Source organism: Urocitellus parryii, chromosome 3 (assembly GCF_045843805.1).
Source record: "Urocitellus parryii isolate mUroPar1 chromosome 3, mUroPar1.hap1, whole genome shotgun sequence".
NCBI lineage: Eukaryota > Metazoa > Chordata > Mammalia > Rodentia > Sciuridae > Urocitellus > Urocitellus parryii.
In genome coordinates, this window is record NC_135533.1 from 208,126,014 (window position 1) to 208,270,192 (window position 144,179).

The following is a 144,179-nucleotide window of genomic DNA, read 5'->3' on the forward strand; positions in this document are numbered from 1 at the left end:
TTTTAGCATTTAATGTCTGCTTTGTTTCCCTTCAGTTTAGCCTTAGTTACAAAGAACAACAATCACATTTACAAAAGAGCTAAATTGTAGTACCATAAATCTTTGCTTGTGAAAGCTGTGATATTGTTATGTGGATTTCTGGCAATGTGTAAAATGTCATTAATGCCTAGGGAGCATCTGTCTGACTATAATGGGAAATTGATGAATGGGAGGAATTGGAGTTAGGATCACATAGTTAAACTGAGACACATGAATGACATCTAAGAGTTTGAGATTCATTTTATGGGCAGTAGGACTCAATGGGAGAATTTAGTGAAATTTGTGTTTTAGGAAGCTAATCTGATAGAGTTATGAGGACTGGAATGTAATGGGGAAGAATGAAGCAGATGTCCTAGCCTGAATTCTTGTGATTTTCAAAATATGAGATAATAAGGGTCTGGTTTATTATGGTTGCAATGAAAAAGGACAATATGGGAAAGAGTCAAGAGACACTGGGAAAGAAAGCCAATGGGGACATAGTTCCTGATAAGCTATGATGGATGAGGAAGAGAGAAACAAAACATGAAAAGTTGAGGAGACTAGAAGAAGGTCATTGACTGAAATAGAGAAGGTTGGACGTGTTGTCACTGCAGAAAAGATGTTGGGCATAGTTTAAGGGAAGATGCTTCACCACAGGGGCATGGAAGGTCTTCAAGACCCTCCTGCTACCACATCACTACTTCCAAGACACCCAAGGCTTGATCTTGTGGTAGACAGCAGTAACAGCTTGTGAACGAGGCCCCTAGGAGCTTATTGCATTGCAGGTGATGATTAGAAATGTTCAGAGGAAATGGTACTGGCAAAGTCTTCTAAGGGGAAACAAAACCATGAAGGTGGACAAAATGGTTAAGCAACTGAGTAGATAATTACTCTGATCTACAAACCAAAGAGACAGATAGAAGTTTTCTCTAAATAATTTTGGTTTAGGTTATAGTCATATAGCAGTTTCATTACCATAGGATCTTTTATATGGATCATCTACATATTAATTTAGATTTGGAAAATTGAAGAAAGTAATCAGCAAAACTTGGCTATTTCAATTTCACAACAGATACTTTAGAAAAAGCAGGAAAAATGAGTATATGTTTGTAAAGAGATCAGTATCAGGGATTGAACTCAGGGGCACTCAACCACTGAGCCACATCCCCAGTTGTATTTTGTATTTTATTTAGAAACAGGGTCTCACTGAATTGCTTATTGCCTCACTTTTGCTGAGGCTGCCTTTTAACTCACAATCTTCCAGCTTCACCCTCCTGAGCTACTGGGATTACAGGCGTGTGCCACTATGCCTGGCTGCAATAAATTATTGATGAGATATTTGAAGGAATAAGACTCAGTACAAGGTAACATTTTAAACATGGTTTAGGAGTACTGCCATCTTATGGGAAAAAACTGACACCTGGCCCAGAGCAGTTGCTGCTGGTCACCAGCCACTGTAGCTTCCATCAGCCTGTGAGCATGGGGACTACCTTTGCAAATCTCTTCAAGGGCCTTTTGGTAAAAAAGAAATGTGCATCCTCATGGTGGGTCTGGATGCTGGAGGGAAGATGACAATTATGTACCAACTGAAGCTTGGTGAAATCGTGACCACCATTCTCACCTAGTTTTTCATGTGAAGACCAATAAGTACTAGAACACCAGCTTCACCACGGGGGCATGTGAGGCCTGCAAGACCCTCCTGCTACCACATTACTACTTCCAGGATACCCAAGGCTTGATCTTGTGGTAGACAGCAATGACAACTTGTGAATGAGGCCCACAGGAGCTCCTGAGAGTGCGCCAAAAATAAGCTAGGCTACTAGTGTTTGCCAACATTGTCATGGATGCAGCTTTAGCTACAGGTTTTAAATGTAATTAGTGGGTTTCCACTCAGGCTGTTTCTGATACTCTTATGCGATATTACTCAATTTTGTGCTTTTTTTAATTATAAAAAGATAATTGACTCACTGTCAGTGCTGAGAAGGGATTTAGACATGTGAACACCTGGCATCCTGGAGCTCCTGGGCTACAGATTGGTGTTGGGATCCATTTGGTGGTTGATTTTTAACCCCAACCCAGTGCATTTTTAAAAAGTTAAAAGTACAAGATAAGGAGAACACTTGAACACACAGAAGAGAGACTACACCTTCTGTGTACATCCTGAATTTCAAACTCAGATTTCTAAGGGTAACATTACTTCTTGGATGTCTAATTTTTATGTCTAAGCTGTATCAAAACTGAATTCTTGATCTTCAAATTTGCCCTCCTCCAAGTTACTGGCAATTACATCACTTTAGTAGCTCAGACCACAAAACACCAGAGTCATCCTTGACTCTTCTTTTCTCAAACCTCACATTCAATCTACAACTTCTATGGCACTGTTAGTTCTACATTCAGAATCTGATCCTATATCATTTCTTCTACTACTACTACTACACTATGGTTCAAATTTCCATTATCTCTTGTTTGAATTATTGCAATAAGAACAAAACATATCCCTCAGAGTCCTTTTTCCTAATAGTTGCCAGATGTCCTTTAATAACATAAGTCAGGTCAGGTCACTTATCTGCTAAGAATTTTTCAATGGCTCCTGATCTCACTCAGTAAAAGCCAAAGTTCTTACAATAACCTCCAGAATTATACAGGATCTGGCCCTGTTTCTTCTCTGTTCTACTATTTTCCTCCTTGCTTACTCCACTATACCCACCCTTGCCTCCTGCTTTTCCTTTAATATATCAGTCATACTCTAGCTTAGGGCCTTTGGATTTGCTCTTCCCTCACTTATCTTTCATCTTTTCCAAGTTCTTTATGAAATATCATCTTTTTAGGGAATGACTTGAGAGAATGAATGATGTGTCATGACACAAATGTATGAATGGTATAACATGGTATGAATGAACAGATGCTATAATTAAGACTTAGAGCACCAATTTTACATGCTTCCTCTTTTAATGGAAGTCAACACACAACTTTCAATATTCATTGAGCACCCATTACATGTAAAACAATGTATTTGGTTGATTGCCATTAGTGAAGGGAAATATTGAATTAAACTTGTTGCTTTAGCAGATGTTCTTGAATATTTTCAAGACACACCAGAACAAATAGTTGACTTCCTCAGCTACTGAGAAAGCAGTATTCATTAACAAAAAGGAATGTCTATCAAATATCCTGGGGCTTCCTCCGTCTAGGCAATCAGAATCTACAAACACAATCTTTTAGTCCAGGCAGTATTTAAATCTCTGCACTGTTTGAAATATGATCGAGTAAATAACTTTTTTTTTTATCAATTCTTTGTTCCCTATGGTAAATTGTCTAACCTCATCCAATTCTCAATTCAGGTTGAGATAACAGGGCAATCAATATACCCTTTGGTGTTACAAGTTGGCAATGGGGGAACTTGAGAAAACAAAATCTTAAAATTTATAAATTTTAAAAATTAGGACTATTGCAGACTAGCTCTGTTTATGTACATTTAAGTTCTTTAAATTCTCCTTTTTTCTTTTTTAAATCCAACTTTCACTTCACACTACTTCTATGATTGAACTCATGATTCAAAAAAGGAGAAACTATCAACCTGAGACAATGCAATATGTAGTTCACCCTAGGAATGGATTTGAGGATTGGAGAGTACAGAGAAAAACAGAAGGATTAAGGGATCAGGTGAAGAGTAATGCTCAATTTATAAACACGTTTCATTTCAAGCCAACAAGTGTCACTTGCATGCAAAGCAGTAGGCTCATCATTTCAGTAATAATGTCAAGACTCAGGATAAGTCTCTGTTATCAAGAAACTGGGAGTCCTGGAGTATTATTTAAAACATGCAGAGTAAGTGAAGAAACTACAAGGAAAGAGAGAGAGAGAAAAAAAAACTGACTTTAAGTCAGATGTTTTAGTATACCAGGGGCAGTCAAGTACACCAACAACCCTTCCAAAAATTTCAGGTAAGGTCAGACATGATAGGTAACTTGTTTTAAGTCATTAAAGCTAGAAAGTTAACATAGATCGGCTTTGTTTCCTGCCTATTTTTCCAAGTTCAGGCTTCTTTCAGAACACTGTTGATGAACGGACGCCCCTAAGAGGTGTGCGAGGGGAGTAAATTTTGACTGGAAGTCCCAGTCACCCTGCAAAGAACAAAGAAATCAGAGCTATCTGGGGGCGGCGCTTGGGGTGGGCCTTGAAGGATGAACCCGAAATTGGGCGGGAACCAGTGTTGGGGAAAAGGGCGGGGCTCTCAGGCTACCAAAGTAACGGAGCTGTTTCCCCCGAATCCTTTGAGTCCTGGGGGAGTTAGTCTAGGTTGAAGGCTAGCATCCCGCCGCTTCCTCCCTCCCATCTTTCCCCTGGGGTTTTTCAGGAGCGTTCGCCAATTGCCCCAAGAAGCATCTGTTATTTGTGTAATTTGGAAAACCCCGGTGTTCTGGAAGCACTGAATCCCCTGCACGGTGGGGGTCGTCCGGCAGGCTGGAGCCCCCCCCCCCCCACGCGCGCTGAGGACTGGGTTAGAACCTTCGGCCCCGCGAGGCCGGCGGGGCGGGGCGGGGCGCACCTGCCAGGCAACGCGGCGTTCGAGGCGCCTGCGCGCTGTGACGTGTCTGGACTCCCGCCTCACTCTGTGTTTACGTGGAGACGCAGGTGGCGGTGGCGACCGCTGTACTCGTGTGGACGAGGACGATTCGCCAGTGATTGCAGCGACTGACTGGTTTTGTTCCGGGGGGAGGCAGCTCCCGGCCGGGCCCTGCGGCCTGGGTCGCGGAGCTAGCCGTCCCACCTCTGTCTGAACCGATTTTTCCTTTCTACCCCCCACCCCCTCCCTGTTCTTTCCCTTCCTACCCCGCAGAAGCCATGGAGGACGAAGAAAGAAGGAGAAAGATAGAAGCTGGCAGAGCGAAGGTAGGAGAGCCGGGGACCGCCGGGCCAGAGGTGGGAGGAGGCCTGGGGAACGAGTTTGCGGCAGCCGGGTGCCCTGCGCTCGGAGGGAGGTTGCTGCAGGGTCTGGGTTTCCTCCCCTCCCTCCTGTCCCTTTTCCTAGGACGTGTAAAAGCCCGGTGCTGCTACCTAGCTGAGGAGACGTCGGTGGTGATTGAATGGTGTGGCTCTTTTCTCACGACTGCCCCAATAAAACACCTCTCTCTCTCTTTTCTTTAAACCGTATTGATCATTAGGTGGTAATTAATAGCCTTTAAACCTCCAGCCCTTCACTTTTAAAGGGACTTTTATGGGTGGTGCAGGCATTGTGTTTTCCAGGGCGGGGATTTAAAGCTTTCCTTTTATTCAGTGGGGAATTTGTGCGCTGATCATCAGCTTGTCTTCCTTAGGTGGCACGCTGGCACTGGAGGACGTGTGTGAGATTGGCCTGTGACAGCTGCCTCAGCAGTGGCCTGAGTGTGCCACAAGTGCCAGCTGTGAACTTGGCTTTAGGGGCGTTTTTAAAAGCGTGTCTTTGTACGTTCCTGTTTGGAGGTCTTTGTCATGGCAGTTGGTTTTGTATCCTGTGGATTGGAAGTTCTGAAGACGGAAAGATTCCACAGAACAAAGCTTTAGAATTCCTGCTTTAAATAATTTGTTTTACGTGTGTGTGTGTGTGTGTGTGTGTGTGTAGGTGTAGTGAGTTCCGATTTTATGTGTGTGTGCGTGTGTATATGTATGGAAATTGTAACGCAAACATTACAAAACTGTATTATGCATAGATATCCTTGGGGCATCATGAAAAATTTATCGTAGACAAAATATAAATTGAATAGCATTTTTTTTAAAAAAATTACATATTTGAGCAGCTCTTTAGGCTTGCCTGAAAGGCCCCCTTCCTCCCTACTTTTTATAGGTGATATTCTTTTTAGAGCTAATGGATAACAATCATACTTGAAACACAATTAACTATTTTTTCCTCTCTTCCTTTCTTTCTTCATTCTTCTACATAAACAAAGGAAACCAGGTCAATGATTTCAGTAATCAATGAAAGAAAGGCCTTACTGCAGAGATGCAGTAGTAGATGTTCATCAGAAGTGTGTTAAAGGAATGTGTATGTTAACCAGCTTCATATTTCTAAAATATAATTGACTTTTTTATAATCTCCCCCTTTTAATGTTAAGACTTAAATGCTTGTATGTAAACAGGTAGATTTTGTTTTTTACTCTAGAATATATAAATGAAGGAACATTGGCATTTTCAGAAGCCCAAAATTGCTTACAGTTGTGCAACCCAAGGGACTAAGCAAACACTCTACATCTAAGGAATTGAAAGTAATTTTGTGTACCTTTTCAAAAGCATGGAAGTTCTGGTTAGATGTCTTATTTGTTACCTAAGAATGTTTACTGCCTTCTACCAAATGTATCTTTCTTAAATGTATGTAAAGCAGTTCTAGTAAACGTAGTTAACTTTGAACAGTCACATTTCATAATAATTAAATTGCTTGCTGTAAGTAGATTTGGCAAAGTAGAATTTTGATTTCTTTATGTATATATTTGTCTTTCAAAAGTCTACCTATGGGGTAAAAATCTTTTTAAGTTAATTTTTATTGTAGTTTATTTTCCTCTAGAAATGAGCCCAGTTTCCAGTAAGAGATCCTTGAGGCTTTTAAGGCAACATATGTTTGCTGCAACATTAGCTATCTGGTATAAAATACTTTACTGAGGTCATGATTCCTCAGCCATGTAAGTGCAATGGAATATTATACAATCATTAAAAGGATTAAGTCTGAGAGGGACATGGTAAATAGAGTGAAAACAACATTATTAGAAATAGTTTAGATGTTGCAGTGGTATACACCTGTAATCCCAGCTACTCAGGAGGCTGAGGCAAGATCCTGTCTGAGGGGGGAAAAAAAGGAGGGGGAGCTTAGATTATAGCTCAAAGGTAGAGCACTACTGCCCTTTATCTCCACTACTGTGCAAACAAAACTAAACAAAATATGTACATTATTTAATTTGTATAAACATATGTGCTTTTAGAATGGGATTGAAAAACTATTATAAATATAGTTATTCATGGGCTAGGGGTATAGCTCAATGGTAGAGCACAAGTTCCTAGGTTTAGTCCTCAACACCAAACAAAATTTATAAAGCAGTTCTACTAAACATAGTTAACTTTGAACAGACACATAATCAGCAAACTTAGATCAAGAGGTAGAAATAGAGAAATGGCAACAGTCTCTGCTTTCCAAAGTAGGAGAGACAGATGCTCCTGGGTAATAAGTACAGTGAGAGGTTAGATACAGTAGGATTTTGGATGTTACCCCCCCCCAACATTTTGTTAAAATATTTAAAATGCTACTGACTCATTTTCTAGAATATTTTATAAGGAAAACTCTCAATATCAATTAAATGCAACCTAGCATAGTGCTTTTCAAATAGCAGGTATTCAGTGTTTGGTTCTCTCCAGCTGTGCATGCTGGCAAGATGAGCTGGTCAAAAGAGCTGGCTGCAACATTAAAGTAAGGAAACAGTGAAGAAGAATCATGCAACACGTGGACATGAGTTTCTCAGGTGGAGGGTGGGCCTGCTCTGCCACCTCAAGGGTCTTCTTCCACGCTGGAAGGCAAGAGAGCGAGTGCACTTGGAACCCCTCTGTTTATTAGGGAAAAGACATTTGATAGAATGTTCCACCCAATAAGGCAGGGGATAGTGTTTCAGCAGGGGTTGCCCAATCCTGTTGGGTACCGCTCAAGCCCAGAGCTGAGGCTCTTCCTTGATGAGTGGGGGTAAAGGCCACTTGCTTGGTATAACACATGATGTGGCGTATGTTGCCAGTCCAATATCCCCTTTACTTAAGGCTTTTGGAGGGTCTTAGCTCATGCACAGGGCGGTCCCTGACATTTGCTTCTTGAATGAATGAGCAGAATGACTGAGTAAGTTCTTAATGTGCAGTGTTACTAGCTAGGTTGGAATTTAATAAGAGTAATCCAGAATTTTCCTAATCAGAAGTCTCTTATTGCTGGTATCAGAAACCACCTAAAATGATCATTTCCCAAAATTTATTCAGAGACTTGGTTCTCCAAGTATCTCATTTGTTCATAAGACTTAAGTGTTAACATTTGATAACAGTTTTACAACGTACAACTTCTTAATCTTTTCTTGGTAATTGGTCTTCTATTCCTTTCTCTCTAGATTTCTCTAAATTTCCTTTCTCAAGACCTTATAATAAATGATCATTTTAAAAATAGCTTCTCATGTATACAGTATAGTATCTAAATTTAAAAAAAGAATTTTTAGTTGTAAATGGACACAGTACCTTTATTTTATTTATTTATTTTTATGTGGTGCTGAGGATTGAAACCAGGGCTGCACATGTTGCTAGACAAGTGCTCCACCATTGAGCCACAACCCCAACCCCTACAGTATAGAAGTGTACTTTGTAAAGTATTTTATATTAACCAAAATCTGCAGTAATAGGAGAATGAATTATTTTATGTAGCCATTAAAATAATTCTACAAACACTTTTCAAGTTGGGAAAATGTCCACAGATAATGTCAGGTAAAAAAAAAAAAAAGAAAGGTACGTTTAAGTATTTATATATGAAGACATCTGAAAAAACATGCACCAAGATGTCAGTTGTGGTTATCTCTGGGTAGTGGGTTATAGGCTATTTTAATTTTTTTATACTTTATTTTACAAATTCTCTACAACATTATTCTTTTATGATCAGGCACAATGTTCAGGTATCATTTAAAAAACAAAGACATTACATGCAGTATGATAAACAGGTTAATGTTGTATGACTCTCATACAGAACAAGAACATGAAATGCAAAATAACTAGGTCTCCTACATTAGTGTAGTCCTGGAACTCTAATTCTTACTCCAGTACCGCTTGTATTATGTAGTCAGAATTCTATATTATTGGACATTTATGGATTGCTTTTTTTGTTTTTGTCATAAAAATCCATTTTCCTTGCTGTCAGTTTTTTGGTTTTTCCTATGAACTTGCTTGTCCAGCTTTGTATTTTCTCATTTGCCTCTTCCCCTAACTTGCTGCTTTAGATTTGTTGTAACAAAAGAACCCAGAAACTGAGGTTAATGGAATGATTTATAAGAATCAAGGGCTAATGGAACCTAGTAGAAAGGACTTCGAGGCAATTCAGTGTTTCTGATGCTTGGTAGTTCTTTGGTTTGCTGTTGGGTCCTCAGCTATCTCCTCAGTATTGATGTTGCAAGAAGCCCAATACTTGGAGATGTTAACTACATTATTAAATATTTTCAGAGCTGGGCTTGACCTCATTTACAAGTTACTGACAGAGATGGCACCACATAGGCTATCCTTGTAGTGAATCAACCAAACTATTTCAACTCCATTTTAAATGACTTCATTTTTTCCAAGTAAAATTATTTATGATTATATAAACAAAGTAATCAATTATTAGTGAACAAAATTAAATAAAGGACAGTTGTGTAGTTAGAATGAAATTAGTCTATAAATCACTTTTTGCTATATTTTTAAAAAGTTCTTCAAATGTACTAGAATTCAGCAAAACCAAAGTATTATACCTCTATAGCGTTTTATATAATTGTCATTATTTATTGAATAATTAAAATTCTTACTACATTCAGTAACTTGGAATTATATGAATTTTTTTGTTTGTTTAACAAGCATTTTTAGTTTGTAGAGTAATGCCAGTGTTGTGTACAATGTTCTGTGTAAGCTCTCTTATTGGGTTATTGATAGGATTTTTCAATTACTGTGCTGCTGTGATAGGCAAGCTAGTTATAGTATAAAATTGTTCTTTGCATTTTCAGATATTCTGATCCACAGTGAAGAAAGCTATTCTCCCTCTCTGATTTCTTTTAAACTTTATAGTTTTTTATACTTGTGACAGGTCTTACTTAATTTTCAAAGTTACATTTGATAACAGTTTTACAACGACAATTTTTAAATCTTTTTCTGGATATAGCAATTTGATGCCTCCATCAGAGACTGGTGCATTCCTGTGATTTAAAACTAATTCATGACTTTTGGGCTTTGCTGAAATAAAAGAAAACATGGTGTTGAGGGGAAAGAATAGACATGACAGGCTTCTTGAAATGTATGTTAAATTTCTCTAAGGCAGGAAAACAGAGCATCAGTAAAATCCAGTGAAGTGATAATTTTGTTTGAGAACAATTTTTATCCCACTCCTGTTCTCATCTAGTCCCTTGGATGTGTCTTTTATTTTACTTCCTCTTTTCACTTTTCAGTTTTATTGACAGAACACCACAGACATCCTTACTGAATGATAACACACAGCAACGAGGAAACAAAAAAGATAGGATTCATCCAAAGGATGACAAGAGTGGGACAAAATTTTTTTCAAACAAAAACATTTCTTATTTTTGTTACATAAAAAGGTTTGTAGAAAGAGCTAAACTATGACTATTAAACATTTAATTTAGGCTGCTGATGATTGAAATGTGAATTAATTTCTTCTAATATGACAAATAGAAAAAAGTTCTGGTAAATTGTGAAACATTAGTGATAAGGGACATTATTTTTATTTCTTAGTAAGATTTTTCTAAAATTAAAATTAGGCATTCTATTTAATTGGTTAGCATTCTTTTAATTGGGAGCCAGGCCTGGTGATGCATGCCTTTAATCCAGTGATTCAGGAGACTGAGGAAGGAAGATCACAAGTTCTAGGCCAGTCTAGGCGATTTAGTGAGACCCTTGGCCATGTAGTGAGACCCTGTCTCAAAATAATAAATAAAAAGGGCCAGGTGTAATGGTGTTTACATGTTTGGCTGTTTTCACTTAGTGTAATGTTTTGAGGTTCAGCCATTGTGTAGCATGTGTCCATGCCTCATTCCCTTTTATGACTGAATAATATTCCAGTGTGTGTATATACAGCAATGTGTTCACACTTTAATCCATTGATAGGTATTTAGATTGTTTCTATGCATCGTCTATTGTGAATAGTGCTGCTGTGAACATTTGTATACAAGCATTTGAATACCTGTTTTCATTTCTCTTGGGCGTATATTTAGAATTAAGAATTTTTCGTCTTATAGTAATTCTGTTTAACATTTTGAAGAATCTCCAAATTGCTTACCATAGTGGCTTTACCATTTTACTGTACCATTTCATTTTACATACCTACTGACAATGCATGATGATTCTAGCTTCTCTGTATCTCAACAAATTTGTTTTCTATTTTTTAAATCATAGCCATTCTAGTGAGCATAAAGGGATATCTCACTGTGGTTTTAATTCTTGTTTTCTTGATGACTAATGACACTGAGTATCTTTTTTGTGTGCTTTTTGGCCATTTGTAGATCTTCAGACTATTCAAGTCCTTTACCCATCTTGTAATTTGGTTGTTATGAACTTGTTTTACATATTATTATTAATGTGTATATATAATATATATATATAATATAATATATATATATATATATATATATGCATCGAGGGAGAGAGCATGTATGATCATGTACGAGAGGAGCAGATGATTCCAGTGGGATTATCTTCCATCTTTTTTTTTTTTTTTAAAGCTTGTTTGGCTCACCAAAATTTAAACTGGTGCTTCCTTTGAATAAGTTGTTGGTGAGTTGATTACAGTGTGATGGTGAAGTTTGAGTTTTTTTTGTGGTGCAGTGAGTCATTCCATTCCTTGACCAGCTGTTCGATAAGTACAAACAGCTGGTCAAATGGGCACCTGTTGGCCTTTTGGTCAAATGGGCACCTGTTGGCCTTTTGGCTTGATCATTACCAATACATATCAGTTATGGGGGGAAAATGACTTAGTCTTCCATAACAAAAAACCCTGTCATTTTTCTGTGTGAACACGATAGACCTGTGTATGTATTCTACTAGTACAAAGGATTTTTATTGTCATATGGACTCCCCTTTTACTTTTTGTGGTAGTTTTCACCAAAATAGAACTTAGGATATTTAATGCCCATTTAGGTACACCTCCTAAAGCTTGGTTAATTTGCTCATGGGTTTTACACTGTTCAAAAGTGTTAAACGTTAAGACTGTTCAAAAATTTAGCATTGTTCCAGGAGTAGTTTTGCCTAGGTTATTTATTTAAATCTATATTCTTTTGTTCTATGTAAAATTCCTTTATCTTACACGAACAATGTAATGCTTGTTTGCAGTTGCTGTCCTTTTTTGGGTTACTGTTTGCTCTGATTTTTATGTAATCTAAATTTTTTGTGTAATTCTAAGATTTTTTTTGTGTGTTGGTATGTTTCCCCCTTTAGAGATCATTTTTTAGAGCCTCAAGTTATTTTGATGATTCAGAACTACTCTATATATTATACAAAGTCCTATTTAAAAATTTGACTTTATAAATTGTATTGATTGATTAGATTTTCTGACTTAACAGATTTCTGAAAAACTAACAAGATCTACGGTTTCTTTCTCTAGCCACTCCCTAGCCCCTCAGCAACCCTGGGATTGAGCCCAGGGGCTCATGCATGCTAGGCCTTCTATTTCTTGATATTGCATATACTATAAAATTCCTTGTTGTTTACTAAGGATTGTTCATTGTGGGGGCTCAGTGATTAGGTTATATTTATTTCTCAGAGGTCTCAGTTTTATTCAAGTTGGTGTTTCTTTACTAGTTGTTTTCCTCAGGGAAGATAGAAAAAGGAACCAATTATAAATAAAATACTAGTTCAAGAATCAAATTTAATGTGTGAAAAGTGTGTGAGGGAGATGTGGGGGGTTGTTGCCGTAGGTGTGGTCAGTGATCTCAGTTAACTTCCTGCATCATTGATATTTTATTGAGTGCATGTGTATATGTTGATTCCTTGAAAGTTGAATAAATTAGTAGATGCTCTAAAGATTAAGGTATTAGAAAAGGTGTAAAAACTGTGTTAACAAATGTGCACTAGGAGGACATTTTTTTAAATGAAATAATGGGTTTTAGCTAAAAGTTACAGAAATTCTATTTTCTACTAATAGATAAATATTTTTGGTGTGAAATCTTTTATATTTGTCAAACTAATGTTTACTTTTGACTTGCATAAATTCCTTTTATAGTGAACTACATGTCTGAGCATTTCTAATGACTTTCATTTTTCTGCTTCAAACAACCAATACCAATTTTTAAAATAAAGTTTGATAGAAAAAGTATAATTTGAGATTTATTTTTATATATGATATTTATTTTTTGTAAATTAAAAGGATAAAATAATATTTTAAATAGGTCTCAAGATTTTAATTTTATGAAAGAAGAGTCTATACTTATTTTTTTTCCTAGGATATGAACTTAAATTGTTTTAATGTTGTAAGTTTTCTCTATCTCATGCACCATCATATTTTCTATGCATAGTAGTATCTATTTCTGGACGCATCTTGGTTGAAAAATCCTTTGAACATTATGGGATTATTTTTTTATACTCATAGCCAAATCCCAAACCTAATTTTTTTTTTAATTCAAAATCTGCCTCATTCTATTCCTATCTCACACCCTAAGAAAATCAGGCCTAACTCACCTTTTATGTGCTTTTTTTTTTGACTGTTAATTTTCTCAAGTTGATTCTGTACATTGTCACTGTCTTGATCTTAAAATGTTCCTTTCATTTTGTTACTCAGGTATTTTCAGTCTTATTAATCTGTTTAATATTTTTTTAACCTCCATGCAAGTTGGTGTAGATTCAGAGATAAAAACCCCACAGGCCTGCCCCTAATGTTTTCACATTCTAATAGAGTAGAAAGTCAACCACAATACAGTAAGTGAAGTGCAGAGAATCATTTATTTACTCATTTGATAAATACATTTGTGCACTTATTGCTTGTTATATCTTGTGCTAGACTATAGAATGTGAAAGACATGGAATCTGCTAAATGCAAGCTTCATTTAGTTAGCAGGCAGAAATATAAACAGATATTTATAAATTTAGGAGTGTAATATAATTCTGGCTCTATGAAAAACACAAGGGAAGAATATCTGATTCCATTTGGCAGTTAGAGAAGGCTTCTTACATGGATAAACTCTGAATGAAGCCTTGAAGTTTCGAGAAAAACTAGGTGAAAAAGGAGAGAGGTGTGGGTAGAAACATCAGGAAAATGAGACAGGAAGAGTAAAGCACCGAGGTGTGGAACAGTTTGACTTCCTTGGGGGAAGGTATACAAGGGCTTGGTATTATTGGAGTATAAAGGTATAAGCAAGATATGGCAAGAGATGAAGCTAAAGAAGGTAGGTCTGAGCTCTATCCTGAGGGTCTTGAATTTCATGTTAAGGACATTTTTATCCTGAAGGTTGTGGGATATGTTGATGGGTTTTAAGACAAGGAGTAATATGGTTACATATACATTCATTCATTTAAATTCTTACATTTAAAAAATTATTTTTAACTGATACTTAAGAAGATTGAGTTTCAGATTGATCCATTTTGCAGCTGTATGGAGGATAGACTTGAGGGTAAAATTATTTAGAGGCTGTTGAACTACAAATGAGAGAGAGTGAAATAGGAGTGAAAGTGTAGGGATAATTAAGAAATATAGAGAGGATAAAATCAGAATGTGATTGGTTGGTAAAGGAGAGAACATGGATAGAAGGTTGGTGTTATCACTAAGAGAAAAAGAAGGAACAGTTTCAGTTGTTGACTTCAGGCAAGATTGGGAAATCAGTTTTGGATATTTTGTATTAGAAGTTCCTTATGAGACATCTGAGTGGAATTTTTCAAAAATTTGGTTGAGAAAAGTATAACCTATAGTGGCTAACCCAGATTGTCTGGGATCAAGTGTGACTTTGTCATTTAGTGGCTATATGTCTTTATGAAGTTATACTTAACCTCTCTGTAACTCAGTAACTCATCTGTAAATGTTGGTACTGGGGTTGATGTGAAGATTTAACCTTTTAGTATAAAATACTTTAGAATATTGTCAGGCTGTAATAAAAAGTCTTAAAGAATTATTAGCCATTCTTAAAATCATTGTCATGTTGGAATTTAGAAGATTAAAGCTATATAGCAGAAAACTAGAGTAGAGAAATATACTGGGATCAGATAATGAGGAGCTGTATGTATCACTTAAAAGTAGTATGAATTTTAGCCTAAATATAGCAGAAAACTTTTTTTAAGTGTGTGATATCTTAACCTCTGAAAGGGTTCTTTCCAAATAATTTATTATTTTTAGGTAGGTATGCTGCCACCAGGTGGTAAGTATGTGTTACTGTTGTACAAATGAAGCAATAAAACTATAATTTTTTTAAATGAACTATTGATTTGATTAAGATCGCTGAATATAAACAGTCTAATTCTGGTAGGACTTCTTTGTTTCAAAACAAAAACTAAGATTAGTTAAGATGAGGTAAGAGAGGGTTGTTGTAAAAATGCAGAGATTTCAGAGGAAGGACGGAGAAGTGTAGTAGGGCCTCAGAGAATCTGAAAAGCCATGGGAAATTGATGCCATTCTTGCCACCATTTCTTATCTTATTTCCATATTTTTGTATATTAACTTCCTTTATTTACATATCAGTTTGTGTATGAACAAAAATTATAGGATGAATTTCCCAACCTATGCTATATAGTGGAGTGGTTTCCCATTAAATACATTTTTAAAAATTTTTTTAAAAGGCAAAAAAATATATATAAACAGTGGAAGCAAATCTCATAAAATAAACCACTATCCAGTGGTTCCCAAATTTTGCTGTACACTCGAAGCTCCTGGTAAGCTTTTTAAAAATTCTTTTTACTGTTTAGAACACGCCCCATGCCAAAATCAGAAATATGATGGAAACCAAGTCTCACTATTTTAAAAAGATTTTCAAAGAGCAGAAAAGTTTAAAACCCATTGATAGAGCCACTTTGCATGATTTTGCAATACTTGAGTGATTATATATTATGACTTCTTATAAGCCAGGTACTTTACTTGGTGTGCTTCTGTAAGGATTATTTAATGCCAGAAGGAAAACTGGCTGTATTGGATATAGAGAAAAGTGTCTTGGGCTGCAATTTATCTTGTAGGATGATCATGTGTACTGTAATTTAGAGATCATTTTAGTGGCGTGGCTGTAATTACATGAGGATCAAGTTATGCACTAATTTTAGAATCCTTCATATAAGATATCTCTTCTCTATAACCTTTCTGGACAGCTCTGCTACTTCCTTGTTCTCTACTTTCAAGAGAAGAATCTGATTCACTTCTCTTATCAAAAGAGGGTGAAAACAGATGTTATGGATGGTAGGAGTTGTAAGTACTGGCCAGTTCCCTCAGAAGGAAGTTCTACATACTTTAAAAGTACTTCAGTGTTTCACCTACAGAAGAATGCATGGTAATATATATATATATATATATATGATTAAAACAAGTGAAAAAAAAGACCTCTACACCTATCACTTAGATTAAAAACATTCATGTACCAATGCATTAAAATCTTTATCTAATTCCACCCTTAGCACCTGAGCTAACTATAGTTCTGAATTTATCATCACCTTGCTTTTTATACCACATATGTGTACATAAACTATACTTAGTTTTCTGTTTTTGAACTTAATGGTTTCATTATGTGAAGTCTTCAGTGATTTTCCTTTTGTTCAATATCATTAGAGCATTTTCACTTCTGCAATAGTATTCCATTATAGAAATTTATCTCAATGTCCATTCTTATCAGTGAGCATTTAGGTCATGTCCAGTTTTGTTACTGTTACAAATACTACTACTGTGTTAGGTTTTGTCTGCAAGTGCCAAGGGTTTAGAGTCATATAGAAATCATGAGTCCTGTGAACACAGGACTTAGTCCTTGAGTACTAGAGAGTGTCTTTGAAAATGAGGTAGAAAGAGGGAGTGAAATCAAAAGCAACCTGGTGAGGCTGGGGTTGTAGCTCAGTAGTACAGCACCTGGCTAGCAGGTATGAGGCACTGGGTTTAGTCCTCAGCACCATATAAAAATAACTTAATAAAATGGGAATTGTGTTTATCTACAACTAAAAAATAAAAAATGAAAAAAGCAAAACTTGTATTTGTTAATATTATCTACATGGTTTCATTATATAAATCATCAAACAGACATCCCTGGGAACTATTGATGAACACTGGATACCCACTGACCATTAACATGGATCACTGAACTGAACAGATGTAGCAGTTCTTTTATTTTATTATTTTATTTTTTTTTAGTTGTAGATGAACACAATATCTTTATTTCCTGTGGTGGTGAGGATTAAACCCAGTGCCTCACACGTGCAAGGCAAGTGCTCTACCACTGAGCCAACCCCAGCCCAGTTCTTGTATTTTTGAGTTGATATTTCCTGCCAAAACTATATGCTTATCAGAAGGAATCATTTAAAACCTAGACTTAAAAATTAATAAATAATAAAATAGCCTGCATGACAATGAAATGAAGCAGAGGTAGGTGGTATCTGAATAACACTCTATTGGATGTGATTTCTAGTAGGTATATAGTTTTATTATTCTTTAAAATAATAGTTATTATTGAAGGTGGAATGGCAGTAGTGGGAGAAAACAGCCTGAGACATAAGCATACAAAGACTGAGTACACTATCCCAAGCAGCAATTGTAAATGATATTCTTGCTAGACATTTTCTATCAAGCATCTGAAATGAAACTCTCATATTGATTTGGATTGCCCTAGAGCCAGGAGTACTGGATTCAGTTGACTTCAGGCTAAAAAGAAAACACTCTTGTTTTCATCATAAACATAGGAACCGATGTGATAGTAAAATGAAATGAGACTCCAATATGAAACTGTAGCCACTGCTTTAGCATTTATCACTTTGTTCCTCACTTTGTCTTGGTATTCTAGTACTAATATCATTGTATTGATTCATGGAAGAAACTGAAAAGATTGTTTCATGACCTAAATTTTTTGTTGTGTATGTTTATATGTGCATATTAGATAGAGATCTCTCTGTGTGTGCATATATACTTACATGCATCTATATGTATAAAATAAGCAGATGTAAATGGAAAACATAGGCACCATAAAAAATAGTCATAGTAACACATGGAGCCATGATAATATTATCAGTGAATATTCCTTAAAGATATGTAGGGGTAGAAGGCAGTAAAGATCTTTCAAAGAAGAAAAAAATTACCTGTAGTCTCATAATCTACAAGTAAGTATTTTTAATAATTTGTTTTAATTTTTAATAGTTTGTTTCTATGCACAAATATATTTTAAAACTGCACTTGATTCATTCTATGCAGTTTTGTGCTCTTATTTTACCCAGCTTTATACTGAGAACATTTTCCCACATTAGAATTTTTTGAAAATATTTTTTGACAGCTGCATAACATTACATTGCATTAAGTAATATAGCCATGTGTAGCCCTGTACCTGAATGTATCGTCTTAGGGTTTTTTGTTTTTGTTTTTGGTTAAAGAAGCTATGTAGGAGTTCTGAAGTTCTGAGAAATAATGCCTATAATTAATGCCTAGATGTGCCTCTTCCACAAAAATCAGTTTTTAAAAATTCAGCAGTTATTCAGAGCTTATATGTAGTCACTGTTCTAGACTTGGAGTGTATAATGATTGAATTTATTAAAAATCCCACCTTTCTGGAACTTTCTAGTAATTTGTTCTGAATGATACTTAATAACATGAGAACAAAATAATGTTTTGGAAATTTTATGTACTTAGATGTGATTCGTTCTGAACACTGAATCATTCCACTTTTTCTGTATCCTATACCATTTTTTAGTTGGGATTGTTTAGTAATAGCTATATATTGTTTGTTGACTTGTATTTTCAAGCAACAGTTTACAAATTTTCATAAGTAAAATGCTGGTTTCCTTAGAATTGCAGGTAAAGAAAGGAGAAAGGAAAGGAAATAATTGAAAAATTTTCTCAAAAAACCCCAAGACCTGGAGGCAAGTTTAAATGATCCTTCTAATGTATCTCTTCATTATACAGTTGAAGAAACTGAATTCTCCTTTTGTTAAGTGGCTTGTCCACTGTCACATAGCTAGTACTATATGACAGCCCAGCACTATATTATATGTAGTCCATATTGTTTTGAAATTCAAGAAGTATTTGGGTTGTGTGTATACCCAGGCCATGAAGTACACAAAATTAAGATGATTCCTTAAGCTACAGAATCTGTTTTCTTTTTAAACATGAAGGTGATTGCATTGAATGAGATTATAGGCTATAAATAGGTTTGGTCGCTCAATGATTTAAAGTCTTGTGGTCTTTTCCATTCTTGATTTCCTTAGTTTTATTTAGCACTATTTTTTTCTTACAGTTTTTTTTTTTTTGAACGGGGGGTGTGTCTTGCTGATTCTGAGGCTGACCCCAAACTCCTGCATTCAAGAGGTTCTTCTGCCTCATCCTCTCAAATAGCTGGGACTACAGGCATTCTACTAGGCCTGGTTTGTACCTTTTGGTTATTTTGGAAAATATGATTCAGAGCATCCTAAAATGTTGCTTTTATCTTTGCTCTCATTTGCCCTTCTTCAGCTGGTTTTTAGGTTAGTTGTTATGATCTTTTTGTTTCCATGGTTAGGCCACCAAAGTTTTTCTGTGATAGTTTATATACCTTCTTGTTTATCATCCATAAAGGAATATTAAAAAGGCTTAATGACAGCCCTGAAAAGAACAAATAGTCCCCATAATTAGAATTATTTGGGATTTCTTCCATTTTCTAGAGGAAAAACTTAAAAATCACTTTTTATAGTTATTTTTAAATACTATAGAGATTACCAGATTACATATTTTTGTAACATTCTCTTTGAGGTATGTGCATTTTCACGTTTGTTTTTCCTCTCGTCAAAAAACACTTGTCAGTTTGGCGATTTCATTTGTTCATGTCTTTAAAATTAATGTTCTAGGAATGTGAAATGAAAAAGGACCTAAAAATACATAGAAAGCAAATTAGTATAATGAAAGGTTGGATTTGGAGTCAGATACTCTAGTTCTGTTTTGTTTTGCTACTGATTATGATATTGATCAGGTAACATTGATTTTTTAAAATATTTTTTATTTCTACACAATACATTTATTTTATTTATTTACTTTTATGTGGTGCTGAGGGCCTCGCATGTGCTAGGCGAGCGCTCTACCGCTGAACCACAACCCCAGCCCCTAACAAATTGATTTTTATATATCAGTTTCTACATTTTTGTCTCAGTAAGATGTTTTCTGACCTCTCCCCACAGTCCCACAAATTGAGTTTCCATTGTATGCTGTCTTTAATGCATATACTTTCTCTTCAAAGCACTTTTTATAACTTGAATGTACATATTTCTTTATTTGTTTAATATTATCTTTCTGACTGGATTGCAATTCATGAGAGTTCATATATGTTATTTATCACTACATGCCCTGTCATAGCTCATGATAGGCAGTCAATAAGTATTTGTTAAATAACTGAACTATATACTTACAACCTGACATAAATCCAATTTTTATGCTTTCCAGGCATAAAACTACAACACATCTCTTTTGGAAGGCCTTTTTAAAGAAAATTTAGGACAATACAGTTTCCTATAACACAATACACCTCTCTCTTCTCGCTGTCCATATATGTATATATGAAGGATTGTCAGGCTTAAGAAATTGTGCTTTAACCCTTATTTCTCACTCCATTTAATAATAGTTTGGCATTATACTGTGAAGTTCTACTTTTGAGACCGTGTGTTTCATTGATGTCTAGCACAGTGCCTGGCATGTAGTAAATAGTCAATGGGACACACAAAATCACACAAAAACAGACTTCAATTAGTCATTTATTTTTGAAGGAACATTATAAAAACTTGGCATGTTTTTATATATAACATTTTGAAAATGTATTGTTTTATTGAGAATGATCATTTATAAAATTATAAATATTGAGTTTAAGGAACTCAATATATTTATATTCAGTTGGTTATTCATGTTCTGGTCAAGATAAGACATTTACTTGTGATCTGGTCTACTTTTGAAAGATAAATATGTGAACATAATATCTTTCCAGTAAATCTTGCAACTATTTCTGTGACTACATCTGTTAACACTTTTATAATTGGCTTCCCTATGACAAACACAAATGGCTATAGTCTGAATTTTCAGCATGTTTTAGAATAAATGTTTTCTCAGTAATTTAAAGTGTATCATTTCAGTATCAGATGGTTATCTAATTGATTCAGATTTTTTTGCTTATCTGCTAGCTTGCCATTTTTCAAATTTAAAATAAAACTAAATAGCTATAAATAATTGAATACATGATACGATTTTATTCCTTTCACATTTTTATAAAACAGTAGTCTTGCCAGAAAGCTATTGTGGATATTATTTTTATGAGAAACTTTTTGTTCTGTTTTGGTTTTCTTGGTGGAGGAGGGAGGTTATAGTGAGAAGGATTCTTTTTATGTTCTTATTCATTTATTAGCCATTTTTGTAGTTGGTCTATTTAATAGTTACAGTAATTCTAATCATATATTTCCTCTTTTTAAGGAACAAAGAAATTTACTTAGTCTCATTCTTTTATCTTTCACCTCTTAAGAGTGATTCAAGTAATTTGAAAATTGTTCATTTTAATTTTGAAACCATGGAACATTTTAATAAAGTAGAATTAGATATGCCTTTTATATGCTCTTGCTTAGTGTGGTGACTTTTCAATTAAAAATAAATTATCCTTTTAAAAAATTCAACATAGGGGCTGGGGATGTGGCTCAGGCGGTAGCGTGCTTGCCTGGCATGCGTGTGGCCCGGGTTCGATCCTCAACACCACATACAAAGATGTTGTGTCTGCCTATAACTAAAAAATAAATATTAAAATTCTCTCTCTCTCTCTCTCTCTCTCTCTCTCTCTCACACACACACACACACACTCTCTCTCTCTCTCTTTTATAAAAAATAGATAAAAAATTCAACATATATTTATTTAATATTGCTCTAGGCTTTTAATATATAGAAGTAGGGAGGAAAAAAAGTCCTTGCCCTCATGGGGTTTACCTTCTGGTTAATTTTTCTGAAAAAATAATATGACTCATAATGAATATTATAGGCCTAGAACAGTATCTTTTTAATTATGTCTGTAGAAGTGATTCATTCTAAATACTATAATGGAACTATTTCTACTTTTTATTCCATATCTGTGTGCTACTCTTTGCATTTACTAACAGATATTCTTATTTTGGAGGGTTTTTGTTGTTGTTTAAATCAAACTTTCCATTCTTTATTTATTTATCTTTCATTTTGTGCTGACAGTTGAACCTGGGCCCTGTGTGCATGCTAGGCAAGCACTCTGCCACTGAACCACATCCCCAGACCTAAGTCATTCTTTCTATAATGCAAAGTTAATAATTTTTTTCCTTTGTTATATATTTGACATTTGAATAAATATTAGATATAAATTATTGATATAATCTGACACTTGGAATTTTAAGCAAAATCTTCATCTTTGCCTTGATAAATTTTGCTGACTAAATATATTCTAATGCAGAAACATGATATTTCAAGAAGTTTCTGAAATTGAGTATAAATATTATAAATGTCATTATTAGTATTTATTTTTTGGCATTGCATTCTCTCTAAGGGATGTTTTTAAATAATGCTCCTGGATTTCTGATTCTATTTATAGATAAAGTATTTGCCAATATTCTAGTTAGTTTATTTTTAAGAATGATCTGCTAAGCTCCAAGTAGTTCAAGTACATTCCAGCAGCTTAATAATGTGCAAATAGAGGCAACTGGTCTTTCACCTGTTCCTCAATGCACTGGGTAGTTACTAAATAACTGGGAAAAAATGTTAAATGTGAAATATTTTTATACTTTGTAAGTATAATCATGAGCTATTTTTGACTTATGAATTAAATATCTTCATTAAGGGAATAGGACATGTTTATATGCTTTTCTTCATCTACAGCAGATAATTTAAGTATAAAATGTTATTTATAAATAATGTATTTGCCACATATTTTGATAGTAACATTAGCAAGATTGCTTTAATACTTTAGATAATAAGAAATTTATTTGCTGTCTTTGTAATTGATCAGGTTAATAGTTATGGTAATTCTAAGCATATATTTCCTCTTTTTAAGGCAGAAAGGAACTTACATGTGTTTTTTTTTTTTTTTCTCTTAAGAGTGATTCAGGAGCTCAAATTAAATTTAAGAAGTCTTTGTCAGTAGTTTCTTTATATAAAAATCAGAAAACTTACTGTATTTAAAAAAATACAGTAATAGCTCAGCAATAGATCCTTTGCCTAGCACGTACAAGGCAGTGGGTTTGATCCTCAGTACTACATAAAAATAAATAAAATAAAGGTATTGTGTCCATCAAAAAAATTTTTAAGAATAAATAAATAAAATGTAAGTGAGCAATAGGAAAAATACCTGTAATCTGAACTCCAAATGTAAACAAAAGTTGTTAAGGTTGTAGTTTTCCAGAATTTACCTATGCCTATGAATATAATGACATTTAAATTCATACTGGATATAATCATTGAAAGCTATGAGCCTGAGACTTGCCTTATCTTTTTAAAAATGAAGTGTAATTTTCCTTTCATGAAAAGAAATAGATATGCAACAATACTACTTTATACCTGCTATTATATCACAAAGTCTTTAATAGCAATTGCTTGCATTGGTATTTTTAATATAAGTTCACCATAATTAGTCTAGTGTTACCTCTGGTATATAATGTGTACTTTTGATTTTAGGTGGTAAGAAAATATTTTAGGTCTTAAAAAACTTTGGATAGCATTGTAAGAAAGTTTTTACCTTTTTCAGTTTTCTTTCTGCTTATGATAACGAAAATCTGTTTGATGCTTATCTTTAACAGTCTTTTATTTTGTCCATTGTTTTCATAGCCTTCAGCAACCTCTAACTAAAATTTCAATAATAGATTTATCATTTCTTTTATTTTCAACTTATCTCTTAAAAGAAATAACAAGTGATATTAACTTTCAATTTATGCCAGAGATTACATCTCCTTTTAAAATAAATTTAAAGAAAATACACTGTTTAAAATATATTAAGTAAATGATAATGTATCGATGACTAGGGTTTGGTACAAATTCTGATGATGACAGACAAATGATAAAACACTGCTGTTTAAAATTTTAAGTTACTTGTAAGTTTCCCCCACTATAAATATGGCTGCAGTGAGCATTTGTATAGTTAATAGGCTAATTATCTTTTTTGTATAAAAAATAATTATAGACGATATCTTTGGTATAAAGTAGTAGAACAGAACAAGTGTGTTTGGAGCTCCTTGTTTTTGTGTGTATTTTCATATAATCTTAAATCCAGAGATTATACTGCGAATGAGAGTCCCTCTATTCCCCTCTTCTAGTTATAGAATAGTTATTCCCCTAACTCAGCTAATTTCCTCTTCTTTAGACTTGACATGTTCATTTCTTACCCCTCAATATTTAATAAGTTCATTCACAAGTACCTAGTTTTACAAACTTTACAACCCAAATATTCAATCCAATAGTTATTCTGAAACTGTGAAGTCATCCATGTTATTATCATCATTTTAATTTGGTGATAATTTGATCTTTTAAAGAAAGTGATCCCAAAGAAAAATTATCATTGATATTAATGATACTTTTTTCCTGTAGCTTGCCCAGTTTCGACAAAGAAGAGCTCGATTGGATGGACAAAACCCTCATAAGAAGCCAAAAAAGAAGAAAACCTCAAGCAGTAAAAATGATGTTCATGGCTTGAATATTGATCAATCAAAGAGTGAGGAGACGTTCATAAATAGTTCTCAGGGTGTTGGATCGGCTGTGATGCCTGAATCCACAATAATGAGAACTCTAAACAATGAAGAAATGCTTAAGCATGAGCAGGTCTTTTGTGTTGATGTAAGTATTCATCCAGATTTTAAAACATTCTACCTCTAACTAGAAAGTACTGGCAGTGAAAAGTCATTAGCATCCACCTGAGGGAAGCTTGACAAAGTCATTGACTTTTTAGCATCAAGAACTGATGATTCTTTTAAAGAACTTGAACTTTTCTGATGGCATGTTAAGGATTCAGTTTTATTTAAAAGAGTTACATGAATTAGAGGAATGGTGTCTTTGATGCTTTTGGCTTACAGATGACATCTACTATATATGTAAAAGTTCTTGGTACTTTTGTATTTATAACAATGCCTTGTGATAAATTTTATATGCATTATTATAAGTCATTGTAATTCATAATGAAATGAAATTTTTAAAGATTTGGATAATTTTTACCAGTTTTTTACTAGTATTTTTGTGAATTTTCTATCATTGTTACTAACAGCAACGTCTTAGTAAAGCAGGATTTTTTTTTTTTTGTAAAGTATGATATTTAGCAGGGGAAAAATGTCATAATTGTAGTCATGTTTTACTTTTGTTTTAGCCGGAAAGTGAGATTTCAACCACAGCAGATGATTACTCTTCGGAGGTAAGACTTAACATATCCCAATTAAAAACGTCATAGATAAAATTGATATTTTTTTGAAATTATTGATTGTTGGTACTTTATTTCTTATAAATTTATATGCTTCTGTATATATTTAATATAACTTAACATAATATAATATAAATGGATTGAAAAACTGAAAATTATATTTTACTGCTGTATCTTTTTCCAGTGGTTAGCTAAAGTCTTACTGTTTGAATTGCTTAATCCTTAATTATATAGCAGCCCTATTTTGGTTTTTAGGAAAGTGAGTCTGCATTTCTAGGACCCATGACCATTTTAAGATAGCCATTTAGCACAGTAAAAATTTTATAATTTAGTATGATTTTTTTTTTATTGTTGGTCGTTCAAAACATTACATAGTTCTTAATACATCATATTTCACAGTTTGATTCAAGTGGGTTATGAACTCCCAATTTTACCCCGTATACAGATTGCTGTATCACATCAGTTACCCTTCCATTGATTGACATATTGCCTTTCTCTTGTCTGATGTATTCTGCTGTCTGTCCTATTCTCTACTATCCCCCCTCCCCTCCCCTCCCCTCCCCTCCCCTCCCTTCCCCTTTTCTCTCTCTACCCCTTCTACTGTAAATCATTTCTTCCATTTGTATTATCTTGTCTTACCCCTCCTTTCCTCTTACATGTCATTTTTGTATAACCCTGAGGATCGCCTTCCATTACCATGCGATTTCCCTTCTCACTCCCTTTCCCTCCCACCTCTCATCCCTGTTTAATGTAAATCTTCTTCTCAAGCTCTTCGTCCCTACCCTGTCCTTGTTTACTCCCCTTATATCAAAGGAGTCATTTGGTATTTGTTTTTTAAAGATTGACTAGCTTCACTTAGCATAATCTGCTCTAATGCCATCCATTTCCCTCCAAATTCTATGATTTTGTCATTTTTTAATGCAGAATAATACTCCATAGTATATAAATGCCACATTTTTTTTATCCATTCATCTATTGAAGGGCATCTAGGCTGGTTCCACAGTCTTGCTATCGTGAATTGAGCTGCTATGAACATCGATGTTGCAGTGTCCCTGTAGCATGCTCTTGTTAGGGCTTTAGGGAATAGACCGAGAAGGGGAATAGCTGGGTCGAATGGTGGTTCCATTCCCAGCTTTCCGAGAAATCTCCATACTGCTTTCCAAATTGGCTGCACTAATAGTATGATTTTTATAGTAATGCTTTTTACAAATGTTTGAATACTAGATATATATATATATATATATATATATATATATATATATATATATAATGTGTTTATTGGAATTAATGTTACTGTAGTGTTGTGTGTGTACGTGTGTGTTACTGGGCATTGAACTCAGGGCCTTGTACATGGCTAGGAAAGCACTTTATCATCAAGCTACATTCCCAGCCCTTTTTCAGTTTTATTTTAAGATAGATTCTCACTAAGTTGCCCAGGCTATCTTTGAACTTGTGATCCTCCTGTCTCATCTTCCTGAGAAGATGGGATTGACGGTGTGCATCACCATGCCTGACAATGATGATTTTTATTTTAGGTGATAAACTGTAAAATAGGCATTGGTCTCTTAAGAAATACCTGCCTTCTTTATATGTTTGCAATAAGTATCACTTTGTTATCTTATTCTTTTTAGATATGATTGTCATTTCTTTGCTCCCAAATTTAGAGTACATGGAAAATTATTCTTTACTCTGAATGTTTAAGCAACTTAGTATATTTCATAAGTCTGAATTTATTGTAGGCTTCTAATAGAAAAGCTAGGTTCTTTTTTTTTAAGAGAGTGAGAGAGAGAGAGAGAGAGAGAGAGAGAGAGAGAGAGAGAGAGAGAATGAATATGAATCTTTTTTGTAGATGGACACAACATGATGCCTTTATTTTATTATTTTTTTTAATGTGGTCCTGAGAATCAAACCAGTTCCCGCCCATGCTAGGCGAGCGCTCTACCACTGAGCCACAATCCCAGCTTGAAAAACTTGTTCTTAAATTAACATATTACAGTTTTTATTTTTGTTGTTTTGGTATGGGTGTGTGTTTGTTACTGGGGATTAAACCCAGGGGTGCTCTACCACTGAGCTACATTCCCAGCTGTTTTTATTTGAAACTGACTTGCTAAATTGCTCAGGCTAGCCTTGTACTTGCAAACCAGAATTATCTCAACTTTATCCATGGTGTGGTTGACTCTGAGGACCTGCCTCTGAACATCTCCCAAGAAAATGCTCCAGCAGAGCAAAATCTTGAAAGTCATTCACAAAGACATTGTTAAAATTTGCCTTGAGCTGACACAAAATAAAGAAAACTACAGGAAAAAAAAAATGTCAGAGGCATTCTCTAAAACTCTCTAAAACCTGGAAGCTCTGAGGACTCCCAATAACTACTGATGCCTTTCTGAGCTGCTTGACTATCATACCTCCCAGTCTGGAGGTGAGATCACTTTTCTGTCAAAAATATCTGTTGCCTGAAGGAGACTCAGGTCTCATCACTGATGAGAGCAAAGATCAGATAGCAACTCTGCTTTTGTGGAGGGGAGAAACAGGGCTTTCAGGTTGTGTATTGGTGAGTTTTGCATGCTGTAGCTTGGGGAATTTGGTGGGAAGGCCTGCAACTAACTAAAGATGAGGATGAGAAGAATGAAATGGAGGAGAGTGAGGTGAAGTTTGAGAACTGTTCTGCAAACTTATGAAAGAAATCTTAGATAAGAAGTTGAGAATCTTAATTATGAAGGTTGTGACAATCTCCAAGGCTGTCTTCAACCTGCTGCATTGTGACTAGCACTCAGGGCTGAACAGCGAACTCAGAGCAGATCATAACAGTCCTGGCACTTCAAGACAACTCTACAATGGGCAACATGATGGCCAGAAAGTACTTGGAGATAGATCCTAACCAACTCATTGTGGGGCATTATAAATAAGTTTAAACTGAATTAGAGGAGAACTAACTGAATATTTGCTATAGAGGTATTAGATATAATTATTATACTGGGTAAATAATTTATGTAATACTGATAATATGATATTTGACATGATCTTTGATGGATATTTACAAATATTCATTTTATTACACTGTTACTTCAAAATAGAAATTTTAGTGTGTACTAAAATCAGAATGTGTCATTTCTGAGTCATGAAAAACTAATTGAAATTTAGAAGTATTATAATTTGAAAATTATCACAAGTGACTTTATATCTAGAATTAGTATTCCTACATTCTTGTGGTTTTTCACCAATTGTAATAATGTGTTAACAAAAGTTGTTTTTTTGCCTTCCCTTTAGCTTTATTTCTCAGAGATTATTCTTAGAATAAAAGTAGAGCAATCAAACTGATTTTTTAAAAGGTTCTTAGTTAGGACCCTCCCCCCCCCCCGCTTTTATTTGGCAATTGTGGGTATTGGGCCTTGCACATGCTAGGCAGATGCTCTACAACTAGGCTACATCTTCAGTCCTAGGATTTTTACTTTTTAAAGTGTCATGGCTCATATAGACTTAATCCTAACTCTAGACATTCTGACTAGTCTGACCTACATATTTCAGTGTTAACAATTTCATTCTCCTGGGTTCTATTAACATAGAATTGTGAAGACTTAAGATATGGGCAGGAATGTGGGAAGGAATGAAGTTGGTTTTTGTACTCTTAGTGGTAAAAAGGCAATTAAATGATTAATTGATAAAAAATTAATTTCCCACTCGATAAACCCTATATACATATTCTATCATCCTCCTTTCTCTTACTACAAAATATCTGTACTACAGACAAGTGGTGATATGTTAAAGAAAACCCCCACATCTGTCTGGATTGGCATGACTAGCAGTAGTACTATCCCCAGAGGAAAGTTCTTAGGGGAGTGTTCTTTACCTCTTTATTTCCCTTGGCTTGCTTACTAGTCTTTAATAAAATTTATTACCAGTAAATGGTTTTATTTGAAAATAAATAGGGCTTAATTTTAAAAATATATTTAGCTAATTTTAAGGAAGCATTTTGTAAAAGAAGATCTAGTAACTTGAAGCTTTTAGTTATCTTTCTGAAGACTAAATAGGAACTGCACTTAGAGCTTCAGTTACCTAAATGAAAGTGTCTTTTGCATTGTAAGAACTTAGATGTTTGAGGAATGATTGACATTTGATATGCCTCTTAGATACTTCAGTTAAATATAATCACCATATTTGTTTTGCTATTAAGGCATTTTCCCTAGATGTAAAAGATACACAGTTAGTAGAAATATTATTGTTAGGTAAATAAAATTTGGTCTATTATAATATATCAGGAAATTGTTTTTATACAGGTAAATGATTGCTGTAATGTGGTGAAAACAGGAAAGCCTACCAATTTATTAATGGTACAGTATATAAAACTACTCATGATACTAATGATTTTTATTATTTAAAACCATTTGACTTACTAACCAAGCTTTCTCCTGTATGTAATTCTTTCTGTATGTGATTTCTAAAAGTTACTAGATCTTCTTTACTGCTTAACAAAACAAAGTTACCTCATTTTCATTATAACATGGAATTAGAACAAAATTTGCAGGTATGCTGTTTAGGTGCTTTTAAGGTAATATCACATTAATAGCAAACCAGATTGCCATAGAAGTGAACTTCAAAGTGAAGAGTGATGTTTTAAAATGGATTTTGCTATGGAATTCAATATTCAAATTCCCCTCTCAGGAATGTTGCTAGTACTGAATTATTAAAAATATTGGATTGATTTAGGAAGAAGAATTTGGTGTCGTTGATTCTTATTCTGAACAAGGCGCACACTATAGTGAGACTCACCTAGAGTTGATAGAAAACGAATTAGTTGGGAAACCCGAACATGAGCCTGAAGAACTGAACAGAGAACTGGATGAAATGAGGGCCACCTATGGGACTGAAGGATTGCATCAGGTACATTTACCTTCTGTGGCCTTTGTTTGCTACTCACAAAAACAAAAACAGGAAAAATTTTTAAAATATTTATTTTTTAGATTTTTTTTTAGGTAGACACAGTATCTTTATTTTACATTATGTGGTGCTGAGAATCGAACCCAGTGCCTCACACATGCTACGCAAGGCACTACCACTTGAGCCACATCCCCAGCCCTCCAGGAAATTTTAATGATAGTTTATGTATTTAATGAGAATTATAGGTGTTAACTTAAGATTATCTCATTCACGAGAAAAATGGGGTTCTTGCACATAGTATTAAGAATCCCATTTTACAACTAGAATTCAACTAATAGAGGTAACATGTATGTTACTTTGTTTATTTAACTTAATAAGATAGAGTAAACTAACTTTAGTGATTTCAGGATAGATGTTTTTCTAATGAGCCTGAAAGAAAATTGTGGTATAAATCACATTTTTTAAAAAATGATGACTTAAACCCATTAAGAATATTAGCAAGTCCCTGTAAATATTCTCTGCAGTTAGAGTGACATCTCTTGTATTAAGTAATCAGTTATGAACTCAAGATGAAAATGGGACATTAATGAGGATGACAGAATAGATTTCAGTTACATCCTCTCCAAAAACAAGTTGGTGGTGTTGCCTGGTAACAGATTGGGGGAGCTCCCCAATAAAAAGGCATTTGCTTCTAGAATTAGATATATAGAAAAGCCAGAACAAGTGAAAATTTTTTGCATGTGCACATTAATTTCTTTGAGATTGATTTGGAAGTAAAACAAATTTCTTAAAGCTCATAGCTTTCAAATGTGGGAGATAGCATATAAATTGTAAGAATTCCACTAATGTGTTTTGAATCTCATATTTTTTTAAAAAGTTGCTTGTAATAATGATAATCAGTTTTATGTAAAATATAAGCCTAGAATGTAATTCTTTTCACTGATTTCCTTTAGTTACAAGAATTTGAAGCAGCAGTTAAACAAAGAGATGGTATTATCACACAGCTCACCGCCAATTTACAACAGGCAAGAAGGAAAAGGGATGAAACGGTGAGAGAATTTTTAAAGTTGACGGAGCAAAGTCAAAAATTGCAGATTCAATTCCAACAAGTAAGTATTACAAGTAGAATGAGACTTACTCGATTTTTATAACAAATTTTTAAATTTTTTCACTTTCTAGAACAAATCTGTTATAAAGCCATTTGTTTATTCGTACTGGAAAAACTAGTGAATAAGTGTTATGTTAATCAAGAATTTAATTTATACTTCTTGGGTAGTTTCTTGCTGTTGTTTTCTTTGTACTTCTTCCCTGTCTCTATTTAAAAATTCTACAAAGTCTTATCAGGTGTATTTTTGCAGAAATTAACCTGCAGTTACACCCTACTTTTTCCAACCCTGATATGGTTTTATGTTAATTAGGTTCTCAATTATAACTAGACTGACAACTGGATATATTCCATTTATCTTTAGTTGGAACTATAATCTAAATGCATTAAACAAAAGGGAGGAATTTAAGGTTAGAATCCAGGCTTGTTTATAGAACTTAAGGGCAGAAATACAATCAGAACTCTGAGAGAAATTGGAACTAGAGTTTGAAAAGTCATCAGAAATCCAGGAAGAACTTTCAGTCCGCATTTTTCTCTGCCTGTCTGCCTGTCTTATTTCTCCTATTTTCTCAGCTTTATAATGTGAAAGGTAAATTCTTTGGCTCATTACCCAAAGTGCACATTACCTATCAGCATGTTGACAGCATGGAAACTTGTTGACTGAGATTGTAAGCCTATGAAGTGAGCATAGTTTCCAGAGAACCCCTGTGGGCTGAGGGTACGATAAAGTGTCACTTCACAATTTAATATTTTGAGGTTTCTTTCTATTTTCAAGTTACAGGCTAGTGAAACTCTACGAAACAGCACTCACAGTAACACAGCTGCGGATTTACTGCAAGCCAAACAACAGATTCTCACTCATCAACAACAGCTTGAAGAACAAGACCATCTATTAGAAGATTATCAAAAAAATAAAGAAGACTTCAAAATGCAAATTAATTTCTTACAAGAGAAAATTAAAGTATATGAAATGGTATGTGTATCTTAAGGAAGCAGCTTTGTAGTTAACTTTAAAGTTTTTAATGGAGGTGTTTATCTTTTTTTATGCATATGCACCACAAAATTTCATAATTGAGACAAACTCTTTGAGTATATAAAATAATATATTTCAAAAGCATTGAGGATTTCGTAGTAATAGTTTTAAAGATGATACTACTCATTACTTTGCTCCTTAAAAGTGATCTGCCTATGTTAAACTGAAGTCTCATGAGAATCTATTTTTATAACTAGGATTTCTATCCTTTTTCCCCCCAACTAAATTTATTTCTTCTTATTTTAGCCATGATTATAAAATTCTGAAAAAGAAATTTTGTAAATTTAAACTAGAAAAAAATGTGGTTGATTCTTTTTATTCACTTGAGTTATATTCCAGTTTGGGGAAATTATTTAGTCAATAAGTGCTCCTGATAGGAAATGTATCACATGGATTGTAATCTTTAATCTTAAAAACAATTCATGCTAGTAGATTCCATTTTTTGTTTGTTTGTTTTTTGAGAAGTTGAAGTTTAGATGTGATTTGCCTGAAGCTACCCCATTAACAGGTGCCAGAGTTGAGATTCTGAGCTCCTTGCACTACACTGCACTCTGATCCTTGCCATCTCTGTCCTCTTTTTTTCTCTATGAGAGCTGAAACAAGGCAGTGTGATCACCATGTTTGAATGTAGCTGAACATCATTTTACAGTGACTCAAATTTCTTGCCATCACTCTGTGCGTGTCTACAAATGTCTATGAAAGCACCATTGGTATGGATTTGTGGGTTTCAAATAAATTTGAGCAAGTAGGCAAATACAGAATCTGTGAATAATGAAGATGGAGAATACATATAATACAGCATATTTTATAAACTTAGAAGATTCTACAGAAAATTGAGAAATTACCAAGAAAAGAATATTGTTTGGATAACAAAAGCATTAACTAGCATTTATTAACTACTTACTCTATAACAGGCAGTATTCAAAGCCTCTTACACATATTAATGCATTGAATCATCACTACAACCCTATGAGATAAGGGTACCTTTATCATTTAAATTTTACAAATGATGGTACCAAGACATGAAGGAAATAATCCAGGTGCAGAAGTGATGTATTGATAGAGCCAGATTTCAAAGCTCAGTTATCTGACTCCAGAGACTCCTCTTTGAAAAATAGGAAATGTACAAATTAAAATTATGAGAAGGGCATGCTTTTCAACTAAGGTAATTTAAAGATTATGCAAGTGTTTACAGAATACCTATTATGTAGTAACCCTTGCAAAAGATATATGATGAACCTTAAGATGTCCCCTTTCTTCACCGAACCCATGGAGAGGTGTGGCATGTACACAAGTTACCACAAAATAAAAAGTAAGTGCAGGTAACAAGTGTTACGAATGTTTTGACTAGGTCTGTTTTATGAGGAAAAGATTCAGGGTAGACATCAGCAGGGAGGTAATATTTGAGATAGATCTATAAATTGGAATAATGTGGTATTTATATTTTGTTTACCCATAAATTGGTATAATATATGGAACATAATAGCTATTCAATACCTATTTGGTAATCAAGAGAATCGTTTATGAATTCATGACAAATAGAGATAGGCAGGATATTCTTTGGGGGGTGTGGAGTGGGCATAAAGACGCAGGCTGAAATGTTGAAAATGTATAGGGAGCAAAAAATAATTTACTTAGAAAGCAATAGGCTTTGGAAGTGTCTTTCTGGAGGGTAAGAGTAGAAAGATAATCGAGGCCTAGGTTGAAAGTGCCCAGATCTAGGATTTTATTATCTCTTATTGTCACTAGGCAGTATAATTTCAGATTATCTAAAATTTATGTAATTCATTTTAGTAATGAAAATAAACTGTTTATTTGAATGTTAGCAACAATACTTTTATTGTTCTTATTATTATTATATTTTAATTTCTCAGTTTTCAAAAAATTTAATCCCTTTGAACAAGTAGTTCTGTCAGAGCAGCTGAAGTAACTATATTGATGGTCAAAGGCTCATTATCCTAATCCTCCAAACCTCCTGTGTTATAGTAGTCACAAACAGGAAGTATATTATTCCCCACTCTTTCAGGTGTAGTTCTAAAAATAGAGGATTACATCCTTGACTGAAGGGCTGTCAGTTTTGTAACATAGAACAAGTAATTGAAAACCATGTAATTTGAAAAAAGCTAAACAAAGAAAACTGTGAATTTGTGGTGTTTAATAGTTGAATGAAGAATTCTGGTTAGTTATTTATTAATCATGTTAGGTGTTGGACAGTGTTGAATTAAGTTTTCTTTTATGAGGAGTGTTCCTTTCATCTTATAGAAAATCAGGAAATAAAATTATAACAGATTTTTATATCAACGTTAACATTTTTCAAAACTAGTTATTATTTAACAGTTTAGCTAAAATTGACCATCATGAACTTACTTTACTTTTTAAAAAATTTTTTTAGTTGTAGATGGACACGATATCTTTATGTATTCATTTATTTTTATGTGGTGCTGAAAATTGAACCCAGTGCCTCACGCGTGTAAGGCAAACACTCTACCTCTGAGACCCAGCCACAGTACTGATTTTACATTTTATATAGGTTCCAAATGATTTATAAATTTCTTTCTAGTATATGAATATATTTGTATAAAGTTCAGTAAAAATAAAATACCTTAATTATTTTATTTTAGCCTCAAACACGTTCTGGGAGATAGAGGAAGTTTATCTTTATTGTACAGATAGAAATACCAGAATTAACAGATTTACTAATGTTGCATTCTAGTGTAGAAATTAAGAAGGCTCAGCACTTGGTAATAACATATGATGTAATTGGAAAAGGAATATGTGACACTAAGACAACAGCTCATAGTCTCACTCAAGAGGCTGCACAAGATAACCTTGGTTTATGTAGTGCAAAATTTGGCCTTTATTTGTTAGGCTCAGAAGTCATATTTTTTTTTCTTGAGCTATATCAGAGGTGAATTAGTTCAAGAGGTTAATGTTTAAGTCTAAATATAAGACTGTGAATTTACAATGAGAAGTAATTATCACAAACTTCAGATTTTAAGCTCATTGGATTTTATTTTTCTTTCTATGGACAGATGAATTTTAAAAGCCAGGTAATAATTTAAAAAGTTGTTTATTAAGTATTAGATGAAGGGGTGTTGGAGGAATCAGATGTTCAGTGGCATGAGGTTGAGATAACCTGTTACATCCATCTCAGAGTTGTAATGTTCATGTCTGTAGACTGAACTCCTTAAATGCTCCTTGCTGTAACTCCCAACATTGTTTTCTGCATTAAGTATGGTTTTTCGAGAGGGATCAGACTTCTCAAAGGTTGACAGTGTGTTGGTCTTCTTCCAAGAACTATACTCAATTGATCAATGCCTACATTTTCTTAGTACATTCATTCTAGGCGCCTAGAAGTCCTGTTTGGCAAGGACTCGTGTCTCCTTAAGATAACTTTACTTCCTTACCCATATTTTCATCAGTTATATGGATTTCACTTATTTCCTTGGCTTTGGGACTACAGCTCTTAACTGTTTAATAAATATGCGTTAATATGTCTTGTCTTAGCCTAATCTCCAGTTCCAAAATTGAGTCCCCAGATAGGAACTGGGGAAAATTATCTGATAGTCTTTTATATTTCTGTTTGAACTGTGGGTCTAAGCCCAAGTTGGTATGCCATAAATATACAGTAGTGGTCTTAGGTGTCACTTGATGTTCAGTCACTTAAGTATTGCATATCCCTAAATTTCTAACTCACTTGTTAGCCTAATCTCCAATTCCAAAATTGAGTACCCAGATAGGAACTGGGGAAAATTATCTGATAGTCTTTTATATTTCTGTTCGAACTGTGGGTCTAAGCCCAGGTTGGTATGCCGTAAATATACAGTAGTGGTCTTAGGTGTCACTTGATGTTCAGTCACTTAAGCATTGCATATCCCTAAATTTCTGATTCACTTAAAACAACAGGAATGAAGTTAAGGAAGACTTAAAGGAATCCACTTTAGTTCTTGTTGTTTTTCTCATTTTATAGCATTTGTCCATGAAATACCTTCAAATCACTAGAATCCAGGGGAGGACCGGTATTTATTTTTTTTGTTTGTTTCTTCTGAGAATCCAGGGGAGGACCTGTTTTTATTTTTTTGTGTCTTCTGAGAGTGTCTAGAGAGTATGTAGTACTATAACTAGCCATCAGAAATACTTAATATTTAGAATGTTGACCAGTTAATAAGAAAAATGAAAATGTGATGGTTTATATAGATATTTTAGTCAGACTGGTTTTTGTTTTGTTTTGCTTTTTTGGTGGTGCTAGAGATCAAACCCAAGGCCTCACACATGCTAGGCAAATTAGATTGTATTTTTAAATTTAAATATTTAATCACAGCACAATGTAAGAGAAATTTCTTCCCAAGAAGGGTAAAACTGTTATATTGTTTGCTCATATATACTGTCAGGTAGATAAGTCCTAGGTCTCCTTGTACTGGGAAAAACGGGGGGCAGGCCCAACAGTTGCTTTTTATAGAATTACATAAAAAGGAGACACCCATAAGAAGTTGCCAGAAGCTAATAATGTCATTCTTATATTTTCATTTTCTTTTCTTTCTAAAGGAACAAGATGAAATAGAAAAGTCAAATAAAAAAGAATTACAGGAAAAGGAGGCAATCATCCAGGCATTAAATATAAGAATAATAGAAGAAGAAAAAAAGAATCTTGAGCTAAAAGATCAAGTCACAGCCATTGAAAAATTAATGAGAGAATTACAAGAACAATTTGCAAGTATGAAATTAGAGCTGGCTAATTCTAAGCAAAAAGAAAGACAATGTTCTGAAGAAATAAAACAGTTAATGGGTACAGTTGAAGACCTTCAGAAAAGACATCATTACACAGATTGCCAGTTTGAATCTGATGTGATAGAAAGAATGGTGGAACAAGAAATGCAGAAAAGATTAGAACAACTCCGAGCAGAGATGGATGAAATGTATGGGCAACAGATAGTACAGATGAAACAAGAGTTAATAAAGCAACACATGTCACAGATAGAGGAACTTAAAGCACAACATAAGGAAGAAATTGAGAGTGTTTTAAAATCACATTTAAATATTACAATTAATGAAGATCAAATAAAGTTAATGAATGTGGCAATAAATGAACTGAATATGAAATTACAAGATACTAATGCTCAAAAGGAAAAACTCCAAGAAGAACTAGGAATAGTTTCAGGAGAAAAATCTACTCTGCAGAGACAACTTGATGACCTTTTTGAAGAATTGAACTTTTTAAGGGACCAAATTCAGAGAGCTAGAATGATAATAGCTGAACAAGAAAGTCAACTGAATGAAGCACATAAGTCCCTTAGTACAGTGGAAGCTTTAAAAGCTGAGATTGTTCTGGCATCTGAATCTAGGAAAGAACTAGAGTTAAAACATGAAGCAGAAGTTACAAATTACAAGATAAAACTGGAAATGTTGGAAAAAGAAAAAAATGCTGTATTAGACAGAATGGCTGAATCACAAGAAGCTGAATTAGAGAGGCTGAGAACACAGCTCCTATTTAGTCATGAAGAAGAACTTTCGAAACTAAAAGAAGATTTAGAAGTTGAACATCGAATAAATATTGAAAAACTTAAAGATAGCTTAGGCATTCACTATAAACAGCAGATAAATGGCTTACAAAATGAAATGAGACAAAAGATAGAAATAATGCAATTTGAAAAAGATTATTTGATAACTAAGCGGAATCAGTTGGTTTTGGAAATTTCAAAACTGAAAGATTTACAGAAGTCCATCATGGATTCAAAATCAGAAGAAATGACCCTTCAAATGCATGAACTCCAAGAGGAAATCGAAATATTAAGACAAGAAAAAAAAGAAAAAGGTACGCTTGAACAAGAAGTTCAGGAATTACAACTTAAAATTGAATTATTGGAGAAACAAATAAAGGAAAAAGAGGATGACCTTAAAGAAAAGTTTTCACAACTTGAAGCAGAAAATAACATTCTTAAAAATGAGAAAAAAGCTATTGAGGACATGTTGAAAATTTATGTTCCTGCTGAACAAGAAGAAAAATTGATTTTCATTGACTCCAGCAAGTCCATATCCAAAGATTGTAGCTGGCAAAAAGAAATGGAAATGCTTGCAAAAGAGAATGAGGCCCTCAAGCAACAGTGTATTCAGCTAAATGAAGAAATTGAAAAGCAAAGAAGTACATTTTCATTTGCTGAAAAAAATTTTGAAGTTAACTATCAAGAGTTACAGGAGGAGTATACTTGCCTTCTCAAGGTAAAAGATGATTTAGAAGATAGTAAAAACAAACAAGAATTAGAGTATAAAAGTAAACTTAAAGCACTTAATGAAGAGCTTCATTTACAAAGAATAAATCCAGCTACAATCAAATTGAAAAGTGCCATGCTTGATACTGACAAGGCTTTTGTCGCAGAGCCATTAGAAATCTGTGAAGTTGTTGAGAAAGATACAACAGAACTTATGGAAAAACTTGAGGTAACCAAGCGAGAAAAGCTAGAATTGTCAGAGAAATTGTCTGATCTCTCTGAACAATTAAAACAGAAACATGGTGAGGTTAATTTTCTCAGTCAAGAAGTCAAATCTTTAAAGCAAGAAAAAGAGAAAATTCTATTGAGATGTCAAGAGCTAGAACTCCTAATTAACCATCATAGAGCAGAAAATATAAACATGTGTGATGTTCATTTAAGCTCTTTACAAGATGGAATAGTAACTATTATAAGCAAGGATTCTCAAGGATCATTATCTAATGTAGGTGAAGATTTTGGAGAAGAATCAAAAACAGTAGTGGAAGAGAAATTTTCTTTTGAAAATGTGGCTATTAGAAGAGAAAGCAAGCAAGAACAGTTATTTTCACCATCAGTAACAAATGAATCCTCACCTGGGACAGATCAATCAAGTGAAAATGATAAACTCTATCAGGAACTTTATGTACTTAAATCAGAACAGGTATGTTTATTTATTTACATATGGTATAGCACAGTGAAAATGTACATTTCATGCTAAAAAGAGTTTTCACCTTCTTAAAACAAATTCATAAAAGAGAATGAAAGTGAATCATGTAATTCTCATTTGGATCTATCATTTATCATTTAATTTTCCTATTTTTTCTTAAACACTGTTTTTCTTTTAGCTAATCTATTATATATTCTGCTCAGGAAATAAAGCAATATTTTCTTTGTAAAGACAATAGTTTAAATATTATTGTTTAGAATCTCAACTTTACAAAAGTTATTGATTTTATAACTTAGTATTTTGTTGCAATTTCAAAGACTTTTAGAGTTTTTATTTCATACTGGCCTTTTTCAAGGTTCCACAATTGTAAACAAACTCATGAGTGTTTTAGAACCTTATGCAGTTGTTCAATAGTTATAAATTCTTTTTTCTTTGTGCAAGAAAAACACTTAAGTCCTAGAGTTTTTTGAGTTTTATACCTGAGGAGGAAAAAAATAGTATTAATTCTCTGTATAGCTAAAGAAATAAAACACATAAAATAATAGGTTGTTTCCTTTTATGTCAGCTATTGATATTAGAAATAACAGAAAAGTCTGATGTGTATCTTCAGTATGATAATGCTAAATAAACTTTTTATAATTAAAAACATCTTTTAGCTATAGATGGACATTTTACCTTTATTTTATTTATTTATAATATGGTGCTGAGGATTTAACCCAGTGCTTCACACATGCTAGGCAAGCTCTCTACCACTGAGCCACAACTGTAGCCTGCTAAATAAACTTATGTGTTTCTAAAACTTAGGTAATAAATATCTTTTGCAGATATAAGAGTTTAGTGTTGAAAGAGAGAAGAAGTTAAGGAGTATATATTTCAGTGAGGAAGGCAGGTAATAAATGAAAAAAATAAGACAGAAATATTGTTACAGTCTATGAAGAAATAAAACAGGGAAGCTCACAAAAGAAATTGAAAATGATGGGTGGAGGTGGGTGGTGGTCTGGAGCTTGGAGGAATTAACACTTGAACTGAGATTCGAATGAGAGGGAGGAAGCTGCATTATGGAAATTAGAGCAGTTGTACCATGAGTAAATTTGAGGAACTGAATTGAAGGCCTATGTAGTTGAGTTTGAGAAGAGTTTGAAGAAGGAAAAAACTCAATCATAGGGAGCCCTTATAGACTTTGTTAAGTTTAGATTTTTATCCCTAAGTACAATAGGAAGTCATTGGAAAGTTTTCTGTTTTTATTTCTAATGACATGTTCGTGTTGATGATCTTATCAAATGTGGTCATACTTTACGTTTTTAATAACTTGAATAGAGCCAGGAAATTCAAATTGCTTAACTACTATTGCTATGTTAAATATTGCAAATTGTTTTTAAAACTATAAATGATGATTACTCCTAAAAAATGTCAGACATAATTTAAATTTTATTAAAAAACATTATTCGAAGAAGACCTGAATTTGAAGCACATTTGTCAAATTGGTGAAATTTTCTTAATAGGAATTTTGTTTCTGTATTGAAGATACTTGCAATGGTATTTAGATACTCTCTCCTTGAAATTAACTAAACAAAGTGAAGAAAAGCAAGTCTGTAAATTGCTCCCATTTATCATTACTAAAATAAACCCCGTCATTGATACAGAGGGGAGTAAGGTATGTATGCAGGTGGAGGGAAGCTCACAGAAGAAATTGAGCGGTGACTTACATAATGATACTGTTTACTTGTCTGAAATACTGCAGAGGCAACAAAATACTCCTACTCTCAGTATTAAACTTAGTAATTAGAGCAGATATATCTCACTGAAACCAAAATAAATGTGTCTGTTAAGAATTTTTAACTGGCCAGCTGCAGTGGCAAACGCCTGTAATCCCAGCTGAGGGAGGCTGAGGCAGGAGGCTAGTGAGTTCAAAGCCAGCCTTAGCAACAGTGAGGCGGTAAGCAACTCAGTGAGACCCTCTCTCTAAATAAAATACAAAATAAGGATGAGATGTGGTTCAGTGGTCGAGTGCCCTGAGTTCAATCCCCAGTACCAAAAAAGAAAAAGGAAAAAATAATTTTTTAACTGAAAAGAAAGAAATGAATAGTTTTGGAGTATAATTCCAGATTATCAGAGAGTCTTTTCAACATTGGGGTGCAAGAAATAAGGAGTGGCAAGAACATTATAGATATTGGCTAATTATTGATGCTGAGAGAAGCCATAAATTCAAGTGTGTGTGTTTAAAATTGGAGGTAATTATTGGTATTGTAAGAGATACTTGAGCTTAGAAACATATACTGGAGCTTAGAAACCTCAAGAGGAACCATAATATCAGTTCTGTGAGTGAAGAGACACTACTATATAGGCTATATAGACAGCTGCTATATCCCTAGTACCTAGAATAATGTTTTGCACATGATCAGCAGTTAATAATGTTTTATGAATGGACGAATGAGGGGTGAATAGGGGAAATAAACAACGCCGTTTTATCAAGAATCAGCAGTGAATCAGGATAGGCCTTCATGTTAGAATGAAAATTAGAATAGCTTTTGTCGATTGCTATTTAGCATTGTTCTATAAGCCCTAACCATTCCAAAGATAAAAAGATACATGGCATAAATAGAAATAGATAATTCACAGGTGTAATTAAGAAATTGAGAAAAAAAATCTAAGCAAATAAACCAAAAAACCTAATGTAAAATAAATGTCAAAATTAGCCAAAAATATGTAAGACCAATATAAATAAGAATACTTTAATGAAAAATATTTGAATAAATGAAAAGTCTTATTTCTGAGTGGGCAATTTTTTATATTACAGAATTTCAGTTATCTCTAGATTTATCCAACTTAAAAAGTTACGGAAATTTGACTTAATTGGTTTATAGTTCATCTGGAAGGGTAAATGCACAAGTAGAGCCATGAATATTTTTTTTAAAAGTAGAATGTATGTAACATGATATGTGAAAAATAATTTTTAGGTTTAAATATTATCAATTTAATAAATGAGATATTGAAATGAGTTAAGTATTCAACAGCATAGAAACGTGTCAAGAATATCTACATTCAAAGGAAGTAGAAGGAAGGAAATAAAGAGTAAAAATAAGAGAACTTGTAATAAACAAGTGGGAAAATTTTTCAAGAACTTTGGAGGTTTATTATTTGAAAAGATTATTTACAGGTATTAGATCTCCAAAAATATGACCAAGGGGGAAAAACACATAAGCAAAATCAAGAATGAAATAAGGATATAAGTACAGGTACCACAAGAAATTTTAAAAGTCATAAATAATGCTACAAATAATCTCTGCCAATAGATTTGAAAATATAAGCAAACTCTAGATGGTGTTCTGGAAGAATATAAATTACCAGAACTAATGCAAATAGAAATGAATAAGTTCAAATGACCATTAAATATAAATGAATAAGTCAGTAATCATTAAAGAGTTTGAAGTAGTGGTCAGAAGTTTTCCCTTTTGCCTCATCTCAAACCAAAATGCTAGACTTTTAAGACCATTTTACAAGTGATTCTTATTAACTCTCCAAGAACAAAAGTGTAATTGTCCATTAAAATAGGATTAAAGAGAGAATAGAAGAAGAAAGGAAAGAAGAAAAACTGAAGAAAGAAAAACCACCCAGTTCACCTTAGAAGGCCAATATTAATATGAAGTCCTGATAGGAATTGTAAAGAAAATAAAATTGTAGAGTAATCTAACTTGTAAGTGTGGTTGCAGAAATTCCAAATAAAATATTAGCAAGTTATACCAAGAGTGGACAAATAGCTAAACATTTGAAAAAAAATCTGTGACCGTAATCTCTACATTTTTATGTAGCAAGACAAAATCCATGATTATTTTAGTACATATCAGAAAAAAATTCATAAAAAGTTTGACAGCCCATTTGTAAGTTAAAAAAAAACTTTAGGAAATCAGGAGTAGCAGGGAAATTTTCTATGATGCTGATTTTCATCAAAATATTGACAGATTATATTTCTGATGGTGAAATTTAGAAGCATTTCCATTAGAAGCAAGTATAGGACTAGGATACATACCCATTGTCAACATTACTATTGCAACATGGTTTTGTAGTTCTTAGTGAATGCTTCTCCAGTTCTTGCAATATGACAAGAATAGGAAATGAGAAAAAATATGAACAGAACAGGCAAAACTTTAAACCCAAGATAAGATGTTTTGAGTTTTTGTTAAGAAAATTATAAAATATTGAAGGACACAAAGACCTGAATGTGTGCTAATACATATCATATCCATAATGGAAAGATACAAAGAAAAATATCAGTTCTCTCCTAATTAATAGTTCTATTCAAAATTACAATAAGGTTTCTTAATGAATGTGGAATACTGATTCTAAAATTGATATAGAAGAGTAAATAGCCAAGAATACTCAAGACAATCCTAAAAAGTATATATTTTGTTATCAAAACTTATTACAGAATCATTATAAACAATATGGTTTGATGCCAGGATGGTTAAGTAGATCAGTGGAATATAATAAAAAGCCCAGAACAGATCTATATCTTGTAAAAATTTAGTATGTGGCAAGAAGGCCCTACAAATCAATGAATCACTTAGTGAATCTCTACTACATTCCAGGCACTGTTCAAGTCATTCATAATTTAACAGTGAATAAGAATGGTCAAGGAAGAATAAAGTTTACTTTTTAGGGTTTAGATGAACATTAGAAAATACAGACAAATATTTCTGGTGGTCTTAAGTGCTATGAATAAAATTACAGTATGATAAGAAGAAAAAGATCTCCCTAAGTGAAGGGCTTTTTTTTGCATAGGGTAGGTCAAGGAAGACTACTTTCGTGAGATATTTGAGCAGAGACAAAGGAAATCAAAAAATAAACCAAATTAGCAGAAGAAGCTTAGAGTATTCAAAATTGTTTGGGAGAAAAAAAAAACAAAATTGTTTGAGCACAATTGACTTTTGATACTAGAGGTTAGAAGTTAGGGAATTAGATCCTTGTTGCTTTAGGGAAAAAAATCAGGTTGGTTAAAAATGTACACATAAGAAGAAAATAGAATCTTAAGATAGGGAAAGACTTTTAATAAAGACAAAGCATGGGAAAAGATTTAAAATTTTTATTGTATTTTTTAAAAACAATAATGTAAAACAGATTTGAGGACTGGGACTAGATATTTGCCATGTATGTAAGTTGCAAACAAAAGCTATCAAGAATATAGAAAGAACAATTAATGTAACAAGAGGTCCAAAAATAAAATAATGGCAAAAGATGTGAAAGTCATGTGCCTGAAAAGGAAATCAAAGTATCTAATAAACATGGAAATATTCTTTCAACCTTACTATTCAGTGTAAAAATAAAATAACATTTTATACCCATTAAGTTGGTGAAGTTAGTCTGATATAAAGAATGGTGAGGATGTGAGTATATAAGTACTCAACCTTCTGGTGGCATTGTAAATTAGTACTGTCATATAAAAATAATTTGATCAAATCTAGCACAGTTAAAAATGCACTATCTGTGACCTAGCAGTTATATTTCTAAGTAGTTCTCAAAGTGTGGTTCCTGACCAGAAGCACAGCATTACTTGGTAACGGGTTAGAATTCAAAGCTCTTTGACCTCTCCTAAATCAGAAACCGTGGGGATGGGGATAGGTTCCTAAAGTAACCTGTTTTAATAAGCATTCCAAGTGATTCTGATGCATGTTACATTTGAGAACCACTAATTAGAAAGAAATTAGCACATTTATCTAAGGGCCTGTGTAAGAATTTAACAGCAGTATTTTTTTAAATATCCAAAAATTAGGAATAAACCAATTTATCTCCTGAAAGGAAATGGACAAATTTTGGTATAGTCATAATACCACAGTTAAAATGAATTAACCTGTTGCCTACATGCTGCTAATTTTTTGTTTGTTTGTTTGTTTGTTTGTGGTACTGGACATTAAACCCCCGTTACCTACATGGAATAATACCAGAGACATATTGAATGAGAAAATAAATTTGTAAAATTAATATTATTTGTGTAAGTCCATAAAAATACAAAATATACAGAGCATTGAGAATGCAAAATGTATTGTAATGAGAAGTGATAATGTAAGAATTGGACTGGATTTGTAGCAAATTATGATTATGGTTGCCTGTGAGGAAGGAGTGATGAGAACATAGAAGTGTATAGGGAGTATAGAGAATGAAAAAAATAGACAAAATGTTATAGTACTTGTTAATTTGGGTTTTGAGTTTATTGCTTGCATTTTTCCATATTTAAAATAGTATTTTAAATCCAGGCATGGTGGTGCATGCCTGTAATTCCAGCTGTTTGGGAGGCTAAGGCAGAGGAGGGTTCTAAGTTCAAGACCAACCTTGGCAACTTGTTGAGACCTTGCCTCAAAAAGGGCTGGGGTTGGGATTGTGGATCAGTGGCAGAGCGCTTGCCTCACATATGTGAAGCACTGGGTTCGATCCTCAGCACCACATTAGAATGAAAATATTGAAAAAAAAAAAGGGCTGGAAATGTAACTCACTGGTAGAGAGCACCCCTGGGTTCAATTCCCAGTGCCATGAAAATAAAATATTATTTGAAAATAAAAATGAAAGATAAGGAAGAGCCAAGACAACATGAGAGAAATTGGTATGAAAATTTGTTCTCCTGGTCTCCTTGGCTAACTACTCTTACACAGCTGTAGTCGATCCATTGCTGATAGTCCTCTTAGGGTTTTTAATTGGACCCTGCATCTTTAACTGTTTATTTAATAAGATGTATAAAACAAAAAATACATTCTGTAAAACTGATGGTCCTCCATACTCACTACAGTATCTGTAAACCAATGATGATTAATTAATGATTTGATTAGTTCCATAAAACCAGTGGGGAATGTTATAGGCCAGGCTATATAAGCAATGACCAAACAGACTTCATTTTACCCTGAGACTCCATATTACGTAAGAAGTGTTTCTCCCATAGGAAAGCCCCATCACTGTACCACATTACCAATTGCCTAGCATAGCCTACTTGCAATACAGAATAGCAATTCTTACACGATGTAAAATTGTTCTCTTTGGTTCCCATTTTCCTTGGGCAGTGTACCTTATTGGGGAATAATTGATTAGATGTTAGTAGCCATTCTTTAATTTGTATTCAACTAGGGTCACTTTGATCCATATCTCTTTTGATTATGCAAAAATCCCAGGAGAAATGAATGAGATGAAAATTTGATTAAGACATTGCATTGTTTCGCTAATGGCTTTATTCAGCTTCTGTACTACTTCTTGCTTGCTTGCTTGCTTGCTTGCTGGTTGCCAAGTCAATCTGGATGTGGTTTTCGCCTTTAAATATCCTAAAATGTTGAGGCTCTAGGCTGTTTCCTGCAGAGACAACTTGTTCCTGTTAGGGAGCAGTCCTGGACAGTCAGAATAAAGACACTCCAATATGGACAAATCATAAGCTATACCAAATATCAAAATTTGCTATAAAATTGAGGTAATGATACTACTCTCCTTGAAAAAATAAGTAGCTCAGTATAACTGAATGAAGAATGAAGAAAAAAACGTCATTGGTTCTCTTATGAAGTTTTAAATTATAATTTATTTCTCCTCTTGTTTTAGTATAAGCAAAAAGTAAATAATTTTATAGTAAATTATTTTAAATTTTTCTAATATATATTCACTTTCAGAATGATTTAAGGCTACAAATGGAAGCTCAGCGCATATGCCTTTCACTGGTTTATTCAGCTCACGTGGATCAGGTTCGTGAATATATGGAAAATGAAAAAGATAAAGCTCTTTGCAGTCTTAAAGAGGAGCTTATTTCTACTCAAGAGGAAAAGATCAAGGAACTTCAGAAAATACACCAGTTAGAACTACAGAATGTAAAAACACAAGAAACAGGTAAATAGTTTCTGACTTATAATTACCATGAAGCATCACTTAGAGTCCACCATTTCATAATTCTGTCCTTAGAACTCACAGGGGAAGGTGACTTGTGTATCTAAGCCCTAGTCTTATTTGTTCATATAATCATTGGATATTCATTCAAGTGCTAGAGAAAACTAAAATTACTGAGTCATTTTCCCATAAGAAATCATAATCCATTGGGAAAGCATATATAAAATAAACTGAAAATTTCTGAAATGTAAAGAATGGAGGGAGAAAAAAGAGTCTTGTCTTTCCTGGGGAGATGAGTAGGATGAGGGTATGGACAGGAGTAATTGGGTTGGAAATTTGGGGAAGGCTATGGAGTCTTAAGCATTGAGCTCTATCTAAGATTGCATCCATTTGGGAGAACTGGGAGTTCAGGTTGTGTTAGCTAGATAAAACTGGAGAGATTGGAAGGAGCTTGATCAGGAAAGGTTTTATGTACTCTGATGAAACATGTTTATGTTTTATGCTATTGGTGATAAGACCTACAGCAGGATTTTAAATAGTGGGAGTAACAATAAGATTTTTATTTTAAGGTGATACCATTAGGATCAGTTGGAAGGGATGAAATTATTGATGGGAAGACCAGCCAGATTGAATTGAGAATGATAGAAAGTTAAGTTCAACACTTAGAGTTAGGCTCTAGTTTGTCGTTAATGTTAGCAGAAATTAAGAATGATACCCAAGTTTCTAGCTTAAGAAACTAGAGTATGGTTCTAGTCATAGAAAGGAACCAATCTGTGAAAAAAATAATAAATTCAGTTTTAAATACATTGAGTTAAGAATAGAATACTTATTGACTTTGAAAAAATATATAGGAGTTAGTTGAAAATAGAAGTCTGAAACCTGGGAGAAAAATTTAAGTATGAGGTAAAGATTTATAATCAGCATGAATGTCAAGGACAAGAGGTCAAGGACAAGAATGAGTTATCCTGGGAAACTAGAGAGTGAGTTAAAAGACCAAGATGGCATAATGGGAAGCAACAATGTTAAGGGACCATACAATGAACCATAAACAATTAGTCACAGTTAATGTTTTTCTTTCATGATTATTTGGCCAGTTAACTAGACTTCTTGTGTTCAAGGTATCTCTAGGCCTTCACTTTTGCTTTTAGTAATGAGTTTTATTATTGGAATTGCTTTGGGGAACAGAATAGAATTTCAAGCATATCAGATAATACCATGCTTTTTCACTTCAGGGGTTCTTTGAATGTAGTAATATTTTAAGTTTGTATTTTTTTTAATTGATATCTTCTTGAGATAGTCTGTCCACTATTTCCCAAATTGCATGTTAACTAATGGCTCATTTAATTGGCAAAAAAAGTTAGTTTAGTGATTAACTATCAACATTTTTTAGAAATAAAAATAAAAGAGGAAAATGAAAGGTGTGAACTACTCTCCTCTGGTCCCTTTTCAACACCTCTTTTGTTTCATGTTTCTGAATTGTTTTAAAGATATAAAATTGTTGAATTTAGAGATACTATACCATAAGGATAGGAGAAATGATCTTGAATCACACTGTTTTCTTGTTTTTATCAGTCAGAATGAGTCAAATTAAAACCTGAGTTTCACTCAAAACATTTTTCAAAGAATAAATATTTTTATACATTGAAATAAAATAATTGTTATTTCACTGAGAAGTTTGTATTGAAATGTGTATTGTCTTCTCTTCCTGTTATCTTCTCTGTAAGATACCAAAAAAATTAAACAACTTGAAGAACAAATTCAAGAATTAGAAAACTTCATATGCTTTTTTCGCCAACAATTGAAAGAAACTGAAGAAAATCATAGGGCAGAAATTTATTCTCTACAGGAGAAGTTTCAAGCCATTAGTGAGGCCACAGTGGACACAAGGTATCTATTTACTTAAAACTTCATTCAGCGGTATTTGTAGCTTAGTAACAATGATAGTATCTTCTGGAATGGTTATTTTAAGAATAAAATATAACTTTAACAAAGAGATAGGATGTAACATTTTTAAGAAATAAGAGCAGGAGATAATTCTGTATCTTTAAAATGTGTGAAATAAATGTTGGTATAAATCAAAGACATTTTATTATAGGAATTATACTTTTATAAAGATGTTATTATTAATCTATTTTCTGAATTATAATAAGTCAGGTAGTAGACATTTACTTGTTTATTCTATGCCTAGGCTTTGATATGTTGATGTGGTGAATACTTAAATAGTCTAAGTATGATCATTCCACTATGACTTGAATATACTCCATTTGATTGTCTAATGCTCAAATTCATCATGTCCCAAATAGAATCCTGATCTATGAGGAGAGAAGAAATGATCCTGAATTACCACTATTTATGTTTTCTTGGATCAGGATCTTCTAAAATTTGCTCCTTCTGTAGCCATCTTCATCCATCACGACTCCTTTCTGTCATAACTCTCTGCCATTCTATGAAAAAAATCTTGTTTTTTTTTTTTTTTTAACCTTCAAAGTACATCAAAGCTGTGCCACTCCTTACTGCTCCACTGGTCCCTGCCATTGTGTGTTTCACCTGGATTACTCAACTTCTGTTTACAGTCTGTTCTCTATATAGTCAACACAAGTGCCAGAACCTTTGCTTTTATAATTTCAGTTACAGCATGTTACTCTAATCCTCTTCTGCTCTTTACAGTCTCACTAGGTCCTGAGGACCATGACATCTTTGACTTTCATTTCCTACTGACTTTCGTATCACCTACTATTCTCAAACCATATAATCCCATGGGGTTGGGGTTGGAGCTCAGCTTGCCTGGCTTGTGTGAGGCCCTCGGTTTGATTCTCAGCACCACATATAAATAAATAAAGGTCCATTGACAACTAAAAACAATTTTAAAAGATTAAAAAAAAACCTCATTCAACCCCACTGTGATCCTCAAATATATCACATATCAGTACGCTTCTGCTTTAGGGATTCATTGGCTTTTTCTTCTAACTAGAATGATTATTCTCCAGGTATTTGTATGCCCACACCCTCATCTCCTTTGGATCTTTACTTAGATGTCATGTTCTTACATAAATTAAAATTTTCCCCAAAGAGTCTGTGTCTTACTTTTCTACTTCATTTTTTCTTAAAATTATTTGTTTTATATGTACACATACATTATAATCATTGTGTGTGTGCATGTATGTGTATATATAAATAATGTATGTATGCACTTTATATATCCAAATGTATATAAATTTAGAGGAAGTATTGTTTCATTTTGTTTGTCTTCCATTAAGGAATTTAAGCCTTTTTAAAAAAATATTTTTATTAGTTGTTATTTTATTTATTTATTTATTTACATGCAGTGCTAAGAATTGAACCCAGTGCCTCATACACAGCAGTCAAGTACTTTACCACTGAGCCACAACCCCAGCCTAGGAATTTAAGCTTATCTTTGTCTATTTAAGTCACTGATATATTCTAAATCCACATGATTCCTAAATACTAATCTTACCTTATTGTTATAAGATTAGACATTTTAAGAAAACATTTTTACAAAGTATTGAATGCTTATATAACAATATAGAATTCAGACATACATACCAAAAGATATGTGGGTAGATAAAATTAAAATTAAACTAATTGTAAGTTAAAATTAAACTAACTGTAAGTTAAGAACCTTCTCTTTACTGTTGCCACATTTCATTTCCAATATAAGCAATCATTGTTACTTTTGATATGTATTCTTTCAGACATTTCCTATTTATATAGACATATGTTGAAACAGGTTTTTAATGCAAGTGAGAATTTATAAGCTTTTTTTTTAACTCAGTAATATATCTTAGATATATCTTTATATATATACATACATGCACGCACACACACTCATATATATATATATATATATATATATATATATATATATTTTTTTTTTTTTTTTTTTTTTTTTTTTTTTTTGGTATCAGGGATTGAATGTAGGGGCTCTTAATCACCGAGCCACATCCTCACGCCTCTTCTTTTTTTTCAGAACTACTGTTTTTATTTAAAATAACTCATGTTCATATCTACCACATACCAGTTGGGTAATGTTAGACAAATCAAATTTAATGAACTATTATTTCTATATATGTAGTTTCAATAACTAATTTTTTTTTTAGTTCTAGCAATTTTTTTTCTTCTAACTAGTTATCTAAGACAGTAGGATGCATTTTGACATATCATACATAAATGAAGTATAACTTCTCATTCTTTGGTTGTACATGATGTAGAATATGTGATGTAATCATATATGCACCTGAGGTAATAATATCTGATTCATTCTACTGTCCTTTCTTTCCTCATAACCCTTCCCCTCCCCTCATTGCCCGTTGTCTAATCCAAAGTATGTTTATCCCCCCCTACCCCATTGTGAATTAGTATCCGCATATCAGACAAAATATTCAGCCTTTGGTTCTTTGGGATTGGCTTATTTAGCTTAGCATGATATTCTCCAGGTCCATCCATTTGCCACCAAATGCCATAATTTCATTCTTCTTTAAGGCTGAGTAATACTCCATTGGGGAGATATACATCAAACTTTCTTTATCCATTCATCTGTTGAAGGACACCTGGGTTGGTTCCGTAGTTTAGCTATTGTGAATTTAGCTGCTATAAACATGATGTGGCTGCATCACTGTATTATGCTGATTTAAAGTCCTTTGAGTATAAACCTAGGAGTGGGATAACTGGGTCAAATGATGGTTCCATTCCAAGTTTTCTTAGGAATCTCCATGCTGCTTTCTATAGTAGTTGCACCAATTTGCAGTCCCACCAGCAATGTATGAGTGTACCTTTACCCCCACATGCTTGCCAACATTTATTGTTGCATATTTTTTTCTTTCTTTCTTTCTTTCTTTCTTTCTTTCTTTCTTTCTTTCTTTTTTTTTTTTTGTGGTGCTGAGTATTGAACTAAGGCCTTGTGCATGCGAAGCAAGCACTCTACCAACTGAGCTATGTCCCTAGGCCTGTTGCTCGTATTCTTGATAGTTGCCATTCTAACTGGAGTGAGATGGAATCTCATTGTAGTTTTGATTTGCATTTCTCTAATTGCTAGAGATGTTGAACATATTTTCACATATTTGTTGATCAATTGTATGTTTTCTGTGAAGTATCTGTTCAGTTCCTTAGCCCATTTATTGATTGGTTTGTTTTTCTGGTGTTTTTATTGTTTTTTAATTTTTTTTTAGTTGTCAATGAACCTTTATTTTTAAAATTTATTTATATATGGTGCTGAGAATCAAACCCTAGGTCCCTCACACATGCCAGGCAAGCGCTCTACCACTGAGCCACAACCCCAGTCCCTGGTGTTAAGTTTCTTGAGTTTTTTTATATATCCTGGGGATTAATGCTCTGAGGTGTATGTGGTAAAGGTTTTCTCCCATTCTGTAGGCCCTCTCTTCATGTTATTGATTGTTTGATGTGAAGAACCATTTTAGTTTGAATCTTTTTATTGATTCTTGCTTATAGTTCTTGTGCTCTAAAAGTCTTGTTAAGGAAGTCAGTTCCTAAGCTGAGATGGTAGAGTTTGGACCTACTTTTTCTTCTGTTAAGTGCCTGGTCTCTGTTCTAGTGCCTAAATCCTTGATCCACTTTGAATTGAGTTTTGTGCAAGATTAGAGATAGAGGTTTAATTTCATTTTGCTTCATGTGGATTTTCAGTTTTCCCAGCACCATTTGTTGAATAGGCTATCTTTTCTCCAGTGAGTATTTTTGGCACCTTTGTCTAGTATGAGATAACTGTATTTATATGGCTTTGTCTCTGTGTCTTCTATTCTGTATCATTGGTCTATGTGTCTGTTTTGGTGCCAGTGTCATCCCATTGTTTTTGTTGTTGTTGTTGTTGTTGTTGTTGTTGTTATGGCTCTGTAGTATAATTTAAGTTCTGGTATTATGATGCCTCTTGCTTCACTTTTCTTGCTAAGGATTGCTTTGGCTATTCTGGGTCTCTTTTTTCCAAATGAATTTCATGATTGCTTTTTCTAGTTCTACAAAGAATGTCATTGGAATTTTAATAGGAATTGCATTAAATCTATATAATGCTTTTGGTAGTGTGGCCATTTTGACAGTGTTAATTCTGCCTATCCAAGAACATGGGAGATATTTCTGTCTTCTAAGGTATTCAATTTTTTTTTTTAGTGTTCTGTAGTTTTCACTGTAGAGGTCTTTCACCTCTTTTGTTAGATTGATTCCAAATATTCTATTTTATTTTTTGACGCTATTGTGAATGGGGTAGTTTTCCTAATTTCTTTTTCAGTGGCTTTATCACTGATATATAGGAATGTATTTGATGTATGGTTGTTAATTTTATGTCCTGCTACTTTGCTGAATTTCATTCATTAATTCTAGAAGTTTTCTGGTGGATTTTTTAGGTCTTCTAAATTTAGAATCATATTGTCGGCAAATAGTAATAATTTTAGTTATTTTTCTGTTCGTATCCCTTTAATTTCTTTCTTCTGTCTACTTGCTCTGGCTAGTTTCCAGGATTATATTGAATAAAAGTGGTAAAAGGAGGGTATTCTTGTCTTACTACAGTTCTTAGATGGAATGCCTTCAGTTTTTCTCCATTTAGAATGATTTTGGTCTTGGGTTTAGCATGTATAGCTTTTACAGTGTTGAGATATGTTTCTACTATCCCTAGTTTTTCTAGTGTTTTAAACATGAAAGGGTGCTTTATTTTGTCAAATGTTTTATGTACTCCTATTGAAATGATCATATGATTCTTCTTGAAGTCTATTGATGTGATGAATTACATTTATTTATTTCTGTATGTTGAACCAACCTTGAATCCCACTTGAATATGGTGCACTATTGTTTTAGTCAGCTTTTTTATTTCTGTTACTAAAGGATCTGACCAGAACAATTTTAGGAGAGGAAAAGGGCTCATGGTGTTATTTGAGGGCTCATGGTGTTTAGACGTCTTAGTCCATAGAAGGCCAGCTCCATCCCTTGGGCTTTGAGGTAAGGCAGAACATCTGGAAGAAGAGTGTGGCAGAGGGAAGGAGCTCACATAGTGATCAGGAAACAGAGAGACAGAGACTCCACTCTCCAGACACAAAATATATACTCCATACAGAGACTCCACTCTCCAGATAAAAAATGATACTCCATAGCCATCCCCCCAATTCCCATCTCCTCCAGCCATACCCTACCACTTCATTTAATTCCTATCAGGGGATAATTCACTGATTGGGTTAGTCATTTCTCCTCTGAATCTTCTTGCATTGTCTTATGTAAACTTTTGGGGGATACCTGACGACCAAACCATAACAACTATATTTTTAATGTTTTTATACGCGAGTTGCCAGAATTGTATACAGAATTTTTGCACCTATGTTCATTAGGGGTATTGGTCTGAAGTTATCTTTCCTTGATGTGTCTTTGTCTGATTTTGATATCAGGTGATACTAGCTTCATAGAATGAGTTTGGAAGAGTTCCCTCCTTTTCTGTTTCATGAAATAGTTTGAGGCTTATTGGTGTTAATTCGTCAAAGGTCTTGTAGAACTGGGTAAGAATCTGTTTCATCCTGGGCGTTACTTAAATGGTTGGCTTTTGATGGCTTCTTCTTTTTTATTGCTTGAAATTGATCTGTTTAAATTGTGTATGTCCTCCTAATTCCATTTGGGTAGCTCATTTGTCTCTAGAAATTTGTTGATGTCTTTAAAATTTTCATTTTTATTGGAGTATAAATTTTCAAAATAGCTTCTGATTCTCTACTGTATTTCAACAGTATCTGTTGTAATATTTTTTGTGACTATGAATTTTAGTGATTTGAGTTTTCTGTCTTTATTAGCACGATTGAGTTTATCAATTTTATTTATTTTTTTCAAAGAGCCAACTTTTTGTTTTGTTAATTTTTTAATTGTTCCATTTATTTCAATTTCATTTATTTCAACTCTGATTTTAATTATTTCCTGTCTTCTACTGCTTTTGGTGTTGATTTGTTTTTCTTTTTCTAGGGCTTTGAGATCTTATGTTAGGTCATTTACTCATTGACTTTCCATTCTTTTAATGAAATTAGCTTAATAGTGTCCCAGAGATTTTGACAAGTTGTATCAGTTCTCATTTATCTCTGGTAAGTATTTTAAAAATTTCATCCCTGATTTCTTCTTCTATCCATTGGTTAGTCAATAGCGTATTATTTAGTCTGTAGGTGCTGGAGTAGTTTTTATTTTTTATTGTGTCAATGATTTCTAATTTCATTCCATTATGATCTGATAGAATGCAGGGTATTATTTCTTTTTTTATTTCATAATTGTTGCTTTGTGGCATAAGATATATAGTCTATTTTAGAGAAGGGTCTGTGTGCTGCTGAGAAGAACATGTATTCGTTGATGGATGTAAAACTCTTTATATGTCTGTTAAGTATAAATTATTGATTATATTATTAAGTTCTATAGTTTTTTTTGTTTAGTTTTTGTTTGACGATCTATCCAGTAGTGAGAAAGGTTTGTTAAAGTCACTCAGTATTATTGTATTATGGTCTATTTAATTCTTGAAATTGAGGGAAGGTTTGTTTGATATATGTAGATGCTCCATTGTTTGGGGCATAAATATTTAACATATTATGTCTTGTTGATGTATAATTCCCTTAAGCAGTATGAAATGTCTTCTTTGTCCCTTCTGATTAACTTTTGGCTTGAAGTACACTTTATCTGACATGGGGATAGAAACCCCTGCTTGTTTACTCAATCCATGGGAGTGATATGTTTTTTCCTGTCCTTTCATTTTCACTCTGTAGATGTCTTTGCTTATGAGGTGAGTCTCTTGGAGACAACAGATTTTGGGGTTTTGTTTTTTAATCCAATCTGCCAGTCTATGTCTTTTGGATTTATTAGTTTAGACCATTAACATTCAAGGTTATTTTTGAGATATGATTTGTGTTCCCAGTCATTTTAGTTTATTTCTGCTTTTTACTTTGAATTAATTTCTCCTTTGATTGATTATTCCTTTTGTATGGCTCCTCCCTTTGTTGATTTTGACTTTTTTTTCCATCTTCATGGAATATTTTGTTGATAATGTTTTATAGCACAGATTTTCTAGTTGTGAATTCTTTTAACTTTTGTTTATTATGGAAGGTTTTTATTTCATCTTTAAATCTGAAGTTTTATTTTGTTAGATATAGAATTCTTGGTTGGCATCCATCTTCTTGCAGAACTAGGTATATATTATTCCAGGACCTCCTGGCTTTGAGGGTCTGGGTTGAAAAATCACCTGAGATCCTAATTAGTTTCCCTCTATATATAATCTGATATTTTTTTCTCTCATACCTTTAAAGTTCAATCCTTATTTTCTATATTTGACCTTTTTCTTTATGATGTATCTTGATGTGGGTCTGTTGTGATCTTGTACATTTGAAGTCCTCTTGTATTTGATTTTCCATTTCATTCTTCAGATTTTGGAAATTTATTCATATTATTTCATTGAAAAATTGGGCATTCCTTTGGTTTGTATCTCTATGCCTTCACCTATCCCAATAAATCTTAATTTGGTCTTTTCTTGTTATTTCATCATTCTTGGAAGTTCTGTTCATGGTTTCTTACCATCTTCCCTGTGTAGTCAACTTTATTTTCAAAATTATATATTTTGTCTTCATTGCCCGAGGTTCTATCTTCTAAATGGTCTAATCTATTGATAATACTTTCCATTGAATTTTTAATTGGTTTATTGATTGTTTCATTTTGAGGATTTCTGGGGTTGTTGTTGTTGTTGTTGTTGTCATTTTCTGAGAATCTCTGCCTCTGCAATGATCTTTTACCTCCTCAAATTTATCTCTGATTTTATTCCCTTTATCATTCTTTATGAACCAGGTCAGTCTAATATGTACTTTCTAAACTCCTTTTCTACATTTCTTTTACTGTGTTGTCTATGGGTTTAATTATTGGATCATCTTAGTTTGTTTGGGCCACTTTGTTCCATTGTTTTCTCATGTTGTTTTTATGTATGCCCTTCTAGCAGTGTGGATTTCAGGCAGTACAGTTTCTACCCTGTAGATTCATAGTGTCCCTGAAGATTTCTAGTACCTCGCCTTTAAGGAAGAGACAAATAATAACTGCACCCAATACAAACAATATACAGCCTTAAACCAAATAGCTCCTATTAAGGCATCCACAGTTTTGTTCCATTAAACTGAAATGATGTGTTCAATCATTGTCTACAATATAAACAGTAAGTTTGCAAAAAAGTTTTACAGTTTCCATTGGTGGACAAAGAGAGAACAAAAGTCATGTAGGATGTTTATGAGGAAGGATCAGAAAAGATAGAAGTTAAAAAATTATAGGAAGAATGAAGGGAGGACTTAATAGAGATTGGGTGTTAGCAAGAGAAAAGTGAGAAAGAGAATCCAAGGAAACAGATAAATGAGAGGGAAAAAATATATATATATAGTAAAAAATTTTTTTAAAGAAAATAATAAACAACAAAACTGTAATGTAGTATTCAGATATCCCAGTCCTCAATAAACTGATCCATGAAAAATACTTGGTTTCAAAAATGGTAGACATGTGAGAGAAGAAAAAAAAGGAATCTGGATGAAAAATTGAACACTTTTTTCCATTGCAGTTCAAAAGTTTCTCAGCTTCTCTTCTGAGCAGTTAGGTATGTTGTCTGGAGTTTGATGCTAGCTCTACCCTCAGGGTAGTCAGGGTTGCTAAAGTGAGAGGGTTAGTCCTGGAAGTGGAACTACTAGAGCCAAGGTGTAGGCTTAGGTACGTTCCAATCTCTTCACTGCGTGCCTATTGGTCTGAAGATTTTAAGTCATCACACCTCCAAGGCTCAGCAGTTGTCTGTCCACATTGGAAGACCGCACCTGGGGAACCTCCTTTAGGTTCTACACATGTGATGTAGGAATCTGTTCTTAGCCCACTACTTTGCCTGCAGACCCCATGAACCCTGATCATCATTTGGTCTCCAAACTTGATCTCTCCTTTGCCTGTCCTTTCAAATTCACAGTCAGGCACTTCTCTTCCAGCCAGTACTGCAAGCAGCTGATTGGATGGGGAGGGGAAAGCCAGGTGGGTTTCCTTGATCAGTATTCTCCTGTGTAAATGTCCCTCCTTGCCTGATTTTCTCCTGGTCACTTTGGAACACTCTTTATCACACAGCATGGGTTTGCCTTGCACATTTTTTGGGCCAGACTTTGGTCTGCCAATAATTGACTCACCTAGCTGCAGGCCCCCCAGCCACTGCTTCACAATGGTTCTTTCTGCTATCCTCCATGCATGCCGCCAAGAAAGCTGGTGGCTTCCCTCCTGTACACAGATGCTGTGCAGCATCTGTGCACAGGATTTTTTGTTTGTTTATTTGTTTTTTGTTTTTTGAGCAGTATCTCTGAGCTCTTAAGCTCTCCATACCGCAAAACACCTCCGTTTTCCTAGGAATGGGGGTTCCTTTAGTTCCTTTATTGCTTTACTACATTCACATAGGGATTAGTCTGGTTTGTACTTCCAGCTATTTTACAGCTGTGGAGTTGGGGATCTTTCCCCCTTATTTTATTATACAAGATCTCTTGAGTCCATGATCTGTTTTGAGTATCCAGTTAAGTCCTTCCTAGTTCTGAACCATTCACCCATCTTGTTGAAAAGTGGCCTTTCTGCTTTTCTTGGTTCACTCCACAGATCAGGGAAGCAAATACTTTATTCAGCCATCTTCCTGCATTTCCAACCCTTTTTTTTTTTTTATTTTGAAAGAGAGTCTCACTAAATTGCTAAGGTTCGTCCTGAATTTTTGATCATCCTGCCTCAACCTCCCAAATTTCTGGAGTTGCAAGCACGCACCACTGTACCTGGCTCTTTTAATATATTTAATCCAATATAATCTATTCTATATTATTATATGTTTTGTGTCTGTGTAATTTAGATATCCATGTAATATGAATAATATGTATCATATATCTTAGGGGTATATAAGTAGTGTGTAGTATCAGTATATATAGTATGTTATATTATGTACACTGTTGCTATATAAGCATATCTAAGATGTTATTTTTAAAAGACTTATTAAAAATGTTTTTTACATAATAAATTTTTTATCATACATTTATTCTGAAATTCATTAAATGACATAATATTCATTGTTACTTTTAAATGGAAAACTTGGTCAAAAATGTTTTAAGTTACAATACTTGTAACCCTGGAGGAACTATCATTTTTGTCTCTCCACTGCCTCAGTACACGTTATGCATGGTAGAAACTTTGGATAAAACACACAACACTAATTTTTTTATACTTTTTCATTTATATTTAGCTTCTCTGTTGATTCAGTGGTAATTAAAGAATCTGATGTACAGAAATCAGTAGTACATCCTGGAAGTTGTCTAAAAAAGAATATTGATGATTCAATAGAGGTATGTTATTTTTAATCTTCATTTTTAAACAGTTATGTACACTGATACTTTTTCTTACTATCAATTTTATGTCTTCAGTTTTGTAATTATGTGGTAAATATTTGGCTAAGATTAAGCATAAAGCATGAGGATAATACCTTATATAAAAGATCCAGAATGTCTATAGAAATATTTTCATAGCATAGGAAAAACACAGAGAAAGTTAAATTTGGGAATTTTCCTCCCTTGTTACAGTTTAAATTTTTTCTTTGTAACATTTCTTTATGAACTGTGTAACAAATCAGCTTCAGTACCATGGCCAACATAGTCTTTTCTTCCCCTTATGGAAGCAGAGGGTATCTTCAGAATGGTGTATAGGATTCCCTAAAATCCAAGGTGCTAGGGCTGGAATAGTGGATCAGGCTGTCTTCCAACAGAAGTAATGATAGAAAAACGCTTTTTTTACCGTGCTTGCCACTGAACCACTCTCTGCCTCTCCTCAACATTGTATTATTCAAAACTTTTTTCAAACCCCCAACTGCATCTTCATCTTCACTCAATAATTCTAAATTCTAGTAAAAATTAAAATCACTGCCTATTGCCCTTTCTCATTCTGGATATTAAGAAGAGATATGAGCCACACTCATCCCTTATTAAATGTCTGTTGGATGAAATTCAAATAATTGGTAAATAAACAAATACTTTCATGTTGACAGTACATCTACATTTCTAAAAGATTTATTTTTTAATTGATAAAAATAATTTGTATGTGGAAAATTGTGTTCTTTTAATAAATACCAAGAAGAAAATTTGCTCATAATTTCATTATCAAACATAGCCACTTGTTAACATTTTACTTAAAATAAATATACATTTATACATATGTCTTATTAATTATATTTAAGTATCCTTAACCCACCCTAGAATTTATGCTAATAATTACAGATATGTAAATATATTTCTCTCTTTGCATCTTTAAGTTTATAATAAGTGTAATTATTTCGTAGGATTATTAGATTAATATTTTTAGTTAAAAGATAACTGAAATTTATTTTTATTTGAAAGTGTCCAAAAATAGTGATATTTTTGGAATATTGAGTACATCCTTAAAATTAATGGTATAAAATCAGTGTAAATTATCATATTTCACCCTTTAATTTAGTTTTCTAATGAATGTGGAATGAAACAAGAAACAAATATGGTTAAATTGTTGGAAAAACAATACCAAGAAAGATTAGAAGAAGAAATAGCTAAGGTAAGTTTATAGTTTATCTGGAAGATTTTCTTGGTTTATAGATTTTCTTTATCTTTGAACTATCAAAAAAGCATAGATTTTATTGATGGTATGCACTTTGTTTTTATTTGTAAGTTTCATATATAGTTCATCAAACAGTTGTGTAACAGCATCAACTATAATTGCTGCTTCATAGAATGTTTTGCGGTGCTTTTCATTGAGAAGAACATTTTTTTCTTGATATAGAATAGTAATTACAGTTTTTCAGAATGCTACAAGTTTTTATATTTGTGTTACATTGTAAATAGTTACCTTGTGAAGGAGTTTGGCATTCTAAAAATGAGGGAAAAGTTATGAAGAGAAAAAGTGATTGTATTGCCCTGATAAATTATTGTAATGTTAGATAATAACTACAGATACTGATGGAGGATTGTTACGGAACATTATCACTCATGGCCAAGTGAATTTTCTTGGAAGGAAGAAATATAAAGACTTTTAGTTTTTTTTATTTTTGTACTGAGCATTTATTGATGTTATAGTTAGAAAAGTTTTGCTTGTTTTATTTTAAAAGGCAGGCAGTAAAACACTTTGATGTTAAATTTATTGAAAAATAGCCTATCTCTGTATCACTTTATCAGAGGATTTATTTTTGTTTTTAAAACTATGAGGCCAGGCTTTTTTCTAATTCATATACTTTTGAGTAATGACCCACTTTTTAAATCCAGCTGGTATTTATAAATCTAATCCTTTTTTGTTTGTTTGATTGATTTCTTTAGGTCATTGTGTCAATGAGCGTTCCATTTGCTCAACAAACTGAACTATCTAGACTATCAAAGGGAAAAGAAAATACTATGTCATCCAAACAAGCACTTACTTTCTGTCAGCAAAATGAAAAACATTATTTTAATGAAATGAAATTATCTCAGGATCAAATTGATCTTCAGACCTCTGATGCATTGGACATGAAATTTAAAGAAGAATTTAAGCCACTTAGTAAAGAGTTAGGAGAAGATGGAGAAGTTCTGTTACCAAACAGTGATCATCTTGATGATTTAGTAGAATCAGAGGTCCACCAACTAACTATTTCAGAAGAAATGTTCTCCAAAGACAAAACATTTATAGTTAGCGAATCTGTAAGTATGCTTCTTTGAATATAAAAAAGAAAAACTTATAAAAATATCTTCAGTTTAAAACAGTAGTAATAATGCTTATTAATAGAGAATGAAAGTATGAAGTCCAGTCTTGACTTTAATGTGTTTTATTAATTATAAGGTATTTGATTAAGTGAAACAATATTGGTGTGAAGTATAAAATAAGTCAGGTCATAGTATTCTTGGTTGTCTTATGGACATAGTACATGTTAAGTTCTCATTGTAAATTATACCTGTGTTAATTTTAAATTAATTGAAGATTAATTATAACTAGGTAATACCTGTGGCCAAAAGATTTGCTCAATTAAATGTAAGAAAATAAAAGGAAATTGCTACAAATTCAAGAAGACAATTCAAAGTATCTTATTATCTATATACTAATTCTTTTTTCTTGTTAGTTGAGGATCTGTTACCCCAACTAATTGTAGCCTTTATCAGAAAACAATAAATTCGGGGCTGGGGATGTGGCTCAAGCGGTAGCACGCTCGCCTGGCATGCATGCGGCCCGGGTTCGATCCTCAGCACCACATACAAACAAAGATGTTGTGTCTGCCAAAAACTAAAAAATAAATAAATAAATATTATTTTTTAAAAAAGAAAACAATAAATTCTACTTCTTTTAAAATTATCTGAATTTCAAATTTATTTTTCACAATCGATATATCTTGTTCAGAGTAGTATTCAAATAAAACTGTCAGCTTTTTATGTAATGCAAAACTTGTGAAATGTTTATGAAAACTAATTTAGCTGTAGCTGTTCAAGGCAGAATGATTTTAATTAGTATCTTAAGGGATTGAAGTATTCATAGAACCTATTGACTTGTCATGAGTGTGAGAAACTCATAAATGTAAAGCATTTATTTCCAAATAAAATTTATTATAATTTTTCTCTGAATAAGCAGTTTTCTATAATACTGTGATGACCAATGAATAAAAATTAAATAGGCAAAATTCCTTATATTTTGTGAACTTAATTTTTAAAAATATTTTTCTAGTTGTATATGGACATAATACCTTTATTTTATGTGTTTATTTTTACGTGGTTCCCGGGATTGAACCCAGTGCCTCATGCATGCTAGGCAAGTGCTCTACCACTGAGGCACAACCCTGGCCCTATAAACTTATATATATATATATATATATATATATATATATATATATATATATATATATATTTATATTTTTTGTTGTTGTTGTTGTTGTTTATATTATTTCCCCATTATAAAATATCAAGAAATATAAAGGAGTTATAACTTCATTAAGAGAATGGGCTGGAGATATAGCTTGGTAGTAGAGCACTTGCCCAGCATGTGTGAGAGGCCCTGGGATCAATCTCTAGTATGGGTGGAAAAAAAAGTGGACGGGGTGGGGGTTGGAAGGGATGGATAAAGAATCTTGAGTATTTTGTTTTTCTCTGTTAGAATTAGATTTTAGCTAAACTATCTGGTAAGTAGCTGTTTTCTTTTGGAAAATAACATATATGGTGGTAATAAATTAACTTCATGTTGTTTTGGAATTATAAGTAAGAAAAATACTTTTTTAAAAAAAGTGATTTATGGGCTGGGATTGTGGCTCAGTGGTAGAGCGCTTGCCTTGCATGGGTGAGGCACTAGGTTCGATCCTCAGCACCACAAAAATAAATGAATAAAGGTATTATGTTCATCTACAACTAAAAAATATTTTTTTAAAAAGTGATTTATGCTTTTGTTTAATAATAAAACTAAAACTCAGATGCTTTATGTTGTTAATAGAATTGTTTTCATATTCAGTTAAAATATCAATGCTGACTAATTGCCACAAAATATGTTATGATTGAGTTTTTTGCTTGTGTTTTTTCCTATCCAAGATTCATGGTAAGATGTTGGCATCAAGCATGGATGCTTCTAGACAAATGATGTCAAATGAAGAACAGTTGGAAGATACGAGGCAAGAAGTTGTACGACAGTATGAAGAACATCAACAGGCCACAGAACTGTTGAGGCAGGCACACATGAGACACATGGAGCGACAGCGGGAGGAACAGGAGCAGCTACAAGAAGAGATTAAGAGACTTAATAGACAGTTAGCCCAGGTATGGAACTTTAGAGTCTCTTTTCTCCTCAATTGAAATAATGGTATTTTTTATGTGGCTTTTTTTTTAAGTCAAAATTATTTTTCCTAGCTACAAATAAATTACAAATACTTAACATCAGGAAGTTCCTGGGATCAACTTTAGACCTTGTTAGGCACACCTAACTCAACTGGTATAATGTGCATTATCATTTTATTTAACTGCCTTTCAGGCACTGGAAATGTGACTACAATATAAATTTAAAAATTCTATTGACCATACATAGCTAAAGCACTTTGAGAATTTTGGAAATATTATACTGAGGTACTTGAGTATACAGTTGCTGTCATTCACTTTTTCCATGCTCATTTATAATTCTGTGAGTCTACCAATTACCATCTCCAAGGTTTATCTTTATCTATCTTTAATCCATCTTTTTAATCATGAATGGAAATCTTCTGAAGTAATCTGTTTCTAGAACTCTCTCCAAGGACACATCTCTTGTTGATTAGAGAAATTCAAATTTATATAACATTCTTTTCTAAATTTAAATATTTCATGGTATTTGGGAGCTATATTCTTGTCAACTGCTATATAAAATATACTCACAAAATTATTGCAGAAAAGCAAGAAATATTTACATGAAAGTTCTTATTAAAACAAATTTATTGAATTTAATTTTGAAAACTAAAACAACATGTATTTTTTAAATATAAAATAATAGGAAAATTGATATTTGAGAATAAACTATATCATTTGAAAAATCAGTTTTGCTTTTCTTCATTACATTTTGTGAATTTATTCTTCTAAAATTTCAATGCAAAAATTGACAGAGAAAATATTACTTGAACTATATAAATTCCTGAATATTTAAGTTTAAATAACTTTTTTTCTAAAGTTGCAAATTTTGCATTGAACTTCATATGTGCTTTTAATCCCTAATAATGAAATATGAATCATAAGGTAGAACCAAGGTCTCTTGGTCCCAAGGGGTTAAAAGAAATCTGCTTGATGTTTCTGCTTTTTACCTCTATCACAATCAATATTCTTCCATGACCTTTTTTCTTATTTAGAGATCCTCATTAAATAACGAAAACCTGGTTTCAGAAAGAGAAAGGGTGCTTTTAGAGGAGTTGGAAGCACTAAAGCAGCTGTCTTTAGCTGGAAGAGAGAAGCTGTGTTGTGAGCTGCGCAGCAGCAGTACGCAAACACAGGTAGTATTGACTTTGGTGCATTTAGGAACAGTAGATCAACAATGCAGTAGGATTTGTTTGTCTTTATTGTTGGTGGGAGACGTATTTTTATAGTTACTAAGCTTAACATATTGGTGATCACTTAGATGTAAGGTAGGTGGAGTCAAAATGCCTTGCTTTCTGTTCAAGATAATTTGAATCTGGCATTGCTTTAGGAGAAACTGTTGTTCTACCAAGCAGCAACCTGACAACCCTTATTGTCACACTATATAGAGTGTATTAGTTTGAAGCCATTCAAACATTTTTCATCTCTACACTTGAATGTTTTATCCTTTTTTTGATAATGCTGATCTCTTGATAAATTGTAGTTAAATATTATTTCAAGCACTTTCTGTTTCACATCATACCAGTATAGAAGAATGATATGCTGTTTCTAAGATGATAGGTTTTCTTTCTGTCTTGTCCTCTCTGCCGTTGCACAAACTTAAACAGAATGAAAATGAAAACCAAAGGGAAATTGAGGAACAGACGTTGAAAGAAAAGGAAATGGACAGAAGACCTGAAGATGTACCTCCTGATAGTCTGTCCAGTGAAAGGTATACAAAATGTGTATTTTTTCAGTGCAAAGTCAATTAAAATGGTTGTTCAAATGTAATAAACTTTATTCATCCTTATTTTTATCTTGTACATGTGTATTTTCTTAAAAATACTATCTTGTGTATGAAACGTGTCATATATTTCTGTGTATGAAACATGTCCATATATGTGTAATATATAAAAGATTATCAAATTTTAGACATTAAATTACAAATTTTTAAATCTTTTTATGTAATAAAAATTTTAATTGGCTTTTGATCATAAACTTGACTTTAAATGTTTAGAATTATTTTGACATCAAACCTTTCTTGATTAATTTTATTCTTCTTAATGCTGTTTTGTAACCTAAAAAACAAAAAAGCAGTTCTACCTGTGAGCTTTATTCCTTTTTTCCTCCTTCAGTGTATGGGCCTGGATTCAGTGTAAGCTATTCTCTGGTTTGTTTATGTTGAGAAAAAAAATTACTACATATGTAAATATTCAACATTTAGTTTCTTTCATGCTTTCATGGCATAACAGGTGAGAACTTTTAATACATATCCTAGTTTTATAAAGTAATAAATTAATGACCCAATGTTAACAAAACGTTCCTTACATTCATTTTGTAGATGTTAATATTAAAATGTACAAAACTATACTATAATTATCCCACATTAATATTAAGCACAGTATCTAAAATTTATTTTGTTCAAATGGAAATAATTTTTTAAATTTTAATTAGAACTAATATCTACTAACTTAATTTCCTCCTTTTCCAATTTCTATGACTGTCAATCCTTTTGTGTCCTCCTAACCTCCTTCCTCAGCTTGCATGGAGGAATTTGGCCCCTAAGATTTTGGCTTCCCCATTGGATCATCAGTAGGAACATAGTCAGTATGGAACTCAAACAAGAAAGACAGTGTATGAAAATTAGAGTTACCATGCCAATATAAAATAAACGTCTTGCTCATCTTTATTTCTTTTTACCATTATATCAGTTTTAATCACATTATCCAACTCCTGGGATTTAGGACTTGAACAAAACTATAAATAAAAGTTAAGGAATTAAAACCCTTACTTCCCGATAACTAAATTATTTGGGGTTTTATGTTTAAACATTCTTGATTATGTAAGCAGAGAATTTGATCTAGATACAAAAATAGAACTCTCTTTCACTTGACAAATACTAAAGGAAAACTTCTCCATTTATTACCTGATCTTAAAATAGGTCTGTCATGTGCCTGTGAAACAGATACCCTTTCAACCAGATTGTTGGTAATGTGTCAAACAACATGTGAGGTTGAGAAAGAAGTCTCTTAGGCCAGGGGACCTTACTATGAAGTTTCTTATTGTATCTTACATGTATTAAAAATAAAGATTATAACCATAGTATCCCTGTTGAATTAAACTGTTGAGTGAGTTGTTTAGTTATTCATAAAATTAACCATATAATCTTTTGAATCACCATTTATGGAAGCACATTTTTTCACATGGTAAAATGTTCATGTTAAGCTAAAAAGAAAGCTTACAAAACACATTGTCCAGTATGATCAGTTTTTGTTTTTAAAATGTATATATTTTTGAGTGAAGCAGAGGAGGAAAAAAGTCTAGAAATATAGGCATTAACATGTTCATAGTGCTAAGATATTTTGAAGGCTGATTAATGTATTTCTTATCTCTAAAAAGACAAGCTATTATTTCTACTTAGTTGAAAATATGTTTTTTTCCTACTGGCTGAGTGCAATGTGTGTAACTAGAGATATTTTTGTCTTTGGAGCAGGTATAATAACAGCCTATGATATTTCCTGTGGTGTTGACTGAGTAGTTTCACTGAAAGCCTTTTTAAAAGCAGGTCTTTGCCAGTTCTTGTAATTTAAACATCTAGTTTATCACCAAGAAATTATACAAATACTACCACTTTTTTCTAGTTGGATTCTTAATTATATATTAAAATATTGTTGTCTGACACATAAAAAGATAAACCTTATATGTATGTAAACATGAACAGTATAACCAAGACAATTATGTAGATATTGGTATTACCACACTTCTTGAAACTCAAGTTTTATGTCTCCTTAAAGTTTTCTTCCAATTTAATTACTATCTTAAAAAATATAATTATTTGATTTCTTTCAGGTCAATAAAATGCACCTTTAAAATGTTATACATTTGTTTTCTAAACAAATCACTTTTTTAAAAAATAAATTAAGAGTAAGAAGCACTTCATTGTAGGTGCTATTGTGTTATTTTAGTAGAGCAAATCTATATGATATTTTTCACCAAACACATATTTTGCATTGTGTTTTTGGTGAGATAGTAGCAAAGGCTTTATCCTATAAAAAGATTAAATATTTTAATAAATAAATATTTTAAGATTAAATGTTTTATAAAGAGATTAAATATTTTAATAAATGTGGTTTTTTTTTTAATCTGTATAGGTTTGCCCTCCAGAAAACTAATAACAGACTTCTGAAGATCCTCTTAGAAGTTGTAAAGACTACCATAGCTGTTGAAGAAACTATTGGCCGCCATGTTCTTGGGATTTTAGATAGATCTAGTAAAGGCCAGTCATCAGTCAGCCTTATTTGGAGGTCAGAATCAGAGGCATCTGTAAAGTCAACTATCCAAGAGGAACACATAAGAGGTAATACTAGTTTCATACGCTTGTAAAATAATCATCTTCAAATGATCTTGCTGAGTTCAAGGCACTTTTTCTGTGTGTAGAATATATAGGAGAGAGAATATTCAAGTATTTTTCAACAAATGCACCTCTAAACACAAAGCCACTCTGTTCCAAGCACTATATGTGTTATTGTATAGCATTTGCAAGTGAATGTTTTAGAGTTGCCATTATATACCTTGGTATGCCTACACAAACCAAGAAGACTCTTTCATTTCTCCACTTATAAAGGAAAAGTTCCTGTAAATCAGGAAAGCTTAAAATAAAGAACTTGTAGGAATCCAGCACCAGTTTTCATTGAGGTAGATAGAAGAATGTGATTATAAGAAACCAAAGACTATCCTCTGTTAGGTCCTTTCTTCCTTTTGGAAAAGTGGTTTGACAGTTTTTGTGTGTAGATATAATGATTAGGTCCTGTTATGAGATGGCTTTTTTCCTAATTCTGTCATCTTCGTGTAGCTGTGTGGGTTGGGCTCTTCTTTTAATTTCTTTTTTAATTTTATTTTTTTAAATTTTAATTTGTTATATATGACAGCAGAATGTTTTACTATTCATATTACACATATAGAACACAATTTTTTATATCTATGATTGTACACTCTTATTTTAAATTTTTACCATCACATTGCTGACCTCCAATCTGTCTTGTTTTTTCTGTTCCTTTTTCCTTGCTGGAGAAGATATCAGGAAATCAAAGAGGGGAAAGGTTAGTCAGGTGCTTCCAGAGAAATAGGCCCTGGATTCTTAAATTAGAAGGTCAAGCCTATAGTTCACTATCATTTCACATCCAACCACTTCTGCTCAGGTAGAGGGAAATATTCTGAAATGCCAGAGCTTTACAATTTTTGAAACATTCTAGTTTTTAAGCTTCATGGGGAAAAATAGAAAGTATTCCAATTACAGAAGGTTTGCTTAAGTACTAGTTAGCCATCAGTACATTTTGACTACAGAGAAAAGATTGATTTGGAATTTAAAATAAATTTGAATTAAAAACACTTCAGGTGAGTTCAAAAATAATTTTCAATGCCATTTTTAGTAAAATGCAAGATGAAATAATCCTGAATTTTAAAACCCTTTATTCCACATTTACTCTTTTCAAACTAGGTAGATATATTTTTCAAATTAACTTACTTTTGGTTAAGTTCTCAATGAAGGACTATTATGTCTATATATGAATCTTGATGTATTAAGAAGAATTAGGTAATGTTTGAAAATACCTAAAACTTATAAAAGTGACTACCAAAAAATTTTTAAGGTAATTAATTGGTTTCACTTAATCATCTAGGGAGGAATTTTGCTGTTCTGTTGGTAAGAACTGTACTAGATTGACTTCCATATTCAAAAGACACTCTAAGGAATGTTCTGTACATTGCAAAAATATTTTTTGCCTTTTTGTTAGCATTTCTCATAGATATTTCTTAAAATGGCTACTGAATATTCAGCAAACAACAGCAACTACTTAAGCAGCAGTATGCTGAGTTATAAAGACAAATTGATAATTGAGATCAAGCAAGCACAGAAGATAATGTTTATGTTCATTTTCTTGGAGAAAGCAGATCCTCTATCCACTATCTGTATCCATAGATAGTGTCTATTTTAACATATCTAGCAATAGTTTGTTAATTATAAGCAACTTTATCTGTTCAATTCTATAAACACTTATTCAGCAATTTCTGTATCATCTCTGTTTTACAGTAGTTCATAGTCTAGTAAAGGAAACACTGAGATTACTGTTCAAGGGAAGATTAAATCATACTTAATATTTTACTTACAACCATTTTGTACATAAATGAATTGATTATGATTATTATTATTGATTATTATTATTGATCTTTAAAAATGTTAACTGTTGAAATCAACTGTTGATTCAGAAAACATTAGAAGAAAAATTCAATCCAAAGTTAAGAAATACATTGTGTAAAATATTGTGGCACAGATAATTCTGCTGGTCCATTTAATTAACTCAATCTTATATTTTTGTATTTACAAATCATTCTTTGGTTTGATTTGGTACCAGGAATTGAACCCAGAGACACTTAACCACTAATCTGTAACTCAGCCCTTTTTATCTTAAGTTGTGTAGAGCCTGGTTTAAGTTGCCAAGGCTGCTCTTAAACTTCCCATACTTCTCCTGCCCAGGTTGCTGGGATTATAGGCATGTACCACCATGCCTGGCTATGTTACTTTTATTAATAAAATTAAGTATCATTGAGGTATACTTACCTAGTTTGCATCTTTAAGGATATATTGAATTAATAGAGTTTATGATTTAAAACATTTATTTTATGAAAATACTGGCTTTAAATATTGACAATATGCCCCATATGTAAGAAGTTCTTTTGACATTTCTTCACATTCTTAATGGAAGCATTTCTGTAAAAACTAAAATGCACCTTTGAAAGATTGGTGTTATTTACCATAACAAAAAAAATTAAGGCTTAATCTGATTGTGAATCAACTTTTGTTGTTTTTTTTTTTTTAAAGTATCACTTGTGATGTAGTTTCCGCCTTCAAGCCTGAACTTGTTTAGGCTTTAAACATGTATGAACTTGTTAACACTTGAAAATAATAAATGATTGTGCTAATATTCACTTCCTCGTAAAAGCAAACTAGTTTATGAAATTGAAAGGAAACTTTGGCCAAATGTCAAATCACTTGAACCTGAGTGGATATTAGATCAGTTCATAAAAATGAGTTCCCTAGGTTATTGAAAGAAAATTTCTTTTAGGTCTGCAGTGTGATATTTTAGGGGTAGAATGCTCATCTTTCCTCTACGAGTCCATGGATTGAAGTTTGTTTGCTTCAGCTTCCTTTTGCAGCAGTGGGAAGTTATAGAAAGAATACTGGATTAGTAATGAGAAAGCTTCATTTTTTTTTTCTGCCCTAATGTGACTTTGGACAAATTTCTTTAAGTCTCCACTCCGTATCTTTTAGTACAGTTTTTATCTGTCAGACACTTGGGTCAAGCTTGATTCGCATGATTTCCAATTGGAACCATAGAGGTCTTCAGTGAGCCACTGAGGCTGGGAAGACACTATGATATTGCTCACCCTCCTTTAACCTGAAAAACTTACCATTATGCATCTGGAAATGAATGGTATAATTCATAAAGTATATGACTAAAAGACTTGAATAACTATTATTTGCTGTGTTTACAACATACATCTGAGTGGTTGGTTCACCACCCAAGTGATTCTGTTCACCAAATTGCCTGTTCTTGATTTCTGTTGGCATGTTATAAAATAGCCCTTCTTTTTTTTTGTCCTCAGATTTTTTCCCCCAGACTAGTCATTATGGGTAATTATAATTTTGCTGTCTTTCTCTTTTGTTTCATAGGAACAAACAAATTTGTTTCTTTAATGGAACATATTCAGATTATTTCATATAATTTCTATCTTCTATTTGTGTGTGTGTGTGTGTGTGTGTGTGTGTGTGTGTGTGTGTGTGTGCATGCATGCTAAGAATTGAACCTAGGACCTCTCTCAGGCCAGGCAAGCACAAGCACTCTACTACTGAGCTACACCTCCAGCCCTGAAAAAATACATTAAGCTGATTGACATCTTTATCTTTTCTAGGTGCTTTATTACCTATTTTTGTTGTTGTTGTTGCCATTCCAAAAAAAACTAACACTCAGTGATCATTTATAAATGGCTTTGTTTCACCTTGTGCTTGTGTTTTCTGTAATTTGTGTTTTAGATTTATTCCCATGTATACACAGAATCTTCAGTCATTTTCTCACCATTGTTTGCTTCTCTGTACCACAAAATGTCATATTGTACCATAAAATTTCATTTTATATTCATAAAAATAACTATTTGTTTCTTTTAACTTACACACACACACATCCTGCAAGGTAAACTTCAGTATACTTCATAAGAGAATAAGCAAGAAGAGACTGGGCTGGGGATATAGCTCAGTGCTTGCCTAGCATCTGTGAGGCTCTGGGTTCAATCCTCAGCACTGCATAAAAAATGTATATATAAAATGAAGGTATAAAAACTTAAAAAGAATAGACTAACTCTTGCTTTAACTGACTATAGTTTCTGTTCTTATAGTACCAACACTTCTTTCTGAGGAGAACAGTGACTTTTCAGTCATTAAATTCATAGCATAATCCTTGACTGTTTGTATTTCTAGGCAAATAACTTCGCTAAAGTCTTTTCCTTTTTGAAATGTTCTCTTCTAGAACATCCCTTTCCTGTCTATCTGATATTTCTTATATGGCTTCTTTTATTAGCTTATGATATACAGAGGCTCCAACTTTGTTTCCTCCTTTCACTAAATATCACTCCTAAAACAGATGTAACCACTTTCAGTGTTTACACTCTTACCGTTTTACAGATGACCCCTAATTCTGCACCCACATTTCTAACAGTTTATGTATCTCCACATATTCCATTAATACTCCTCTGTTCAGTTGCAAAGCTTATCATCTGCCTATGTCAACCAGATTTTCTTACGTAAGATGTAACAATAATGTTGATAGTATGGTAACAGTGTCTGTAGTTAAATTAGCACTGCTCATCATCCTAATTTCTTCCCAATATACTTTTTACAAAAATATCAAGCTACAAAATTATCTGTTTCTTTTAATCTGTAGCCAGAGCAGGTAATGTTCAAATATGTAATGCTTAAAAGTCAGGTTACTCCAAACAAATTAGGAGCACTTATTCTATTCTTCAGTAACCTGTTACATCCCACTGCACAATAGAGTTTTTTTTCCTTATGTATATATGTGTGTTGTTTCATTATACTGTAAAGTCCTTCATGATAGGAACCAGATTTTGTCTCCTTTGTGTCCCCATTTCTTAGCAAACTCTACGTGCTTGACATTTGATAAATATCTATTAAAAGTTATCTTAAAAAGTTTTTATCAGGTTGGGAGTATAGCTCAACAATACAGCACATGCTTATTATGTGCGAGGCCCTGGGTTTTATCCCCAGTACGCCCCCCAAAAAAACCCCAAAACTTTTACTAAAGAAAAATTACTAAATAACCCAAATCTTAAATTCTGCAATTTTATAATGCTGTTATTAAAACACATGTACTTTGAAAAATGATTTCAATTTGACTAGATTTTAAAAATTTAAAGTGAAATTATTGTTATTAATGTATGCCTTTAACATTTTGTTATTCTAGTTATAGACAGATCCATACCCCCTTATTCTGGAAGTGATATGCCAAGAACTGATAATAGCATGTGTTTTAAAGTAACTGAGGAAGGAACAGAATTATCACAGCACCTTATAAGGATTGGTTTTGCTAGAACTGAAATAGATCCTGAAAATGAAGAATTAATGCTGAATATTAGTTCTCGACTACAAGCAGCAGTTGAAAAAATACTGGAAGCTCTAAGTGAAACTAGTAGTCAGGTAAACTCCTTAATTATTACTACCTACTGAATATTGCATAAGGCATAAATGAGTAAATATTTCTCTCTACTGTCCCACAGAAATTTATTTAGGCTTCTCTTTAATAATTGGCTGTGTTTGTGATAACAATATTAGTTTTAGTAGTCTTGTTTTTGGTGGTGAAGGGAATGTAATGATGAGCTCTTCCAGTTCAAAAACTCATTGATGTTTTAATATCCAGATTTTCTAGATTGTTACACATTACTTTTTTTTATATCAAAAGAGATTTTAACTTCACTATTGTGTGAAATGTTCCATTAAAATGTTATTTAATACTATAAGGAATCTCTAAAACTATATGTTGTAGTGGAAATGTCTAAAACTATATGTTGTAGTATGTCATAACATACCATTATTGTATTACATATCAAACTTGCAATTCCTTCACTTGATTTTTACATTATTTTTATAAAGATGAGTAGATTAATTCGCCTTACAAATTATCTCTTGGTAGGAAATTAGTATGAGCAATTTTTCCTTTAAAATATTGTTCTTTACAGGCTGGGGATGTGGCTCAAGCGGTAGCACGCTCGCCTGGCATGCGTGCGGCCCGGGTTCAATCCTCAGCACCACATATAAACAAAGATGTTGTGTCTGACAAAAACTAAAAAATAAATATTAAAATTCTCAAAAAAAATATTGTTCTTTAAATATTAAGTTTGAGAAGTTGAAAGAATGTCTTTGAGCTCTTGTTCTGATGACTGGCTTTTCTTTGGTACTTTTTTCTCTAATAAATTATTTAATATGGCATGTTTCTGCAATAGCGGTGACTATTAGATATAGTAACTATGACAAATATATATTTTGCATTTTAATACCTGATTCATTTCTATTAGGGTTAAATTATTGACTTAAGCTGTTTCTTCAATTATTGACATTTAAAATGATTCGTTTATTCCCTACTAGTTGGTTAACTTCTCATATCAATCTACTGTCCCACCCCCTGATACTTTTAATATGCTGCTTGGATTCAATGAGGAAGGAATTATCAAAATAACATACATTTCTGTTGAAATATTTGTTCTTTGAATGGTCTTCAGATATGACACTTACCCAGAATTTTCTCCAGGTATTCTTTTCTGTTTGGAAACAAAATAAACCTTTTTTCTGTGATAGAATATGAATTATACCTTGAAAAGACTCTTGAGATACCACATATTGTAAGGGGAATTCACTAACTTGTCAGGGAAATTCATCATAATGTATTTCCTGTTATATGGCTCAGTGGTAGAGCACTTGCCCCAGTATATGCAAGGCCCTAAGTTCTATCCCCAACACTGGGGGAAAGGATAGGGAATAAATAGTTAGCTAAATATATCTTCTGGTTTGCACCTTGATTGGCCAAACTAAAGCAAACATATGCCTTATGTAGTTCCCAAAAATGTTTTCATAGATTAATTCTGAGGCCTGTGGTTAAATAGCAGATGAAATTTCTAACCTTGGGCAATTCTTGTTTCTCGAGAGCTTTCTTTTGTAGCATGTACAGAATGATTAAAGCATCTATTTCAGTAACTCAAAAATTTACTTGAGCATCACAGAGAACCAAAGACATAATATTCTTGAAAGCTCAAGAATATTATTATTTCCTACTCTTGGCAAATATTGTTATTTGCCAAGAGTAGGAAAAATGATTTAAATTTTTTAAAAAATCAGTGGTGGTCCTATATTCAAAGTTCTGAAGAGTTATTTTATTTTTCATTATCAACATCCTAAGTATTTGTAAGGAAATGAAATGGTACCCATAAAATTCAGCTTCATTTGTATTATTAAGACATTAATTTTACACTCTTGGATCAGAGAATTTTATAGTCACCTTTCCTTTAGCCCAAAGTTGAGCAGACTATTTAAACTCAAACATTGACATTGTAAATGTTGTGTTGAAATGTGATATTCCATAGTTAACATTAAAAAATACACATTTTTACCAAGATTTACTATATTTTTAAGTCTTATAATTAGCCTAGGTCTGCATTCTCTCTCTTTTAGAATGCTTATCCGTAAACCACTTCTAGAGTATGCAGGTCCACTGAGTCAGTTGAGTCAGTACTTAAAGCTTGAATGCATATGCATCTTAATTATCCCTTATATTCTATGAAAGTTGTATAGTATAGATAATTCTATATTAAATTCTTCTTTTTGATTTGTTTATGCTTATTTCAGTCATATTAGTGTTTATATTCTATGATTTATACTTTTTCTACTAGGAAAACAATTGGTAATACTTTTTCTTTCTTTCTTTTTTTAATAACCTTATTTTATTTATTTATTTATTTATTTTTTAATGTGGTGCTGAGGATGGAACCCAGTGCCTCACACACGCTAGGCAAGTGTTCTACCACTGAGCTACAATTGCATTCCTACTTTTTCTTTCTTGATCCTTATAACATACTTTTGACCTGGAACTTGACCACTGTTGATAGTGTTGCTACTCTTCAATGCCACTATAAATTATGCACATTATGGTTTATGTACTATAGTATTTATCTTTTGATAATCACCATGGAAAATGACAAGTGAGCAGTGGTTTCTACAGATTATTTGCTCTTACAGACAACTAGAGAAAACTTCGCCATAGTCATTAAAACTGCCATTAGTCAACAGTTAAGTGTGTGGGATCTTCCTGAAACACTCAGTTTCCTAGGTCAAGTCCATAACACATGACAACTCTCTGTTTATGTGACTAGGTAGTGATGTGCAGTAAGAGCCTGGTCACGGTATTTTCCAAATGAGTCTCAGTTTGTTAAGTGCTAAAGTAAGGGAATAGGAGCTTTGTGACAGTTTTTAAAACTAACTGCAGATCAATTATTAATCTTAACCATGGATAGATGTTTAAATCCAATGACTTCTTCAGAATATTGTTAATAACTAAAATATTATGAACCAAATGAATAATTTAATCGTTAAATTGACACAAAATAAAGTGTAACATCTTTGTGAAATAATTAGTATCCCATTTTCCTTTTTAATATATTATCATTTGCTTCTTCTTCCTTTAACCTTGATTTATTTTCTTCATTTTTATAACAAAATGGCACTGTTATGATATCTTTGTGCTTTCAGTTAAATACAGGCAAATAGCTCTGCACAGGATACTCTGAATAGCATCTGACAGTTTGGGGTAAGGTGCAGGCCGTAAAGCTTACTGTGGGATTTGATGTTTGAGATAAGTCATTCATTCATTCATTCATTCAGCGAAGTTTTGAGTGCCTACTATATAACAATTATTGTTCTAGATATTAGAGATACAGTGATAAGGGAAATGGACAAAATCCCTGCTCGAAGGAGCTCATAATTTAATGGTGGAGGCCAATAATAAATAGATGCACAGATGGTAATAACTGCTGTGAAAAAGAATAAAGGGAAGTACAGCATAATGGAAGAAGAGAGTATTTTATCGAGGAAAATTAGTAAAGGCCTCTCTGATAAAGTGATATAAATTCATATTCCTTAAAGAAGAGTGGGAGGCTAATACACAGGTAAATGGGAAAGAATGTTTAGGCAGGGGAATAGCAATTAGAAAAGCCAGGGGGTGTGCTTGACAGAGGACAGGGCAGCTGGAGCAAGGAGAGTGGAAAGAGGCATGGGAGAGAAGGTCAGAGGGTATCTGGAAACCAGATTATACTCTGACCTCTTCTCTCTTTAACTCTTCATGTTAAAGTCATAGGGGACAGTTTTTAACTTTTCATTCTAAAATAACTTTAAGCTTACAGAAAATTCTAAAACTATGAGAGTTTCCATGTACCAATCACTCATTCAGCTTTCCCTAACATTAACATAGTGCATAACTATAATATAATTATAAAACTAAGAAATTAAAATTGCTGCAGTACTGTTAACTAAAGTATAAACTATTTAGATTTCATTGGTTTTTCCTATAATGACGTTTTTCTGTTCCAAGATTCATTCCCAGATCCCACATTGTACTTAGTTGTCATGTCATCTTTGGTTTCACCAGTCTCTGACAATACTTTAGTCAGTTATTTTTTAGAATGTTCCTCAGTTTGGATTTGTCTGATGTTTGTTGTGATTATATGAAGCCTGTATATTTTTGATACTAGCACAAAAATGCTATGCCCATCTTGTGCTTCATGCCTGGTTATGTGAGTCAATATGTCATTATTACAGGTAATGTTAATCTTCATTGCTTGTGATATCTGCTGGGTTTCTCAACTGTAATGTTACTGTTTTCCCCTTTGTAATGAATAACTATCTTGGAGGAGGTACTTTGATACTATGCAAATAACCTTTTCTCCTTAACTTTCTTTTATCTAATATTCTTACATCCATTGTTGGATCTTGCATGCAGTAATTATTACTATGGTGTTCTAATGGTAATTTTATACTTTCCTCGTTGTTTTATTTATTTATTTAGCTATATGAGCTATATCTTCACTTCTAATCAATATCAGTATAGACTCATGACTAATTTATCACTTTAGTTGTAACCTAATCCTTTGTTTTGTTTCAGCTTTGGCATTAAGAACTTTTTGAGGTACATCCTTTTGAAGTGTACTTGCTTTTTTGAGTATTGGTACTACAAGAAGCTTCAAACCCATCTTGTATTTTTCCTACCCTAACTTTAGAATCAATCACTTCTTCATGAAATTCATATTTCTTTTATTGGAAAATACTATCTAGAAACCAAGATCTAGGTACTAGATGTTCTCATTGTTACTAGGATGTCATTACTTCTAAGCCCTGTTAGTGGATAGTTTAAAAATATATCTTTGTATGCTAATCCTTCTATCTATACCTGAATCTCTCTGTATACATGTATAATTTAAAAATCCATAAATTCATTCTGAGCCCCCAGTTCTGGTACCACAGCATTTGTTTTGCCCTGCCCTTTTTTCTTAGTTACTTTGTTCTCCAACAGTGAAAAAGAGTCTCATGTTCAATTGCATTTTTATTTGTTTGCTCAACCATAATATACACATATGTAATTTCAGAATTGCTATCCTACACCCCTGTGAAAAACAAATTCTCTAACTAGACTACATTATTTGTGTGTAGTACCTTTTGTTTTTAGCCTTATCATATACAGTCAAAATATTGTTTTTCAAGTACCTTAGTTAACTCTTTTCTCTCTCACCCTGTTGGTGTGGTTTTTTTCATATATGAATACACAAACACACATACACACACAAACACATTCACATATATATCCAAATATATATGAATATAATACATGAATATTTATATATAACAGTCATAACTCATTTGTAATTTTTATTCATATATATAACAGTCATAACTTATTTATGATTTTTTTATTCCATTGAGTTCCTCATTCTTATTAATATATGAAAAAGATCATTCTGTGGACAGTTCTTTCAGTTATGACAGGTGTGTAGAGTCATCTACATCACTTACAGTCATGATATAAAATAGTTTCATCACCCCAACATTCCCAGGTACTGCTCTTTTATAGTCAGCCACTCTGTTACCTCCTGCCTGTGGTAAACACTGGCTTGCTTTCCTTTCCTACAGTTTTGCTTTTTCCAAAGTGTCATAAATGAAAACTTGCATCATGTAATTTTGGGGTCAGGCTTTATTACCTTAATAAAGTGCATTTAAGAATCATCTATATTGTTATGTCTAATAATAGTTTGTTCCTTTTTAATAAGTGAGGGAAATTGCAGCAGTTTGTTTATTCATTTACTGTTTAAAAGACATATAGATTGTTTCCATCTTTAGATAGTTAGAGAATCTAACTTGTATTTTCCAAAATAAACACTTTGACTATCGTTAAAAAATAGAATAGAGTAGGTAGAGGGTGGTGAAAGTACAAGGAGAGCAGAAACATAGAAACCAGTTAGAGAAGTCATTTGCCCAGGTTTATAAGTTAAGGAGAGTTAGAGTGGGAACCCAGGTTAGTTTCAGAATCCATGGTCTTAACCACTACTACTTCTGCCTTCTGGGAATCTGAGGATTAAAGAGCAGACTAAGATTTTTGTTTAGTTATTCTTTAGTTTTAATCATAACTATAACTGAGAAATGAATTTTGAAATCCAGAGATTGTTGGCAAACTTAACAGGAACGATTTCAGTGGAGTTTGGTAGTTTTCCAATTTGTTGGAATAGCTTTCAACGTAATGTGACAAAACATGCTTAGAAAATCTTCTAAGGCCCTTAGAAAGATAACCCACTTGAATCAAACTGTGAAATATGATGTATTAAGAACTATGTAATGTTTTGAACGACCAACAATAAAAAAAAGAAAGATAATCTCTATAATACAATCTTTATTTAGTGGTCTTTCTCCAATTCTGCAGAAAAATTATCTTTGAGAATCAGTTCAAAAACACTTTTCAGTTAGGTGGAAATAGAAACGTCTGTTTTACGGGAGTTAATCTTTCAACAATTGAAGTTTTATGGAATCCAGAGGTTATTATTTAGAGCCAAGGAGAGTATTTACCAAAAAATATTTCTCTTAGGAAGTCTTTGGGGGAGGGGGGGGTTTCAGAGAGGAGAAATAATTTTTGGTGTTCTATTACACAGCATAGTGATAATAGTTAACATATATTTCAAAATTGCTGAAGGAGAGAATTTTTAACCACAAAGAAATAATAAATATTTGAGGTGATGGATGTGTTTGATTATTCCACAGTGTGTGCATGTAAGAAAACATCACTTTGTACCTCAAAATATTCAATCATTATTTGTCAATAAAAGATAAAACTTAATGCAAATAAAAAAACAATTCCTTGGAAGAAATTAATGAATAATTTATTCTCTCAGAATGATTTTCATTATAAGGCACTATTGTGAGTTTACTAGTTCTCATTTTTTAGAATAATGGAATCAAAGCTACATGCTTCTATAATTTCTCAAAGGGGAATCTGAGAATTAAATATCAGGCTAAGCTTTTTGTTTTAATCATAATTATAAGTACTGAAACACATTTTGCCATCAAGTATTGCCCCCAGTGTGCTTAGCATTGGTCAGGTAATGTATGCAGGAGTTAGTCACTCCATTAAATAATTTAGAGAAATAAGTAAATAAAGTGAAGACCAAAAGACAGCAGCAGAAGTGTTTTACAATTTGAAGGAAATAATTTATAGGGAAAAAAAGGTTAAATGGCTTGACATTATATGATTAATGTAAACCTTTTTCATTGGGGAAATGTAGCTCAATGCTGTCAATTAATAGCCTCCTGTATATGGTAAAGTCATGATCTTCTGAAACCCGAGGATAAGGAGATAGTCTGGACAGTTAAATGTGTTTCTAGAAATTGAAGTCATTGTATTTTAAGTTTTTAATTGCAGAAAGGTTTATATGCTTTTAAACTAGAGGAAAAAGCAAAATTGAATATAACTTGAATTATTGTCAGAATCACCATATGCCATCATCCAGACTCTTCTTTACTACTTTTTGAGTCTTTTTTCATTCATTTTTAACAGTAGTTAAATTTGTAGTTAGTTTCTTACCATGACCCATGTTCCTAGTCATAAGAGGACACACCTTACTTATAAAGATTTTTGTTTTATGTTAATGGAAATAAGTTCTATGTGTTTCCAAAACTGGGGTGAAAATATTAGTATATCATTTAATTTAAAGGTATTTTATTGCTCAACTTATTACACATTTATGTTTTCAATTCTTTCATTCTTCAAAGATTTACCTATTGTAGGTAAAGCAATGGTGTTTTGTTTTTGCTTTTTGTGCAGTTTTTTGTTGTTATTATTTTATTTTGTATTCTTTCTGAATATCAATTAATGTAGTATGCCACTAGTTAATATATTATTACAAAGACTGTTTGCCACATTCTGGGTCATCTTTATCTGTTACTCTTTGAGTCTATTTTTCTCCTTAGCTATTCTTTCTTTCTTTTTTCTTTCCTTGTTGTTAATTCTTATGTTGACTTAAATGCTGCTATTTATGAATAATTATTTCTTACCCACAGTTTTGTTTTTACCTCAAATGAGAGAAATTGGATGATTATCAAAATAACTAATTTGCAAAAGAAGCAGAGAAAGAGTATTTTAAGAGGTATCTCATAGGCTAGGTGTGGGATCCACCAGTTCATAAAGTGTGAACAGCTAGGGTTTTGATGATTTTACGTCTGCTGGAGCTTCATTAAAATCACATTTAGCTGCTTGGGCTGGGGATATGGCTCAAGCGATAGCGCACTCGCCTGGCATGCGTGCGGCCCGGGTTCAAGCCTCAGCACCACATACAAACAAAGCATGTTGTGTCTGCCGATAACTAAAAAATAAATATTAAAATTCTCTCACTCTCCCTCTCTCACTCTCTCTTTAAAAAAAAATCACATTTAGCTGCAACAGTCATAAGGTCAGGCCTCCATCTCATATAGGTGTTAAAACATCTTGACAGACTAACTGCAGGATATAAGAAACTGTAATAAACAAAATTTTTCTTTAAGAAGCAACTGCCCCTCCCCAACTACATCTCCTTGCAACTTTGGGACTTGTATATAAAACAATTTCATTTTCTCTGCCTCAGTTACTAGTCTGCTGAGAAGGGTTTAAGTCCTAGCTCTTAGAAACTACTTTATGTAGTCAGAGTAGCTATAAAAGGCCTTTTTAAGCCTGTCACTTGCTTTAGTATGTTTTTTTTTCCATTTAGATAAAGGCTTTGTGGGTTTAGGATATTCAGTTACCAGATGGGGAAAAAAGGCACCAAAATGAAAGTCTTTTCTTTTATTTAAAACAACTTTAATCATTGAGAGTCTTTTATTAGTAATAAGTAAGTTATTTATCTTTTAAAATTATGAATGGCTGGTTCATTCAGTATTGCTCAGGCTTCTGGAACAACCTGAAGCTAACTATTATGGACAATTTGTCGCTTTTACATTTCAGTCAGGGTTCATAGGCTACCTTAAGTGGTGTAATTATCGACTTTCAAAGTGGCTCTAAAAAGAATTTTTTCCTTAATATGCACTCTATAAATAAGTCAATGTGAAAATAAGTTATAACTGAATTATCTATATTTAGCCTCAGTGGCTGCTCAAAAGTATTACATCTAAGGAATTATCAAAAAGAAATTCTAATTTAATTTCCAGAAATAATTATGATTATTTGATATGTTTGAATAGCTGATTAGTAATGTAAACTCAAACATTTTATTCACATTTTTTTAACTAAAACAATTTTTAGTAGGGTGGAAAAATACCAGCTTATCTTAGACACATTATTATAAACTTCTCTAAATAACTCTTTCAAAGATCTGACGTGGAACTTGGATCCTGTTAGGCAGGCTTTTTTTGTGGGCGTATTAATTCACATTCCACCTGTCAGTGCACATATAGGTAAAGACATTAAACCACACCCTCTGTTCTGACCTTTTCCTCAGGGGACACTGACTAGAATCCTCTGGCTCAGCCTGCAAGGCTATTTGAGCAGCTCCGTTTGGAAGAGCTTTTCCTTTTAAATAGGGCGAAGCTGCAAGACCAAGGGAAATAATGTTGCAACTACGTTTCTCAAGACTGCTACTATGGAGATTTAAAACCTGACCTTCCCTGCCAGGTTCTGCTTGGAAGGCTTACTTATTACTACAGACAAATTTGATACCGAAAGCAGTTTTATTGCTCAGCATATTACACATTTATGTTTTCATTCTTTTATTCTTCAAGGATTTACCTACTCTAGGTAAAACAGTGGTGTTTTGTTTGCATGCTTTTGGTTTTTGTGCAGTTTTTTGTTGTTTTATTTTGGATTCTTCGGATAAAGACTGGTAGACATTTAGGAGTCTTTCTGTTTTGTTTTTGTTTTTTAGATTTGTAAGTCCCCCCCCCCCAGACATTTTCACCCTTTTTATTGTTCAGTAGTATGAATTAATTTTTTTATGTATTTGATAGCACTAAACAGAATGGAATATCTTGATAAACTAAAAGGAACTTTTTAAATGTAGTAGAAAACTGATAATTGAAGAAGCTTGGCTCCTTCATCTTCTAGAATGGATTCTTACAGGACCTATTTGGCAACTGTAAAACTCGATGGCTCTTGGTTGGAAGAACAAGATGAAGATATTTATGAGGTTGAATCTCGAGTGCCTTTACCGTATCCTTTTCCTTTGTGTGAACATTTGGATGAAAATAACTCAGTAATTATTAATACTTCTATTTTCCACTTGATTCATAAAAGAAATGGGCACATATTAAAGCTAATTTCTAAAATTTCACTGCCTACCCCTCCTTATTCAGTAAGTATAAAATATTAATTTAGTTTAACAAATAAGTATAATGAGAAATGAAATTTTAAGTATTGTTAATAAGGTTAACGGAATAGAACCTTATTTTGTTATTGTTTGGTATATACTGCTGCCCATTCATCCTAAATGTATCAAAGGGCTCAATTTGATCTAAAAGTCCCAACTTGGCTGTGTTCTTAATTCCAGAAAGCAGAATGAGATAATATTACATTTCTCCAGTGCCAGGTGAATTGTTTAAAAAATATTCTGCTTGTCTTTAAGATTCTTGTTTTTGTATGTTTATGAATCCAATCCTGAATAAAAATGGGAATAAAAATGGAATGATTATATCTGAGAGAATAGGTATTGTGATGCCTAGACCAGCTAAATGAATTGTTTACATCCATGACATACTGACAGTAGTTCCAGGCAAGGTAAAAGCAAACTTGGATTCTAGATTTTCTTACACCATAAGGAACTTATTTTTAGTTTTCTATATGTCAACTAATTCTGTAGAGAAATATCTTTTTTCTGTTTTTAATGTGAAACTTATAAACATTGCTAAAGGTGTTTAGCATAAAGATACCTGCATATTCAGTATTCCAGGTTTATTTGATTCTCAAACATGTTGTGAATGATTGACTACAAGTTATTCAGCACTTTTTATGACTTTGGTGACTTTAACTGTACATGCTAGCTAATATTTAACAAACCAGATGGTTTTTAGAATAGTGTTGTTACCCCTTCTACAACTTTTGTTTTAAGTGTCATAATCTTTACTAAAGCTTATCCGTACTTTAAGTATAATGGTGAGTTTACTAAATACTTTGAAAATATTGAGTTTAAAATTTTTATATAATTCATACTATTATAGATATTAGGAATAAATCATACCTTAACTGGATAGAAGGTATTGTGTAAAGTATGTAAATGAGAATTTTAAGGGGGACTCTTATCCCAAATGAAGTGGATCCCAACTGCTATTGTAAATAAAATATATTAGGCTTACTTATTTGATTGCTTGAGGTTTTTGCTTTGTTTCTAAAACTGAAGGTTTTTTTCATGATTTCATGGTAAATATATAAATGTATGTGAAGGTGGTTTAGATCTTGTCATGAAATGGAGCATAAAGGCAAAGACTTATTAAATTTATCTAAAGCAAATATTTATTTTATTGTAAATATTCTATTGAATTTATGTAGTAAATTTGGAAAATAGTTCATCTTTTTTTTTCTATCATGTGTAATTTATATACAAAGAGTATAAGAAGTTTCAGTTGGGTTTCAATTACAGTATTATAGTACCATAAAAAACATGAAAGTATTTCATCTTATTAAAGTGGAGTAATTTCTCTAAATCAAAAATTGTATAAGGGTTGTTTCAGAATGTGAATTTATAAAAAGGGTTAATGGTTAAAAAAGAGATATAAATAAGATTCAAGATGTGGAAATATATTTTAATATAAAAGGTTAATTGAACTCTATATTTCATGTATTTTCTTGGAATTTTATACCCCTTAGTATATTTAAACTGTTCCTATGAAGGTTACCCAAAGCCTCTTGGCTGTATCTAGTAATCACCTCTCTGTCTTTAATACTACTCAACCATTTGGAGACACTCATTACAGTCTTCTATAAGTATCTCCTTCTCTTGACTGCTGTGACACACCTACTGAAGAGTGTGGTCTCTCTCCTCCAGTATTTATTTGTCTTCTGCCTACCCAAAATAAATGAGGGGTGCCTCATGACTTAGTCTTAGAGTCCTCGTTCTTCCGTTTTTACATTTTCTTCCCAGTCATCTGTAAATTGCCCCACAGTTGTTCCTTTATTCCTAACATCTCTGTTGAACTCTGTACTTGAATTTTCAACTGCCTACTCTGTCTCCACATAGATGTCTCATTTTTAACATATCCAGGAATCATATTCTTGGTTCCTGATTAGCCTTTATCAAAAAGACAAGAATAAAATTATTCCTTCTTCATCTCAATAAATGTTGTGCCTTCTAAATCATCTTCTTTGCTAAGTTCTAGAATTCTTCCTCAGTCCCACTCCTTCTCAGCCCTGATCCCAAACCATTAATAGATCAGATTTATACTACATCTTTTTATTCTTTTCACCTTTATTCATTTCCCTGTGTCTTAGTTGTCATTATTATTTGCCTATATGTGTGAGGTGGCCTCCTGACCAGTCTCCCTGCTTCTACTCTGTCACTCCCACTGTCCATTTTCCTCATACAGAAAACTCTACATTTATTAAACAAATGTTACATGGGAAATATTATACATATTTATACATATATCACATATATATTTCTAAAGATGGCTTGTCCTGGTTATAAAGAGATTGTGCTTGAGATAAGGCAATCCCAGTGTGGATCATGGCTGTGCTATGTAGTAGATGTGTGACAGTAACTAAGCTACTTAACCTTTCAAATCTATTTATTCATTTCTAAAATAAAGACAGTAATAACTCCCACTGCATAGCAGTATTAGTGTGGCCCTTAGTGAACACTTAAATTCAACTACTATTATTTCTGAAAGTAATTTTATTGCTGAAAATTATCTACAATTTCTAAGAAGTTTACTTGATTCATTTCTCTTAAAAGTACCTCAATGAAGAATAAAATGCCTATAAGTTCATTGTAATGAAATGTTAAATCTGCTAGAATAGAAGTCATCATTCCCCTTGTTTGTAGTCATTGCCCTTATTTCTAACAAATGTATTTTTAGCTTTTGAAAAACAGTGACTTATTCATTGAAACTCAAAAGATAATTCAAGATCTAGAACTTTGACTGCCATTTTCTACTATATAATTTTTTAAAAAATATTTGAAAGTTGACCTATCTCGTTCATGAAACTTTAAGGTATGTTTGAGTTTCCTCAGGAACACGGTGACCCATTTGTTCTCTGCTTACCCTGCCAGAACTAATCCCAGCTTCTGATTTTCTGAAGACCCAAAAATTCCAACTGTGAATACATATTATAATATGCCATTTCATTGTACCTGTTTTATAGCATTTTCTCATGAACTTAATCCAAAACTTAGTCAACCTATTATTCTCAGTAGCTTTATTACTGTTAAAATTTAATCCTGTAATTATAATTAAGCTTGCATTTTTTTAATGTTCTGAATAATGATTGTCATTTTGTATAATTGCCTCCAAGTATTTCACTGAATAAAGGTAGTATTCTTTTATTTCTTACCATCACTTATCTTTTTAGGAACATCCTCTCCCTCTTGATCAGAACTAATTTCATAAATTATCTTATTAATCCTTCCTGTATTCTTCTATCACAGAGCCATTGAATTGAAGGCACTTGCATATCAGTCTTCAGGGATAATTTCTGGGATGTGTCATCATTTATTTTGGATGCAGGAGAAACTATTAAGACACTAAATGTACAGCTCTCTCTTACCACCCATCCTCATCTCTATTCTGGGATGGTGCAATGTATAGATTGAAAGTGCTTTGTAAATAACTATTATCAAAAAGTAATTCATGAAAGATTTTTTTTCAGGTTATCTTACTTCACATTCTGAAAGCAAGTCAGTAAGTACTCTACAAATTTGCCATCTTTAAGGACATAGGTCTTAGTATGATTGTACCATTACTAGATAATTCAACATTATTCAAAATGTGGTTTTCCCCTCTTCTTAGCTAAAGTCTTAGTCTTAAGAGAAAGAAATTTTTCTAAAAAGGGTTGAGCAAAAGCAATATTTGTTGTTTACTAGTGCTGCCTAGTTCTTATCAACTTGGGAACTATCAACCTTTGTTTGAGATAATAGTTGCTATCCTTATAAAAAATGAAATTAATATAGCATTTCAAAATGTTTTATGAAAAAAAATGATTTTTGAGATGAATTTAAAGTTATGAACTTTTCAAATTTTTAGATTTTTTTTTGTTTATTATATTTTCAGGTTGAACAATTAACAAATAATCTAAAAGAAAAAACAGACAAGTGCAGTGAGCTGCTTCTATCAAAAGAACAGCTTCAAAGAGATGTACAAGAGAGGAATGAAGAAATTGAAAAGCTAGAGTTCAGAGTGAGAGAACTGGAACAAGCCTTACTTGTTAGCACAGACAATTTTCAAAAGGTGTGACATTTTGAGTTAACTTTATTAAGTGTTTTAATGAAGAAAAGTTTGATACACAAACATCAGAGCTTGAATAAGAAAGGTTGAGGGTGGGGGCAGATGGGAAAGAGCCTTCATTTTTATCTGAGAAATGCATTTTAAGTGTCAAAAGTTCCTGTTTGACTCTATGAATGTATTCAAGACTGAATATCTGTAACTTTTTGATATTTACTAATGTAGAGTTTGTCCTCCTAACTGGTCAGAGAGAATTGCAACTTATCCAAAAGGAAACACAAACACACACACACACACACTCTGAATAATCAGTATTTAATGTCTGAAAATTTGAGAACATTCTTATATATTTAAAGGTAGAGGACCAGAAACAATTTGGAGCCTTAGAAGCTAAAGCAGAATTGTCTCTAGAAGTGCAACTGCAAGCTGAGCGAGATGCTATCTACAGAAAAGAAAAAGAGGTAAAGACTTTTTTTTTTCTTTCGTGTGTGTGTGTGTGTGTGTGTGTGTGGATTAGATGTAGATGGGCAAATATCTTTTGTTTTATTTACTTACATGGTTCTGAGGATTGAACCCAGTGCCTCACACATACTAGGCAAGCGCTCTACCACTTTATTTTTAAATGACAAAATATGTTTTGAGTTATTTTAAAATCAGTTACCTTGAAAATACCATTTGAACAAAATAAAGTTTGTGATCTAAAACCAAAGTATAGGGCTGGGGATGTGGCTCAAGCAGTAGCGCGCTTGCCTAGCATGCGTGCGGCCCGGGTTCGATCCTCAGCAGCACCACATACCAACAAAGATGTTGTGTCCGCCGAGAACTAAGAAAAATAAATAAATAAATAAATGTTAAAATTCTCTCTCCCTCTCTCTCTCTCTGTCCCCCTCTCTCTCTCACTAAAATAAAAATAATAATAATAAAATAAAACCAAAGTATAGACTTTCTCAATTCAGTGCCTAAATTGATCTTCAAGACAATAAACATGTGAACTGATAAGCTTATGAAGGAAGTGTATTCCAGGTTGAGAGGATAACTAGTGTGAGCACCTTGAAGCAAGAAGAAATTTAGAGAGGGAGAAAGGACAATTTAGCAGGTATGGGCTGAGTGCAGAGGACAGTGGAGAAATGTAGTAGTTAGGACAAAAGGCAGCATCTCTTTTCTCCTGTTCGTGCTATGGGCATTGAGTTTTTGCTCCTCTCTACTGTGAATTTGGGTTTACTTGCTTTCCTTTTTCTTTTTAAACTTTTCCCTGAGAATTGATAGTATTGTTTTACAACATATGAAGCTTGTGCTTAAAAGATTAATAATGAACTAGGAATGGGAATTTAACTCAAAGTGGGTTTGAATCTGCAGCACCACAAAATAATAATAACAAGAAAGTAACTATAAAGTTATCCTGTGTTGCCTTTCTACCTCCTTCTTAAAGAGAAGGATCCAATTAGGCATGGTGGTGCATGCCTGTAGTCCCTGCTTCTCAGGACTCTGAAGCAGGAGAATGAATCACTTGAGCCAAGGAGGTTAAGGTCAGCCTAGGCAACATAATAATACCCCTGTGAGAACAAGAAAAGAAAATTTACCTTTAGAGCTATAGTAATTTTAACTTTCTTTGTCTACTAATAGTTTTCCTAAAACATATAATACTCAACATTGTATAGTAGTAAATTTTAAATGTTTAAAATGTTTTTAATTATGTTTTTGTCTCTTTCCATAGAATTTTTCTCAGAACATTTAAATTTATTTTAACAAATACTTATTTTGCTTAAATATCGTAGAAGTATTTGTTAATAAGTACTTGAAAATCTGTTTACAAAACTAATTTAGACATCAGCTAAAATGACAGTTCAGTGAATTTGTAGTTCAAAGAAGAAAAAAGGAATCCATAGAAATTACTATAGTTGAAATGATCCGTGAGAAGGATCGTTTTCCCATTTTTATGTAACATCTGAGAAGTTCTGGTTTATTAGGTTTGGAGTTTTCATGGAAGCAGTGAGCACATTTTTTTGTGTGTAACTATTTTTGTATATTTGAAAGGAATTAATACTTAATGATTTATCTTAAATACTGAATAATCTCCTCCCCCAAAAAAATGAACCTTCACAACTGGATCTAAAAGTAGTGGTAGTTGATTAAGGATACTTGATGTAGCTTACTAGTTGTTTCTCTTCATTTGTGTGTGTGTTCTGGGGCTCAAAGGGCCTCACACAAGCATTCCATCGCTGAGTTATTTCCTTAGCCCTAATTCTATACATACATACATACACACACACACACACACACAGGTTTTTTTGTTTTTGTTTTTGTATTTTGAGATGGAAGCCATTAAGTATAGTGCCAGGCTGACTATAAACTCCAAATTACAGGGTTCAAGCAATCCTCTCACATCAGCTTCCTGAGTAGCTGGGACTACATTCATGTGCCACCATGCCCTATTATTTTTATTATCTTTTGAATGTAATATATATCTACTAACACCTTAATTTCCTGAATTAAGTTTCTAATAAACATCTACCTTTTACTCAGGATCATGGTACTAGTAGTATAGAACTATAAGAAACCATAGAGAGCATCTGTTAACTGACTTTCAGTTTTTACAGATAGAGACCCAGAGCCAAAGATGTTGAATGAATATATACAGATTAAAATAACAAGCTGACCTTCATTTACTTGCTTTAAATAACTATAATGAGTATTCTATCAGAACTCACTCTCTTACCTATAACTGAATAATGGAGGTATGAATGTAGAATTAAAACATATGTCTTTTAATGAAAATAACTTAAGCATTCTATCCTGAAAACTAGGCAAATGTTTTCAGATGTCCTATTGAGTATAAACATAAACATATCCTTATGTATCATTATAGTTGAGACGTTCAAATACTCCCAAAACCTAGATTTGTATAAAACATTTTTTTGAAAGTTCATTAGACTATTTAGAAATGTGGGATGAATAAAAAGAAGAAAACAGCTTCTTATAGGAGAAGGAAATATTGTGGAGACAATAGTTATTTTGAGAAAAGGATCAGTAAGTTTTAGCTCTCTGTAGAATTAATGAGCTCTAGTTTATAGATAGAAATAGTAAATAATAGTTAACTTTGCTGAGGGCTGAGTGCTAGAAAGTATATTAAATGCATTGTCCCATTAACCCTTAACACTCTCCCTGGGAATAGGTTCTGTTCTAAAATCTCCTAATTTGCCAATGTGTGACCTGATCCTTAAGAGAGGTAGTACTTAGTACAGACAGAAAGAACTGATTCTGGAACCCTATGATGCTATGATGCCAGAACACTGAATATATTTTGCTTGTTAGTGAAAAATGTTAAAGACTGTCTTTCAACATTCATTATTAAGCTGTTTCTGAATGTAGAGCACTTTTGTTCAGTTGTGAAATCAACACCAGACTTCAAGGAATATGCTATCTAATTAGTGGAACATATATAAGTTTTTTTAACATTTTTTTAAAGTTGTTGATGGACCTTTATTTTATTTTTTGATTATATGTGGTGCTGAGAATCGAACACAGTGGCTCACACATGCCAGGCAAACGCTCTGCCACTGAGCCACAACCCCAGCCCCTATACTTTTTTTTTTAAGAGAAAAAAAAAAACACTTAAAAAATAAAATAAGACTCAAATAGGTACAAATCAGTGTCATCCAAATAGTCTAGATATCAATTGGTAGAAAAGTAAAACAAGTTTAAACCTTTCTAATGTTCTTCTGGTTTGGGTGTTGTTATAAGACAGCCTGAAACTAGAGTCTGCTTGAATAACAAGAATGTTCCATAGTGTCATTTGGAGAAACTAAAGTCTGATGTGATGTCTCAAGTTCAGCTACTTAAAATAAAAATGTTAGTACTTTAAACCAGTCCTTCTCTGCATATGAGTCAGCTGGGGATCTTGTTAAAGTGCAGGTCTTTTTTTTTTTTTAATCTTTTTTTTTAAATTTTTAGTTGTAGAGAAACTAAATACCTTTTTTTTTTTTAAATGTGGTGCTGAAGATCTTGTGCCTCACACATGCTAGGCAAGCACTCTACCACTGAGCCACAACCTCAGCTCCCAAAATGCAGATCTTGAGTGCAGCACAAGATTCTGTGCATCAAACTTGCTCTCACATGATGCCTATTCTGCTGCTCCAGAGACTACACTTTGAGTAGCAGGGCTTTTAAGACATAGAGCTAAGAATTTGACTATTAAGTGATGTCACAAGGAAAAAAAAAGGTCATGTGAGGTGGGGCAGCAATTTTGAACTTAAATAACTATGTGTATGTTGATTTTATAATACCTTGTCATTAAAATTTGTTATAGAAGAGAAGAATAGATGTAAATACTGTCAGATAATTTTGAAGACGATACAGTCATCACAATTTTCAATAAACTAACCTGGAAATTATATATGTACCACCACTAAATGTATTTTAGTGTCTACAGAGTTTAATATCAGTGTTACAAAAAATTTAAGTAGAGGTCTTAGACATTAGTTATTAGAAACAGGAGGGGCTGGGGATGTGGCTCAAGCAGTAGCGTGCTCGCCTGGCATGCTTGCAGCCCAGGTTCAATCCTCAGCACCACATACAGACAAAGATGTTGTGACCACCACAAACTAAAAAAATAAATAAATAAATATTTTAAAAGAAAAAAAAAAGAAACAGGATAAATTATAGTTTAGGACTGGAACTCCCCAGGTTCAAAAGGTGGTTTCACCACATAGTAGACATGTGACCTCAGGACAAGTTACTCCTTGCTGTAACTCCCTTCCTCACTTCTGAAATGGGGTTAATCATAGAATAGAGCTCCTAAGGTTGTTACAGGCTTTTTAAAAAATAACAATATATAAAGCACTTTGTACCCATGCCTAGCAGTAATTCTCTATAAATAATAGCCATTATTTAGTATTGATACCATTTCTGTTTAAGAAATATTAGGCTGATTTTTTTTCCTTGCTGATTTCTTTTTTTAGGCTGATTTTTAAGGCCTTGCCTTGCCTGTGCTAGAATGATTCTAATTGTATGATGTATCAGTATATAAGCAAGATATGCCCCTTTTCAACTTTTAGGCACTAAATGATTTAAAGTTGGCTCTGAGCCAGTTACTACTAAACACTGCTTCTGCATCTTAGGTTGCTGTTAATGCAACATTTTTGATCATCAAGTAAATATATGTTTATAAATTCATTTATTAAATATTAAGTAGCTGTGAAGCAGTGAGCTAAAGTGACTGCTAATGTTCTCAAACCCATTTTTTTAAATAGAGCAATAATTAGCTCTTAATATTCGTCATCAGGTTCATTTTTTTTTGGTATAACCATCAAAGAGGATTATTTTACTTTTATTACTAATAATCCATCTTCAAAAATTAAATTTCTATTTTCCTATAAGTAAGAGCTCTCTGATTTTCTACTAAAATTATTTTGTTAACTTACTCTGCAATTCAGACCTAAAGATCTCTTGACCTTATTGTGTATCTCTGCTTCCATCTGCTTAATCAAACCACAAAGCAGCCAGGGCATTCAATGGATTATAATTAGATATTTGTGGGACTATATTAAGTTAGTTTTATTTGATACTAGAATAACTGAATTAATTCTACAATTTTTCTAAGCTTTTCAATAGCAACTGACTTAATTCAAACTGAATTTAACATAAGAGTTAGCATGTGGACTCTTTCTGTGACTCTTTCTGCTTATGGTAGAAAATATTTCCTGGTGTCCTTCTTTAAGGTATCTTCTGCTTGGGCAAGATAGTTTAAGAATGTGCAGTGTGACAGGCACGGTGGCACATACCTATAATCCCACAACTCAGAAGTCTGAGGCAGGAAGATTGCAAGTTTGAGGCCAGCCTCAGCAACTTAGCAAGACCCTAAGCAACTTACATAGCATGACTGTATCTAAAAACTATAAATTGAAAAAAAAGGCTGGGGATGTGGTTCCATGGTAAAGCTCCCTTGGGTTCAGTCCCCAGGGCCAAAACAAAAATAAAATAAACAAACAAAAAAACAAAAAAAAAGAATGTGCAGTGTGAGCATGTCTAGGAACCATACAGGTATGGCTGGCTTAGAAAACCACTTTATTGTTATGAATTAAGCATATGTACTTTATAAAGCAAATACAACATTCTTTTTTTTTATTTTTTTTTTTAGTTGTAGTTGGACACAATATCTTTATTTTTATGTGGTACTGAGGATCGAACCCAGTGCCTCACATGTGCACAGCAGGCGCTCTACCACTGAGCTACAGCCCCAGCCCCAACATTCTTAATTCTATCTTGACAAACATCTGTATAAAGTTTTTTTTCTTTACTTTTCATAATTTTGATATTAAAGATAACAAACTTAGAAGAACAACTAGAGCAATTTAGAGATGAGCTTGAAAATAAAAATGAAGAAGTTCAGCAACTACATATGCAATTGGAAATACAGAAAAAGGAATCCACTACCCGTCTACAGGAACTTGAACAAGAAAATAAATTATTCAAGGTAACTGTTTTAGAAAATTTTTTTTCTATAAAGAGATAATAAGTTTTGCTCCTATGTAGTTATAATAAACATTTACTAAGTCCAGATCTAAATAATACTCGAAGAACACTAGTAAGCAAATAGATTTGCATGGAACTTATTTTCTGTTCATAATTAAATTTTTGAGATCTTTTATGAAAATATTTCAAGAATTATTGATCTACATTATGTCTAATTTTTTTTACTTGTACATTGTAGGAAATGTATTTTTTATAAGACTTAATTGAAACAATGTTGTGAAAAATGCCATGTCATGAATACATCCAACTATGATGGTTATTTTTGTCACTAGGATGAAATGGAGAAATTGAGATTTGCCATGAAGGATCCTGAGGCTATCTCTACTCATGACCAGCATATGCTATTTGGGAAATTTGCTCAAATAATACAGGAAAAAGAGGTAGAAATTGATCGATTAAATGAGCAAATTAGAGACTTTCATCAACAACTTAGACTTACAACAGATAACAAGGTATACTCATTTAAAATTGGTTATTATCTGAAATCTAATATAGTTAAATAGAGTGATTAGCTTTGGATGCCATCTGTTAAAGACTTAATTCAGTATTTTATCCTTTCCAATAAAATGTACTAATGTTGACATTTTCCTAATAGAGAATCAAATACTAAAAGCATAAGCCACTTATGTTTAATAGAACTTCCAGAATGATGTTCTAAATAAGGTCTTTGTTTGATGTGATAAGGGAGGTGTTGGTCTATATTGAAAGTAACATAATGTGTCTGACAAGCATACAGCTTTTGTGCCTGATCATCTTTAAGTTTTTACCCTAAAATAAAACAAAATTTTAAAATATGAATACATACTTTTCTGTGTTTCTCTTTTTCATTAACTAATAGGATTTTGAAGAAAAAAATGAACTGATAAGGGATCTTGAAGCCCAAATAGAATGTCTGAAGAGTGATCAAGAACGTTTGAAGAAAAATAGAGAAGAAGAAACAGACAAGCTCAATGAAGTGATTGAAAAACTTCAGGAGGAATTGTCATATATTGAACAGAGTATGTTGGTGGATACCAGTTCCCCCTCAGAACAAGAGGACAGCTTGAAACATCAGTTGGAAAAGGTTATAGCTGAAAAGCTGGCTTTGGAACAGCAAGTAGAAATCACTAATGAAGAAATGGCCTTCACAAAAAATGTACTTAAAGAAACCAATTTTAAAATGGATCAGCTAACCCAAGAATTAGTCAACTTGAAGAGAGAACATGACCCTAAGGAAAAAATCCAAAGTATACCAGATGAAAGTGTTAGCATGACTATAGATGATATCAGCAAAGACCAACCCGAACTGGAAGTAATCCATATTGAAGATGTTCTTAAACCCCCTGAGAACAATATGTATCTCAGATCTTTTGAAGAAAGCACCAAAGTTTCTAAAAATTTGGAAACAAAACTGCTACAGCTTGAGAGCTCTGTTAGCGCAAAGGACTTAGAACTTACCCAGTGTTATAAACAAATAGAAGACATAAAAGAACAAGGCCAGTCTGAAACAGAAATGCTTCAGAAGAAGATTGTAAACCTACAGAAAGTACTTGAGGAGAAAGTAGCTGCTGCTCTTACAAGTCAAGTCCAACTTGAGGCAGTTCAGGAATATGTGAAATTCTGTCAAGATAAAGGAGTAGCTTCATCAGAACTTGAAAAGGAAAATATGCAGAATTTAAATCAAATAACAGAAAACAAGATGGAGTCAGATATGTCTGCATTAACCTTGAGAATATCAGACTTAGAAAGACAAGTGATTGAAATGCATATTACTTTGATTTCAGAAAAAGAACAAGTGGAAACTGCAGAGAAAAATGCTTTGGAAAAAGAAAAGAAGCTGATAGAATTGCAGAAGTTATTGGAGGACAGTAAGAAAAAACTAGAAGGAAAAGAAAGGAAAAGAAGCCCTCACGGAGATTTTGTTCTCAAGGTTAGTTTTATATTTGAGTTTTTCACATAAATACCCTAAGAAACTCTTTTTTTTTTCCTTTGCTTATTAAGCTGATTGGTAATTTACTAAGTCAAACAGTTCTGCTGACACCTACCAATTTATACATAATGGGATTTTATTTAAAAAAACATACTGTTCTTAAAGAACTTTAGACAAACTAAGGAGTTTGTTTGAGCAAAAAGTGCTACATGCATTGTGCAACACTCAGAACCAGAAGAGATTCAAACAGTTTCACTGTGCAACAGTGGGTGGTATTTAGAGGCAGAACTCACAAATGAAATTCAGAAATTGCTTGATTGGTCATGGCTAGACCTTGTTTGGATGTGATTTGATTGGTTGATTGCCTATGATTGGCTGAAACATAGTTGCCTACTATCATTGGCTGAGACTTAGTAGTTGATTATACTCTGTTCATTTGATTTCCTACCAAGTTACATTGCAGTTTCTTACACAGAAACTCAAGGTATAGAGACCAGATTAAATTTAACACTATAGGGTCATTTTATTATCACTAGCATAATGGGCCCAAATTATATTTTGTGATCTTCAAACATCTTTATTCAATCAGGGTTGTCATTAATTAGAACAGTTCAAATAAATATGGAAACATTAAATTTAGCAAATGTCCTCTAGAATTTCTGTGGGTATTTTCCCCCTTAATGTACCTCTACTAAGTATGTTATGTCATCATCTCTTTTAAGTACCATAGTGCACCCCATAATCATCACCACCACAGTAATGTATATTCATGAGTATTCTATACATTCTAATCTTGCACCGAAGACAGTTTATTAATAGATGATTTTTAATTAATACCAGCACAATTTTTTTTGGTTGGGGGAGAGCTTCATAAAATGGTCATACCACACTTTTGCAAAAACAATTTTGGCATAAAATCTGTGAAAGTTATGTAGGTGAGATACAATTATAAAAATATCAAAATATATTCATATTGAATTAATATGAGTAACAAGTTATTAGCTTGGCAAATTTTATGCCTCATAATAGATTTTATTCTTCTTAGGAAAAATTTGTAACTGACCTAAGTCTACTTACATAAAGATCAGAAATTGCAGTTATTTCTTAGTGTATGACAGACATGACAAAGACTTTTTTCCTTCAAGTTCCCTCTCTTAATAAACTTATAATTTCAAGTACCAGAAGTTCAGTCTTATCTGCCCCAGAAGATTAATTGATACATTGGGATTTTATGTCTACTTAATTTATATTTGCAAAGGATAATAATTTCATTCACTATACTTTTTCTTCCTAGCTCATTGGAATTGCATATTACTGTAGGTAATAATTATTAAAATATTAATATAACTTTTTAGGTATAACTTATAATAATTATCTTTGAGCTGATATCTTTTGAGGAAAGTAATATAAATATGAAACTTTTGAGTGTCACAAAGAATATTTTTATCAATAATTTATAAATGTTTATATATATATATATATATTAATGGCATGATTTGTCTTTCATTCCCAGAAAATCTTTCTTATTTCCTTAAGAATACAAAATGATGGGTTCTTAAAATGTTTCACTATTTGTTGAAAGAGCATTTATCACTAAAACCCCTAGGCAGTCAGTCTTGGAAAAGCTTCATTAGAATGTGTAAATGCTTTGAACTTAGCTTTTTAAAAAAAAAAATGGTGTATTTCTTATGTTTTTTACTGTTATCCAGACAACTACTGAGTTAATAAATGCCAGTGGAGAAAGTGGATTTTTTGAAGAACTTGAGGCTCTTAGAATCGAGTTGGTGGCTACCAAAGAAGAACTTGCCACTTTCAAAGAAAGGACAGAAAAACTTCAAAAAGAGCTTTTGGTAAGACAAGTAACATAACTCCTAATTCATTCATTTCTACCCATCTTAATTCCCTTTCAAAATGTCCTATAGAAACAAGTCCAAAGCCATAACTTAAACTAAATTTACAAGTCTTTTTGAAAAATTCCATTGTTATAAATCTATTCACCATCTCCTTGCTTGTTTTGCTAGGAATCTTTATATTAGAAGAATGCTTTTAACCTCTAGTCTTCTAGTAAAGGAAGCGGAAAAACTGCTGTTACAGAGAACTTAAATCCCTTGAGAAACAAAAGTAAAGGCTAATAAAATTAGTTCAATTTTGTAGTAACCTGTGACCATACATACATGCAAAAGTATATATGTATTACAGTTTCCAAAGTGTTTTTCCTATTATTCTGAGGCAAGTGAACATATAAATGAAATTATACTCTTTCCCTCTCCATTGTAAGTTCCTCATTTGATGTGCAAGATTTTCAACTTAATTCATCTGTGTTTCAGGTAAAAGAGACCAATATGGCATCTCTTCAGAGAGATTTAAGCCAAGTTAAGAATCAACTTGATGCGGAAAAAAAGAAATTATCCCACTTCTTATTAAAAGAGGATAAGTCTGAAGTACCAATAAACAGAAACATCTGCTTAGAGCCACTTCCTATTGAAGTAGGTAAAAACACTGCATCCCAAACGGACCAAATACTCAAGGTCAACATGAGCAACCAGACTCCACAAATTCTTGTTAAAAATGCAGGAATTCAAATTGATGTACAGACTAGCTGTTCCTCAGAAAAAGTCTCTGAAATAATTAGGCAATTTACTGAAAGAATTGAACACATACAAGAACTTCATGCCGCTGAAATTTTGGATATGGAATCCAGACATATTTCAGAAACTGAAACTTTAAAGAAGGAACATTTTGTTGCTGTTGAGTTACTGACAGAAGAGTGTGGTACATTGAAGGCAGTGATACAGTGTCTGAGACCTAAAGAGGTATTTATTTTGTTGTTGTCATGTGGGGGGAGTTTCCACTGTTGTCAACAAAATTTAAGCAAAAATTTTAAAAGAAATTTGGGAAATATCTCTTCTTTATACTATTAGAATTTAAATCTCCCCATTGTATTAGATAATAGAGTTCTTATGTAAATTTACAACTTGTTATGGTTCCTTAAATAATATCTCTTCTTACTATGGTAATATCCATAAGGAAAAAATTATAGACTTGTTATAAATCATAGATAGTTTCATTTCAAGTATGCTTAGATTGAGTTTTTTTCTTTTCTTTCCTTTTTTTTCTTTTTACAGCATTATAACAGCAAAATAGTTCATTGGGTTCTGTTTTTATTAAAACAAAAATATTTATGTATGTTGTTTCTTTTTTCTAATTAGGGATCCTTGATGCCTGAACTAACGTATTCTAATGCTTACCAAACTAGAGAAATATATTCCAGTGGTAAGTTATATAAAATTCTGAAATGTTTATAGTATTTGATTAAAACGTGTTATTTTTGTTTGGAGAGGGTATTTTTTTTTTTATTTTTGTTTGTTTGTTTGTTTAACAACAAATGATTGTTTTCTTTATTTTAGATTCTGGATCAGACTGGAGTCAGGGAGTTTATCTTACACAAAATCAGGGATTTGACACAGCATCAGAAGGACGAGGAGAAGAAGGTGAAAATTTAACAGAATCATTTCCAAAGAAAATAAAGGTACTAAAAGATAAATATTACTGAAACATAATATATTTTAGTAAACTTAGCCTGTATAATTTCTATGTTGAACATAGTAGTTTATTTAAAGTTATATACTGGATCTCTGATATAGCAAGAAAGATCGAAGAAAGGGAGAGAGAGAGGAAGAAAATATGCTGCCCTCCACTCCCTCCTTTCTTCCAGGATCAGTGACCAGATCTTTTTGTCAATTCTCTGTTAACTAGATATTGAGGAAAAAGGATGTTGGAAGTAGCATCCCTGGTTGCTCAAACAAAGTCTAGTACAGTCACCCATCAAATAGAAGCAAAGGGTAACACTCACCTCATGCTTCAAATGAAAACAGGCTAAAATAAATGACTTAAAAGAAAAAAAAAATCCATGAGAATCTATTTCATTTTATTCCCATATTCCACAGATAATAAAATACAATATATTAAATAATTATGTTATGAAGATTTAAAAAAATAATTTTTATTATTGGTGTTTTTGTTTGCCAAAATTATAAAAGCAGTCTCAAGGAATGGAAGTTTTTCTCACAGTATTTATTTTGGTCAAATCAATGGCTAATCATTAAATCTGGGAAGAGTACATTAGCTAAACTGAAGGAACTTAGAGATGAAAGCTATGGAAATCATAGACCATCTATTGCAATTGACTTAGCTCTCCACAGGAAGAAGGCATTTAGTAAAGGTGCCTGGAGTTTCTTTTCTGCAGTTGCTTTTCTAAATCTATTTTGCTTCATAATGCTATATTGCTTAATATTTGTCTTTGTAGCTCTCATTTTTTCAGTATTTGGAGAAGTTGTCATAACTTTGGCTTTTGGATTTTGGTTTCTAGGGATTACTGAGAGCTCTTCATAATGAGGGCATGCAGGTGCTTTCTCTCACTGAGTCACCATCTGGTGATGGAGAAGATCATTCTATTCAACAGGTTTCAGAATTTTGGCTAGAAGAGAGAAGAGCTTACCTTAATATCATCTCATCTCTTAAGGATTTAATTACCAAAATACAAGTGCAAAGGGAATCTGAGGTACTCAAAGAATATTATATTCTATGTAGCATTGTTATTTTTAATGACAATAATGAACTTTGTAAATTAAATTCTTTTTTATATGAATTTTCACATAAATTATTGTATGTATTTTCAGACTCAAAAATACATACGTTCTTTTAAATACCTATTTTGGTTAGTAGAATGTTTTAAAAACATGCTTATTTGAAACCTAACTTTTGTTATTTATACTCTGCTAGGTTTATGATAATTCTCAATCTCAAGAGAGCCTCCCGGACTGGCGAGGGGAATTTCTACTTGCTCTCCAACATGTTTTCTTAAAGGAGCGCAATGTTTTGCTAGCTACATTTCAGACTGAACTGACAGCTCTAGGCACTAAAGATGCAGTTGGATTATTAAAGTGTTTGGAACAGCGAATACAAGAACAGGTATGGAAACAAAATTTTATTTTAAAGAATACTATTTTTAATAGTAATAAGAAAATCAGTTGCTGATTTGTTTTAGAGTCTTAATTTAAGTATGAAGATTAGCATTTTTAACAGGGGCCACTAAGAGTATTTAGGAGAAGAACATTACCTTTGTCTTATATTAGAAAGTAAGAAAAACTTAAAATTAATGAGATAGTCCTCAAACTTGGAAAGTTAGAAAGAGCAGTAAAACCTAAAGAAAAGAGAAGGAATAAGATACAGTCACTTCTCATTATTTGCAGTAGTTATATTTTATAAACCTACAAGGAGTCATTGCTCCTGTGGGAAGTACAGGAATAGGTTACTGCAAGCCTCAATCACAATATTTTCATCAACCAATCAATACATGATCTTATTTTCTGTGTGGTTGTGTTTAAAGAAATCTTATATGGGAGGGGAGAAGAGATGTATCTCAGTGGTAGAATGCTTGCCTAGCATACTCTTGGCCCTGGGCTCAGTACTCAGTGCCATTAAAAAAAGAAAAAAGATACCTTCTGTGTTGTATATTATTCATTAATGTTTAACACGGCCAAGAGCAATCATACAGAAGCTTATCTAACACACTTTTCTTAAAGCACGTCACAGATTTCTTGCACTTAGGAACACCAAGCCCTTCACTTGTGGGCCATTTAAAACCATGAAATTGGGCCTGGGGATGTGGCTCAAGCGGTAGCGCGCTCGCCTGGCATGCGTGCGGCCCGGGTTTGATTCTCAGCACCACATACAAACAAAGATGTTGTGTCTGCCAATACCTAAAAAATAAAATATTAAAATTCTCTCTCTCTCTCTTTCTCTCTCTCCCTCTCTCACTCTCTCTTTTAAAAAAAATTTTAAAAAAAAGTTCAAAAAATAAAAAAATAAAACCATGAAATCGTAAATAAAAAGCACAATATGGAAAAACAAGTTACTAAACAGGACATTTGTGTACAATATGAGAGCTAAAATACAAAGGTAGAGTATGCCCTTGTTTAACTCAGCCAGGAACATGTGCATGAGGAAATTTAAATTTTTTACTACTCTAACTATGTCTGACAAAGCAATACAAGTATTGATTTGAGGGTTACAAAAACTTTTTATCAGGTAGACAAATCTGAAAACACAGGATCCATTAATAATGAAGGTTAACTATAATAAAGTAAAAAACATTAATGAAATGTATAACCAGTACAATATAGAGGATAAAACATTAAAAATTGGTTCCTTGAAAATGCTAATAAGAAAATCTTTTCTGGAGAATTCATTATGATTTTTAAATGTTATAAATGAAGATGAGATCATAATTAAACATGCAACAAATAAAATAACAAAATATTATAAATTATTTTATTTATACAAATAAAAAAATTGAGGTGGAATTTTTTTTAAAAATCACTTATCAAAATTCATGCAGGAAGAAATAGAATACCTGAAAAAGACCTACAACAGAATCAAATCAGTAGTTAAAAATCTTCTCACAGGGCTGGGGTTGCAACTCAGTGTACATTGCTGGGTTAGATCCTTAGCACCACATATAAATAAATTAATTAATTAAAGGTTTTGTGTCCATCTACAACTAAAACAAAATATTTTTTAATCTTCTCACAATACTTAGTACCCAGGACTTGTTTTTTTAAATACGTTATCCATTAAAAAGAATTAGGAATCCTTTTGAATCTGGTGATTCCAAGAATAGAGTTAGGAAGACAATAAGGTAAACCTGGAATCCCTCATTTTGCCAGCATTTTAAGAATTATTCAAAGAAATAAGGGAATATGTCAGAAGGTCACAGAAGCCTGTTGAAGGTTCCCTCACTGGCCAAAATTAGAAAATTAAAAGATCAAACAAAATGAAAGTGACAGATTTTAAAGTTAAGAGTAAAATAAGAATTCATGAGCTCATATAGATGGATATATATTATCACAGTTGAATGCCAGCTATTAAATGTATAAGGAATGAAGGAATTATAAGATCATACTTTATTCAACAATATAGTAACGATCAATTCAGCAATAATCAACAGTGGATGCTAAAACTAATGTGAAAAAGTTGATAAGAAAAGTAAAATTCCTAAAAGATTATTTTTAACTACAAAAGGAAAAACACTAACTTTACACTGGAGAAACCTTGCAAACCCCACCCAAATGATCAGAATCAATATTACCAGTAATGAGGAAAAAAAGACATCGAGTACTTCCTAATATGAAAGAATTAATTTGTTGTACTTCTGTGAAATGCATAATCAGAATCTACTTGAGAAAATATGAGACCACAACCAACTGAGGCCACCATTCATCTATTAGACTGGGCACAATAAAAAATAGTGACACCACCAAGTGCTGGTAAAGAGGGAGAGAAACTGCATGTCACATACATTGCTGGTAGGCAGTGTAAAGTAGGACTGCTACTCTGGAAACTAAATCTGGCAGTGTCTTGTTAAGGTAAACGTACATCTGTTACACAGCCTAGCAGTCACACTTGTAGATATTTAATCAACAGAAATGAAAACTTGTGTCTATTTATGGAACCTATTTATGAATGTTCACAGTAATTTTCCTTGTAATAACCAATACTTGAAACAACCCAGATGTCTTCCAGTAAGTGAATAGATGGAGAAACTGTGATATATTCATACAATGAAATACTATTCAACAATTAAAAAAGGAACAATCAATACCCTAAACTTCCTGTGTGTTATGCAACTTCTAAAAATGACAAAATTATAGTGATAGAGAACATATTAGTAGTTGCCAGAGGTTAGGATTAGGGAGAGAGGGTAGGACTACAGAGTAGTCTCTGTGGTGATTGAAATAATATGTACCCTTATTGTGGTACATATATATGAACCTGTTCAAGTGATGAAATTTCATAGTACTGTATGCCAAGAGAAAAAATGAGTACATGTAAACAAATGAAATTTTATTAAAACCTATAATTTAAATAGAATTGTATCCATGTCAGTTTCTTAGTTTTGATAATGTGCTCTGATTATACAAGCTATTATTGGGGAAAGCTGGCTGAACCCCTCAAGTACTTTGACTTACATTAGTCCAAAAAAGTTTTTTTAAATTAATGGACATGTAACAAAATAACCTGTCTGTACTCTTCAAAAAATTTAAGATCACAAAAGACAAAGGAATGAATCACTTTTTTTTTCTTAAAGAACTTTTGGCAAAATTTGAATAAACTCTCTATACCAGATAATATTATGATAAGTTAATTACTCTTTTAATCATTGTACTGCAGTTATGTAAAAGAGTGCTCTTATTTTTAGGAAATACACTACAGTATTTAGAGGTAAAGAAGCATCTATCTGCAAGAAATCTTCCCATATTTTAGACAAGAAAAATAATGAAATTTTTAAAAGAAAAAAACTTTAGCATGTGTGGTTCATTTGTTCTTCAGACTTCTTGTTGTTAATTTTATTATCTTTACAACTCTCTTCACTTGATTTTTTTCTTTTCCTTTGTTACAAAAAGGGTATTGAATATCAAGCAGCTATGGAATATCTCCAAAAAATAGACAGAAGAAGCTTATTATCTGAAATTGAAGTACTACGTGCTCAAATTAATGACAAGAAAATGACCTTGAAAAGAGAACAAGAAAATGATAAACCAAACCTAGGTATGTTACAAAACAGATTCATATAATTTCACAAATGGGTGAAAATATTTCACTCTACATTATTATTACTCAGTTAAAACATTTCCTTTTAGTGGTATTGATTTCTCATTTTCATAACATTAATTGTATTAATTACTATAGTGGCTAGAGGATTGTCAAATTGGTTTTAAACAGCTGTATCTAATTTTAAATACAGTAGCCTTACCTTGACCAAGTTAAACAAATTAATTTCATGGTCTCTTTTTGTTTCTTTGTTTGTTTTAATTAGTTATACATGACAGTAGAATGCATTTATGCACTTTGATATATCATGCATAGATGGGATATAATTTCTCATTTTTCTGAGTATACATGTTGAAGAATCATATTGGTCATGTAGTCACATATATACATACAGTAATAATATCTGTTTCATTCTACTATCTTTCCTATCCCCACATTTCCTCCCCTCTTCTCCCATCACTTCCCTCTACCTAATCTAAGGTAACCCTATTCTTCCCTACTACCCCCCACCTTATTGTGAATTAGCATTCACAAATTAGAGAAAACATTTGGCCTTTGGTTTTATGGGACTGGCTTATTTTGCTTACCATGGTATTCTCCTACTCCAACCATTTTCTGGCAAATGCCATAATTTCACTCTTCTTTAAAGCTCTGAATAATATTCCATTGAGTATATATACCACATTTTCTTTATCCATTCATCTGTTGATTGACACCTAGGTTGGTTCCATAGATAAGCTATTGTGAATTGAGCTGCTATAAACATTGATACAGCTGCATCACTATAGGGTGCTGATTTTAAGTCCTTTGGGTATATAAACCAAGGAATGGGATAGCTGGGTCAAAGGGTGGTTCCATTCCCAGTTTTCTGAGGAATCTCCGTACTGCTTTCCATAGTGGTTGCACCAATTTGCAGTCCCTCCAGCAATGTATGAGTATGCCTTTTCCACCACATCCTCGCCAACATTTGTTGTTGCCTGTATTCTTGATGATTGATTGCCATTCTGACAGGAGTAAGATGAAATCTTAGAGTAGTTTTGATTTGCATTTCTCTAATTGCTAGAGATGTTGAACTCTCTTAAAGCTGTACATTAAGAAAGGTGTTTTACATACTAGAGGATAACTACCTAAAGGAAAAGGAAATCCATAATGAAAGTAGCCATTTCTTTTTTAATCCCTCTTTTTAAAAATTTAACTATAACAACATACAGAAAAGTGAACAATTCAACTCTTCAGTATGACATTCTTTTTTAAATTTTTTTTAATATTTATATGTGGTGCTGAGGATTGAACCCAGGGCCTCGCACATGCTAGGCAAGCACTCTACTGCTGAGCCACAACTCCAGCCCCAGTATAACATTATTATATGAATGTCTGTGGAGGAGACATTGCTTGTGTTAAGAAGTAGAACATTGCCCACATCCTAAAGCCACCCCCTCTTTAGAAACTTAGAGGTTATCCTGATTTTTCTTTAGTTTTATTACTAATTTATATATTCCAAAATCATATGTTAGTTTTTCTATTTTTGAACTTTATCTGTATATTTTATGTCTTGCTTCTGTCACCTTCCTGAATTATCCCAACTTACTGCATTTATCTATAGTTCATTTTTGTTACCATATAGAATTCTCTTGTTTGGATATTCTACAACTTATATAATATTTCATTCTGTAGTTGATTAGATTTGGATTGTTTCTGCTTTTTAGCTATTAGAGTCAATGCTGTTGTGGACACTGTTGCAAAGTGTCCACAATTTCTGATGCAATTGTACTTCTGATGCAATTGTACTTATGTCTTTCTAGGAGTGAAATTGCTGGGTCATAGGATTCATATCTTTAAATTTATTAGAGAACACCAAACTATTTTAAAGAGTAGTTTTTTTAGGGGCTGCAGTTGTGGCTCACAGGTAGAGTGCTCACCTAGCACATTGGAGGCCCTGGGTTTGATCCTCAGCACCACATAAAAATAAATTAAAAATAAAGATATTGTGCCCAACTACAACTAAAAAATAAATATTTTTTTAAAAAGTACTTTTGTCAATTTGTGCATGCACTAGCAGTATGTGAGAGTTGTCTTATATACAACTTTGCCAACTTTCCGGTATTGTTAGACCTTTGCTGCCAATCCGTTTGGCGTGCAGTACATAATTGTAGTTTTAATTGATTTTAATTATTCAAGTGGCTTAGTGCTTTTTCATATGATTATCAACTATTTGGATTATTGTTTTTGTGATATGCTTGCTTGGATCTTTTCCCCACTTTCTGATAAAAGTCTATTTAATTTAACTATAAATGGAAATCGTTATTAAATTCTTATCATATCTATTGAGGACACATGCATCTTTAGTAACTGTTTCATGTAGTAATGATAGAAACACCTGTGCTTTTGCAGAATTTAAAATCACAACACAAGCTCAAAATTTGTCATTGAAAAGCTGAATCATGTTAAAATTCTTCAGAGAAAACAGGTATAATAAGTTAAATTAAACATATCCCTGTAGACAAAGGCTTAATTGAAAAGTTTTAAAGGGAATTAATATTGTTTATATAGAATGCTATTGAAGTCTTATCTCTGTAGATTCATGTTTATATGTGTAAATTATTAACCTCTACCCCTAAGAAATAGTTTTAAAAGCTAAATTAACATGATTATCATCTAAAGTCAATGTTATGTCCTTCTTGTAATATCATTCTTACTAATTGTAATGTCTGTTGATGAACTTTGCTAAAATTTAATGACTATTTAACACCCAAGTAAATATGTCTACAGACCTTTTCAATGTGCATATGTACATAAGTATATTTTTTGTCATAAAAACAGGATCCTGATGCATATTTTGTAACCTGTTCTTATTTAACATGTCTAAGATTTTAGTTCAGGCATTGAACTCAACCACTGAGCCCTCTTTTATATTTTATGTAAAGACAGAGTCTCACTGAGTTGCTTAGCACCTCACCATTCCTGAGGCTGGCTTTGAACTCATGATCCTCCTGCGCCACTAGGATTACAGGCTTGCACCACCACACCTGGCCGAGATTTAAATTCTTGAGTTTGTTTTCATTGTAACAGATGTGTATTATGGAGGTTTTGGTTCCTTTTTATTGAAAAAAACAAGATCTCAACTGGAGTTTGGACTTCTATTTCTGGAACAATTATAAAAGTAAAGTTCCTAAGGACTGTCTGCAAAGAGAGGCTGAACAAAAGAAGCAACCATTATAGTCATAGATACATGAATAACTCCTACAAGTACTATGTGTGATTTTCAAAAGTTCTTGGAGGGCTGCAGTTGTGGCTAACTGAGTGAGGCACTGGGTTCAATCCCCAGCACCACATAAAAATAAATAAATAAAAGTATTGTGTCCATCTACAACTAAAATTAATAAATAAAGAAAATTTTTTTAATTTTTTTATATATTTTAGTTTTAGGTGGACACATATCTTTGTTTTTACATTTACGTGGTGCTGAGGATAAAACCCAGTGCCTCATGCATGCTAGGCAAGCACTCTACCACTGAGCCACAACCCCAGCCCCTGTTGTTAAACTTTTATTATTTTCATAAATACTTCTGAAATCTTGGCTACTACCACTATGAGGAAAACATGCATAAAGTTTATTTGTATTAAACTTTGGGGACTGTAATCCTTTCATGATTGCTTTGCAGTTATCTCCTATGTTACAAATCAGTTCTTATCAATAAAATATTTATAAACCAAATAGGAGTTACTAGGTTAAATTATAAATATTGATCATTTTTTCTTTAGAACTTTTGGAATATACTATGCAGCAGAAGCAGTCTCAAATTCTGGAGATGCAAGTGGAGCTCAGCAATATGAAAGACAAAGCAAGTGAACTTCAAGAACACCTGGTAGTTGCTGAACTAAAAAATGAACTTGCACAAACGGAATTGGAACTTGAAACAACACTCAAGGCACAGCATAAGCATCTAAAGGAATTAGAAGCATTCAGGTATACCACACTTCCTTATTATAAACGTGTATTAGTGAAGGAATTGGAGTACTTTTGTCATAAATATTATGCAGATATTATAAAAATAAAATACATGTTGTTTAAGTAGCATGTGATTTTGTTATTTATAGGAAAAAACTACAGTAGAGGGTGAAAATCCCCAATTTTTCCAAATTATAAGTTTAAGATTGTTTGGCCCAAACAGTATTGTGGCCCTCAGTTCTATTTGAGACTTGTATAAGATATACTTGTGATCTTTATTTTACCTCCAGCCAATATGAACTTAATCTTTATGATCTCAATATGTTTCAGAATTTAGTTAGCCAAAATACACAGTATTTGAAGATATAACGCTTATGAAAAGGATATATTTGTTGGTGTAAATACTAAGGGAAGAAAAAAAAAGTTTGTATAGGATTTCTTTGCCATCCCTAAAATATAAATTTCTCTCTGGGTTTTCATCCTTTTAGCAAGGACTCTTTATTCTGTACTGTGTAAATATACCCTTTGGAAAGGGCCTTCTTAGGTACATGCAGCTGGTGACTCAAACTGGCACATCCAGTCCAATTGTCATTTTTTAATTTGAATAGACCCATGAACTAGCTTATACATACATAGACATAAGAGAGATCATAAAAAGGAAAAGTTTTTTTTTTTTTTTTTGAAAAATCACACCTCAGGCCGGCATACATCTGTCTTCCTTTCCTACTAAAATAACCTGTTTTTTACCCAACTCTGGAAAGCCCTGGTCTACCTCTGCATTCAGGTCCAAGGTTGGCCTTCAGGGATTCTGCTAGTGCTTTTGTCACTCTTTTCCTAGTAGTTACAAGCTAGGAACTTTGGCATTCATTCCATATGTGGTTGAAACTACCTTGTAGTCATGAACCACTACTGTCCTCTTAACTAGTAGATAAGATAATCGGGGGCTGGGGCTGAGGCTCAGTGGTAGGGCGCTTGGCTAGCATGTGTGAGGCACTGGGTTTGGGATGATCCCCAGCACCACATAAAAATAAAGGTTTGTGTCCATCTACAACTAAAAAAATAAAATAAATTTTAAAAAGATCACTCAGACACTTAAGCTTCTCCATGTGTTCCCTCCTTTTTATTTCTCTGAAACTCAGCAGAGTCCCAAAGGAATTTTGTTTCTTAAAGTAGTTCTTGCCAGGTCACATTTGATGCTTCTTCAAAGGATTTTGCTTTTTTTTCTTCTTCTTCTTCTGAAAAATGTGAGTTTTGCTTTTGTTTCTGTGTTTTTAAACTGGAAACTTGAGTTTCCTTAGTTCCAAATGTCAGTTCACAAATGAGAAAAACAGGACAAGGAGGGGTTATTATAAACCCAGTAGGGACAATTAGCCTGGTCTCTCTATTGCACCCATGCTGGCTCTCTAAAAGCAGATCAGGTCTTCCACCGTGCCTGCCTCTTCTACTTATTGTAGTCTCACACTCCAGTTTCTCCTTTCCCACTTCTCATTCCCAACATCACCTTGTGTCTGGCAAACAAAGGGTAATCACTGGCAGATACATTGATGAAAAAGATGTAATACCTGCCTGAAATCCAAAGACAGCTCACTTTCTGTTGGGGAAGGGCCATATACTCAGAACTTAGGAGACACTCATGTGAAGTCTCAGGAGTTAGCCAGTCATTTTGATTAGAGGAATTTGGGGAGACTTATATTTTGACTCTCTTAAAATTGAGTCTTGAAACAGACTGGTTCCACAGTGTGCTTTCACCTTCAGAATTATGATCCTGACAGAGCCCTGGCACTCCAGAAAGCTCTCTAAGCCAAGATGGGCCACACAGCAAACCTAATGCAGCTGTATGATGACATTAATACCCCCATTCATTTAAAGCCAGCATTGTTTTTTGTTCCTGGTCACATGGCCTCACCCATCCTCCAGCTTTCCCAGCTCCCTTTTATGGGTCCTTTTATTCTTTTTTCCTCTCATCTACCTATCATCCACTATTCTGTTTCCTGCGGCTACTTTCTTTCTGTGTATTTTTTGCCCTCCATCTCTTCCTGTCTCATTAATCTGTAAAGCTAGAACCTGATTCTGGCAACACCAAAGACCTCTGTTTCCCCTTGGAAATGAGGTGAGGGGAGCTTACAACTGTGTTCTTCTGTTCCAGTTAATTTTGCCATCAACCCAGGCGCATGTACATAGTTTTGGATTAGGAAATTGTGATTGTTGAAATCTGATCTGTGCTCATATTTAAATGATTTTTGTAGAAAGTATATTTTATGATCTTTATAGATATGCTCTGATGTCTTATCTTGGAATCTTTTTTTTAGAATGAAAATTTTGGTTCAACGGTGGCAGCAAGTCACAGATTCTGGTTCTACCAATGTTAACAGGGATGGCTTTGAACTGAATCCAGGTAAAGTCAAAATAGCATATTTCTACATTTACAGCCCTCTAAAATTATTGAAAATGTAATATCTTCCAAATAGCAAATTCTGAAGCCAGTGTTTTCCAAAGATAAAGGAGCTTATAACTAACAAGGCTAGGGACTTCACTGTTTTAAAGAGAATAAGAATTGCTGATTTTTATGGGCGCTGGTCTATACTAAGCCCTGCTTTTTTCATATATTCTGCCAATCTGATGTAATCACAATTACTATTATTCTCACTTTACAGATGAAAAATTGAGCACTGGAAAACACATGGTATTTGTCCCAGATTACCCAGTAGTGCTGCCCAGTAGGGGCACTTAAGGCTCTGGGTTCAAGAGAGAATAGCTATTAGTCATGTAAAACAGTTATGGTTTGAAGTTTTCATGATCTAATAATACTCAAATCATTTGAGTTTACTACTACGTTGTATAAAAATAAGAACAGTTAAAATTCCTTCTCTCTACACCTAGAATGAAGTAGAAAGAACATTAGGGCTTGAACATTTGGGATATAAGGATGAGGTCAAAAGTGGGAGAGCACAGAGTACAGAGAAAAGGGAAATTTCCATGAAAGTATTTTGAAATATAAATGCTTGCACTGAGAAATTTTTATCTGTGTCATACCAAAAATTAGCAAATCTTGATTTCAATTTTTTTCCTATAAAAGGAGAGTGGAGTCATAAAGGATCTGGTTACATTAGTCTAATTTTTCTTTTCCACATTATCTTTTCCCCCAAATGATAACACATTCAGAAACCCTAAGATTGAGGTCTTTTAGAAATAAAATACTCCAGTTCAGTAGTTTTTCTTTGAAGCATAGTTCAGATACCAGAAATACTCAATTTCAATAACAATATTGAAAGCTTAAGTTTTATCTCTTCTTTAGCAAGAATAATTGAAAATTATCATTATAAGTAAGACAGCATGGTATAATACACTATATACACATGGTATAATACTGTTTTGTAGAAATGTTCAAGGGCTTGGTTTTTAGTTTTTGTTGTGTTTTGCTTTGTTATCTTAACATCTTGCATTACATTAAGATGCTGAAAAGACTGACCCATTTTATCATTCTTCTGGTGAACTAGAACTAGATGGAGAACCAAGACCAACAACATACCGCTCAAGATCAGATCTGGATTCTCCTAGGTGCCTTTTACCGTTTCAAAATAGGTAAGAATTAAATGTATTAATATTTAACAGAGAAAGATGGACACTGATAGGACTTTGGCAGATGGACATCTTTAGTTGTAATTTGTTTAACCTATGGCCCAGAATCAAAGCTAGGTTTTAAATTTGTAAATGGTTTCTAAGGTTAACGGAAACAGAGCTGATCAAATGTTGCTTACTATATGCCATAGTTAGACATTGGAAAAAGTGTTGATTAAAATTGATAAGTCCCTGGCCGTTAGAGAAAATGTTAGTCTGCATGACAGATGCATTTTTACATATCCAGCATTTACTGACAAACTGACAGGTTTTATACTTGGCATTTTCATGAAGCCCTAGCTTCTTTGAATTTATTGAAGACCAATTTCTTTCCCATCCCAAACTTAGAAGCATGGGGGATATAGATCATATAATATGTACTTGGCCTGCCTTCCGGGGTGGGGGAGGATGCAGGTGTGTGATGTGATTGCACTGTTTCTGGGTAATTTGGTTCATGTACATTGCTTTTAATCCTTAGGTCTCCAGGCACCCTAGCTGATTTAAATCCTGGTTCCACAGTGTGCTCTCACCTTCAGAATTATGATCCCGATAGAGCCCTGGCAGATTATATCACTTGGCTAGAGGCACTACAAAGAAGACTTGGAACTGTACAGACAGGTGCTTAAGTTTAACCACTTATTGGTAGTGCCATAGTGCTAGACCCACAGCTCTCCTCATTTTGAAACTCCTTAACCCTCATTGTTTAGAATAAAATCTACTTCACTTACCAAGTTAGGTAAAGCTTAAACTGTGTAACCAGCAGCGCAACTAACTTTAGAGTATTCAAGACATGATTTATCACCTCAAATCCTGCCCACCCCCAAATAATTCCCCTACAATCTCTTCATTCAGTAGATTACTCATAGAAAATACATGATTGAAGACTAATGTGCGAAGGTGCTCTGAGGTAATGCATGGTAGAAAGTGGTGAGGCATACAGATACTGGTGAGGAAGAGGATTGATCACTTAGTACAACCATTATCCCTACTACTGCCTGGTGCTTTTAAGAGTGATCCAAAAAAAAAAAAATTCCTAATTTTCTTTCCTCAAAAATATACCTGAAGTGTCATACTTGATAACAGAAGTGGATTCTCTATTCATTATGAGAAAACTTCTTTTCCCTGTCTTCCTTTAGTTCACTTCTGATCCAGAGATTTTGAATCATTTTAGTTTGAATTGTATTCAGTCTCCTTTTATAGTTTTTTTTGACTTTTATTAATGATTCTCTTTTCCTGCTAGTCCCACAAACTCTGTGGACTAATATCAGATTGAGTTAGTAGTTATCTCTTCATTCATTCATTCAAAAAATTCATGTGTTTAACACAAGTAACTTGTAATACTAGGAAACTCTCATTATTATAGTTGAAGTCTGTTTGTTGGTTAAAGGTTTGTTTTGTTTTAAGCATCCAAATTTCATAAGACCCAGAATCTGAAGACCAAAATATTTTTTAGGATATACGAAAAATATATAGAACTTCAACCTTTAGAACACTTTATATTAGCATGATTCTTAATTCCTTGCTTTAGAACCACTCTTGATGACTTGTAAGTATAGTCAAAATCTCTTTAAAAATCAGTTGAACTATGAATAAGACGTTTAAGGAACAAAGGGCATTTTTTCTGATGGAGAGTTAAGAGTAATCTTTTTGTTATCTATACCAGCTAATTTATATAGAACAATCTAATTTAAAATCATGCAAAATGTCTTGTTTTTCTCTTACAGGTTCAACTACTACATTTCATAGTGGTATGAGAAGATAATACTTTAAAAACATCAAAAGTTGAAGTGATTTTAAACAAATTCTCTTTTGTAAATCGAAGATTCTTTTGTGCTTTTATATTGTGAATATTTAATGGGACCAAAACAAACACAGCTTATGATTGTATCAGATCTCTTGCACATGAAAACAAACTGGAATTTGTACATACAAGCATTGTGTATGTATTCATGCACAATAATCACTAAATTACATGTATATTTGCGGAATGTTAATTTAAATGATTAAATTATAAACATTGTGTATTTATCAAATGGGTGAAAAGATTAAACTTTTGCCGATATGATACTGCTGAATGTGTAGCTTGCGGTGTCCTGCACTTTTCATTTAAGGCTACTGAAATTACATGTTTCTGCTTAATATATTTGCTACTGGTGATGAAGACAGAAGATATCACTTGTAGACACCTATTTTTGTATAATGGTAGAAGTTTTGAATTTTATGGGGTATTTTGTCAAAGCACTGAAAATAAAAATGACTTCACCATTTTCACCACACTGTATTTGAAACTTCTTCATTTTTAACTGAGCCATATAGTTCCTGGTGCATATCCTCATAAATTACTTATCTTAAATATGCAAGACCTTAGGATTCAAACAGAAAGTTGTCCTTATATAATTGGATATTAGGGTTTTGTATGAAGGTTTTCCCTCTGCCTTTCCATCAACTTATATCTAAGGATAATATTTCTTAAAAGCCATATTTATTCAATTACATTTGGTGTTACATGTATGTCTTTACAATCTGTGGCCCACTATGACACAAAAATCATTTAGCTCAAATAATCTAAATTTATTAATTAGATTTCAGCAGAATCAAACAGAATTCCTGCTGCCCAACACAATTCAGACAGGGAAGCTGTCACAGATGTTGTTTCTTTATCTAGACTATTCCAATAACATGGCAACTCACTAAAACAGGAATTGTATTTTTTGCTGATGTCTGGAGGATTTTGATGTCCTATGATTTAGATCAACACAAATAAGCATAGTAACGAGTTGTACATTCTTGGAAGTTTCAATATTAGCAGCTGGGCTTCAGTATGAGGATTTCTAAACATAGCAAAAGTATCCTAAAGCTAGTGGAAGGGGAGAGTTGTGGGTAAGAACCAGAAGCTAAAATGATTGCCATTCAGGACTATTTTGTTGTAGACACATGACAAAAGCAGATGGACATAAGGGGAGGGAGGGGAAAAGAGAGGAGGGAGCAAGAGAGGGATAGGAATGATGGTGGAATGAGTTAGACATCATTACCCTAAGTACATGTATAAGACATGAATGGTGTGAAAATACTTTGTGTATAACCAGTGTCTTGAAAAATTGTGTTCTACATGTGTAATATAAAATGAATTGCATTCTGCCATCCTGTATAACAAATCAGAATAAATTTTTAAAAATTTAAAAAAGAGCAGATGGACAAGTACTTAGCAACAGCAGTTCTCTCCAACTGTTGACCATTAAGCCTCCTTATATTAGGCCAATGCAGTCACACTACTCATGATTCTCAATAGTCTGTAGTTTAAAAACTAAATCCGTAGTGCTTCCCTAGCATACACAAGGCCCTAGTTTCAAGCCATAACACCATAAAGCAAAACTGAAATCAGACTTCACTAACAGAGCAGCTTTGCCTAGGGTTCTTAACTTTTTTCTTTTTTAAGTTGTCAATGGACCTTTATTTTACATATTTATATGAGGTGCTAAGAATCAAACCCAGTGCCTCACACATGCTAGGCAAAGTGCTCTACCACTGAGCTCTACCCTGACCCACCAACTCATGCTTATCACATAGTTAATCCCACCAACATGGATCTCTTTAGCCGTCTGACAAAGCTATCAATCCTGATTTTCAGAATGCTTTTAAAGACAATATAGGTATATATATACATATGATTCCAAAGAAAACCAATTATACACAAATAATTACTAAACTTTTCAAGTTGTGATATAGTACATATTAAAACATTAAAGTGTACTATAAGCCACCTATAATCCCAGCTGCCCAGATCCACCCACACCAACCTACCCAGGATCCCTGCTCTCAGTGGTCCTGGTTCACTCCTCCACAAGCAGGGCAGACACCACCAGAGTCTAGCCATTGGTGCAGGACTTCCCCTTCCAACCAGCAGACTACCACAGGAGGTCAAGCCCAGCGGCCCAGACCCACCCATTCCAACTTAAGCAGGACCCAGATCCAGGATGTAGTAGCATTTATTGAGGACACCAGCAGGGTCTGGAAGCCCAACATCAAGGTGAGGTGAAGACATACTGCACAGGTACCACAAAAATATAGAAAAGAAACTAACATCTCAGATCCAAACTGCAAGAAAGGCAGACACACAGACAACGTAAAAAAACAAGGGAGGAAAGTGCCCCCAAACAAACCAGGACACTATAATATCAGAACCCATAATATCAGTGAAGTTGATGAAATGTCAGAGAAGCAGTTCAGAGATTTCGTTCTTCTGGGTTAAACCGTTCCTTTGCAGTAACCGTTTTCATTTTTAGGTTTCACTCTGTTTTCTCCTATATGGATACATGTAGTTGGAACTCTAAATCAAACACAGTTTGTGCTAGCTCTTTGAAACTGGGCACAATAAAGTAGTTCCAAGTTCTATCTCTATGGTTTGTTTCCTATTGAAGTAGCCCCAAGCATAGACTAACGAGACTCACTTTCATTGAAAGGGGTTGCCAAGCTTCCAAAAAACTACGAGTTTCCTGAAATCTCAGCAAACATTTTTTCACCCAATCTTGATGATACTTGCAGGTAATGATCAGTACACCAATCCCACTTGGCTCACCAAATTTAATTCTTCTGGGTTAAACAGTTCGTTTGCAGTAACCGTTTTCATTTTTAGGTTTCACTCTGTTTTCTCCTATATGGATACATGTAGTTGGAACTCTAAATCAAACACGGTTTGTGCTAGCTCTTTGAAACTTGGCACAATAAAGTAGTTCCAAGTTCTATCTCTATGGTTTGTTTCCTATTGAAGTAGCCCCAAGCAGAGACTAACGAGAATCACTTTCATTGAAAGGGGTTGCCAAGCTTCCAAAAAACTACGAGTTTCCTGAAATCTCAGCAAACATTTTTTGACCCAATCTTGATGATACTTGCAGGTAATGATGAGTACACCAATCCCACTTGGCTCACCAAATTTCATTCTTCTGGGTTAAACCGTTCGTTTGCAGTAACCGTTTTCATTTTTAGGTTTCACTCTGGTTTCTCCTATATGGATACATGTAGATGGAACTCTAAATCAAACACGTTTTGTGCTAGCTCTTTGAAACTTGGCACAAAAATAAAATAGTTCCAAGTTCTGTCTCTATGGTTTGTTTCCTATTGAAGTAACCCCAAGCAGAGACTGACGAGAATCACGTTCATTGAAAAGGGTTTCATTGAACTCGTAGATCCAAAAAACTACGAGTTTCCTGAAATCTCAGCAAACATTTTTTCACCCAATCTTGATGATACTTGCAGGTAAAGATCAGTACACCAATCCCACTTGGCTCACCAAATTTAGTTCTTCTGGGTTAAACCGTTCCTTTCCAGTAACCGTTTTCATTTTTAGGTTTCCCTCTGTTTTCTCCTATATGGATACATGTAGTTGGAACACTAAATCAAACACGGTTTGTGCTAGCTCTTTGAAACTTGGCACAATAAAGTAGTTCCAAGTTCTATCTCTATGGTGTGTTTCCTATTGAAGTAGCCCCAAGCAGAGACTGAGGAGAATCATTTTCATTGAATGGGGTTGCCAAGCTTCCAAAAAACTAAGAGTTTCCTGAAATCTCAGCAAACTTTTTTACACCAATCTTGATGATACTTGCAGGTAATGATCAGTACACGAATCCAACTTGGCTCACCAAATTTTGTTCTTCTGGGTTAAACCGTTCGTTTGCAGTAACCGTTTTCATTTTTAGGTTTCACTCTGTTTTCTCCTATATGGATACAATTAGTTGGAACTCTAAATCAAACACGCTTTGGGCTAGCTCTTTGAAACTTGCAAGATAAAATAGTTCCAAGTTCTGTCTCTATGGTTTTTTTCCTATTGAAGTAACCTCAAGCAGAGACTGACGAGAATCACTTTCATTGAAATGGGTTTCATTGAACTAGTAGATCCAAAAAACAACGAGTTTCCTGAAATCTCAGCAAACTTTTTTTCACCCAAACTTGATGATACTTTCAGATAATGATCAGTACACCAATCCCACTTGGCTAGCCAAATTTCGTTCTTCTAGGTTCACACGTTCGTTTGCAGTAACCGTTTTTATTTTTAGGTTTTACTCTGTTTTCTCCTAATTGGATACATGTAGTTGGAACTCTAAATCAAACACGGTTTGGGCTGGCTCTTTGAAACTTGGCATAATAAAGTAGTTCCAAGTTCTATCTCTGTGGTTTGTTTCCTATTGAAGTAGCCCCAAGCAGAGACTGAGGAGAATCATTTTCATTGAATGGGGTTGCCAAGCTTCCAAAAAACTAAGAGTTTCCTGAAATCTCAGCAAACTTTTTTACACCAATCTTGATGATACTTGCAGGTAATGATCAGTACACGAATCCAACTTGGCTCACCAAATTTTGTTCTTCTGGGTTAAACCGTTCGTTTGCAGTAACCGTTTTCATTTTTAGGTTTCACTCTGTTTTCTCCTATATGGATACAATTAGTTGGAACTCTAAATCAAACACGCTTTGGGCTAGCTCTTTGAAACTTGCAAGATAAAATAGTTCCAAGTTCTGTCTCTATGGTTTTTTTCCTATTGAAGTAACCTCAAGCAGAGACTGACGAGAATCACTTTCATTGAAATGGGTTTCATTGAACTAGTAGATCCAAAAAACAACGAGTTTCCTGAAATCTCAGCAAACTTTTTTTCACCCAAACTTGATGATACTTTCAGATAATGATCAGTACACCAATCCCACTTGGCTAGCCAAATTTCGTTCTTCTAGGTTCACACGTTCGTTTGCAGTAACCGTTTTTATTTTTAGGTTTTACTCTGTTTTCTCCTAATTGGATACATGTAGTTGGAACTCTAAATCAAACACGGTTTGGGCTGGCTCTTTGAAACTTGGCATAATAAAGTAGTTCCAAGTTCTATCTCTGTGGTTTGTTTCCTATTGAAGTAGCCCCAAGCATAGACTGACGAGACTCACTTTCATTGAAAGGGGTTGCCAAGCTTCCAAAAAACTACGAGTTTCCTGAAATATCTGCAAACATTTTTTCACCCAATCTTGATGATAATTGCAGGTAAAGATCAGTACACCAATCCCACTTGGCTCACCAAATTTCGTTCTTCTAGGTTCACCTGTTCGTTTGCAGTAATCGTTTTCATTTTTAGGTTTCACTCTGTTTTCTCCTATATGGATAGAATTAGTTGGAACTCTAAATAAAACACGGTTTGTGCTAGCTCTTTGAAACTTGGCACAATAAAGTAGTTCCAAGTTCTATCTCTATGGTTTGTTTCCTATTGAAGTAGCCCCAAGCAGAGACTGACCAGAATCATTTTCATTGAATGGGGTTGCCAAGCTTCCAAAAAACTACGAGTTTCCTGAAATCTCAGCAAACTTTTTTACACCAGTCTTGATGATACTTGCAGGTAATGATCAGTACACCAATCCCACTTGGCTCACCTAATTTCGTTCTTCTGGGTTAAACCGTTCGTTTGCAGTAACCGTTTTCATTTTTAGGTTTCACTCTGTTTTCTCCTATATGGATACAATTAGTTGGAACTCTAAATCAAACACGCTTTGTGCTAGCTGTTTGAAACTTGGCAAGATAAAATAGTTCCAAGTTCTGTCTCTATGGTTTTTTTCCTATTGAAGTAACCTCAAGCAGAGACTGACGAGAATCACTTTCATTGAAATGGGTTTCATTGAACTCGTAGATCCAAAATCAACCAGTTTCCTGAAATCACAGCAAACTTTTTTTTACCCAATCTTGATGATACTTGCAGATAATGATCAGTACACCAATCCCACTTGGCTTGCCAAATTTCATTCTCCTAGGTTCACACGTTCCTTTGCCTTAACCGTTTTTATTTTTAGGTTTCACTCTGTTTTTTCCTATATGGATACATGTAGTTGGAACTCTAAATCGAACACGGTTTGTGCTAGCTCTTTGAAACTTGGCACAATAAAATAGATCCAAGTTCTATCTCTATGGTTTGTTTCCTATTGAAGTAGCCCCAAGCAGAGACTGAGGAGACTCACTTTCATTGAAAGGGGTTGCCAAGCTTCCAAAAAACTACGAGTTTCCTGAAATCTCAGCAAACATTTTTTCACCCAATCTTGATGATACTTGCAGGTAATGATCAGTACACCAATCCCACTTGGCTCACCAAATTTCATTCTTCTGGGTTAAACCGTTCGTTTGCAGTAACCGTTTTCATTCATAGGTTTCCCTCTGTTTTCTCCTATATCGATACATGTAGTTGGAACTCTAAATCAAACATGGTTTGTGCTAGGTCTTTGAAACTTGGCACAATAAAGTAGTTCCAAGTTCTATCTCTACTGTTTATTTCCTATTGAAGTAGACCCAAGCATAGACTGAGGAGACTCACTTTCATTGAAAGGGGTTGCCAAGCTTCCAAAAAGCTACGAGTTTCCTGAAATCTCAGCAAACATTTTTTGACCCAATCTTGATGATACTTGCAGGTAATGATCAGTACACCAATCCCACTTGGCTCACCAAATTTCGTTCTTCTGGGTTAAACCTTTCGTTTGCAGTAACCGTTTTCATATTTAGGTTTCACTCTGTTTTCTCCTATATGGATACAATTAGTTGGAACTCTAAATCAAACACGCTTTGTGCTAGCTCTTTGAAACTTGGCAGAATAAAATAGTTCCAAGTTCTGTCTGTCTGGTTTTTTTCCTATTGAAGTAACCACAAGCAGAGACTGACGAGAATCACTTTCATTGAAATGGGTTTCATTGAACTCATAAGATCCAAAAAACAACGAGTTTCCTGAAATCTCAGCAAACATTTCTTTACCCAATCTTGATGATACTTGCAGATAATGATCAGTACACCAATCCCACTTGGCTCGCCAAATTTCGTTCTCGTAGGTTCACCTGTTCGTTTGCAGTAATTGTTTTCATTTTTAGGTTTCACTCGGTTTTCTCCTATATGGATACATGTAGTTGGAACTCTAAATCAAACACGGTTTGTGCTAGCTCTTTGAAACTTGGCACAATAAAGTAGTTCCAAGTTCTCTCTCTATGGTTTGTTTCTATTGAAGTAGGCCCAAGCAGAGACTGACGAGACTCACTTTCATTGAAATGGGATTCATTGAACTCACAGATCCAAGAAACTACGAGTTTCCTAAAATCTCAGCAAACATTTTTTCACCCAATCTTGATGATACTTGCAGGTAAAGATCAATACACCAATCCCACTTGGCTCACCAAATTTCGTTCTTCTGGGTTAAACCGTTCGTTTCCAGTAACCGTTTTCATTTTTAGGTTTCCCTCTGTTTTCTCCTATATGGATACTTGTAGTTGGAACTCTAAATCAAACACGGTTTGTGCTAGCTCTTTCAAACGTGGCACAATAAAGTAGTTCCAAGTTCTATCTCAGTGGTTTGTTTCCTATTGAAGTAGCCCCAAGCAGAGACTGACAAGAATCACTTTCATTGAAAGGGGTTGCCAAGCTTCCAAAAAACTACGAGTTTCCTGAAATCTCAGCAAACATTTTTTCACCCAATCTTGATGATACTTGCAGGTAATGATCAGTACACCAATCCCACTGGGCTCACCAAATTTCGTTCTTCTGGGTTAAACCGTTCGTTTGCAGTAACCGTTTTCATTTTTAGGTTTCGCTCTGTTTTCTCCTATATGGATACATGTAGTTGGAACTCCAAATCAAAAACGGTTTGTGCTAACTCTTTGAAACTTGGCACAATAAAGTAGTTCCAAGTTCTATCTCTATGGTTTATTTCCTATTGAAGTAGCCCCAAACATAGACTGACGAGAGTCACGTTCATTGAAAGGGGTTGCCAAGCTTCCAAAAACCTACGAGTTTCCTGAAACCTCAGCAAACTTTTTTTCACCAAATCTTGATGATACTTGCAGGTAATGATCAGTACACCAATCCCACTTGGCTCACCAAATTTCGTTCTTCTAGGTTCACCCGTTCGTTTGCAGTAATCGTTTTCATTTTTAGGTTTCATTCTGTTTTCTCCTGTATGGATACATGTAGTTGGAACTCTAAATCAAACACGGTTTTTGCTAGCTCTTTGAAACTTGGCACAATAAAGTAGTTCCAAGTTCTATCTCTATGGTTTGTTTCCTATTGAAGTAACCCCAAGCAGATACTGACGAGAATCACATTCATTGAAATGGGATTCATTGAACTCACAGATCCAAAAAACTACGAGTTTCCTGAAATCTCTGCAAACATTTATTCACCCAATCTTGATGATACTTGCAGGTATAGATTAGTACACCAATCCCACTTGGCTCACCAAATTTCATTCTTCTGGGTTAAATCGTTCGTTTGCAGTAACCGTTTTCATTCATAGGTTTCCCTCTGTTTTCTCCTATATCGATACATGTAGTTGGAACTCTAAATCAAACATTGTTTGTGCTAGGTCTTTGAAACTTGGCACAATAAAGTAGTTCCAAGTTCTATCTCTACTGTTTATTTCCTATTGAAGTAGACCCAAGCATAGACTGAGGAGACTCACTTTCATTGAAAGGGGTTGCCAAGCTTCCAAAAAGCTACGAGTTTCCTGAAATCTCAGCAAACATTTTTTCACCCAATCTTGATGACACTTGCAGGTAATGATCAGTACACCAATCCCACTTGGCTCACCAAATTTCGTTCTTCTGGGTTAAACCGTTCGTTTGCAGTAACCGTTTTTATTTTTAGGTTTCACTCGGTTTTCTCCTATATGGATATATGTATTTGGAACTCTAAATCAAACACGGTTTGTGCTAGCTCTTTGAAACTTGGCACAATAAAGTAGTTCCAAGTTCTATCTCAGTGGTTTGTTTCCTATTGAAGTAGCCCCAAGCAGAGACTGAGAGAGAGTCACTTTCTTTGAAAGGGGTTGCCAAGCTTCCAAAAAACTATGAGTTTCCTGAAATCTCAGCAAACATTTTTTCACCCAATCCTGATGATACTTGCAGGTAAAGATCAGTACACCAATCCCATTTGGCTCACCAAATTTCGTTCTTCTGGGTTAAACCGTTCGTTTGCAGTAACCGTTTTCATTTTTAGGTTTCCCTCTGTTTTCTCCTATATGGATACATGTAGTTGGAACACTAAATCAAACATGGTTTGTGCTAGCTCTTTGAAACTTGGCACAATAAAGTAGTTCCAAGTTCTGTCTCTATGGTTTGTTTCCTATTGAAGTCACCCCAAGCAGATACTGACGAGAATCACTTTCATTGAAATGGGATTCATTGAACTCACAGATCCAAAAAACTACGAGTTTCCTGAAATCTCTGCAAACATTTTTTCACCCAATCTTGATGATACTTGCAGGTAAAGATCAGTACACCAATCCCAATTGGCTCACCAAATTTCGTTCTTCTAGGTTCACCTGTTCGTTTGCAGTAATTGTTTTCATTTTTAGGTTTCACTCTGTTTTCTCCTATATGGATAGAATTAGTTGGAACTCTAAATCAAACACGGTTTGTGCTAGCTCTTTGAAACTTGGCACAAAAAAGTAGTTCCAAGTTCTATCTCTATGGTTTGTTTCCTATTGAAGTAGCCCCAAGCAGAGACTGACGAGAATCAATTTCATTGAAAGGGGTGTAAAAAAGTTTGCTGAGATTTCAGGAAACTCGTAGTTTTTTGGAAGCTTGGCAACCCCTTTCAATGAAAGTGATTCTCCTGAGTCTCTGCTTGGGGCTACTTCAATAGGAAACAAACCATAGATATATTACTTGGAACTACTTTATTGTGCCAAGTTTCAAAGAGTTGGCACAGAAGAAAATTTGGTGAGCCAAGTGGGGTTGGTGTACTGATCATTACCTGCAAGTATCATCAAGATTTGGTGAAAAAATATTTGCTGAGATTTCAGTAAACTCGTAGTTTTTTGGAAGCTTGGCCACCCTTTTCAATGAAAGTGAGTTTCGTCAGTCTCTGCTTGGGGTTACTTCAATAGGAAACAAACCATAGAGATAGAACTTGGAACTATTTTATTTTTGTGCCAAGTTTCAAAGAGCTAGCACAAACCGTGTTTGATTTAGAGTTCCAAATACATGTATCCATATAGGAGAAAACAGAGTGAAACCTAAAAATGAAAACTGTTACTGCAAATGAACGGGTGAAGCCAGAAGAAGGAAATTTGTTGAGCCAATTGGGATTATTGTATTGATAATTACCTGCAAGTATCATCAAGATTGGGTCAAAAAATGTTTGCTGAGATTCCAGGAAACTCGTAGTTTCTTAGAAGCTTGGCAACCCCTTTCAAATAAAGTGATTCTCGTCAGTCTCTGCTTGGGGATACTTCAATAGGAAACAAACCATAGAGATAGAGCTTGGAACTCCTTTATTGTGCCAAGTTTCAAAGAAATTTGTGCCCATGGACCAAGACAAGTTGTCTGTGTTTCTATTATCTTCTACCCAAACACATGGCATTTTCTGACTCTTCACCAGTGAGAGACAGCTTTCTCTTTACAATTTCCTCACATTTGCTTATCCATTCATCCGGATAGCCATGTTTTCTGCCCTGCTTTCTGGCAGGCCTTGGGTCAGAAGAATTTCAGGGCATCAAAAAGTCTGGTAAGCTAGCTAACCACAGCCCTGATGTTCAGGAGTTTTGTACCCACTGGCCCTGGGTATCAAAAGCATCAGGGAAAGAGGGATCCAAGCAGCAATTGCATTGCATGCTAAAAAAGGACAGCCACTTCAATAAAGGGCAACAGTTTACACGAAGCACGGTAAGAAATTCCCTACCACCACCATCACCTTCCAAATCTGTCTCTTGTTTTAAAATGCAATCACTGTGCTGGATTTCATCATCCTCTTCCCTGCTAAGATAACTCCTAACAGGATATCAAGACAGTTCTTGGTGAACCCAGTTAGATAACATTGTGTTGGTTTTACTTTTGCCACGTGCAATGAAAGGCAAAGGAGGAATGAGGGTGATACAAGATACTGCCACCCCAGGCTTATGTTGTCTCTCCATTCTGAAGACTGAACTATGGTACATGGCAAAATGATAAAAACTCAACCAGTTACCATCACACTCAGTTATCACCTCTAGGTCAGCATTAGCTCCATGCTTAGCAATTAGTTGGAAGAGAGAGAGAGAGAGAGAGAGAGAGAGAGAGAGAGAGAGAGAGAGAGAGAGAGACTCCTCTTTCCTTTCATTTTCAAGATTTTTGAAAGGAAAAAGAAAGTTTTAAAAGAACTGAAGATAAAGACCAAATGATAAAAGAAACAATGGTTAATGTTTGGCAGACATTTTCTTCAGATTCACATTCATATCTTTATCCTTATTTGGTAAACCTCCAAGATCTCACACACCCCCTCCTCTCTGCCTTTCCATCATCCTAACCCCACCCCCAAGTTGGAATGAAACTCATTCTTCTCATGTTCCCATAACATTTGGTTCAAATAGAATAGATTACATGTCGCTTTTTTTCTCTCCAGTGTGCCTTGTAATAAATGTTTGTTAAATCAAATCAAAGATCATTAAAAACACTGAAAATAGGTGAATCCCTACTGCGTGGATAGGATATTTATCATGAATAGTCTTAAAACTGGAAATTGTCCCTATGTAAGGTACATAGTAAAAGCTATGGGAGAGTGGTGGATGGATCTAAAGTATGTCAGATTAGCAGGAGGAGGAAGAGGAAGAGGAGGAGGAGGAGGGTGATGATGATGATGATGATAATAATAATAATAATACAGAATCATATTCAGAAGCCAAGATAGACCTCCTATTCTCCATGTGACTGAGAGTCTATTAAAATTTAGACTGCATGGGATGTTTCTAAAGTAAATGGGTACAGCTAAGGAGAAGCAGTTTAGAGTCATGGTTAAGAATGCAGCCTTCAGCCAGGTACTGTAGTGCATGCCTGCAATCCCAGCAACTCAGGAGGCTGAGGTAGGAGGATTGCAAATTCAAAGCCAGCCTCAGCAATGGCGAGGCACTAAGCAAGTTAGTGAGACCCTGTCTCTAAATAAAATACAAAATAGGGCTGGGGATGTGGCTCATAGGTCAACTGCCCCTAAATTCAATCCCTAGTACCCGCCCCCCCTCCCAAAAAAAGAATGCAGGCTTCAAATGTAAACAGTCTCTAGTGGCCAAATTGGGGAATGTTCAAACAATAAAATAAATGATAATAGTGATAGATTATAACTAATAAAATAGAAATCCATGCAATCCCCACTGACAAAAATAATGATGACTCTTCCTTATACTAGAATGCAACTAATAACTACAGAAGGAAAGAAGAGAAAATCACAAGATGGCAGATATCACTGTCTCATGCAAGTATCATCAATAAATGCTAAATTTCATTGCAAAAGTATGATGAGAATGTCTCAAAATATCATTTGACAGCAAATGAGTGAGACTTAGTTTTTTGGTTGTTTTTTAATTTTTATTTTTAATTGTAAATTGACAAATTATAGTTATATATATTTATAGGGTGCAAAGTGATGTTATAATTTATGAATACAATGTGTTTTTTTTCAACAGTACTCACATTGAGCACATATCCCACTTCCTATACTGGCTCTTAACAACTGCAGACTTTTTCAAAAATTCAGCCTCATCCAAAAATATATTCAAAGAGATGTGCTTCAGACTCAACAACAAAAAAGATAATAAAATAAAATAAAAACAGTTTTTAAAAGGTTCCAAAAATACTTTGATTTATAGATGGAGTTTTGAAGTAAATAAATAATTTTTCAAGAAAAGCACTTTGAAAAAGCATCCACATTTCAGATATACAGATTCTGGACTCAGATTTTTAAAAGTTAGATTACATTTTAGACAAATTTTGTCTTTGTTATAACCAGAAAATCTTATGAATCAGATAAACAGCAGTTTCTGCCTTTTTGTACTTGGAACTATAATTGCAGCTCTTTATTTGACTAAAACACACACATATAAGTCTTATTCCTAAATGTTTTATGGCAAATATTTTATTTTTAGGTACATTTAAATTGGGGGTGCCCCGTTATAGTGCACAGAACCTCTTGGGTTCACCGGTAGCACTCTGGGATTTCACAAAATCCAAGCTGGAAATTATAGTCCTGAAGTAAGACTCCAGCAACACAGGATTATAGAAAGTCCTGGTATTATTTCAAGTCAGGATTTTCTTCCATATCCAATTTCACCCAAAGTCGAGCATTAGTCAGCCTGCACCTTTCATATAGCAGAAAGGAGATTTGATTAATGTGATTTCTTTGTAGAAAAATCTAAGAAGATTAAGGCACAATGATATAGGGAAAGCATGCCCTTTCTCAACGTGACATTCTTCAGCACTATATAGAGGTCTGAAGATCTTTCTAGTCATTAGATTGTTCACACCAGCTGCATCTGAAAGAGAAAAAAAATCTATCATCAGGGAAAACTTTCAATTTTTCACATTTTAGTTTCTGTCTCACGAACAGGTCAACAAATCTAGAGGTCGGTATTGATTTCATTCTATAACTAGGCAGGAAAGGGCATCTTTCAAGGAAACATTTTCAGATTGTTCCCCCATCCACCCCACCCCTCCTTTTGGAACTGTTTTGTGATGGTCCTTGGGGAAAAAATTAGAACCTTCTAAATGACTTTTGTACTCAGTGAAGCATAATGCAAAATAAATCCCGTTGGGGATTTCCAATAACTATTTTCCATCTGTGCATTCTGCAAATCTAATACTAACCAGGAGGCATGCTTTTCTGATATGAGAAAATTAATTCAAAGCTGGTTTTAAAATATATATATATATACATATACATATAAAATATCATCTGCCTTTTCCACTTTTAATTTTATATGTTTTTGTGAAAAAATATATTGAGAAAAAAAGAATAAAATTAAAATACTTTTCCCTAGACCCTCTCAACTTTCCGAATGAGTATTATACTCCCTCTGCTTCGCTCAAATGTAGGGCATTTGAGAATGTGATAGATAAGGAAGTAAATTACTTTCAATAGACCATTTCCAAGGTTGTTTTCTCCTTGGACTATCACATGTCAATTTGGTGGATATGAATCTGAAGATTCAGTTACAATGGAAAGGGCTACAGGGTCAGAACTCACTGTGCAGCCGTCTTTATACCTCTCAGCCACCCAGCTAAGACACCTCAGTGCTCACAACTTAAAGAACCCCTACTGTACCAGCCAGGGGCCTCTTGATCCCACACTCCTCTTCAGAAATCTGACAGCCCACACAAAGCTACCTAAATGGACATGAAAACTACCTTAGTTCTGGGGAGGAAGGAAACTGATAAACCTGGCATTTAACATCCATATCCTCAAATATACTTTATATGCACATATAATGTTGCTGACACTTAACTCCTAAATATTAAAACAATACAGACTTTTGATAGTCACTGTTATCACCATCTTAGCCAAGGAATCTGTAGAATATTAGTATGTTAGTTAAGTAGTTACCTTAAGAACTACTCCTAATTTTGATGCATGAATCCTAGTGTTGGTAAAATATGAGAAATAAACTACAACATAACTCATCTCAGCGAAAGCAATAAAATATTTTGAATGGAACAAAGTCACCAAACTCCATATATGTTCTCAAGGAAAATCCTAAGGTTTTATTCTTAACATCACAAAGAAAAAAATACAAATCCAAGAATTCTCATACTTTACAGTGAAACAATAACTAGAATGCATCAATAATGCCCTTATAGTTTATTCCTAGTAGGTCAAACCATATAAAATTGTCATTTTAGAGGTTAAATACCAGAAATTTTGTGTTGCCACCTAACGCTAATCCTGCACTTCATTCAAGTAGATCTAGAATGAAGCCACTTATCTCCATTTCTACCACTGCCCTAGTTGAATCCATCATCTTTCCCTTAGTCAATTTCAATAGCCTCCTAACAGATCCCCTTGCTTCCATTCTCCTCTATAGTTTATTCTCTCTTCTTCAGCAATAGTGATCCTTTTTTTAACTTTTGAAGATTAATGTACATAAACAAAACGTCAAAAAACATGAATTTCAACTTGAGGAATTCTCACAAACTGAACACATCCATGTAACCAATGCCCACGTCAAGCAATAGAATATTCACATAAATGGACTCATGCCATGTACCTTTTTTTTTTTTTAACTACATATTGTATTTGTGATGTGTTCTCTCAGAAATCTGACCACCCACATAAGTTTAGCTAAATGGACGCTATACCTACCTTAGTTCTTGGGAGGAAGGAAACTGATAAACCAAATGTATAATACCCATATCCTTAAATACAATTTGTGCTCACCAATGATGATGCTGACACTTAACTCCCAAGTTTTACAACAAGACCTTCATGTATAAACAATAAGATTGTTACATAGAGCAACAAACCTTTCATTCTCATTGCCACGTAACATTCCATTGTATCACAATTTCTTTCTTTCCACTGTGGATGAACCAAAGTCATCTTTTTAAAAATGTAAGAACAAGTAGCTTCTCCACTTAAAACTCTTCATTTGCTTCCACTTGCATTAAAAGATCCAAAGTCCTTACCATGGTGCTGCCCCACCTCTACGCCCCGCCCAAGCCCTCTCTGCCCCACGATCTACCACACAGCCTTCTTTCTATTGCCTCTCTCTGTTACATGCTAAGCTCTTTTTCATTCCTGAGTGGTTCTTTCTGGCCACTACATCCCATCTTCTACCCACCCGATTCAAAGCCAAAGGTGTGGGGTTGGCTTGGTCGCATCCTTCCTCTTTAAACTAAGGTCGCCTTCTCAGAGATGTCTTCCATGACCTTCTTGTCTAGAAGAGCACCACCTTCTATTTCACACCATCCTCCTTGTTTCATTATGACTTTTCACTTTGACTCTGAGAGGAAAATATTAAGTATAAAGTGCCAACATTATCGATAGCAAAGAGAACTATAATTCAGTTCAGGGCTCCACCCGGGGAAAAATGGGGGTAGGGTGTTAACATCTAGGGTACAGCCAAACCTCAATTCATGAAATCAATTCAATTTAATAGAAATATCATTCTAGCCAATTTATACAAGATAGAGTTATTGTTTTTTAAATGGTTAACTATTTAGTTTTTTAATGTTACTTTGGCATCCTAGACAGTCCATATAGAATTAAGGGTTCCAAGATGTCCACAACTAAAGAAACTCAGAGAGCAAAATCTTCCTATCCCATCTCTGGATTCCTAACTAGACTTCTAAGGTGCCCTGCCACATGCCTCACCGGAGTGTCTCCCCTGCAGGAAAGTGGCACAGACTTCCCACAAAACTGTTAAAGAGTTCCAAGAACAAAATCACTTCATCTGCAGAAAGGGAGGTTTTATATGGAAAGCATTTACAGTGTTTTCTACAAAGCACAAAATGTTTCTACAAAGAAAAACGAAGCAAGTTTTACTCAGCTTTTCAAACTAAGCCAGAGTTTTCAATAAAGCAACTAGAGAGAGTAAACCAGTGCATTTATGCAATTTGCAAGTCCTGGACACTCCTAATTAAGCAAAGAAAAGTGGTATATAAAAAAAGTAATGTATTTTTAAAGGGTAGTAGAGAAATTAAATGTGTTGAGTTTAACTTCTTCATGAAATAAGCTTCTTATCCTGGTAAGAAATGGGTCACAGCAATAAAAGTATGCTGTAAATTCAACTTGACAAATGAGAAAATGAATTCCTGAGGGTAAGGCCTATTAAAGGAATATTTCAATTTAATCATGCAATGAATATTTTTGAGTAGCTTCTATATACAAGAAACTGCCTTACATACTTTAATGAGGTAAAACATAGTGTTAGTTAATATAGTAATTTGTTCTATTACTAATTTCTCAGTCAGAATATAAAAAAGATCAAATATAAGAAAAAAAGTTAAAACCCTATATAGAGATGCCAGCTTCCAATATTTGCTTATAAACTTCAAAATTCAATGTGCTACACCCACTGCTTAAAGACATGAGCAGGGCATTAGTCATTTAAGTGAGCTAAAGCGACCTGCCTCTTCAGCATAAAATGTGATATGATGCCACCTTATGGCTGAAAATACAACGTTTTGGTTTGGGATGAATAAACAATCATTTTCAGATGTATGTTTTCAGATCCCCGGAGGAAAAGGTGCCGAGTATGACTAAACCTGTAAAATTCACAATTCTAAATACCCAGAATCAACTTAATCTTGGAGGAAAGGACAGAACAGTGACAATGCCAGGGTGCAATGTCTAGCTTACAGGAAGAAAGCCTCTTCAGGTAGCCTTCTGTCAAGGGGCTGCTCACCCACCTGCCCACTCAAGGTATTTTCATAACCAGTGTCAGCTGGGTTTATTTTAATTTTTTTTAGTTGTAGATGGACACAATATCTTTATTTTATTTTTTTAGGTGGTGCTGAGGATCGAACCCAGTGCCTCACGAATGCCAGGCAAGCGCTCAACCACTGAGCTACAACCCCAGCCCCTCAGCTGGGTTTTTCTAGTTCAATATTTATTGTTCTTTACTTCCAGGTTCATACAAACAACAAAAATATAAAATGCAACCAAGTCGAAATTTTTGGAATTAGCCACAGATAGCTTACTAGTAGGTTGAATCATATGAAAGTACCATTTTTGTGGATCAAAAATTGTCAGATAAGGGCTGGGGATGTGGCTCAAGCGGTAGCGCGATTGCCTGGCATGTGTGCAGCCCGGGTTCGATCCTCAGCACCACATACAAAGATGTTGTGTCTGCTGAAAACTAAAAATAAATATTAAAAAATTCCCTCCTCTCTCTGTCTCTCTCTCTCTCTCTCTCTCTCTCTCTCTCTCTCTCTCTCCCTCTCTCTGTCTCTCTCTCTCTCTGTCTCTCTCTCTCTCTCTCTCTCTCTCTCTCTCTCTCTCCCTCTCTCTGTCTCTCTCTCTCTCTCTCTCTCATTTAAAAAAAAGTTGTCAGATACTAGAAATTCCATAAGGTTCCTTCAATATGCACCTTAAGCATAAATGGCAACTTAACAAACTCAGACAATAAAATTAATATAATGGTAGTGTTTACCCAATATTAAACATCAAATCCTTTCTCACTAAATAACTAATGAGACTCATATTTGGGAGACCTGATTCTACCCAAGGCCATTCATCAATGGCACTTCTCTATGGCAAACTGAATCTCTCCTTGGGCACCACTGGGCCCCTATCTGCTCCACTGGTCTACCATTTACTTCCTTGTAAGCACTGTAAAAATTCCCCACTCAGTCTGCAATTGCTCTAAGTTCCAACTTTCAAGTCAAGCATCATGATCAACCAAATTTGTGTAGACCCAGTTAATCCTGTTTCTATTTACTATCAAACAACTTCTATGTACTATCAGTAACTTCTAGAGATGTAGATCTCATTTAATGCATGTTGTAGAAAATGGCTGTTTTCAAATTTTTTTATCATCTTAGTATTGTTATAAAGCCTCAATGGTTCCTGAGAGGATAAAGTAAACTAAAGAGATCTTCCTTTATTCTAAAGTTGTCTTGTCACACTATCAAATATTCCTCTTCCTTCTGCCTTCTCCAACAGTGGTAACTGTGGTTAAGACTCCCCGGTGACTTTATAATGGAAATTTTCAGTGCTCAACTGTGGAATCTTTATCATATTGGAAGATTATTCGATCTTTCCTACGTTGGAAAGGCATAGAAACAAACTCATTTGTAAACAAGACATTTAAGGAGCACTCATGTACATAAAATTATTGTAAAATTCTGGAAATCAAATATAAAATGTTAATATTAGGAGACACTGTGAGAGGGATATATGGGAACTCTCTAGTTGTCTTTACAACTCTTCTATGTATCTAAAATTATTCCAAGACAAAAGGTTTATTTAAAGAAAAAACAATTTAGGAAATCCGAACTGTAATCAACTGAAATCAGAATGTATCATTTTGTTGTCTCTCCAATAGCTTTACCATATTGGGGTCTTCTTTCGCTCCTTTGCATTTTTTGTGTATATTTCATACCAATGGGCTCCTTTATATCTAGTAAGGGATTGGAGCTTTGAATTACTGCTGAGGAAAAAGGCCAGCTTGATGGCTCCTGTTTCAAAGTTTCCTATTCAACTACCAATGTAAAAATAGATACGATTGCTCTGTGAGCTTGGTCAAATCCATTCCCTCTCTGTGCTTTGCTTTCCTTTTGCCCAAAGGAACAGATAATCCATAACTCTACCTTCACAAGAAAAGGAAGGAAGGCTAACACAGCTATCTGAACATATTTTTAAGTGCCCATTTCATCCACAATACACGCTATGAATCTTAACTGTTTTTGTCAACCTTAGAGAGTAGGCTCCTCGGGGAAAATTCTACTCTTTACATCACAACAGACAAGCTGGGATCCCGTCACAAATAAGAAAACCAATCCTGAGTTAAAATTTCAATTCAGTTTTGCAGTCACCAAGGGTACATCAATCTTAACAATGTACCCGTTTTCCTGTCCTGAATATTTGTTTTACTTCTCATAGAGCACAAAGATCTAACAATCTACCTTTTGAACACTGTTTACATTCCAGGAAAGGATTTGTGCCCAGAATCACATAATAACACATAGATATCTGTTCAAGGGGCCTCTTGGACTCTCCCCTTTGGCTGCCATTTCACTCCTGCCGCTGTCTCTGTTTAACCTTTTGGCTCCTTGAGAGAAGTAGCAGAAGCCACAGCATGAGGAATGGAGGTTCTTAGAAGTCGCTGAGTTCAAAGGGTCCACCCTGCATGAACAGCATTTCTCTCTTCCTGGGTCGTTTTTGCTACCGCTATCTGGTGGGGAGAGGAGGAGAGAGAGGGTTGTGTTTCTTTCTTTTCTTTTTTTTTTAATCCTTCAGAGGAGGAATTTAGAAGTTTCATCACTAGAAAGAATGTATAACTTAATGGTGGCTGGTGATGGATACAGCGTATGTGAAGGAGACAGAGCCTAAAGATTCCTAGAGCAAATGAGACACCACCGCCCAGACTGTGTATGAACAAATCAGTTTAACAAATGCTAGCTTCCTGCCCACCTCTTTCTTTGACGGAAGATCTGCCTTTCTTAGGAAATGATCCATCTTTCTCTCCTGTAGGCCCAGACTGTATGTCATTGAGCCTCAGGAAACCGAGAAATCCCCCAATGCATCACCAGATCCCCTTCCGACCTTTGCAACTCCAAGATACAAGTTACTCCTGCTTTCCAGAAAATTCTCAGGGAAGATGCCGGCCCCTCTTCAGAGAACTCAAGAGCAGAAAGAGACAGCTACCTTGGAGGTCAGGAGAAGTCTGAGCCCACTACATCTCCGTGTACACAGCTGGCTGAAAATCCTCTTCATCAAAGACACAGTGAGCAGTGCATACTCACTGAAACCCATTAATCGGTATAATTGATATGTGCTGATAAAAATGATTTTTAAAATTTTTAAATTTAAATATGCTTAAAAAGGCATAGTGAGGACCATCAGCATGTGGGAGGACCCAAACACAATCAGAATTTAAGAAAACATATGGAAATTTTAGAACTGCAACGTCTAATAAGTAACCACCAGCCACATGCAACTATTTAAAATAACTTGCATTAAAATAAATTAAAAAATAAGTTCCCTAGTATACAAGCTGATTTGGGCTTTTGCATTGAACGGCCCCAAAATGGAGCATATCCATCACTACAGAAATTTATACTGGACAGAACTGATGCAGACAGTACAGGAAGGTACCTTTGGACCCTTCAAACCCTCAAATATCATCTTTAATTCATTTTAGTAAACATTGAGCATCAACATCATGTAAAACTTTGTACAAAACACAGTGGCATATTCGAAAATGAACATGACGGTAATTGACCATCAGGAGTTTATATTTGAGATGTAGAAATAGATGTGGACATATATTATAAGACAGAAATACATAATGTGGTGGAGGAGCAAGCAAATTGCTGTGCTCACACAAGTAGAGACGCATGAAACTATTTCACACTGATCTTTGGCAGTCTCGGGATTCCAAGATAATGAGCACTTTCCTGATTGAGAAACTGCACATTTCCATGCTGTCAGCTCCACAGAAACAACATTTGGATGTGTTCCATTAAAACTGCTTTGAAAACTGGTCCAAAAAAAATTCACTTTGGTAAGAAGAAGACATAAGAAACATAAGAGGCACCACATGCTAATGGAAAGAGCATAAGATTCAGAGTCAGAAGATCAGTTTGAGAGTTTATTCTGTCCTTACTGGCTGTGTGATCTTGGGCAAGCACTAAACTTCTCTGGGCCTTAGAATCCTCGCTGTCAAAGTGAATAAAACATCCCTACCCTGTATGCTCTGTAAACAAATAGTATAAAGATGAATAAGAAATGGAAAACACCTCAGAAACAGTATAGTGTTATACTATTATTATAACTGGAACTTTGTAAGACGTGTAAATCCTCTGCAGCCATGACAATCTTGAACTGCATGTAGAGAAGCTTAAGTTCTGCACAAAGAATGTAATCAAATTCTCGATCTGTAAATCTTTGCTTAGATTTAAAAGCAAAAATACATACTCCCTGTCAACACCCCTATCTCTTCTACTGCAGCCAGCCCAAGTTCACTACATCTTAATCCCAGAAGACAATTTGCCTCGTGCCCATGTGAAGAAGGCCATAACATCAAGAGTAAACTTACACTGAATGACAAATAATTAAAAATTCTCTTGCTAAGGTAAGTCATCCAAGAAGGAGAAAAGGCATATTCAATATGGAGAAGAGAATGGATTGGTGGGATTGTTGCTAATGCTGTCCAAATAGGAGGAAGGGAGGCCTTGGAACAATTGCTAAATATGTGTTCTCTTGATTTCATGAGGAATCTTAATAAGAATTTCACACTTCGTAATCACAAGCTTTTGAGTCCGTCCATGAAAATACTGAATGCTTCTGTAAACGTAAAATGACACCACTTTTACTTTCCCAGTAGCGTGGGATGATTTCTTTTTCAGCAGAGAGTACAGCTAGATATTCAAGGAATGGTTTCAATTACCTGGTGCCATTGTTTAATTTTCGAGCACCCCCACGAACCTATTGGGTTTGGCAGCTCCAACAAAAGAAGGGAACCATGCAGGGGCCTTCCAGTCAGCCAAGCTATGGTTTCACCAGGCTCACCATGGAGCTGGCACAGGCTCGGGTGTAATAGAGTAAAAATGCTTATGCTGGGACGCAGGGCACTGAATTTTAAACAAGGAGGTCTCAGGTTAAAATAATAAACTTTAAATGATGTATGCCACATGTGACATTTTGGTTCCAGACGTAACAAAACCAAACCCAAGGACTTTTGCTTGACAATTTCAAAACAATATTACTCCGCTAGGTTTCTGATTTTGATTTTGCCTCAATTGCTCACAGATTAGACTCTGGCAAACTTGGGAGACAACACAATACTGTTTAAAATGCCTATGCCAGGAAGCCTGCATGATGATCTGCACGAAATCATCCCTGAATTCTTCGTTTCTGTGGTCACCTAACCGTTTCCACAAATGTGGCATGGATGTTTTTTTCTTCAGGAGGAAAATTTTAAAGAGTAACTATAAGTAAATAGTACCATGCACTCTTCTCCCTTCACAAATAAAACAATAGACATCTGTTCTTATATAATTGACCATTTATACCAGACCTTAGCAATTTATAGCTCCCTTGTCTAAAACTGAAATTGCAACATTTTAATAGCAAACTATAGACTTATCAGTCATGGAAAAGTCCAGAAGTGGGCTTCAAAAATCCCAAACTTTGGTACACATTTCATAACCCAGTTGAAAGATCCAATAATCTTTTAATTTCTTCACTATTTTAATATTTTATTTTAAAACTATTTTGAAGACTTTGAAGCCTATATTTTATCTTGAAATGCTTCATTCTCAGTGTCCATATGTTTAGGAGTATAAAACAATCATGGGAATAACTACTACTTAGTTTTCTGTTCAGTCACCATATCTTTATTGAAGAAGACAGGTTTATTGATAACCCTCCCTCATTATGTTGTAGTAAGGTTAGTAGAAGACCCGAGATCACACAAGGGATTAATAATGAAGCCAAACAGTGGCAAGTATCTGGGGACTTGAAATCTAATTTATTTGAAAATATAATAATGATGTATTTATACTTTAGTTTAACTACAAAGGCATAGATAAACTTAAAATTAATATACTATATAACACAATAATAAAAAGTCATCCAGGCTGTCTACACCATACAGTTATTGTTGCTAGGAGGCTAAATGTTGTTTTGTTTTGTTTTGTTTTGTTTTTCACCTCTTCAGCAAAAGTCCTTAAAGGGACAAGAAGAAGGGAAGAAGTAAAAATCAAATGTAACCCAGGTACACCCAGATGAAATCTAAAGGAAGTAATGCTTTGTGGGAGAAAAGCCAAAGGAAGGCAAATCACCACAGAGTTCCAGAGCCAGAAGGACCGAAGAGAATCACCTATTCTACCCTAGCACTTTACAAATGAGGAAAACGAGGCCCAGATAAGGAATTGATCAAACTGAGAATGGAGTTGAAACTACAGTCAGGTCTCTTCCTCCTATTCAACCAATGTTCATCCTCCCTATTCGTCGATCCTGGTTCTGGCCACGATAATTGTCTGTGAATAGCACACAAAAAATCCTTCCATACCTCTGACTTTTCCTCTGTAGGACAGGATACTATCAACTCTCCTATTGTCTTCATAAGATGATTGTGCAATATCATTATATAGGCAATTAGCATAATAAAGTGCATACACAAAAAGAATAAAAAGGGAACATCAAAGCAGTTTGTTTTCTAAAGATTATTTGAAGTTACAAACGGATAGGAAATTCTCAAAGCTCAAGGCCCTAAAGAAGGTTAGAGCCAGTAAATGTACAGGCCAGTCATAAAACAAAGACATTTTATCTTCTTTCAAATGCCTTTCCAAAGTTATCCAAGCAAAATGATTACAGAGAAGAAAAGAACATAATGGCATCTGAATTAATAAGCATTAGATTTGAAACGGAACTGCAATAAATGTGCAAAATTAAATTTGGGAATTTTCCTTTGTGTATGCCTCATAGTTATTCATGATACAGGCAATATCATTTGCAAGCAAAGATAAATATTCTTTACTGATGCCAGCAAACATTCTTTGTAGCAGAAACTTACTAATGAACATCTTCTCACCAGTGGGCCCCTACCTCCTACCAAGAGGAAAAACCAACTAATTATTTTTCTTGACTTTTTTTCAATTCTTATATTATCTTTTATATATTAAACAAAAAGATGACTGAAAGTCTATGAGCCTTTTGAATCATATTTTATTGCATTTCTTTTCACCTAGTCCTATTATAGGAGGAAAGAAACCATTCTTATGGGTAATTTATGAAATATGCCAGTATATGATTACTTTTCAACTCAAATTACATTGAAAAAAAATTGGCATACGAACAGGTTATTAGCTCATTTCATCAGAATTAATGTGCCTTTGGTGACTGAAGGAAATAAGGGTTCTACATGACCTTCAACCTAGAGGGATTCTTTATACACAGGAAAGTCATTTTTTTTTTCTGATATATCCAGGCCTTCCCAGCCTAAGAACATGGAATAAGCATAGGTTCTGTTATGGTTTCAATCTGAAATATCCTCCAAAAGCTCGTGTATTGAAAGCATGTCCCCAATACAGCAAGGTTCAGAGATGGGCCTTTTGGACAAGGACTGGATCCTGAGGATGTTGACCTCATCAGTAGATTAATCCATTTGATAATCAAATGAGTTATTGATATTGATAATTAAATGGGCTAATTCACTGATAACTAAATGAATTCCTTGGGGATGGGACCTATTTTTAGGAAGTAGATCACTGGGGGCATGTCCTGGAAGACTTTATCTTCTCTTCTCCCAGTATCTTTCTCTCTCCATACCCTCTTCTTGTCTGTCATGAGATGAGCAACTTTCTTCCACCATGTCCTTTCACCATGGTGTTTCTGCCTTGGAGTCAGCTGACCATGGACTAAGCCCTCTGAAACAATGAGCCAAAACAAACCTTCATCCTTTAAGTTGTTTGTCACAGTGACAAAAAACTAACCCAGATTCCAGTTTTTCCATTTATAACCAATATAAATAACTAATAAGTTGTTTAAAATCAAAGTTGATTAGAAATGAGTTTTTTTAAATGATCCCATCACAGAGACTAACATGCAATCATTTGTATGGTCTAGAATCAAACAGACCAAGCACAAAGTTGTAAGCATTGTTTCAGCTAAGGGCAAGTTCATTCTGTTCTGTTCCCTAATGATAGACTAATTCTCTGATCCATCTATCTTCCTCCTCAAACCCTTAGTCACAAGAGAAACTTGGCAAGACTCTGTAGTGAAAGCAAATCTCTTGACACTACAGTATTGAAGGGGGCCATTCTTCAAAGTGGAGGCCCTATAGTAAGGCAGTAGGGACTGAATGTGGGAAAGGACTTCCACTTCTGGCCACGACACAGAAACCTTTTCTCTTAAACAAATATAAAACTTGACAAGACATATGGAATAACTTCTCAGATGTTAGTCAACAGGCAATCCCTGAGAGAAAGGAAACAAACAAGGTGATCCCAGAAATACTTGAGACACTTTGGTGATGGGAACTAAGGAAACATTTCAGAATTCAGGGTGACCAAGGCAGCTGGAATTCATGGGGTATGAAACTAAAGAGGAAGGGGATGTGTAATCTGCTTGTACAATATATAATTCCAATTGAGAAGAGTGCTCTAAGTGAATGAATAGGAGTTCCATAAACCTGCATCAGAGTCTGAATCCTTGAACAACGAATACTGTGCAATAAGTATATAGAACAAGACTCCACAAAGCCTAGGAAAGAACAACTACCAGAGATCCCACAAGATTCAACCTGCTAAAGTAGAGAAACCTCATCAAACACCCTAAGCATTCAACAAACCCTAAGGCCCTAAAGAGGAAGACCACCCTAGGAAGATCAAGCAAGTCACTCTACCTCAAAAGGATCAAACTAATGGTTGTTTGGCAAAACATACCATATAAACCCTCTAAATCAAGGTGTTAACCATTCTGCTTGTCATTAAGTCATGGCCAGTGTGTGTTTATGTTGTACAGATCAGACAGGCTTACTCCAGATCTATAAGCAAAAATCCTAAGTGATCAAGAAGTAAATGGGTTGGGAAATATATGTGGACTCTGTGCTCCATCTGATTTTGTTTTGAAAATTTAGGAAGGCCATTGATGAGTGCTTGAAACTTATCTCAGTATTTTCATCAATCCCTCAAGCACCATCAATGGCCCTCCCAAATTTCTTCCTAATAATAGTTAACATTTAGGGTGCTTATTGGTGGGTAGCAATGTGCTGAGCTGTAGATATGCACCATCTCATATCAACAACCATATGAGATGGGCTTAATGATACTCTTATTTACAGATGAGAAAACAGAAATTTAGTATAACGTGCTAAATGTCACACAGATTCTAAAGGATGAAGGAAGTTTCTAACCCTCAACTGTAGGATGCAAAGCCAGGCACTCAATCATAACATTCACCCCTTTCCCACACAGACATTAAACACATGGATTCTACCTTTAGATACTCTCAGAATTCATTCCCACACAAATACAGCAATCAGGTAAGTAAATAAATGCCAGACTTTCCTTATGTTTTTTGACTGATTCTTCCACATCCCAGAGAGCTGGGATAAACAATATTATAAGCACTTTTGTTTTGATTAGGGCATGGGTGGAGGTATCTTAGCATTTTTAAAGCATAGGATCTGAAAAACTATTGTGGTATTTTTATCAAAAATGTAAATTTCCAAAGTAGGCCAGATTCTTTGATATTGATTACTCAAAACACTCATCTCTAAATTATTCTATACATAACTTTCCCTGTTGGTTTGGTTAATCATTTAAAGACGCTATAGACATTCATAAATGTTTAGACTTTCATGAAAGACCTGATTCCTACAAAAGCTCACAGTGTAACTTTACACAAGTCAGTAACTCTTCCTGGGCCTCCATTTCCTTATCTATAAAAGATGAACCTTGAATTACATTGGAATTTTCTGAATGAGGAACCACAGAACACCAGTCCTAAGGGATATTCCCTTCAAAAAAGAAGTTCCAAGGGCTAGGGGTGTATCTTTGCAATAGAATGCTTGCCTAGCAATATGCAAAGCTGTGGGTTCCATCACAATACAGGGAGAAAAAGAAAGAGAAGGAGAAGTTGTTCAGGGACAAATATGTAGAAGGAAATCTACAAGCAATAACCCCCATTTAAGATTCATAGTCCACTAGTAATAGATAATCTGTATTAAATTAGATAATCTGTATTAAGATAATAGATAATCTGTATTAAGTCCACTAGTAATAGATAATCTGTATTAAGACCCCAGAAAGTCTTTCAGTAAAGAAATCTCTTTAACTGTTTACTCTAAAGTTTTCCAAACTCAATGACCATGAAACCATATCCCTTGGGGGGAAAAATGTCTATAAACATCCCATGAAAATAATCCCCATTCACAAACTTAAAAAAAACTATCCATTGATTGTCTAGTAGACACCAAACATTGCACTGTGTATTGGAGATACAATGGTAAACAGAATATATATTGTTCCTGTTCCCTCAGAGCCTGTAGTTTAGTTGGGAAGACAGACAATAAACGTGTCAAACATGATTCCAAGTCAAGAAAAGTGCTTAGAGACACTAATATAATTAGTATCATTTAAGATATTTGAAGAATGAGAAGGGATATTCATGTGAAGAGTAAGGCAGGCATTCCAGGCAAATTACCTGCATCTGTGAAAAACACAGGATATAAAACTGCTTAACGTGTTCAGAGAATTGAAAGATCAGCGGGCTGGGGCTGTGGCTCAGTGGCAGAATGCTCGCCTAGCATGCATGAGGCACTGAGTTCAATCCTCAGCACCACATAAAAATAAATAAATAAAGGCTGGGTTTGGGCTCAAAGGTAGAGTTCTTGTCTAGCACTGTGAGGCACTAGGTTTGATTCTCATCACCACACATAAATAAATAAAGTCTATTGATAACTAAAAGAGATATTTTAATTATGTAATTGAAGATATTCTGTCCGTCTATAATTTTAAATTTTTTTTTAAATGCTGGGGGTATAGCTCAGTGGTAGACCCCCATTGTGTTCAATCCCTCATATCATAAATAAATAAATTAATAAATAAGCAAATACTATTTTTTTAAAGAAAGAAATATAGTATCTGTTCCAGGGTATCTTGTTAGTGACTCATCACATTCCATAGCATAGAGGGAATGTTAGTATGTTATCTATTTCTAGATTGAAAAAAAAATTACCCCAAAGTTTAGCATCTTAAAAAGAAAACCCAGTTTTGACAGATCAGAATCTGGATGTGGATCTTCTGGGTCTTCTGCTTCATGATCTTTTATAAGGCTATAATCAAGATGTTGGCCAGGGCCCTCAATTAAAGGCTCAACCGGGGAAGAATCCAATCTCAAACTCAGTTGTATAATTACTGGAAGGATTCAGTTCCTGATGTGTTGCTGTACTGAGGGCCTCAAATACTCACAGGCCATTACTCTTTTCCACATGGACCTCCACACCAAGGCAGTTTACTTCATCAAAGCTAGCAAGAGAGATAAAGTCTACTAGGAAGTCATAATCTATTATAACTTATTTGTAGAAATGGCATCCTCTTAGCATCACCATGTTCTACAGGTGAGAAGCAAGTTTAAATTACACAAGGATTATAGATAACAGGAGGCAGGGATCACTGGGAGCCATCATAGAGTCTGCAATACACACTTTGGTATTGAAGAAGAGGAAGGAGGAGAGAAGGGGGAGGGGAAATACAAAGTGAAAATGGAAAGGAAGTGAGAAGGTGACCTTCACATCAACTTTTTTAGGGCAGCTGTAGAGTGCTCTCAGGAAAGGTGATTAGAAAACTAATTTTGAGTTATTAAAAATAATAATGATAAAAAGAATGACTTGAGAAAGATTGCAAGCCAGTTTGGAAGTAACTTGTAAAGTTGATAGCAGGAAAAAAAAAAGATTAGGACAAGTTATTTTTAGATATTTTTAGTTCAAATTAAGAAGACATTTAGTAGAAATGGAACAAGATATTATATAAAAAGAACAATAATATTTTGGAAAACATTTCTCAGTTTTCCATTTCTTAGCAATAATGAAAAATCATAATAAGTGATTACTAATGGAAATATCTTAAAAATAAAAAGTTTTTAAATTCCACAGTCTTGTATGTTATCTTACACATTGACAAAAATAAATAAAGAAATAAAAGTATAAATAAAGACAAGAAGCACTCCCCTGGTCTTCTCTTTGTTCTTCTCAAGAAGCATTTGTGACTATGTCTACAGTCTTCCTTTTCTCCATTCTCTTCATTTCTTCAACATTAGAATAACCTGAATATTACTTTAGGACTAAAAGCCTTATTATTTCAATTTTGAAAAATAAAGTTGGCACTAATTTCAATAACAAATCAATATAGGTTCCATGGGTTGAAACAAATGTGCCATATTAATGTGTCAACGAAAGGGCAAACTCAGTACAGAGTACATGGGAAATTTCTGTGGTATCTCCATAATTTTTCAAAAACTATCCTAAAAATAATGTTTATAAATATTTTAAAAAGTGAATCAACACATCAAAAGATTATATATTATGATTCAAGTGGGCTTTATCCCTGGCATGCAAGCCTGGTTTAACATATGCTAATCAATCATTGTAATAGATCACATGGACAAAATGAAAGATGAAAACCACATGACTATTTCAATTGATGCTGAAAACATGTTGAACAATTTTCAGTACTCCTTCCTGATAAAAGCTCTTAACAATTTA

The 144,179-nt window shown here is 33.9% G+C and overlaps 1 protein-coding gene across 1 annotated transcript; it reads left to right on the plus strand.

The window, feature by feature from the left end:
- Positions 1-4,785: 4,785 nt before the first annotated feature.
- Positions 4,786-114,885, plus strand: LOC144253685 (A-kinase anchor protein 9-like). The gene is made up of 35 exons (XM_077796362.1): positions 4,786-4,911; positions 24,446-24,691; positions 25,215-25,259; positions 29,540-29,593; positions 29,970-30,143; positions 31,094-31,249; positions 32,021-32,218; positions 36,824-39,184; positions 46,825-47,038; positions 48,760-48,922; positions 59,277-59,376; positions 60,518-60,610; positions 61,366-61,722; positions 63,586-63,810; positions 64,863-65,003; positions 65,475-65,578; positions 67,998-68,203; positions 73,380-73,612; positions 87,722-87,898; positions 88,249-88,353; positions 94,212-94,364; positions 94,696-94,875; positions 95,262-96,332; positions 98,042-98,182; positions 98,660-99,145; positions 99,542-99,605; positions 99,740-99,861; positions 100,702-100,893; positions 101,115-101,303; positions 104,798-104,942; positions 108,708-108,912; positions 111,204-111,289; positions 112,392-112,476; positions 112,991-113,130; positions 114,237-114,885. Exons 1-35 carry the CDS (start codon positions 4,864-4,866, stop codon positions 114,272-114,274), a joined length of 8,697 nt encoding a protein of 2,898 aa, XP_077652488.1. The 5' UTR covers positions 4,786-4,863; the 3' UTR covers positions 114,275-114,885.
- Positions 114,886-144,179: the final 29,294 nt, after the last annotated feature.

Bases quoted from the DNA above. Each gene is read 5' to 3' on its own strand.
- LOC144253685 (XM_077796362.1), top strand. From the start codon at position 4,864: ATGGAGGACGAAGAAAGAAGGAGAAAGATAGAAGCTGGCAGAGCGAAG. The intron at 39,185-46,824 runs GTATGTTTATTT...ATTCACTTTCAG, and splicing joins ATGTACTTAAATCAGAACAG to AATGATTTAAGGCTACAAAT. The intron at 68,204-73,379 runs GTAATACTAGTT...TTGTTATTCTAG, and splicing joins CCAAGAGGAACACATAAGAG to TTATAGACAGATCCATACCC.